The 127,703-nt window shown below is 45.7% G+C and overlaps 1 protein-coding gene across 1 annotated transcript; it reads left to right on the top strand.

Annotated features, from left to right (window-relative positions):
- Positions 1-7,088: 7,088 nt before the first annotated feature.
- Positions 7,089-60,470, top strand: TDRD5 (tudor domain containing 5). Its single transcript, XM_044275217.1, has 15 exons — positions 7,089-7,317; positions 18,995-19,378; positions 19,464-19,699; positions 23,760-23,843; positions 24,479-24,535; positions 26,421-26,592; positions 29,651-29,760; positions 37,935-38,140; positions 41,919-42,131; positions 44,139-44,205; positions 44,305-44,505; positions 46,721-46,861; positions 53,246-53,416; positions 53,489-53,666; positions 60,235-60,470. The coding sequence occupies exons 1-15, from the start codon at positions 7,089-7,091 to the stop codon at positions 60,468-60,470; spliced, it is 2,685 nt and encodes an 894-aa protein (XP_044131152.1).
- Positions 60,471-127,703: the final 67,233 nt, after the last annotated feature.

The raw sequence follows: 127,703 nt of genomic DNA, 5'->3' as shown, positions 1-127,703 counted from the left end.
CGTTCACGCCTGCGTCAGAGATGTGCAGCACTACTTTTCACATCAACACAATGGACCCCATTGAAACCACAGAAACGTCACCACCAAAATAGTTTAGAAAAATACAGTTAACCCCCCCAAAAAAACATTACCAAGACTCATTTTACAAGTCCCACCATACTGCCCAAGGACCTCTCTATAATTGCACACATAACCAAACACTCCTCTGCCTTTATTTCACTTTTCTCAACACCGACCATTTATTCTACTGTAAGGTTGGTCAATACGAGAAAAAAATACAGAAAAAAAACACAACGAGGGAAGAAAAAAGTCCTTCCGCAGAGTAACTGCGCCACCGCCGCCATCGCTCCCAGAAGAGCGGAGGAACCCCCAGCACAGGCGCCTGAGGCGGAGTGATCTAAGTCTGACGTGAACGGGACGTAGCAGAGGAAGGACTGCGCTGAGAGGAGACGCGGTGCCCGGGAGTCCTCTGGTGAAACTCACCGATAGGTGTGCAGTAATAAAGAGGTATTCTCCGGGACTTCCAGGTTTTCCTCCCTATCAACAGAATGATGGATAACTGTTACACGGGTGGGGGCCCTGCTACCATTACAAGAGTAGGGGCTCCGTATTCTGTAGGGCCCCCTGGAAGTGGCAGCTCCCTGCAGCGGAGATAGCAGCCATAGAGGTGAGTGGAGCTGCAGGGCGCATGCCTGACCGGTCAGCTCCAGGGGACCCTGCAGGGTGCATGATGGCTGGTAGGATCCCCACTAATCCAGTAATTATCCCCTGTACTAGAAATAATCAGAGCCCCCCTTTAATACCTGCAACGTTTACACCCCGTGTGCACTGCTGGGTCTGCAAAAAAGGGATCCACAAAATACGGATTGGATCCATGCTTTTTTCCTCGCTTCCGTCAGTAGAAAGTGCTTTTCTCATCCGTAAATGAGGACAAGAGTAGGACCTGCAATGAAATCTGCAAATTTACAAAAATAAAATAAAAAATGTGCATGGTTCCATAGAGCTGAATGGGTCGGTGCGAAAAGTGAGGGTCGTGTGTCTGAGCCCTTAGGCTGCTTTTACACTGGCGTTTTGGTTTCCGTTTCTGAGATCCGTTCAGGGCTCTCACACGCGGTCCAAAACGGATCAGTTTTGACCTAATGCATTCTGAATGGGAAAGGATCCGCTCAGAATGCATCAGTCTCCATTCCGCTCTGGAGGCGGACACCAAAACAGCATTTTTCTGTCCGCCATGTGGTGCTGAGCCAAACGGATCTGTCCTGGCACAATGTAAGTCAATGGGGACGGATCCGACATGGCTATAGAAGACATAATACAACTGGATCCGTTCGTGACAGATGCATGCGGTTGTAGTATTGCAAGGGAAGCGTTTTTTGCAGATCTATGACGGATCTGCAAAAAAACGCTAATGTGAAAGTAGCCTTAGGCGGGTGTTTGGGTCCGCATCCGAACCGCTGTTTTGGCGGCTCGAATGCGAACCCATTCACTTCAATGGGGCCGCAAAAGATGCGGACAGCACGCTGTGTGCTGTCCGCATCCGTTGCTCCATTCCGAGGCTCCGCAAAAAAAAAATAGAACATGTCCTATTCTTGTCCGTGTTGCAGACAAGAATAGGCATTTCTACAATAGGCCACCCGTTCCATTACGCAAGTCGCGGAAGGCACACGGGCGGCTTCCGTTTTTTTGCGGATCCTTATTGTTACTGGACGTGCCGTTTTGCTGTGAAACTGAAGTTTTAATAGCAGAACTGTGCATCCATTAACGCCCAACAAAAAAAAGCGCTAAAGCAGGGTTCACACGTGACTGAGAAAATCTGCAGCCGAAAAAAACGCACCCAAGGGTGCAGGGCCGTCTTTAACGCAGGGCAAAAGGGGCAGCTTCCTCGGGCCTAGTTGCTCCTGGGGGAGCCCTGCCCCTGCCCACAAATTCAATGACATCGTCCAGAGGACCAGGAAGCGGTGAAGGCTTTGTACTCACCGCTTCCTGGTCCTCGGCTGTGCACAGCGTGAGGCACTCTGTAACGTCACGCTGTGCACAGCCTTCACAGCACAGCCGACAGCAGGGGGCCTTATCCTGCAGATTTCACCCTTTCAATGTAAAGAATGACACTGCATCTAATCTGCAGCGTGTGAAGACACCCTTGCAGGGCCGTCTTTAATATTGATTGGACCCTGGGCAAGAATTTACTTGTGCCCCCTGGATCCCGCCTTCCCACACCTTAGCATGTGGCAGTAATGTAAATACTTACTGTCTTTTATTCTGAAAAGGCAGTGTTTACATAAAAAATCATGCAGAGACATGCTATAGACACCATAGACATAGTATTTTGCAGATTACTTTTATTTATATTTCTTACAATGTGCAGATAGTACTGTACTACTAACCCCTCCATTCCCCCCCCCCCCCCTTCTCCAACCACTCAGCACCCTTAGGCTGCGCAGGAGGCCTTAGGCTGAGTTCACATCAGCGTTCAGCCTTTCCGTTCTCCTTCTCCGTTATAGGAAAACGGAAAGGACGGATTCGGCACATAGCGGAGCCTATAGACCCCATAGACTATAATGGGGTCCATTAGGTTTCCGCTCAGAGGAAGATTTTTGAAGCGGAGACAAAAGTCCTGGGCACACAACTTTTGTCTCTGCTCCAAAATCAGCTTCTGAGCGGAAACCTAACGGACCCCATTATAGTCTATGGGGTCCGTAGGCTCCGTTATGTGCTGAATCCGTCCTTTCCGTTCTCCTGCTCCTATAACGAAGCAGGAGAACGGAAAGGCTGAACGCTGATGTGAACTCAGCCTAAGGCCTCCTGCACACAAACTTGGGTGCCCCGTGGTCGTGCGGCGGGCCACAATGCACGAACACCGCCCATGGGGCAGCCGATCGCGGACCCATTCACTTTAATGGGTCTGCGATCTGGCCGTTCCGCAAAAAGATAGCGCATGTTCTATCTTTTTGTGGAACGGAAGTATGGGACGAAACCCCACGGGAGCACTCCGTAGGGTTCCGTTCCGTGTTTCCGTCCCACACCATTCCGCATCTCTGGAATTGCGGACCCATTGAAGTGAATGGGTCCGAGTCCGTGATGCGGAATGCCCCACGGAACGGCACTCTTGTATTGCGGATCCGCAAATGCGGTCCGCAATACGGCAACGGGGCGCACACGTTCGTGTGCAGGAGGCCTAAGGGTGCTGGGTGGTTGGAGAAGGGGGAGGGATAGGTGGATGGAGGGGTTAGTAGTACTGTACTATCTGCACATTGTAAAAAAAAAAAAAAAAAAAAAAAAGTAATCTACAAAATACTATGTATTTGTGTCAGAAGTTGTGCTTTTTTAGTTTTTAGATTAATGATACAGCCATTTTATTTGATACTTTTGTGCGGATTCTTTTCCCCCCCTCTATATTAAGTGACACTAGAGTCACCAGAACCACGACAGCTAAACGTAGTAGTTCTGGTGTCTATAGCATGTCTCTGCAAGATTTTTAATGTGTAAACTGCCTTTTCAGAAAAAGACAGTATTTACATTACTGCCAAGGAACACCTCTAGTGGCCACATGCTAAGGTGGGGGAAGGTGGGATCCAGGGGGCCCAGGTAAATTCTTGCCCAGGGTCCAATCAATATTAAAGACGGCCCTGCACGGGGTGTCTTAACACGCTGCAGATTAGATGCAGTGTCATTCTTTGCATTGAAAGGGTGAAATCTGCAGTATAAGGCCTCATGCACATGACCGTGTCGTGTTTTGCGGTCCGCGTGTGCCTTCTGCAGTTTGTGGAACAGATCAGGTGCCTATTATAGAAATGTCTGATTAAAGAAAGTCAGTCACGTAGTTCTTTTAGATACTATTGAGTACTTGCGCTGCAGGTCCTTGTAGTGTTGTGGGTCAATTCACACCAGTTTCCAATGCGTTAAAGTAAAGAACCGCGCTGCCTGAACAAGGAATATTTTCCAACCGTGCTGTAAGCCCACCGGACTGATACAGGATAACAGCGCTTCCCAGCTCTGGATTCCAAACGCGCCTCCTGGATTCCTCTGCAGGGCACCCAAAAAATCACACCATAGTGAAGCACTTCGGATACAGGTAAAACAACTTGTGGTTCATTACCTACCGTACCTCTGAGGACTGTGGAGCCCTCTCCACAGTGACCTGACGTGCAGAGCGCGGGCCTCCACGTACTACGTCCTAACGCTGTGTGCGTCAGGACATAGTGGAGAGCGCTGCTGAGAGGAGCGCAAAGTAGAGGAAGAGCTGGGCCGCTCCCGCGCCAGCCGCATATGTAGACAGAGGAGAGCGCTGCAGAGAGGAGAGTAAGAGCTGGCCGGACCACTCCCCTGCGAGCCGCAAATGAAGGAAGTGCGAAGGAGCTACGGGTTGGCCACCCCTAGGCTACGGCCATGACACACAGCGCTTGAGCAACGCTACTGTACATCGTGGCATAATAAAAGTGAGATGGGGTCGTGCTGCCCCTCACAAGTGACTGCGACCCAACAGTCACAAGAAATCCAAACCTGCTAGGTTTCTCAAGACCATTAGGTCGCGCAAACTTGTGAGTTGCAGCACAACCACGTTCATTATGTCACGACGTAAGAAACGTTGCAATGCTGTGATCGGTGGCTGGCGCAATGTGTGTCACTGTGCACCCCTGTGTTATGTGAGGAGGACGATCGTCAGCATAGTTATATTGGGTGCTACCATTTGGGAAGGGGGGGGTCATGGCTTTGACCGATGACTGGGAGCATCTCTAGGTATTTCCTGCGTGCTGAGAGTAGAGAGCAGCGGGAAATCGGGGCGCCATTGTATCCGTAGCAGCGAGGGATTGGTAGAGGTAGAGGCCCCTTTCACACGAGTGCAATGCGTGAAGTGAACGCATAGCACCCGCACTGAATCCTGACCCATTCATTTTAATGGGTCTGTGCACATGAGCGTTTTTTTTTTCAGGCATCAGTTCTGCATTGCGTAAGAATCGCAGCATGTTCTATATTCAGCGTTTTTCACGCAGACCTGGCCCCATAGAAGTAAATAAGGCTTCAGTGAAAAACGCATTGCATCCTGGTTTGGCGAATGCACACGGCCGTGAGCGGTCCGTGGTATCCCGGCCTGGCATCCTGCTGAGAGTAGGAGCGCACGGCGTCATTGGTTGCTATGACGCTGTGCGCTTCATGCTGCCGCTATACTACAGTAATACACTCGTATAGATCTATACGAGTGTATTACTTTAGTGTAGCGGCGGGATGAAGCGCACGTCGTCATAGCAACCAATGACGCCGTGCGCTCCTGCTCTCAGCAGGATGCCAGGCCGGGATACCACGGACCGCTCACGGCCGTGTGCATTCGGCCTTTCACTGATGGTTGCTAAGGCTACTTTCACACTAGCGTTCGATCGGATCCGTTCAGAACGGATCCGATCATAATAATGCAGACGGAGGCTCCGTTCAGAACGGATCCGTCTGCATTATATTTGCAAAAAAAAGCTAAGTGTGAAATTTGCCTGAGCGGATCTGTCCAGACTTTTACATTGAAAGTCAATGGGGGACGGATCCGCTTGAAGATTGAGCCATATTGTGGCATCTTCAAACGGATCCGTCCCCATTGACTTACATTGTAAGTCTGGACGGATCCGCACGAAGCGCACGTCGTCATAGCAACCAATGACGCTGTGCGCTCCTGCTCTCAGCAGGATGCCAGGCCGGGATACCACGGTCTGCAAGCAGCGTTCAGGTGTCCGCCTGCTGAGTGGAGCGGAGGCTGAACGCCGCCAGACTGATGCAGTCTGAGCGGATCCGCATCCATTCAGACTGCATCAGGGCTGGACGGAAGTGTTCAGGTCCGCTCGTGAGCCCCTTCAAACGGAGCTCACGAGCGAACAGCCGAACGCTAGTGTGAAACTAGCCTAAGAGATGTTGTTTGTAAACCTTCAGGGTTTTTTCACTGATTGCGTTTTTCCATGCGGGTGCAATCACAGACAAAATTTACTGAACTTGCTTGCGACATTGTGTGAGTTTCACTGAACGCATCCTTACATAATCCGTATTGTTCGTGTGAAAGAGGCCTAAAAAGTCTCTCTTATTTGCCTCTCTAACCCCAATGTCAACTATTTTTGTTTAGGTGGAACACCCCTTTAAGGCTTAAAGGGGTTTTTGCCCACCATTAGACATCCCTTTTCCCGGGATCGGGTATAACTAAAGCGAGGTGCTGAAATGAGTGTAGCTGCTGTCGCAGGCATCAGTGGTGCTGCCATATTGAACGCAATGGGCCAGTACACACTAAGAGGGTCATTTATCAAACTGGTGTAAAGTACAACTGGCCTAGTTGCCCATAGCAACCAATCAGATTCCTTCTTTCATTTCCAAAGGAGCTGTCCAAAATGTAAGGTGGAATCTGATTGGCAGCTATGGGCAACTAAGCCAGGTCTACTTTACACCAGTTGGATAAATGACCCCCTGAGTTTTTTGGCACAGATTTTGGAGCTTTTCTGCCTCAAAAACAGTCTCCCATTCAGCAATTTTTCATTAAATTTTAATTTTTTTTCACACATGGAAAAAAGAAGCAGCGTTCCCTATCATGGTGCACACTCAGCGCTGAATTTACCTTTGAAATAACACATGCGGATTTGGTGCGGAATTTCTGTTTTGAGATCTGCATTCCCTACAGCGGGAACAATGCTGCCGTTACCAACGCTGTCCACTACATAAGGCAGCTGTGTAGTACCAGTGCTGACCAGAGTGTGGGATATTGGACCCCACCAGTCTGATACTTGAGGCCTAGCCTGAGGATAGGCCATCAGTGTAAAAAATCAGGACAGCCCTTTTAAAGTTGCAGTGGTTATGTGTCCCCCATGTTTCACCGCGGACCATGTCAAATCAAATGTTGACACACCGAAACCATAGAGGTGTAGTGGTGGTGGGGGAGTGAAGGAGCCAGAGACAGGGAGCAGGTAAGTATGTTCCCTCCACAGGTTGGCCAAGTGTGTATCCCGAGGGTGCCCGAAAGGCCCCCTGTGGACTCAACAAACCCTTTTAAGGGGATTCCAAATGCATGGAGCTTTAATTAAGGGAAGATGAAATTGTAATTAGAGTTTTCCTTTTATTACGCAGAAATGAACAAGGATCGGATCTTTCAAACCTTAAAGAAGGACGTGCGCTCGTTGCTGATTGCCGCCAAGCTTGGCCTCAGCATTCATGAACTTGAGCATGACTACCGCATGATGATCGGTTCACCACTTCCAGTCAGGTCCTTAGACTACAGGTCAACCATGGAGCTTCTTCTGGATATGCCAGATGTGGTGAACATCAGCACTAATTTTGACGGCACTGTGCTGTTGTCAGGTAAATATTCCTGAGGCCTTTTCTTCCTGGATACATTCTCTTTTTGGAGGTATTGTTATACTCTGGCTTTGAACACTAACATTTAGTGTACGCAGAGTTAAAGTGAACTTAAACATCTGTTTCTACTTTATTAAAACATTTTGTAATTGTCATAAAATGAATATTTCTAATATCCCATATTTTTTGCCCTATAAGACACGCACAGGTTTTAGAGGAGGAAATGTTAATGGAACTTCAGATCAGACCTCCAATGTTAATCAGACCTCAGATAAGACAAAAAATAGATAAAACAACTCGCCACATGCCGCTGCCACTCGAGAGATCCAGTGTTCTTTCTGCCGCACTGCGTCTTATAGGGCTGAAAATACGGTACTTATTTTTTTTGGCGTGTGAAATAGGCCCCTGAAGTTCATATGCTATCAATATGCCATAGTTGTTCAGATGAGACAACCTCTTTAAAGGGGTATTATCAACATGCTATTCGATACTTACCTGCTCCCGGCGCGCTGTCCACTTCCTGGTTTCGGCACTCGGCAGGGGGCGGGCTCCATCTTGATTGATGTCTTCTCCCGGCCGGGCCACACGCTGTACTGAACGCGCACGCTGAGGCCGCTCATGCGCCCTGGTGACTTCTTCCTGGCAAGTATACTATACTGGCCAGGAAGAAATCACCATAGCGCATGCGCGGGCCTTGGCGTGCGCATTCAGTACAGCGCGCGGCCGGCCGGGAGAAGAGAAGAAGTCGTCTGCGCACGCATGGCCACCGTGATTCCTGAGAAGAGCGGTGGCCGTAACCAGGGGAGACGAAAGACAACAGTCAGGTAAGTATATGTTTATTTTCTTCTAAGGGGTGGGAATTAGTTAATTAAATATATTTAGAAAAATTATCACTGTTAAATTATTAACAGATTTAACAGTGATCATTAAGATGGGAATATCCGGCTTTTAACATACACCTCTTAGGTGGTGTCACAAAGTGACCCAGTACGAGCACTCGGCTATCTCTGGTGGTCACGTATAGTTGAATGGAGTTTCAGTTCGCATCTATGTCCGCCGCTCTCGTCAAACAGGAACACTGGGTCCCTGTTCTCTTGATTGGAGCACCCCTTCAAACACATGATACTAAGTTTTAGCTCCTCATATAAGCTATACGCCTCTTGCAGTCAATGAGCGAATCCGTTTGTAGTGTAAGGAGATACTCATGCAGGCTTGCAGATCTGTTTTCTTTTTTTCTGCCGAGGCTTTTTCCCCCGACTCAGGTTCTTGACTCTTATCACCTAACGCCCACTTGGCCGGCGAGTGCACCGTGGAAAGGAGATTGAGGCCGTGCATTCTTCTTAAGCCTCATTCACACTTTAGTGTTTTGGTCAGCGATTTCCATCAGTGAGGCCTCATGCACACGGCCATTGTGCAGTTGTTCCGTGCATTAGGGACCGCAATTTCTGGTACCCAATGCACTGGCAATGTCCGTGCGGCGGCTGGGACGGATCGAGACCCATTTAACTTGAATGGGTCCGTGATCCCTTCGCACCGCAAAAAAATGGAATATGTTCAATTTTTTTGAGGTGTGGAGGCACGGACAGAAACACCACGGAAGCACCACGTGGGGTTCCGTCCCTCTGTTCCACATCGCAGCGCCGGATTGCGGACCCATTCAAGTGGGGACCACACGGCCGGTGCCTGCATATTGCGGACCCGCTGTTTACGGAGCATGAGGCCTGATTCTGAGTCAAAGCCAGAATTGTAGCCTCCACAGACATAAGTTATAAGGCCTCATGCACCCGGCCGTGGCTGTGTTGAAGCCCATAAACAGCGGGTCCGCAATATGCGTGCACCGGCTGTGTGGTCCCCGCATCATGGATATAAACCCATTTAATTGTATAAGTCCGCAATCCAGCGCTGTGGTGTGGAATGGAGGCACGGAAGCACTATGCTTCCGTGGTGTTTCTGTCCGTGCCTCCGCGCAGGGCAAAGGCATTTTTCTGAGTTCCGGTGACGCACCGGGGCTCTCTATGGGGCTGACAGGAACCCCGGTGACGTCACCGGCACTGATGGGCGGGATTTGGCTCTGCCCTAGCCAGTAAAACGGCTAGGGCAGAGCTAAAGCCCGCCCCTCAGAGCCGGTGACGTCACCGAACACACTGCTGGGCGGAAGTTACCGCCCGGCAGTGTGTTATTGTAAACACAAGAGCCTGTGCCCTGCGCGATCTAGCGCAGGGCACGGGAGCGCATCGGAGCATGAGATGCTCCGATGCCAGGCTCAGGAGGGCTGCCGGGGTGAAAATAAGGGTATGTCCGGGTTCAGCTCTGAACCCGGACAACCCCTTTAATCGTCATGATTTTCCTGTATAAATCGTTGGTTGTTACGATAAAAAATGTCAGTTAAATACAGGTCCTTCTAAAAACAATTAGCATATTGTGATAAAGTTCATTATTTTCTGTAATGTACTGATACAGACTTTCATATATTTTAGATTCATTACACACAACTGAAGTAGTTCAAGCCTTTTATTGTTTTAATATTGATGATTTTGGCATACAGCTCATGAAAACCCAAAATTCCTATCTCAAAAAATTTGCATATTTCATCCGACCAATAAAAGAAAAGTGTTTTTAATACAAAAAAAGTCAACCTTCAAATAATTATGTTCAGTTCTGCACTCAATACTTGGTCGGGAATCCTTTTGCAGAAATGACTGCTTCAATGCGGCGTGGCATGGAGGCAATCAGCCTGTGGCACTGCTGAGGTGTTATGGAGGCCCAGGATGCTTCGATAGCGGCCTTAAGCTCATCCAGAGTGTTGGGTCTTGCGTCTCTCAACTTTCTCTTCCCAATATCCCACAGATTCTCTATGGGGTTCAGGTCAGGAGAGTTGGCAGGCCAATTGAGCACAGTAATACCATGGTCAGTAAACCATTTACCAGTGGTTTTGGCACTGTGAGCAGGTGCCAGGTCGTGCTGAAAAATGAAATCTTCATCTCCATAAAGCTTTTCAGCAGATGGAAGCATGAAGTGCTCCAAAATCTCCTGATAGCTAGCTGCATTGACCCTGCCCTTGATAAAACACAGTGGACCAACACCAGCAGCTGACATGGCACCCCGGACCATCACTGACTGTGGGTACTTGACACTGGACTTCAGGCATTTTGGCATTTCCCTCTCCCAAGTCTTCCTCCAGACTCTGGCACCTTGATTTCCGAATGACATGCAAAATTTGCTTTCATCCGAAAAAAGTACTTTGGACCACTGAGCAACAGTCCAGTGCTGCTTCTCTGTAGCCCAGGTCAGGCGCCTCTGCCGCTGTTTCTGGTTCAAAAGTGGCTTGACCTGGGGAATGCGGCACCTGTAGCCCATTTCCTGCACACGCCTGTACACGGTGGCTCTGGATGTTTCTACCCCAGACTCAGTCCACTGCTTCCACAGGTCCCCCAAGGTCTGGAATCGGTCCTTCTCCACAATCTTCCTCAGGGTCCGGTCACCTCTTCTCGTTGTGCAGCGTTTTCTGCCACACTTTTTCCTTCCCACAGACTTCCCACTGAGGTGCCTTGATACAGCCCTCTGGGAACAGCCTATTCTTTCAGAAATTTCTTTCTGTGTCTTACCCTCTTGCTTGAGGGTGTCAATGATGGCCTTCTGGACAGCAGTCAGGTCGGCAGTCTTACCCATGATTGCGGTTTTGAGTAATGAACCAGGCTGGGAGTTTTTAAAAGCCTCAGGAATCTTTTGCAGGTGTTTAGATTTATTTAGTTGATTCAGATGATTAGGTTAATAGCTCGTTTAGAGAACCTTTTCATGATATGCTAATTTTTTTAGATAGGAATTTTGGGTTTTCATGAGCTGTATGCCAAAATCATCAATATTAAAACAATAAAAGGCTTGAACTACTTCAGTTGGTGTGTAATGAATCTAAAATATATGACAGTCTAATGTTTATCAGTACATTACAGAAAATAATGAACTTTATCACAATATGCTAATTGTTTTAGAAGGACCTGTATATTATATAGGAGACACACACAGTGATATTTGAGAAGTGAAATGAAGTTTATTGGATTTACAGAAAGTGTGCTATAATTGTTTAAACAAAATTAGGCAGGTGCATACATTTGGGCACCACAAAAAAGAAATTGAATCAATATTTAGTAGATCCTCCTTTTGCAGAAATTACAGCCTCTAAACGCTTCCTGTAGGTTCCAATGAGATTCTGGATTCTGGTTGAAGGTATTTTGGACCATTCCTCTTTACAAAACATCTTTAGTTCATTCAGGTTTGATGGCTTCCGAGCATGGACTCTTTAGATCACACCACTTTCAGGTGTGGGGACTGAGATGGCCATTCCAGAACGTTGTACTTGTTCCTCTGCATAAATGCCTTAGTGGATTTTGAGCAGTGTTTAGGGTCGTTGTCTTGTTGAAAGATCCAGCCTCGGCGCAGCTTCCGCTTTGTCACTGATTCCTGGACATTGGTCTCCAGAATCTGCTGATACTGAGTGGAATCCATGCGTCCCTCAACTTTGCCAAGATTCCCAGTCCCTGCACTGGCCACACAGCCCCACAGCATGATGGAACCACCACCATATTTTACTGTAGGTAGCAGGTGTTTTTCTTGGAATGCTGTGTTCTTTTTCCTCCATGCATAATGCCCCTTGTTATGGCCAAATAACTAAATTTTAGTTTCATCAGTCCACAGCACCTTATTCCAAAATGAAGCTGGCTTGTCCAAATGTGCTTTAGCCCACCTCAAGCGGCACTTTTTGTGCTGTGGGCGGAGAAAAGGCTTCCTCTGCATTTCTCTCGCATACAGCATCTCCTTGTGTAAAGTGCGCCGAATGGTTGAACGATGCACAGTGACTCCATCTGCAGCAAGATGATGTTGTAGGTCTTTGGTGCTGGTCTGTGGGTTGACTCTGACTGTTCTCACCATTCGTCGCTTCTGTCTATCCGAGATTTTTCTTGGTCTGCCACTTCGAGCCTTAACTTGAACTGAGCCTGTGGTCTTCCATTTCCTCAATATGTTCCTAAGGCCTTCTGCACACAACAGTATTTTTTAACGTCCCGCAAAACGTGGTTCCGTTGTACCGTGATCCGTGCCCGTTTTTTCTTCCGTGAGTCTTCCGTGATTTTTGGAGGATCCACGGACATGAAAAATGAAAAAAAAATCTAAGTCAAGTTTGCCATTGAAATGATAGGAAAAAACGGACATGGATAACAATCTTGTGTGCATCTGTAATTTTTCACGGACCCATTGACTTGAATGGGTCCGTGAACCGTTTGCCGTGAAAAAAATAGGACAGGTCATATTTTTTTTCACGGCCAGGAAACACGGATGTGGTTGCCAAACGGTGCATTTTCCGATTGAAAGTCAATGGGACTGCAGAAATCTCAATCTTCTTCTTTCTGGCACTTTTCCTCTCTTTTCATGCTGGGTCCAGGCTCACTAGTGTTCTGAGTATTAGGTTGGCCTTCTGCTCAGCATTGCTCAAGGTTCTCCCTTGTCTTGCGGCTATGCTGCTGGTACCTCCGCTTTTAGGGGCTGTCAGTCCACTGCCTGTCCCTATTTATGTCATTTCTCTCTAGGCATCCATATGTGCGTCCTGGCTGCTGGGTTCAGTGCACAGCTTTACCATTTGTGTCGTAATGATTTTTCTCATACTTTTTTCCATTGGGGGACACAGACCATGGGTATAGCTTAGAGGTATTAGTAGGAGGGACACTATGCAAATACAAAAGAGCTCCTCCTCCTCGGGCTATACCCCCTAACTCCACCAGGAGAAGCTCAGTCTTTGCTTAGTGTCTGGTGAAGGAGGTTGACACTCTCTGATTCTACTCCTTTTTGTTATTTTTATTCTAGATGGGGACTCAGGTCGGCATGGCGCCTTCCTGGTCCCCCGTGGAGTGCCCGCCGCCGTCTTTGGGACGTTGCCTGGCTGCCTCCATTTCCCCCCAAGAAGATAAGTGGATCCGGGCTCGACCTGTTAGCTCTGGCATCCCACCAGCTCCTGGGTCACCTGCTGCTGCCCTCCATCCAGAGCACTGCACTCCTGGAGTCAGACGTCTGAAGAGGTGAGCCCTGCTGGTCCTGAACAGAGGGAGAAGACTGCAGGAGCAGATAAGTATACTGCAATCGCTCTCTGCTTCTCCCCCCTCCCGGTCTTATGTCTATGGGCCGCCTGGGTGAACTAAAAGGGGTTATCTCTGTCCGGGGGTTCTAGGGCATGGAGGCACTATTCTGGCTAATCTCCCTGCTGGGACTTTCGGCTACCTCAGAGTTTTTTATCTTTTATTCATGAGGCATGACTTTTCCCTGCTGGCGCTGCTTCTATAACTTGCAGCAGCACCCACCAACCACTCGCCCCGTCAGAGACCTCGGACAGAACGAGGATTGGGCTGCAACTGCAGGCGTGCGTGGTGCCTTGTTAACCCCCGCTTTGCTGTGTTCGGCACTGGGGGACATGTTTTCAGAAAGCACAAGGAGTGGAGCGCGCAATTTTTTTCCCGCGCTTCTATCGGCCGGGGGGCGGAGCCTGACGCAGCCGGGAGGCGGAGCCTGAGGCTTTGCTCCAGCATCTTCCTCCGTCTGCTACAAAGGTTCCCACGCTCCTGACTGCTCCCCTGCTGAACAGCAACACAGAGTAATGGCATCTTAACCCTATTCAATCTGCTTCTCTCTGGACAGCTGTCTAGCTGTGTATGTGTGTGTGTGTATAAATGCCTTGCTTCTGATGTGAACGATCTCTAGTTCGATTCCCAGAAGACACTGTTAAGGTTTCTTTTCTCTAACTACAACTGTAGATTTCTTGCATAGTTGTTATCATGCCTAAGCCTAGTCACCTTCTCAGGCTCCAATGGGTCCCACTGGTTTTTGTGCCTCCTGCCCTGGCCCTGGACAGGATCTCCTTCCTGCCTAACCCAGCTCCTAAGGCAAGCTGGTAGCTCAGTGATAAGGCTGTTGCCCCAGTCCAGACTTTCTGAGTTCAAACCACTTTAAGTCTTTTTAAAAAAAAAATAAAAAAAAGGGGGAAAAATGTTTATTTCTGTCCCGGCGGTACACGCTTGGGCATCTGCGAGGTCCTGCGCGGCCGCTGATTTGTCCTGAGTCGCCAAGGCAGCCATGTCCTTTTTGGACCGTATGGCAGTTGCCAATCCAGTGGCCCCTACCACTCCGTCTCCCCGCTGAGGTCGCCTGACTAATAAGAGGCAGCGTGAGCGGTAGCATCCATCCTTGGATGACTCCGTTTTCCCCCCCTCGTCTAGAGATGTGTTCAGACGACTCTCCCCCCCCCTAAGGAGCACAGGTCTGAAGGGGGATTGTCCGGCTCGGACGAGGTCATGGAGCGGGTCCCTCCGCCTAAGCTCCCCACGTTTGGCGGACTTAGTAGCGGCTGTCCGTGACACCTGTAATCTCCAAGGGGATTCTCCTCTACGCGGGAGTTCCCCCCTTTTTTGTTTTCCGTCCAAGAAGCCATAGGTTGCCGCGTTTTTTCCTATCCATGAGGGATTTCCGCGGTCATACCCAGAACCTGGGACAGGATCATCCTTTTACGACTGAGCAGTGGGGAGGGCTGGTCTTCTCCCCTAGGGTGGATCCCCCAGTGTCCAGGATCACTGCCTTCCCTGTCCTTACCGGCTCCTTTCTGCAGGACGTTCTGGACGGGCGCCTAGATTCTCTCTCAAGAGCCATTTATCTCTGGTGGGCACGTTAGGCCAGTGTTCTCCCCAGGTGTGGTTGCAGCGCCACCACCTGAACCTGGCGGAACATGATGCGTCTACTGACACACCAGATTTGGTTCTCCAGGTGTCTCAGTCTTCCAAATTCCTTTGCGAGGCTTCCATGGACATTGATTCCCTCGTTACCCGCATTGTAGCCCTCTCGTCATTCTGCACAGAGAGGTCGGGTTGATAGTGTGGGACGCTGACGCTTCTCAAAGTGTCCCCTTACTAGCCTCCCCTTTGAGGGTTCCAGGTTTTTTAGGGCTCAGCTGGACGAGTTTTTCTCTACCGCTATCTGGGGGCAAGAACTCTAACATTCCACACCTACGTCCTAACGTCCCTTTCGAACCGGGTCCTCCGGTTCCAGTACCAGTCCTTTCGCTGCCCCGTCGCTGGGGGGGCTACAGGACTCCCGCAGGAACCCCCCCTCCCTTCAAGCCCCAGCCGTTATGGTGTCCAAGGGCGCAGTCGGCCTCCCTGCTACTTCCACAGGTTTGGAGGGCTCATGTTCAGGACGCCTGGGCTCTAAGAACTGTAACGTCGGGTTACAAGGTAGAGTTTACATCCAGCGTTCCGGGGGATCCGTTCCGTGCCTCGGATCTCTGGATGGCAGTTTCTTCCCTTCTGGACCAGGGGGGTTATTACCCCGGTTTCTCCAGAGGAACAGGGCTCGGTTTTCTTTTCAGACCTGTTAATCGTTCCAAGGAAGGAGGAGTCGGTGCGTCCGACCCTGGATCCGGAGCTGCTCAAAATTTTTTCCTCCGGATAAGGAGGTTTAGATTGGTATCCCTCCGCTCCGTTATTGTTTCTCTTCTCCAGGGTAATTCCTCGCGTCCGTAGACTTCCGGGACGCCTGTCCGCATGGCCCGATCGCAGAATCTCACAACGATTCCTGCGCTTGCTATGGGTGGCCGACTCTGTGTTTTTGTCGCCCTCCCTTTCCGGTTAGCGTCTGCCCCTAGGGTCTTTACCATGATCCTAGCCCCTTTTATGGCTCTTCTTCGCACCAAGGACATTTCTTGGCGGCCTTACCTGGAACAGCGTCCGGATCACTGTTCAAATGAAACAGCTCGGATGGTTGATCGACTTCCACGATCCTTCTCCTCCCGTCCCTGAAGCTCTCCTTCTGGAGATATTTTTGGATGCCTTGACCGAGAGATTTTTTTTTTCTTTCAGACTACTAGGTCTTCTGGATCCAAATTGCGGTGTCGCACCTTCTGCGCTCCCCGTGTCTCTCCTTTCAGGAGTACCTGCGGGTCCTGGGTTTTGTGGTGGCCGTACCATATGCCCAGTTTTTTTTTTCTCACACTCTGTCGCTGCGACAGGAGATCTTTCCCTCTGGGACGAGACCTCTCATGGTCTGTACGCTTACATCTGCAGGTGACGCGTTCTGTTTTATATTTTCTACAGGTTCAGGAAGCTTTTTTTGTGGTGTGGGCTCCCTATGAACCTGAAGGCGGGAAGATCGTTACTCCCGTTCTTTTCCTGGAACACTGATGCCTGCCTCTGGCTGGGGCGGCGTTCTCCGGTCCCACTCGATCCTGGGGGTTTGGTCGACAACGGAATCGTTTCCCTATCAACATCCTTGAGCTGAGAGTGACTTACTTCAGCCATCAAGGTGGGACCGCAGCCGGACAGTGATGCGGGAGGTTAAAAAAATAAATAAAAATTTATATATATAATAATTATTCTGCTGTGGGCGGAGTCACACGTTCCGGTGTGGTCAGCGGTATTCCTTCCGGGAATAGGCATCTGGGCTGCGGACTTTCTAAGTCGAAACAATGTGGATCTGATGTCGTCATAGGTTCAACAACAAGCTCCCAGGTCTCCGGCTCGCGCCCGAGGTCCGAAGGCATATGGGGTGGACGCGCTGGTGTCTCCATGGCTTCTTCCCGACAGGGAGGTTCTACTGTCTCGGGGTCCTCTCTTCCTCCGGAATCTACGGTCTCTTCGTTTAACGGCGTGGCTGTTGAAACCGTCATCCTGAAGATGAGGGGATTCTCGGATTCGGTGGTTAGATTACTATCGTACCTAGTAGGCCTTCATGACTTTTTGTGAGAACTCGGGGTTCCCTCCCCTTCACTTTTCCATCCCGATGGTGCTGTCTTTTCTTCAGTCTGGACTTGAGGTGGGACTGTCGCTGAGTTCCCTGAATGGTCAGGTTTCGGCGCTGCCTTCCTTTTTCAAGGGTCCCTTGCTCTTATGGGTCCTGTGAAGGTTTTTCTTCAGAGGGTGGCACATTTGGTTCCCGTATGTTCCCCTTTTGCCTCCTTGAGATTTCTACTTGGTCCTGCGTGCTCTGCAGGCGGTCCCCTTCGAACCTCTGAAGAGGTCTCCCTGACCTTTCTCACCTGGAGAGTGGTTTTCCTTGGCCACATCTCCCATTAGACGGGTGTTGGAGCTCGCCGCTCTTTCCCGCCAGGAGCCCCTTTCTGGTTTTTCTCCAGGATACGGTTGTGTTCCGTCCGGTTCCCTCCTTTTTGCCAATGGTGGTCTCTTCTTCCACCTTTAGCAAGGATCTTGTCCTGCCCTCCTTTTACCCTTCTCTGGCAAACTCAGAGGAACGCGCTCTACACTCCCTGGCTGACGTCCGGGCCTTGGAAGTGTATCTAACGGCTACCGCTTACGTTCGCAGTTCTGATTCCTCCTTGTGGTTCCCGAGGGACCTCGTAGGGGTCTGGCGGCCTCCAAGGTCACTGTGGCACGATGGATCCGCTCGGCTGTTATCGCGCTCGTGGTAGGGTTCCCCGGCTCGATTTGCCGCTCTCGCCACTAGGGTGGTGGAGGCTTCCTGGGCAAGGCGCAATCGTGCCTCTGCGAGTCAGCTGCGTAAGGCGGCCACCTGGTCGTCCTTACGGTCCTTTACGAAGTTTTATCAGCTGCATCCCTGGCTTCGGCTGATGCTGTCTTTTGCCGCAGGGTTTTACAGGCTGTGGTTCCTGTTTGACCGTTGGACGTTCCTCCTGGCGGTGCTGATGTTTTTCCCACCCCATGGACTGCTTTAGGACGTCCCATGGTCTGTGTCCCCCAATGGAAAAAAGTACGAGAAAAGGAGATTTTTGTGAAACTCACCTGTAAAATCTTTTTCTCGACTTTTCCATTGGGGGACACAGCTCCCTCCCATTCTGCCTGTTGCAGGAGGGGTTTTTCAGTTTATTTGTGGTTGGGCCTTTTAGGCTTGATCCGATGGCTTCCGTTATTTCTTTTTTTCTTGTCTCCTTCTCCTACTGCTTTGCAACGCCTGAGCTTCTCCTGGTGGAGTTAGGGGGTATAGCCTGAGGAGGAGGAGCTCTTTTGTATTTGCATAGTGTCCCTCCTACTAATACCTCTAAGCTATACCCATGGTCTGTGTCCCCCAATGGAAAAGTCGAGAAAAAGATTTTACAGGTGAGTTTCACCAAAATCTCCTTTTCCTGTGATAGGTCCCTCTTAAAGAGTAGATATGATTAAATCATTTGTTTGGGAGAAAATGTGCCTTTTTTTTAGTTCTTCAAAAGTAAACTTTTCCTCTTAAAAGAGTTTTCTGAGATTTTAATACTGATGACCTATCAGGTCATCAGTATCTGATTGGTGGGGGTCCCACACCCTGGACCCCCGCCGATCAGCTTTTTGAGAAGGCACCAGTGCTCATGTGAGCGCTGCGGCCTTCTCGCAGCTCACCAAGCACAGCACCGTACGTTGTATAGCGGCTGTGCTTGATATCTCGCTCGGCCTCATTCACTTCAATGTAACGTGTTGTTACTAAATTATGGAAAACTGTGAGAAGGCCGCGGCGCTACTGCGAGCACCGATGCCTTCCCGAACTGCTGATTGGCGGGCGTCCCGGGAGTCAGACCCCCCACTGATCAGATACTGATGACCTATCCAGGGAAAGGTCATCAGTATTAAACTCTCGGACAACCCCTTTAATATTTGCATACTTTCGTTGTGTAACTTTACCCTTCACCATTCTTTTCCTTATATTTAAGCTGTGGTTAACGAAGAAACAAAAAGTATCGCAGAGCTGGTGTCTAAACAGAAGACCTCCTCCAAAAAGAAAGGGATCTCTAAACGCCGCATAGCAAGACCTGTGTGTCATGTGGACTTGGTAAGACGGGGGAGAATAGGCCCTGTGCTGCCTGCATCAGTGAAAAGTGAATTGCGGGATCTCCTCTCCATATCGCCATTACTGGTGTCTCAGTTGGAAGGTGCCTTCTACAAACGATTTGGTCGGAGTTTTCAGTATACCCGATACGGCTTCTATTCCTTAATAGAAGTCCTTAAGTCCGTGTCTGACTTTGTGCAGGTGAAGCAGACCAGAGCCGGATCGTTACTGATGCTTAAGACTCCAGTTACAATCAATACATTAAAATGTGAGTATTTATTATTACCATTGTTATTGCTAATATTATTTATTACTGATTTATCTATATGTTACTTATTCTTTTTATGTCCTAGGCTCAAGTTTTCAATATTCAGACTCAGGAAATGTCTCCAAAGAGACTATCTGTGGTAAAGAGGAAAAAACCTCTCCAAAAACATCACTTGTTGCAGAGAGTCCGTTGCCGCCTGCAGTCCCTCAATCTGCTGGTGTTACAGCCTTGGATAAGCTCTTTATGGAAGCAAGTGCACAATACTTTGCCAGCCACCCATCTGCTAGGAGCACCAATGCAGGGAAAATGCTTTCTGAAACGGTTTGTTCTGATGGAACAAAAGAGAAGTCTTATTTAGAGAATGGCTTGACGTCAAGCTCTGTCCCAATGATGTCAGCACATGGCACTGGTTACAAACCAGTCATTGAACCTATACCAGTGCAGTGCACTGGTTACAAACCAGCCATAGCCATTGAACCTATTCCAGTGCAGTGCACTGGTTACAAACCAGCCATTGAACCTATCCCAGCGCAGTGCACTGGTTACAAACCAGTTATTGTACCTATCCCTGACGTTAAAACTGCTACTACTGGTCCGGGCTTAGATACAGGTACTATAAAGACTGATCTAACAGAACCCAGCGCAGACTGCAGTCTACAGTCACTAGAGAAGAAGGTATGTGTATTGTGTCTTGAGTTGGTTGTCTGGTTTACAAAGCCAATTTTTGCAAGTGCCCTGTCCAGTCATTTTGAGTTATTTGTGTGGGACTCCCCATGTATAAGGGTACTTTCACACTAGTGTTTTTCTTTTCCGGCATAGTGTTCCGTCACAGGGGCTCTATACCGGAAAATAACTGAACAGGCATATCCCCATGCATTCTGAATGGAGAGCAATCCGTTCAGGATGCTTTAGGATGTCTTCAGTTCAGTCATTTTGACTGATCAGGCAAAAGAGAAAACCGTAGCATGCTATGGTTTTATCTCTGGCGAAAAAAACTGAAGACTTGCCTGAATGCCGGCATTGTTTTCCATAGGAATGTATTAGTGCCGGATCCGGCATTCAAAATACCGGAATGCCGGATCCGTCCTTCCGGTCTGCGCATGCGCAGACCTTTTAAATATGAGAAGAAGAAAAAACTGATCCGTTTTGCCTGATGACACCGGAAAAACGGATACGGTATTGCAATGCATTTGTCTAACTGATCAGGCATTTTTCAGACTGATCAGGATCCTGATCAGTCTGAAAAATGCCTGATCAGTCAGAAAAAATGACATCCGTTTGCATACAGTTCAGGCAACGGAACTGCCTGCCGGAATCAAACAACGCAAGTGTGAAAGTACCCTAAGCCAGAGAGGTAAGTGGCTACAAAGACCATCTCTAAGGCTACTTTCACACTAGCGTTGTTTAAATCCGGCGTTCAATTCCGACACCGGAACTGCCCGCCAGATCTGGAAAAACGTGTGAAAACGGATTACATTTGAATCCTGATCAGGATTTTGATCACAATGTAAAAATGCATTGTCCTGGTTTAACATGCAAAAGCCGGATCCGGTTTGACTGAACACACAGCGCCGGATCCGGCGTTAATGCAAGTCAATGGGGAAAAAGGCCTGATCCGGCGTTCAGTCAAAGTGTTCAGGATTTTTGGCCGGAGGTAAAAATACTGCATGCTACGGTTTTCTGAAAAGCCTGATCAGTCAAAAAGACTGAAATGAAGACATCCTGATGCATCCTGAACGGATTACTCTCCAGTCAGAATGCATTAGGATAAAACTGATCAGTTCTTTTCCGGATTTGAGCCCCTAGGATGGAACTCAGCGCCGGAAAAGAAAAACGCTAGTGTGAAAGTACCCAACACTGGAGGACCCGCCATGTTCATCCAGCACCTGGACAGCCCATAGATTTTAGTAGGCACCATGTAGTGCTACATTTATTCCGCTGTCACAGAAGAATTGAACTCTTGCGGTCGGGTTCCCTGCTAGATTGTAGCTTCTCTGAGGGTTTAAATCTGTTAGGGAGTTTATCAATGGTGTTATCCCAGTTTTTTGGTGTACAAAAGTTGCAAGGTTTTGCACAAGAATTTGCAATTTTTGCCATTTTCAAGTTTTCTCGTCACTTTTAAAAATGGATAGAAAATTAGACCTGGTTTAATGGGGGTGAGCCTTCTGTGGCCCAACTATTTTACCAAAATTGACACCTTTAACTAACTGTAAATTATAGCACAAATCTACAGCGGCTTATAGCTTTTATCACAGATAATACCAAACAGGTGTGCCCAATGTGGTGTATACTTCTGAACAACGGGCACATCTTACTGAGCTGCACATCAGATTAAGGCTACATGCACATGAACGTTGTTTGTTTCCGTGTCCGTTCTGTTTTGTTTTTTTTGCAGATAGGATGCGGACCTATTTATTTCAATGGGTCCGCAAAAAAATGTGCCTTGTGCTATCCGCATCAGTATGTCCGTCCTGTAGCCCCGCAAAAAAAATAGAACATGTCCTATTCTTGTCAGTTTTAGGCATTGTAACTACGGATGCTATCCTTTTTTTTTTTTTTTCGGACCGCAAAACGTATACGGTCGTGTGCATGGAGCTTAAGTGTTCAATTAGGATCTAGAGGAAAATACACAAAAAGTGCACATAGAGCCATACCACTTACAGTATAACAAGGGCGGACAGGTACGAGGTAGCTAACCTCGCCTTATCTAGTTATGCTAGAGGCACAGCATCCTAGAAGGTTAGAAGTGCTATAGGTGGGAAGCTGCTGCCTTGTCCAGCTGGAGAAGATGTCTGGAGTTCAAAGGCTGCAAGGAATTAGACCGCTATCAGCGCTGCAATCCCAATGGAGCCCAGGTACTTTGATTTCAGATTAAGGCTATGTTCACATGCCATTGAAAAATGGCAGTGCAACGGCTGTTTTTGTAATGGCCATTTCGGCCATCACACAGCCATTTTAGAACAAATTGAAGTCCATGGGGCTATTTACTTGGCTGTTTGGTTCGTGTTCGGGAATTGTTTTTTTACAGTAGTAATTAATTAATGAAGTTATTATGCAAAGTCTCCCAAGACTTCTCAAAGTAATAACTTCTGCTCATCTGAGCCAATACATTCTAATACTGTACAGAGCGCTCGCTCCGTACAGTATTTAAAGTATTATCCGAATCGATTTTGGATGTTTCATCCGAAGTCGATACACTCATCCCTAATTACTACTGCTCGGGATCACTATGGGGGACATTATTACTGCTGGGGACCACTATGGGGGACATTATTACTGCTGGGGACCACTATGGGGGGCATTATTACTGCTGGGGACCACTATGGGAGGCATTATTACTGATGGGGTCCACTATGGGGGACATTATTACTGCTGGGGTCCACTATGAGGGACATTATTACTGCTGGGGTCCACTATAGGGGGCATTATTACTGCTGGGATCCACTATAGGGGGCATTATTACTGCTGGGGTCCACTATGGGGGGCATTATTACTGCTGGGGACCACTATGGAGGACATTATTACTGCTGGGGACCACTATGGAGGACATTATTACTGCTGGGGACCACTATGGAGGACATTATTACTGCTGGGGACCACTATGGAGGACATTATTACTGCTGGGGACCACTATGGGGGACATTATTACTGCTGGGGACCACTATGGGGGACATTATTACTGCTGGGGACCACTATGGGGGACATTATTACTGCTGGGGACCACTATGGGGGACATTATTACTGCTGGGGACCACTATGGGGGACATTATTACTGCTGGGGACCACTATGGGGGACATTATTACTGCTGGGGACCACTATGGGGGACATTATTACTGCTGGGAACCACTATGGGGGACATTATTACTGCTGGGGACCACTATGGGGGACATTATTACTGCTGGGGACCACTATGGGGGACATTATTACTGCTGGGGACCACTATGGGGGACATTATTACTGCTGGGGACCACTATGGGGGATGTTATGTATACTACAGAGGTTGGGATTTTATTAAACAAAATAAATGAAATTCATCAGTTTTTGAAGCAAAATAGCCATTAAAAGCCGCCAGATGACCAAAAATGGTAGAAAATGTTTTTCATGGCCATTTTTTCCCCTGTTGTGTGAAGGTAGCCTTAACCCATCTACTGTCAGTATATTAAGGCAATTTGGTAAGGGACCGTACTATTTCTGTCCACAGCCGACACAAGCGTCTGCTCGTTGTTCAGCCCTTCACTTCATTTTACGCTGTGCACTGATCAGGAGCGAGTGTTCTTGTGACCGCTCGTCCGCCCAGACATTGGTTACATAAAAGAGCATTTACTAGTTAGCTATTTGTATTTAGGTGTTACTGTATTAACTCAAACTCTTCCCTTTCAGTTTGACAAGGATTTCAAACTCAGTTTATCGCACACAAGCGTTGGCTCTGTGATCTCCAGTGATCTTCGGCATGATATAAAACATGTAAGTCTACTGTCAAAGTGGAGATCCCCATAGGCCTTTTTTTAAGCAAATACATTTTATTAGCAGACGTAAAGTGAATTAAAACGATCAGTTTCTTCCCTCTTTGCTTCAGGAGCTGTATCCACTGTCTTGCACCTAACGGAAATGTCTGAGCATGAACAGAGGCAGTGAATTGCCCGAGGCAGTACTGCTAAGGTCACTGCATGGACTGTACACTGTCGTCATCATTTTCAGACAGAATTCTCAACTTTAGAAAAATAAGTGTATTTTTATTATAAACCGGGAAGCCGCTGTACACAGTGTGCATTTATACATGTATATTAACCCCGTTAGTGACTAGTCAGGCTAGGCAGCTGGGGTTTTACGGCAGCCTAGTCTAAGCGACCCATGCAGCAGAGAGCAGGAGCCTGGCTCTCGCATGACACCCGAGCCCCTGCTCTAACCTCCTTAGATGCTGCGGTCAATAGTAACTGCGGCATCTAAATAGTGTAGACAGGGGCCTCACTCTCATCATTACCGCCATGATTGAGATTGTGGCGTGCCGTTGTCTCAGTTGAAGATTTTGTGTATTTATTTTGTGTTCATTTCACACAATTTTACATGTTTGTGAAAGCACAACGTTGTGTATTTAACAGGTTGTTTGTAAGCACGCTGAGGGACTCCAGGTTTCACATCTGCTAACTGCTTTTAAGGTGAGATTTATTTATTTTTTTTATATGTACAGCGTTTAGGATACACTATGGCAATTATCAGAAACAATGGTCATTTTGGCCTAGGCCAGTGGTGGGCAAACTTTTTTGTCAACTGAGCCAAATATCGCCAAAACCACAATTAAAATTTATTTCGAGAGCCACATTTTTAAAACCTAAAATATTGCATCAACAGTACCAGTGAGGACTATTAGGGCTCATGCACACGACCGTGTGCCCGCCGTTGCCATATTGCAGGCCGCATACGGCGGGTCTGCAATATTCGGGCACTGGCCGTGTGCAGCCCGCATCAAGGACCCATTCACTTCAGCATGCGCTACTTTTTTGCGGTGCGGGCAGTCGGATGCTGATCGCGAACCCCATTCAAGTGAATGGGTTCGCGATCCTCATGCAGCTGCCCCATGGTCTGTGTCCGTGCATTGCGGACCGCTATTTGCAGTCTGCAGCACAGGCACGGCGCCCTTACATTCGTGAGTATGAGCCCAGAGTGTGTTTTTACATACTTTTATATGTACCTTCTTTTATTTAGATCTTGATTATTATTTCATTTTATCTTTATCATTTTTTACTTTTATTAAACTTGTCTGCAGATGTGGATCCCCCATAAGTGCGTCATCCACAAATATCCCCCATAAGTGCGTCATCCACAGATATCCCCCATAAGTGCGTCATCCACAGATATCCCCCATAAGTGCGTCATCCACAGATATCCCCCATAAGTGCGTCATCCACAGATATCCCCCATAAGTGCGTCATCCACAGATATCCCCCATAAGTGCGTCATCCACAGATATCCCCCATAAGTGCGTCATCCACAGATATCCCCCATAAGTGCGTCATCCACAGATATCCCCCATAAGTGCGTCATCCACAGATATCCCCCATAAGTGCGTCATCCACAGATATCCCCCATAAGTGCGTCATCCACAGATATCCCCCATAAGTGCGTCATCCACAGATATCCCCCATAAGTGCGTCATCCACAGATATCCCCCATAAGTGCGTCATCCACAGATATCCCCCATAAGTGCGTCATCCACAGATATCCCCCATAAGTGCGTCATCCACAGATATCCCCCATAAGTGCCTTCTAGTAAGTAATGTAATGTATTAGTGGGGGGAAGGGAGGAGGCAGGGACACTTGCGGCGGGGCCGGTGCAGTGCCCGGCGCTGTGCACACACCGGGGGCAGCTCCTACCTTTCTGCTGCAGGACATTTCGCTCCAAGTCTCCTGAGCGGCGGCCTCTTCACCACTCCACCACTCCTCACATAGCCGGCAGTGGGCAGCCGAACTAGGGCGCCGCTGCACGCGCCTCCTGCTGCTGTGCGCAACGTGACATCTCACCCTCTGTCATGCGCCTCCTGCCCGCCTGCCTGCTTTATTTATAAAGTGGAAGGAGCAGACAGACTGGAGCAGGAGGCGCATGACGGACATTTTGCAAGCAGCTTGAGCGGCGCTGATATGGCTGCGCGGCCGCCCACCCGCCAGCCCGCACCAAAGAGCTGCATTGAAGGTTCTAAAGAGCCGCTTGTGGCTCGCGAGCCGCACTATGCCGACCACTGGCCTAGGTTTATAGACGAAAACGTTTTTTGAAATTGGAATTCCAGTTTCCGGACAGATGTTTCATCATCCCAGCTGTAATATAGGCAGACGACGAGGCCACTGTAAACGATAGGACTGTATGCTTTCACCGTTCAATACCTTTTCAAAAGGACTGTTGGGAGGGTAAAGTTTCCTGAAAATTGTTGACCTTGACCTTTTGTTTCTGCAGTGAAATCATAATTCCATTGGTATAATTGCTGGCATAATGTACGGGGCTGATATTCTTGGAGAGCTGCCTAGGTTATGACTTCTGTCTGTCCTTAGCAATACACAGGAAAGGACCTGCCGTTTCGAGAGATGGGATTTATGTCTGTACTGGACCTTGTAGGATCCTTGGGTGACATGCTTTATTTGGAAGGCTCAAAAGATGGTCAAGATTGGCGACTTTTTGACATTGAATCGAAAAGCAAGAAGAATGTAGATGATGAGAAATGTGGTAAGCTTGATTTACACTTCAGTGATTTAGAATTAAAGAGGACCTTTCATCTGTTTCACTTGTAGGAGCTAAATACCTGTACTAGCTGCCGCACCATTTTTTATTTTTTTAAGAAACATCACCCCTACGCCCCGCTGTGCCCTCCTGAAGTTTTTGTGCTCAGTATGCTAATAGGGAGGAGGAGACGCCAGGGCTTCTCCCTGGCTGTGCCGCGATCCAATCACGTCGGAGAGAGAGTGTCAGAGCCAGCTGTATGACAAATGCATTGAAATGCCGGATCCGTCTGTCCGGTATCATCCGGAAAACCGGATCCAGCATTTATTTTTTTCACATTTTTTGCGGTCTGCGAATGCGCTTACTGCAAAAACAGATCCGTTTTGCCGGAACACTCTTGGCCGGATCTGGCATTAATGCATTTCAATGGGAAAATACACTTCTGGCAAGCGCATTGCGCCGCTAAAACCCGGCTAACAGCAGCAGCAGGAGATGGGATAGCTCATTACTACAGAGCGCACTGCGCATGCGCAAGACTTGGGGGAATCGCAGCCGCACTGCATGCTCTCACTCTCAGGCAAAAGGGGATGGTTAGTTGGGCCGCTGCCCCCTTGACTTCAGGCTGGCCGGCACTATAGCGCTGATGGAGAATAAAACTGAGTTTTTTTAACTTGCGCAGCATCGGACAACAGCATAAAACATATGATTAATAGGCTGCGGGCTACTGCGAGGTACTGCTGGCGGTTGTAGATGCATTTTTTAGGTGACAGGTTCCCTTTAAATATTCATACTGTAGGTGTTAAATATCCTTAGTGGGAAAATCCCTTTAAGGGTCACCAGATGTGCAAATCTTCAGTCATTGATAAGGCACATACTGAATCTTCTGTAGATGGTTTTTATATTCAAACATGTCCTCTTAAAATGTCTTTGAAAGCAGCTCACAATGGCTCAGTTGTTAAAATTGGTAAAAGGCATTGTCAAGTTTAGAAACCCCATTTTTAAATACCGTTTAGGTAAGTCTCTTGACCAGAATTGAGAGCTATTACAAAAAGCATCTCTTAGGCCCCTTTCACACGGGCGAGTATTCCGCGCGGATGCGATGCGTGAGTTGAACGCATTGCACCCGCACTGAATACCGACCCATTCATTTCTATGGGGCTGTTCACATGAGCAGTGATTTTCACGCCTCACTTGTGCGTTGCGTGAAAATCACAGCATGCTCTATATTCTGCGTTTTTCACTTAACGCAGGCCCAATAGAAATGCAGGGGTTGCGTGAAAATCGCAAGCAAGTGCGGATGCGGTGCGATTTTCACGCACGGTTGCTAGGAGACGATCGGTACCCGATCATTATTATTTTCCCTTATAACATGGTTATAAGGCAAAATAATAGCATTCTGAATACAGAATGCATAGTAAAATAGCGCTGGAGGGGTTAAAAAAATTTTTGAAAAAAATTTAACTCCCCTTAGTCTACTTGTTCGCGTAGCCGGCATCGCCTTCTGTCTTCATCTTAGCTTTATGTAGCAACAAGGACCTTTGGTGACGTCACAGTCATCACATGACTGTGTACTGCGTTACACAGATATCCCATTGGTTTGAAAGGGCACTGTGTAATGCTTAATTTCAGGGAGTGCTGACTCACTGACGCCGCGCGTGCGTTCTCCTCTGCCACCTGGCGCGCTACGTCGTGCGTACGTTTATGGAGCCTCAGCCTGCCCTGGAGGACCTCGCCCGTACCACGCTAAGCCCACCTGCCGTCGGTAGGCCAGTTGCCCGCTGTATAATGTGACCTGCTCAGGGCTCATGCTGCCACTGTTAGTGTCCCAGGCCTTTGCACATTGCTATACACAAAGACAATATGATGCAATGCTCTTCCCAGTCTGCACATACCCCCATGTGTATTGTAGGAGTGTACATACTAGGGTATACAGACTAGTTTTATTAAAATGTAAATAAGCCCCTCCCTCAATAAAAATTAGTCCCCCTTTTCCTATTGTATTTTTTTATAATGTAATTTTTATAATTATGTAACTCCTAAAATTGTTTTAATATGGTCTTTGTACATAATTTTTCAAGAAAAATCATATAAACCCCTTTTTTTTTGTCATTTTGGTGTTTTTTGCCAATTAATCGATTTAAAATATCGACAACTAATCGATTATTCAAATAATCGTTGTAGGCTGCAGCCCTAGTGCAATGTATTTTAATGTCCGTGCTATACTGACACCAGCAGGCGGTGCCAGAGAGGCGCAGCCTGCTGGGAAACATTGGCGGTAGGCCTGAGGCCTATACTGGACGCTGGCCTGCCTGCAGTGGCATCGGCCGCTGCGATCTCATTTGTGGGGCGCCAATGGGAGACCTCTGTAATTGCTTACATGTGGTAGACGCCATTGCCCATGGCATGTAAGGGGTTAAAAGGCCTGGATCAGCGCTCCTGCTGGTCCAGTACTTTAGAGCAGTTGCGCGCGCTCATGCCAGAGCCAAGCCCCAGCTCTCTGCTGCACAGGAGAACTGTTCAGCACTTAGGCTGAGCTATTGCCTTTTTCCAGCGACCCATTCTAAGACCCATTAGTTACCGCTGTAAAAAGGTGTATTGGTGAACACTAAAGGGTTAACTGTTGAGATACAATTCTAATTTAGATATAAATCTCCTACCTGTTGTGGTCCATAGCGTTTTCTTAATATTTGAGGTTATGGAAATGGAGGAAATGAGACCTCCACCGATCACTAGATCTAGGGCACCACTGCGGCAAGGAAAGGTTTGAGTGAAGTGATGGTTGAGAATATATTCCGCCGCTCTATTTAACGTCTACAGCAGTGCCTTTCCAACTACTCCTTGGCATTGCATAGGGGGAGTATATTGTCTACCATTCTAGTGGTCAGCGGGGGTCCCAAAAAGTCGGACCCACACCGATCTGACATCATTTAATCAGTAGATAGGCAATGACTATTTTTGGATAGAATGCCCCTTTAATTTATCAAGCCAGTAGTTGAATGAGTGCTTGCTCACTCCTCATGATGAGGATATAATTCGTGGACTTACTTTTATGCTCTCCTTTTAGATGAGAAAGAACTTTCTGCTGATTACATTTCCAGATGGAATGTCTTTACCCAGAAATCAGAAAGGATGAAACCACCAGCGATACTTTCTCTAGCAGATGGGAAGAACTTGGTATTATTCTGTTTGTGTATAACATTTTCATGTTTCAGAGGAGAGTTTCCATATATTTATTCATTTTTGTAGAACACTGCATGTTCGCCTTTTCATTTTCATTTTTATTTTTTTTTAGGCTACTTTCACACTAGCGTTCGATCGGATCCGTTCTGAACGGATCCGCTCATATTAATGCAGACGGTGGCTCCGTTCAGAACGGATCCGTTTGCATTACCATGAACAAAAAAAACGGATCCGTTTTGACTTTACATTGAAAGTCAATGGGGGACGGATCCGTTTGAAAATTGAGCCATACTGTGTCAACTTCAAACGGATCCGTCCCCATTGACTTACATTGTAAGTCTGGACGGATCCGTTTGCCTCCGCACAGCCACAAGCGGAGCCCCGAACGCAAGTGTGAAAGTAGCCTTACTCCCCCCAAGACTCAGCAGGCCGGGGGCCCTTTAGAAGGCTCCTGTCTGCCATGCCAACTACTCGGCAACCCGCAATTGTGTTCCCAGGGTGCGGATCAGGGGACAGAATGAGCTCTCTCCCTAGGTCAACCACTTACATGTTGCGGCATCTGAAGGGCAGTAAGAGCTGGGTGCCAGCTTTATACAACAGGCATCACCCTCTCCATGACGTGCTATCTGTGTTGTCTGACAGCGCTGTGATGTAATCACTGAGCAGGAAGGGGTTTGGTGGCCTGTCACCCCAGCACTGCTTGGGTGTGGACACATTTTTGCCAGTGTTTTCATGATTCACACAAAGATCACTGGAGACTGCTGCAGCAGATGGCATTAGATGCCGAAAAGGAGTAGCGAAAACTGTTGAGTAGTGTATAGAATGACTTTTTTTTATACAAAGGCCAAAACATTTACTCTGTACCTTTTTAAAGGGATTGTGCAATGCTTAGATATTAATGAACTTACTGGTCATCCATATTGAATCGGCGAGGGTCCAACACACGATTAACTGTTTGAAGTGGCCGGGGCATTTGCAAGAGCACTGCGTCCTCTCCACTGTTAACTGCTCGGCGTCCTGATCACAGTGTAATTACACTCTGCCACCGCTACGATCTTTTTTAAATCGGATATTTTTTATTGAGGTTTTTCAAAAAGAAAACAATATAGTATCACAATAACAACCCCTTTCACCCACCCTCCCACCCCCCCACCCCCCCCTTTCTCAATCCTGCAACCAATGAAAGTCCAGCGACCACTTTCCGTTGTTCTTTACTCTACCATGCACCATCAACATGTCCTCTTCCACATGTCTCATGCGATCCCCATGTCACACTCCATCCAGAACAGCCCTCATATTCACCTTTCACCCCTCAAGCATGAAGACGTCACCTATAGTTACCAACAGACACTGATTACTCTAGCAAACAATATTATTAGCTTTTTCTATCCCCTATACTTTTAGATAATGTTGTTATAGCTTAACCACGAGAACCATATCACCTCAAATTTGCCACCACTACGATCTAGACGGCGAGCAGGTTAACGTTGAAGAGGATGCTGTGATCGCATGTATGCCTCTGCGTCTTTAAACAGTTAATCGGCGGGGGTCCCGGATGTCTGAGCCCCACCAATCTAATATTGATGACCAGTGGATAAGTTATCTATATCAAAGCACAACCCCCTATATCCCCTTTTGTGTGTTTTTGGAAGAAGGCAGCCATGTTTTTTCAATCCCAGATAACCTCTTGAACTATATTACAGCCATAATAAATAACCATTTAATGTAATATTATTTACTGCTATCCATTTAAATATAACTTTTCATCTATGTGGATAAACCATTACGATATCTTAGTCTAGTGTTCCGAGTATAATGGGAAAGTAAGATTTCGAAATTTGGGAGCTTTAAAAATGTTACTATACTGTATAATACTGCTATGGATGGCTGCAATGAGTGCACGAGAAGGTAATGTCTAACTTGATGATTGTGTCTGGGGGGCCCGGTGGAGGACATACTTCCGCTTTCATGGATGATTCGTGAACGATAAGAAGACATAAAGATGGACCCTTGAATTCTGATTTATACTGTTCGTTATAATGGCTGCAAGATTGGGTTGGGGAGGGTGGGATTGCGGGAGGGTTGGGGGGAGAGGTTTCATATTGTATGGTAATGTTTACTTTAAAATTTATATAAAATCAATAAAAATTATTTGAATTAAATATAACTTTTCATGTTGTATACAGTGGTATGCAAAAGTTTGGGCAGCCCTGGTCAAAATTACTGTTACTGTGAGCAGTTAAGCAGGTTGAAGATTAGATGGCTTAATGTTAAAGCCGACACATTACCTTTTTATTTAACACCTTCAGGACCTTGGACGAGTATACTCGTCCTGGCATTAAACTGTTACCATGTCTGCAGACATGGTGACAGCGCTGAGTGCCGGCTGTTACACACAGCCAGGCACCCAGGGTCAATGCCGAGGGGGGTCCTGTGACCCCCCCCCCCCCGTATCGGCGATCGCTGCAAACCGCAGGTCAGTTCAGATCTGCGGTTTGCAGCGCTTTCTGTAGTTTCTGATCCCCCGCCTGCCTTCCGCTGAATATTCATTGGTGGTCAGTGGTACCAGAGTGTCAGCACATTGCTGACACTCTGGTATAAAAGGCTGACATCGCTGCGATGTCAGCCGTTTCACCCTTTCCATACCGCGATCCGTACGGAAAGGGTTAAGTCAGGGAGCTCCCTCCCTCTGCCATCGGGGGGCTGCTGTGCCTTTGCAGCCCCCAGATGGAAGGGGGGACAGAGGGAGGGAGCTCCCATCCTTCCCCGTCTGCTCAGTTGTGGCAGACGGGGAAGGTTCCCATGGCAACAGGATGCCTTCTCAGGCGTTCTGCTCTCTATGGTGCTGAACAGATCTATGCTAAAGGCATAGATCTGTTCAGTGTAAGTAAAATACAGTACAGTACCCTATATAGGGTACTGTACTGTATTATACAGACATCAGACCCACTGGATCTTCAAGAACCAAGTGGGTCTGGGTCCATAAAATGTTTAAAAAAAGTAAAGATAATAAAAACACATTTATCACTGAATAAAAATAATACACTACACATATTAGGTATCGCCGCGTCCGTAACGACCTGATCTATAAAACGGTCATGTTACTTTCCCCGCACGGAGAATGCCATAAAAATAAAAAAATAAAAACTATCAGGAAATTGAAATTTTGCCCACCTTACTTCCCAAAAAAGGTAATAAAAGTGATCAAAAGAGTCGCATGTACGCCGAAATAGTACCAATCAAACCATCACCTCATCCTGCAAAAAATGAGCCCCTACATGAGACAATGGCCCAAAAAATAAAAAATAAACTATGGGGACACTATAACATGATTTTTTTTGTTTGTTTCAAAAATGATATTATTGTGTAAAACTTACATAAATAAAAAAAGTATACATATTAGGTATCGCCGCCTCCGTATAGACCAGCTCTATAATAATATCACATGAGCTAACCCCTCAGATGAACACCGTAAAACAGGGCTCGACAAATCCCAGGTCGCCATGGCGACCAGGAATTTAGTCCTGGCGCTTGGGTATTTGTCAGCCAGTTTTCAAAGGTGCCCGGGCGATGGGTGCGGAGCTGCCGTTCTGTCCGGAGGCAGCACCGTGTGAAACAGCTCCTCAGTCTGAATCGGCTCCGTCACAGCACACAGAGCCGCTGGCAGCAGGGAGGGGAGGGACTTGGGAGGAGTGTAATCTGATCCTAGAGTGGAAGCTGCTTCTGCCAGCCCCTCCCCTCCCCGCCCACCAACCAATCAGAGCTGAGGCAAGGCAAGCACTAGCAGCTCTGAGTCACTGACACAAATATAGGGAGTCTAAGAATCAAATGAGTCACAGGTTAAAAGAATCTAAAGATCCGACTTAGGGCTCTTTCACACCTGTGTTCTTTTCTTCCGGCATAGAGTTCCATCGTCGGGGCTCTATGCCGGAAGAATCCTGATCAGGCATATCCTCATGCATTCTGATTGGAGTGAAATCCGTTCAGGATGCATCAGGATGTCTTCAGTTCAGGACTGGAACGTTTTTTGGCCGGAGAAAATACTGCAGCATGCTGCGCTTTTTGCTCCGGCCAAAAATCCTGAAGACTTGCCGCAAGGCCGGATCCGGAATTAATGCCCATTGAAAGGCATTGATCCGGATCCGGCCTTAAGCTAAACGTCGTTTCGGCGCATTGCCGGATCCGACGTTTAGCTTTTTTAGAGTGGTTACCATGGCTGCCGGGACGCTAAAGTCCTGGCAGCCATGGTAAAGTGTAGTAGGGAGCAGCATACTTACCGTCCGTGCGGCTCCCGGGGCGCTCCAGAGTGACGTCAGGGCGCCCCAGGCGCATGGATCACATGATCGCATGGCACGTCATCCATGCGCATGGGGCGCTCTGACGTCATTCTGGAGCGCCCCGGGAGCCGCACGGACTGTAAGTATACCGCTCCCCGCTCCTACTATGGCAACCAGGACTTTAATAGCGTCCTGGCTGCCATAGTAACACTGAACGCATTTTGAAGACTGATCCGTCTTCAAATGCTTTCAGTACACTTGCGTTTTTCCGGATCCGGCGTGTAATTCCGGCAAGTGGAGTACACGCCGGATCCGGACAACGCAAGTGTGAAAGAGGCCTTAGTGACTCATTCGATTCTTTGACTTAAAAGAACCGTGAGTCAGACTCTAGAACAGTTTACACTGAGGCTGTCGGCTGATGCTTTTGTTGCAGCAGTGATAAGATTAAAGAGGTTGTCCAAGTTATATTTATTGATGACCTATCCTCAGGATAAGTCATCAATATTAGATCGGAGGGGGTCCGACACCCGGCACCCCCTCCTATCAGCTGTTTGAAGAGAAGGCGTGCGCGGTGTCAGCGCTGCCTCCTCTTCACTGTTTACCTTCTAGCCGTTGCATCTGCAGTGGTGAGCAGGTGTAATTACACCCAAGCCTTCCTATTGAAATGAATGGGAAGGCTTGGGTGTAATTACACCTGCTCACCACTGCAGATGCAACGGCTAGAAGGTGAACAGTGAAGAGGAGGCAGCGCTGACACCGCGCACGCCTTCTCTTCAAACAGCTGATCGGAGGGGGTGCCGGGTGTCGGAACCCCGCCGATCTGATATTGATTACCTATCCTGAGGATAGGTCATCAATAAATATAACTTGGACAACCCCTTTAAGGGACAGTAGCAGAGAGATAAGAGAAGTGACAGGACAGAGTTTAGATTACAGTTTGAATTAACCCTTTAGGGTAAAATTGGCTTCTCAAGAAGATATATATGTTAAAGGCATCCCTTCTTCTGTCTCATTCAGTAGCTATATAACTAAGGGTACTTTCACACTTGCGGCAGGACGGATTCGGCAGGCTGTTCACCCTGTCTGATCCGTCCTTCCGCTGTTTCGCTGGACCACCGCTCCGTCCCCATTGACTATAATGGGGGCGGATCTCCGGCGCAGCACGGCAGTGCATGGCGAAAGGCCGCCGAACTAAAAGTACTGCATGTCCAACTTTTTAGTCCGGCGGCCTCTCACCGCGAACTGCCGTGCTGCGCCGGAGCTCCACCCCCGTCCCCATTATAGTCAATAGGGTCCGGGGACGGAGCGGCGGTATATGTAACATGGTATACAGCATTATTGGGGGGCTCTATGGAAAAGTGGGAGGGAGCACTATGGGGGGACCTACTGGGAGCTTTATGACGCGGCTCCACCTGGCTCCTAACTTTTTTAGCTGGCTCCTAGATGCCAAGGAAATTTGTCAAGCCCTGCCGTAAAAAATAAAAAATAAAAACTGTGCTAAATAAACAATTTTTTGTCACCTTACATCACAAAAAGTGTAATAGCAAGCGATCAAAAAGTCATATGCACCCCAAAATAGCGCCAATCAAACCGTCATCTCATCCCGCAAAAATCATACCCTACTAAAGATAATCGCCCAAAAACTGAAAAAACTATGGCTCTTAGACTATGGAAACACTAAAACATGATTATTTTTTTTTGTTTCATAAATAAAATCATTGTGTAAAACTTACATAAATAAAAAAATTGTATACATATTAGGTATCGCCGCATCCGTATCGACCGGCTCTATAAAAATCACATGACCTAACCCCTCAGGTGAACACCGTAAAAAAATTAAAATAAAAACGGTGTAAAAAAAGCCTTTTTTTTTGTCATCTTATGTCACAAAAAGTGTAATAGCAAGCGATCAAAAAGTTGAATGCACCCCAAAATAGTGCCAAAAAACCCGTCATCTCATCCCACAAAAAATGAGACCCTACTTTAGATAATCGCCCAAAAACTGAAAAAACTATGGCTCTCAGACTATGGAGAAACTAAAACATATTTTATTTGTTTCAAAAATGAAATCCCTGTGTGAAACTTATTGTATACATATTGGGTATCGCCGCGTCCGTGACAACCTGCTCTATAAAATTACCACATGATCTAACCTGTGAGATGAATGTTGTAAATAACAACAAAAAAAAAAAAGAACGGTGCCAAAAAAGCGATTTCTTGTTACCTTGCCTCACAAAAAGTGTAATATAGAGCAACCAAAAATCATATGTACCCTATACTAGTACCAACAAAACTTCCACCCTATCCCGTAGTTTCTAAAATGGGGTCACTTTTTTGGAGTTTCTACTCTAGGGGTGCATCAGGGGGGCTTCAAATGGGACATGGTGTCCAAAAAAACTGTCTACCAAAATCTGCCTTTCAAAAACGTATGGCATTCCTTTCCTTCTGTGTCCTGCCGTGTGCCCGTACAGTGGTTTACGACCACATATGGGGTGTTTCTGTAAACTACAGAATCAGAGCCATAAATATTGAGTCTTGTTTGGCTGTTAACCCTTGCTTTGTAACTGGAAAAAAATTATTAAAATGGAAAATCTGCCAAAAAAGTGAAATTTGAAATTGTATCTCTATTTTCCATTAATTCTTGTGGAACACCTAAAGGGTTAACAAAGTTTGTAAAATCAGTTTTGAATACCTTGAGGAGTGTAGTTTCTAGAATGGTGTCATTTTTGGGTGGTTTCTATTATATAAGCCTCACAAAGTGACTTCAGACCTGAACTGGTCCCTAAAAATTGGGTTTTTAAAAAGTTCAGAACAATTTCAAGATTTGCTTCCAAACTTCTAAGCCTTGTAACATCCCCCAAAATATAAAATATCATTCCCAAAATGATGCAAACATGAAGTAGACATATGGGGAATGTAAATTAATAACTATGTTTGGAGGTATTACTATGTATTATAGAAGTAGAGAAATTGAAACTTGGAAATTTGCTATTTTTTTACACATTTTTGGTAAATTTTGTATTTTTTTTATAAATTTTAAATTTATTTATTTTTAACTTCATTTTACCAGTGTCATGAAGTACAATATGTGCTGAAAAAACTGTCTCAGAATGGCATAGATAAGTCAAAGCGTTTTAAAGTTATCACCACATAAAGTGACACTGGTCAGATTTGCAAAAAATGGCCTTGGTCCTTAAGGTGAAAATGAGCTCTGTCCTTAAAGGGTTAAGAATAAACTATTTTTATTTTCATCTTTTACATTTTCAAAATAACAAAAAAGGAAAAGGGCCCGCAGCAAAAGTTTGGGGCGCCCTGCATGTTTAGTACCTAGTAGCACCCCCTTTGGCAAGTATTACAGCTTGTAAACGCTTTTTGTAGCGAGCCAAGACTCTTTCAATACTTGTTTAATGGATTTTCATCCATTCTTCCTTGTAAAAGTCTTCAAGTTCTGTGAGATTCCTGGGCCGCCTTGTATGAGCTGCTGTTTTGAAGTCTATCCATAGATTTTGTGAGGGCAATGGGAATGTATGAAAATTGAAAGTCTCTTTGCTGGTGACAAAAATTGATTACAAGCTGTGATACTTGCCAAAGTGGGTGCTACTAGGTACTAACCATGCAGAGTGCCCAAACTTTTGCTTCAGGCTCTTTACTTTTATTGTTATTTTGAAAATGTAAAAGATGAAAATAAAAAATTGTTTTTGCTTAAAATACAAAGGGAATGTGTCGTCTTTAACTTTATGCCTTTTGGAGATCATTTCCTCTTTACTGTTACTGTGAACAGTTAAGCAAGATCATATTGACCAGTGGTGCTCAAACTTTTGCCTGCCACTGTATGTATTTTTATGTTTTAATATTGAGTGTGGTAATTGTTTCCTTTTTGATGTTTTTCAGTGGTGCCCTGTGGATGTGCCAGTCTCTCTACAAGAGATCCCACCTGATGCTGTGAGAAGGCAAAAGCTTTGCAGCTTATCTCGTATGAAACGTGGCTTCATGCTGGGGGTTTATGTGGAGAACGTGACTTCTCCAAGTGACTTCTACATCCGGTGTTATAGTCAAAACACCTCTCAGAAGCTGGAGGACATGATGATAGAAATGAGGTAATAGATGAAAAAAGATTTCATGCAAATGACAACTTCTTTAAAGTTTTTTTTAGTATTGTCCAGTGCACGCCTCTCTGAACCCTATGAGGACACAGACAGTTTTGGACTTAAAGGGGTTATCCCATCTTAGACAATGGGGGCATATTGCTAGGATACTTATTTTTTATTTTTTTTTAAACTTACTTTTTATGGACCAATTCAGATGTGAAGGGACTTTAAAAAAAAAAACAAAAAAAAAAAAATATATCTCACAGAAGTTTAAAAACGGTGTCCCTCAAAGTATTCAAAATGACATTTTAGGAAGTTTATTTGTTTAGGACAGTGATGGTGAACCTTATAGAGACCGAGTGCCCGAACTGCAACCCAAAACCTACTTATCTATCGCAAAGTGCAAACACAATTTAGCTGGAATTCTTCAGTCCAATATAGTAGATCTTCCATGTACTTTAACATTTAGCTATAATATCCTGCCTACATTCAGTGCGCTGCCTGTGCTGTTTATAGTGCGCCCTGCGCTGATGAATGGCAAGAAAAGTCTAAGGCATATTGGTACACCATAACATTTTTCCAGGGTGCGGGTGCCCACAGAGAGGGCTCTGAGTTTCACCTCTGGCACCTGTGCCATAAGTTCGCCACCACTGGTTTAGGTGCTTCACAGGACTTAAAGCAAAATGGAGGCGAAATTTTTATTGATTTTTTTTTTTTTGCGGATTTTCAGATTTGGTAATCTTAAGCTCAATATTTATCCTCCCAATGCTGTGGTTTTTAGAAAAGTCCCATTCAGCAAATGGCATTTATCATGTAGACAAAGTTAATACCGTACAAGCCACTTACTAATGTATTGTGATTGTCCATATTGCCTCATTTTCTGGCTGGATAGATTTTTTTCCATCGCATTATACACTGCTTGTATCCAGGGATTATGACCACCCTGCAATCCAGAAACGGTGGTCGTGCTTGCACACTATAGGAAAAAACATTGCTCTACGTGATACATGCCATTTGCTGAAGTGAAAGAACCCTTTTAAAGATAACTGTTTGCCACTGTAAACTGTTTTCAGTAAGGCTATACTAAATGTTGGGATGCTACCGAAAAAACGTAAGCCAATAAAAACATATCACTTGAGCCAATGCTCACATGTGCAAACACCATGTAAAGAAAAATACACACATGCCTATGGTATAGCTCATTACAAGTACCTATCAAAAAACTACCAGATCGAAGTACATTTTATTAACACATTACATAAAGGACAATCCATACATAGGGAATGGGTGCAGGGAAAGGCGGCATCCACAGGAGGAAGACACAAGGGCAGTGATTCAATATTGTATCCACATATAGATAACAATAGAGTGCAAATGCATAGGGCCAAAATAGTCAAACATATACAGGTCCTTCTAAAAAAATTAGCATATTGTGATAAAGTTCATTATTTTCTGTAATGTACTGATAAACATTAGACTTTCATATATTTTAGATTCATTACACACCAACTGAAGTAGTTTTAAGCCTTTTATTGTTTTAATATTGATGATTTTGGCATACAGCTCATGAAAACCCCAAATTCCTATCTCAAAAGATTAGCATATTTCATCCGACCAATAAAAGAAAAGTGTTTTTAATACAAAAAAAGTAAACCTTCAAATAATGATGTTCAGTTATGCACTCAATACTTGGTCGGGAATCCTTTTGCAGAAATGACTGCTTCAATGCGGCGTGGCATGGAGGCAATCAGCCTGTGGCACTGCTGAGGTGTTATGGAGGCCCAGGATGCTTCGATAGCGGCCTTAAGCTCATCCAGAGTCTTGGGTCTTGCGTCTCTCAACTTTCTCTTCCCAATATCCCACAGATTCTCTATGGGGTTTAGGTCAGGAGAGTTGGCAGGCCAATTGAGCCCAGTAATACCATGGTCAGTAAACCATTTACCAGTGGTTTTGCACTGTGAGCAGGTGCCAGGTCGTGCTGAAAAATGACATCTTCATCTCCATAAAGCTTTTCAGCAGATGGAAGCATGAAGTGCTCCAAAATCTCCTGATAGCTAGCTGCATTGACCCTGCCCTTGATAAAACACAGTGGACCAAGACCAGCAGCTGACATGGCACCCCAGACCATCACTGACTGTGGGTACTTGACCCTGGACTTCAGGCATTTTGGCATTTCCCTCTCCCCAGTCTTCCTCCAGACTCTGGCACCTTGATTTCCAAATGACAACAGTCCAGTGCTGCTTCTCTGTAGCCCAGGTCAGGAGCTTCTGCCGCTGTTTCTGGGGAATGCGGCACCTGTAGCCCATTTCCCGCACACGCCTGTACACGGTGGCTCTGGGTGTTTCTACTCCAGACTCAGTCCACTGCTTCCGCAGGTCCCCCAAGGTCTGGAATCGGTCCTTCTCCACAATCTTCCTCAGGGTCCGGTCACCTCTTCTCGTTGTGCAGCGTTTTCTGCCACACTTTTTCCATCCCACAGACTTCCCACTGAGGTGCCTTGATACAGCACTCTGGGAACAGCCTATTCGTTCAGAAATGTCTTTCTGTGTCTTACCCTCTTGCTTGAGGGTGTCAATGATGGCCTTCTGGACAGCAGTCAGGTCGGCAGTCTTACCCATGATTGCGGTTTTGAGTAATGAACCAGGCTGGGAGTTTTTAAAAGCCTCAGGAATCTTTTGCAGGTGTTTAGAGTTAATTAGTTGATTCAGATGATTAGGTTAATAGCTCGTTTAGAGAACCTTTTCATGATATGCTAATTTTTTTAGATAGGAATTTTGGGTTTTCATGAGCTGTATGCCAAAATCATCAATATTAAAACAATAAAAGGCTTGAACTACTTCAGTTGTGTGTAATGAATCTAAAATATATGAAAGTCTAATGTTTATCAGTACATTACAGAAAATAATGAACTTTATCACAATATGCTAATTTTTTAAGAAGGACCTGTATATGTGGATATCCTATTGAATCACTGCCCTTGTGTCTTCCTCCTGTGGATGCCGCCTTTCCCTGCACCCATTCCCTATGTATGGATTGTCCTTTATGTAATGTGTTAAAGGGTTTATGTCACCTTAAAAATGGGTACTAAGCTGGCTGACATTACCGACTATATTAGTGCCATCTCACTGTCCTCTGTCGTTATTAAGAAAAACTAACTTTTATAATATGCTAATTTGCCCCTAGGAACGAGGTGGGGGGGGGGGGGGTCATTGCATCTGCTCCTATAGGCTCAGTTTGCCCACCTCTGGCCACGGCCTGCTACACTAGATTGACACGAGCAGGCACCTTGGTCTCCTACCTCCGGCCCTGTCTGCAGTGTAAATCCCACTGCGCCGAATACTGAACTTCGTGAGATCTCCCCAGCGCACAGAGCCGGCAGGTGGAGGAGAAGGCTGCCCTGACCCTGTCAATCTAGTGTAGTAGGCCGTGGCCAGAGGTGAGAGAACGGAGCCTCTAGGAGCAAGGGCAACACCCCCCCCCCTGCACCTAGAGGCTAATTAGCATATTATAAAAGTTTGTTTTTCTCAATAGCGGCGGAGGGCAATGAGATGGCACTAATATAGTTATGTTCAGCTGACATTAGCACATCACTAATGTCAGCCAGCTTAATACCCATTTTTAAGGTGACCCTTTAATAAAATTTACTTTTTTTTAATGCGGTCTGGTAGTTATTTGATAAATACTTTTAAATGTTGGGATGGATGTAAAGATTACATAGACTTCCACACTCACTAACTATAAAATAATAATTCAATAATAATAATATATATATATATTTTTTATTTAGATTCTGTTATTCAAATGAAAACGTGTCCAGCCGTTACGTCGTGCCTGATGAATATGTTATCGTTGGTGAAATCTATGCGCTCAGTGTAGATGGAGACGTGTGGTGGTACCGAGTGATTGTCCATGCGTTCATCAGTACTGAGGAGGTTCAAGTCTTCTATCCTGACTTTGGTACTTTGGCCACAGCGAAAAGACGCTGGCTGCGTTTTCTCAAGTAAGAAATTACTTTATGACACTGACATTCTGCACCTTTTCTGGTGTTCTGATGTGCTCTACGTGGATCCAACCCTTTACCGTCTGTTAGACACATACTTTACGTCGCATTGTGAATAAGATAGTAATAACTTCTAGTTCTTTGAATACGCAGTTGTTGTTTCTTGATTTCCGCACATTATACACACATGCTGCTATATAGACACTTGGGTGTGTTAATAAGGTCTTCTACACAATTCTCTACAACCTCTTGAAGACCAGTCTTATTAAACTGGGTCCCCTAGGTAATGCTTTGGAATACACTCATTGACACAAACAAAAACATAAGGCATCAAGAAGAAGTTGTTTGAGTTGAATGAAACTTTGTGTGTGAATGTAATGATGCTATCTGTAAGTGACTATAATATTAGAGTGAAATAAGGTTATTGGGGAAAACTGCACATTGAAAGGAGACTCTAGGACCCTGTTGGGCACCTCTAGCCTGGTTATAAGAAAAGATACGGTTGGGTGTGGAGGCATACAGGTTCTGCATGGTGGCCTGAAGCACATTTGTCCACAGATGTTACAGCTGGGCCTGTAGATCCTGCACACTCTTAGGCTGCTGAAGCTGGTGTCCTAGCTGGTCCCATACATGCTTGATTGGTGATAAATCTGGTGACTGAACAGCCAAGGAAGTGGGAAACCTTTGCTCTGTGTGGGCATTATCCTGCTTAAAAACGAAAGCCCTGCCCCGAGAGGCAACACATGTGGCTGCAGGATGTCCTGCACATATCGCTGCGCTGTTAGTGTCCCTCATATCACTACTAGGAGTGACAGACTGTCGTATGTGATGGTTCCCTAGATCATCACACCAGCCGTTGCAGCAGTGTGTCGCTCCATAGCATAGGCAGGGTTGAAGGGCTTACCACAAGGCCTCCATACTCATACTTGACCTTGTGGGATCCCAAGCAGAACCTGGATTAATTGCAAAAGACAATACTGTTCCAACCCGTAGCAGTTCAGGTTTCTTGTTGACGACATCACTGCAAACTAAGGTAGCGGTGGCTATCAATGACGGTACACGTAATGGGCGCAGTGACACCAAATGCTCTTCTGTGAAGAGCCTGGAAATGGTTTGGGCAGAGACGGGGGGGGTATGTAATGAAGGAGCCACCTGTGTCTGGATGGTGGACAATGAAACTGTGGAAGCTGCTTATGCATGTCCGCGGACCAAACAATCTTTCTGTACTTGTAGTCTGTCTGGGTCATCCGGAGCCTATTCGCCTTGTGTGCGTGCCCTCACATACTCTGAATACAATAATAACTGCCCACCATCTAGGCCAGTGATGGCTAACCTTGGCACTCCAGCTGTGGTAAAACTACAACTTCCAAAATGCCGCTCTTGCTTGGCTGCTCTCATAACTCTATAGAAATAGATAGAGCATGCTGGGAGTCGTAGTTTCGCCACAGCTGGAGTGCCAAGGTTAGCCATCACTGACCTAGATGGTGGGCAGTTATTTGAAATGAACACCCTGCTTCTCTCAGGCCAATGATGTGCCCTCTCTCAAATTCTGTCATCTGGGAAAAATGTCTTTGAGTGTGTCGTAGAGGCTTGTCTAGCAGTCAGTGATCTCCCACCAAGAGGTACACTACCCAAAAGTAGCCTCTGAAAGCCTTTTTATAGGGCAGTTTTACACTGTCTTATAGCAAGACCCAGTCTCTAATCAGACCATACCTGTGATTATTGACATAACTGCAGAACAAATTTTGCAGCAATCCGATATTCCTATATGGGTGCGCTATTTTTTTTGTGACAGAGTGTAGTATTCCCAGCCCTGCTCCCACTGCTGATCTTGTGCGCGTACCTGCAGCACTCGTAGTATAACTATGATGAAAATAGACCTCTCAGCACGGCAACTAGAACCCAATGTGGTGTACCTTCCAGTTGCTGCTCCAGAACGTGTTCTTTTCGCTGATTTATTAGTTGTCGTCACTGTATTGCTCTTATGACTGTATTTTAATTCACCAGAGCGTGCTATATGAAGCTACCAGCCCAGGCAGTGCCCTCTGCGTTGGCTTACTTGAAGCCAGACAAGGTAAATTACGTACAAGCCGTTTTGTAGACATTCCTCATACCATAAATGGAGCAGAATTTTCTTTTTAAATCTTTTAATGGAAATCCTTTTTTTCTGCAGGATCAGTGGTCAGTTGAAGCCATTAAGATTTTCCAAAATCAGTGTGCACGTGGCCCTTTGGTTGGAGTGGTGCTTCAGTACGTTTCAGACCAGTTGTGCTTGTTCCTTTGCAATACGTCAACTGATCAGGACATTTACCTGCACCAAGACTTGATTAATGCAGGACATGCCAGGATGGCTGAAGAGCCAGGGTTTTACAAGGCAAGCGAGATTTAGGTTAATTTATAAATGGCCTTTTTTATGGATGCTTCTGTTTATCATCTATGATGATGCTTTTAATATTTAACTGCCATTGCTGTTCGATCCAAGCATCTCAGGGCATTGAAGCAGCACATTTCACTGGCATCCAGTCACTTTGAGGTAAACTAAAAGGTTTTCCTAGGCCAGTGACGTCATGTTCATTGGTCACATGGCCTAGGCGCAGCTCGGTCCCATAGAAGCGAATGGGGCTGAGCTGCAATACCAAGCACGGCCGGTGTACAATGTACGGCGCTGTGCTCGGTAGCTCAGAGAAGGCTGCTATAACTCTTTATTTAAAAGGGTTTTCTAGGATTCTATAACTAATGACCCATCCTCTGGATAGATCATCATTATCCTATTGGTGGGGACCCAACACTCGGGACCCCCACCGATCAGCTGTTTGAGAAGACATCGGTGCTTGCAGTAGCGTCCGGGCCTTATCGCAGCTTTCCCTAGGCCAGTGATGTTAGGTTCCTCTGCCATGTCACCTAGGCCCAGCTCAGTCCCATGGAAATGAATGGGGCTGAGTGCGATACCAAGCACAGTCGCTATACAATGTTCGGCACTGTGCTCAGTAGCTGAGGGAAGGCAGCGGCGCAACTGTAAGTTCCGGGACCTTCTCAAACAGCTGGTCGGCAGGGGTCCCGGGTGTTGGACCCCCACCGATCTGATACTGATGACCTATCCAGAGGATAGGTCATCCGTTAAAAAAATCTGAGAAAAGTCCTCGGGTTAAAGGGAGTCTGTCACCTCCATATGGCCATATACAGTGCTTACATTGTCCTATAGCACACCTATACATAAATGTAATGGTACCTTTGTTATTTTCTTTAGACTTGCAGAAGCTGGAAAAACAAAGTTTAATTGACATGCAGGTGAGCACCCCCAAGTGCCCAGGGGCGGCGTTCACTGTGTTGGAGACCAGGCAGCTCTGCCTTTTTTTCATTGTTTCCCTGCCCCAGCCTCTGCCTATGCCCGCCCTCCTATTCCCTTGAGTCATCCTTCGGTCCAGCCGAGATCCCGCTCCTGTGCACTGCCTCGCCAGAGCATGCGCACTGCCTTGCCCGTTATGGGCACGGCATCGCCTTAACTACTGTGCATGCGCCAGCAAACGCCACATTGCCGCTGGTTTCGTGCCGTTCGCCAGCACGTGCGCAGTAGTTAAAGCGATGCCGTGCAAACAATGGGCATCGCAGTGTGCATGCCCCGGCGAGGCAGTGCGCAGGCACAGGATCTTGGCCGGACCGAAGGATGATGCAAGGGAATAGGAGGGTAGGCAGAGGCTGGGGCATATAAATCAAAGTTCATTTTTCCAGCTTCTGCAAGTGTAAAGAAAAAGACAAAGGTACCATTACATTCATGTATAGGTGTGATATAGGACAATGTAAGCACTGTGTATGGCCATGTGGAGGTGACAGACTTTTTTTTTTTTTTTTTCCCCTCCCCCCTATTGAAATAAACATGTACGTTCTACCCATTAAAATAGAGTGTATGCTTATGATGAGGGCAGCATAGGTAACAGGTTCTCTTTAAAGGAGGTCTGATACTCTGCACAGGAACATACACCTGGTTTGATGGTCTACGCCAGAGATGGCCAACCTGCGGCTCTCCTGCTGTTGTAAAACTACAACTCCCACCATGCCCTGCTGTAGGCAGTCTGGAGAGTCGCAGGTTGGCCATCCCTGGTCTTTGCAGTACATTCTTGAAGGGGTTATCCGAGAAAATATATTTATGACCTATCCTCGGGATAGGTCATCAAATGACATCAGTGGGGATCCAACTCCCGACACCCCCCACCGATCAGCTGTTTCGAGAAGTTGTGATACTAACTTCAGCGAGTACTGTGGTCACCCGACAGCTTACCAAGCACAGCGCCATATATAGTGTAGTGGCAGTGCTTGGTATTGCAGCTCAGCCCCATTGACTTTAATGGAGCTGAGTTGCAACTAGACCATGTAACTGATGTACGTGACATCACAGGACTAGGAAGAGACCTAAGCAAACAGCTAATTGGGGGGGGGGGTCACGGGTGTTGGGCCCCTACTATTTGATATTGATGACCTATCCTGAGGATAGGTTTCCGGTATATTTTCCCAGATAACCCCTTTAAACAGAGTTAAAAACAAAGTGGATAAGACTACACACGTAAATAACATTGCTATTTCTCCCTTTACAGACACGTAACCCATATGTGCACTACCTCACTCAGTCTTCAGAGCAACCACAAGAGATATCCAAGGATACTTCAGGGCAGAGTGAAAGCAGTACAGCAGAACCTCTGGACGTCCACCTGCAAGAACCTGAATTGCACACTATAGTATGTGTCCCATAAGCTACTCGGACAGATGTGATTCAGCTTTGTTTTTTAGGCTCTACAGCACAAAGCTTGGTGACCAATGACTTTAATATTTGATTCTGCAATTATTTTTATATTTTCATATAATTTTTTGTTGTAACATGTATGCTTTATTAAGATGTTATCAAATATGTAATGCAGGATTCTGCAGTTGTCATGTGCAAACCAGTTACAAAACTGGCAAATCCCCCGGAGCAAGCTTGTATTGCACGATAAATGAAATAAATTGAGTTTTTTCAGGTTTTCACTCCATTTTATCAAAGCAATTTAAAAAAGGCAGATAACGTAGAGAGGGCTAGATAGTTTTAATGCTATAGGCTCTTTATTAATCAGCAAAAAAAACTGTGATCCTTGTTTTTATACTAATAGCCTGTTTCTAAGGCCCCATGCACACGGCCGTTGTTCACAGCCGTGTGCGGGCCGTGGAACCGCGGCCTGGATCCCTCCTGAGAGCAGGAGCGCACGGCGTCACTGGTTGCTATGACGCCGTGCGCTCCCTGCTGCCGCCGCAACACAGTAATACACTGGTATGATCTATACCAGTGTATTACTGTACTGTGCCGGCAGCAGGGGGCGCACGGCGTCATAGCAACCAGTGACGCCGTGCGCTCCTGCTCTCAGGAGGGATCCAGGCCGCGGTTCCACGGCCCGCACATGGCTGTGAACAACGGCCGTGTGCATGGGGCCTAAGGTTGCAGATTTATTGTAGAAAATCCACAATAAATTTGCAGCAAAACCGCTCAAAAAAACCCACAGAATTGTGCACTTTTTGCACACGGTTTTGGTGCTGGTTTTGGGTGGATTTTCTGTTTATGTTAACCCCATTGAAGTTTATGGGGAAGACCACCCTAGATAAGGTGCAAAATCGCACAAACAATTGACGTAATGCGGATTTTATAAATCCACACTACAGGTCAATTTCCGCGTGTAGGAAAAAAAACGATTTAAAATGCCATTCACCTTTGCTGGTACTGTACTACACTACGGTTTTTGCGCACAAATATCCACCCAGAAAAAAACGCTCGTAATCTATATTGTGTGCAGGTAGCCTTAGCGAGGCTACAAGTATATGTGCTACAATCTTTGTGGGGTGTATTTAAAAGGTGCTGGGATGTCCATCTGCTCTAATAGTATGGGCAGGAATAGTTGGCTATTGGCATGATGTAACCATGTGACTGCCACCTTACTAAGCATCCATCCCCCTCATTAGGATCTTTTTTAACTAATGAACTACTTCTGGATAGGTCATTAGTATCTGGCGGGGGACTGACGCTCGGGACCCCCCGCTGATCGGCCGTTTGAGAAGGCATCGGAACTCACAGTAGCACCATGGCCTTCTGGCCTTGCCTAGGCCATGTTATGTCACGTTCATTGGTCACATGACCTATGCGCAACTCAGTCCCATAGAAGTGAATGGGGCTGAGCTGCGATACCAAGCACAGCTGCTGTACAACGTACAGTGCTGTGATTGATAGAGGCGAGAAGGCAGCAGCGCTACTGTAAGTTGCCAGTACCATCTCAAACAGCTGGTCAGCAGGGGTCCTGGGGGGTTGTTCCCCCACCAATCAGATACAGATAATGATGACATAGCCAGAGGATAGGTCATCAGCTAAAAAATTCCCAGAAAACCTCTAATATACAACCTTTAATATACAAATAAGACAAGAATGGAAGAGATCCAATACCTCACCTATGTAAGTGCATAAAAAATTCACATGTCAAAGGCTAGCGTCCCATATGCAGCACCTAAAAGTCATCTCTTCCACATCTACAGAGTTCAACCTGAGGGATCTAGCAAATGATGACACGGGCTGCACATATAAATTAGACGGAGCCACTATTAAATTTGCACAATCCTCCACGAAAAAAACACTGCAGTAAATGAAGTGGATGCCTGACTAGTGGTAGCAGGTCTCTTGCTTGAACATTTGGGATTAGAGAAACCTGTGATGTTGGCTATTTAAGTTCTATGCAGTGTCTCTGAGGGGGTGGGGGGGGAGAGCTTTTTGCGACTTTTTTTGCTGTATTGTTTTGTTTCTCGCTCGTATCATTGGGGGACACAGGACCGTGTAGGTATAGCTGCTTGCTGCCACTAGGAGGCGACACTAGGCTGAAAAGTGATAACTCCTCCCCTGCCAGCTATACCCCCTCCAACCTGGAGAGAGCATATCAGCTTTTAGCTTAGTGTTCAGTTATTCGGACTCTGACATGAATCCGGTTCAATCTTCCAAGATTGCGTCCATGCTAACCAGCAGTACTTGTGTTATGCATTACCCCCTTCCTTAGGCGGCATTTGCATCTACTACTGGATACAGTACTCACGTTATGTATTACCTCCTTCCATAGGTGGACTAAACGCACTAGCACTAATTTTAGTGCCAGCAGTAGGCGTTGACCCCTTCCGTAGGTGACGGAATTGCAGTTCCACTGGGTACAGTACTGTCTGTATGCATTAACCTCTTTCATAGGTGGCATTATGGCATTATCGCTGGTTCCAGTGTTTACCTATGCATTACCCCCTTACTTAGGGGGAGTAATTGCACTTCCTACCGGGTACAGGACTCGTCATATGCATTACCCCCTTCCATAAGGGGCGTAATTTCTCTACCATTGGATTCAGTTCCTGTCGTGTGCATTACATATAGGTGGTGTACTTGCACTACCTCGGGATTCAGTACTTGCCGTATATGTTACTCCCTTTCATAGGTGGAGGGATTGCACAGCCTCTAGTGCAGTGCTTACCGTAGGCATTACCCTCCTCCATAAGTGGGGAAATTACACTACCGTTGGATACGGTTCTGACTATCATGCTACCCCCTTCCTTAACCAGAGGATTGCACTACCACTGGATGCTATTCCATTAGTTTGCCATCACCATGCTTCCTGTGGCATTAACCCCTTCCACAAGTGATCCATTAACGTGGGAATCACTAAGTATCTTTGCATGCTTTAATTCAAGTACGCCACGACACTAGATGCCTTGGCTTCCTTCACAGGTGGGCTGTGGCAAGTCGTTACCCGCTGGTGCTTTGTACTCTTTATCTAGTTTTATATGGATACTGCCACTGGATACTTTGGCTACTTCCATATTGTATCCTTTTTTTCTTCTGGCGCTGGTCGTGGGCAGAAATATGTTGACCTTTGTTCTTTCAGGGGGGTTACCCAGCAACACTTATGTGTTGTAGACCCCCCCCCCATCCACATGGGCCTCCACCGTTGAGGTTGGTCATGGTATTGGTCCTCGACAAAGTGTAGTGCACACTCCATTACACAGAATATTGTGATTAAGATCCAGCGAGCTGAATGTTGCACTGACTGTATTTTTTGTCCACCAGTGCCACTCTTCCTTATCTAGGTGAGGGTGTTATGCTGGCACTCTGCAGTGGCTACTACAGCAGGTTCTCCTCCGCAGGGGAAGTTTAGAGATCGTAGTCGCTGCAGTGGGGCAGCCCCCTCTCAGGTAGGGATTCTACCTTGGCACTGCTTCAGAGGTTGCTCCTCTTCAGCGACCTATTCAGGTGGAGTGTTTAAGGTTAGCTCTACTTAACTGGGACGGCATGTACCATGGCTTCTACTGGATGTCCTCAGGTGTCCCCCTCAGTTTTATGCTGGCAGAGCATGCTGTAGCTCCTACTGTACAAGGGGTATTTGCGTCACCACTACATACTAGGGTTCCTACTGCACAGCTCCTTCGTCAGGTGACGGATTCTTATAACACTGGAATCGGTGGCCTCCTCCTCAGCTGGAGTATGGTGTTGGCATTACTCTTGTGGCTTCCCTTGTATGGCCTCCTCCTCAGGCGGAGTATTGCATTACCACTAGCGCCAGTCTCAGATGGGAATGGGCTTTAGCCCTGGCCTCTTACTGTTTTACACTACCAATAATTGGCCGTTGCTCTGACAACTGTTGTCCTTCTGTCGTCTACTCAGTCTTTGCGATGGCGTAATTGCCATAGCTGATCAACACCTACCTTCGGGTGTGCTCTCCTGGGTAGCATTAGTCCCTGCGGCACTCGTCTACCACTAGATTGCCGTTATAAGCGGGACTTGGGTGCTAATAGTTGATGCCATGACGCCATCGGTGCTACCTCTCTTCAGATATGAATAACTATCTACGTCACCTCAAGCCGATGGTGGTCATTCCTCTCACTGCTCATTCTGGGGGTGGACTACGAGTCTCCCCACGCTGGGCAGAGCGGGTGTCTGTCACGCCTTGCCACCGTTGGTAGGGGTTTCGTTCCTGGAACGGAACACCCTTTTCTTTTCTGTCCCTCCTCGAGCTGGATGGCTGACCACCTTCCCCTTCTGTCTAGCTGACCAGTAGCCATGGGTTGTATGGCTCTGGAATCCCATCTCAGTTTTTTCCACATGACCACGTCGTAATCGCACTCCACCCGGCAAGAGTATTTCTCTCATCTTGGTCCTACTTATCTGCCCTTCCAGGCAGGGTTGCCACATTGTCAATATATGGTCACTGACTGGGGCTTCCCATCACTGGTGATGCCCACATCGGCTTTAATTCTACCTTTCTCCGAGGTATTGGTTCTTTGGCCTGCAGTAGGGCATGCCTGGCTCAGGCGTTTTTTTTTTTTTGGTTTTTTTTTTCTATGTGGTTTCTCAAGCAGCTTCTCTCGCTAGAAGTCTCACCACAAGCCTCTACGGCTCTAGGGGCATTGGTCTACCAATTTACTGCTTCCTAGGGGGCGTTCTCTGGATTTTGGTTCTGCTTCCACAGTTGCGGCCAGGAGCCGGCTTCGTCCAAACGACCCGTGGGTCATTTGGCGTTTCAGTGAGGAACAGGTCCTCCCTCTGGGACGTCGTCTTCTCCCTTTTATTTCTGGGAAGGCGGCATTCCGGGTGGCGGGATCATCCGAGTTTTTCGGAGTTGATAGCGTCTTCTTGTACGTACATTTTTCTTTTGTCATGAACATAAGGCAGTGCTCCGCCCAGTATCTTCTTTCTTTGCAGAAGGTAGTCTCCGCCTTCTACGTCATCAGACATGGGTTTCCCTTATTTTTCTCCCTCGCATTATAGAGAGCGAGCGCTCCATCAGCCATGTGATTTGGCCTCTGAGGTTTGCTTGTCCATAACTAGCGCTTACCGCCGTACGGACTTTACCAGTTTTTTCCTGGAGGTCCTTGTCAAAGCTGGGCGGCTTCCAAAGGGATGTTTTCCAGGTAGATCTGTTTGACAGTTGCTCGGGCATTCCACTCCCGGGGCAAGGCACCGCCCATCGGAGTTATGGCCCAACCGACCAGTGGTCGGCGCTTCTCGGGTTCATCTCCATGCATCAGCTTTCCAGTTGTAGAAGGCAGTGTCTTGGTCCTCCGGGCACAGTTTCACCAAGTTTTACCGGGTGCCTTCCTAGGCCATCGGCGGATGCTGCTCCGGGCAGCAAGGTCTTGCAGGCGGCAGTGGATTACGCACCCTCGAGGGAGTTTTCTCCATGGGCGTGGACTGCTCCCCGTGGACTGCTTTAGGACGTCCCACGGTCCTGTGTCCCCCAATGATACGAGCGAGAAAACAAGATTTTTGTGAACTCACCTGTAAAATCTTTTTCTCGCTTAGTTCATTGGGGGGACACAGCTCCCACCCAGTGATTTCTGTTTGCCGCAAATGATGGCGGTTGCTGGGCCAGTTTGGTCCTCAGTTCTGGTTCGGTCCGACTGGCATTGGTCAGTTATTGGTTGTTTACCGTATGTGTTTTTTTTTTTGTTTTTTTTCTCCTACTCCTATTGCTTGGGCACAAACTGATATGCTCTCTCCAGGCTGGAGGGGGTATAGCTGGCAGGGGAGGCATCATCACTTTCAACCTAGTGTCGCCTCCTAGTGGCAGCAAGCAGCTATACCCACGGTCCTGTGTCCCCCAGTGAACTAAGCGAGAAAGAGATTCTACGAGTGAGTTCACAAAAATCAATTTTTTTTGTAAAACACAGCATGTTCTGAATATGGTGTCATATGCATAGTTTTTGCTATAGGATTTGAGAAATTGCCCAAAAAGCCCAGACTTCACCAGCAATAATTGTAAAAAAATTAAAATAAAAAAAAACACTTCGAAAAGCATTTGAAATTAATGGTGTTTTTTTGACATGCGGTTAAAAACTGTGGAAAAGAAATGTGAAGGTGTTTGACACACAGAAAGTACAGAACTTGCTTGTTATATAAAAGGTGAAATGCTACCCCTGGTCTGGCTGTAATATTGGCCGTCTACACATGCAGATAATCTTGTGCCCGTTGTCATCTTTACATTGCAATGGTTGGAAACACATTTTCAAATACACTGCCTGCTATACACTTACCATAAGTAAGAAGACATGGTTATAGCTATGTACTCATGTATATATAGGTGAAAGAGGAGCCTGAACCTGAGTTACCCTACTTAGAAGCCTTTCCTGTGGGTGAAGATATATGGGATGAGAAGTGGTCTTTGTCTGGCAGCAGCACCACATCTCTTAATGATGCTTTAAAATCATCTTCAAATAATCTAGGCAAACAAGAGAAGAAACCCAATGTTGAGGTTAGTATCTACTAATGTGGTCTTTTTTATGATCTAAACTGTTCACTGAACTGCAGTTTTTACTTTTTATAGCAAACAAATGTTTTTAAGAGAAGATCTCATGGAGAACAAGTCTCTCAACCTCTGGAGGAATTTTATATCTCTCTAATTGAGTCTAAAAACACATTGGAGAAGTCGTCCATTCTTCAGTCTCCACCAAGGAACTGGGATGAGTTTGAGAAGACTGCTCAGACTACTAAAGATCTTCACGGTAAAACCTGAAATAATGTACCATGAGACATCTCCAAAAGATCACCTCTTTGATCTGTTGAAGAACAGATCTTTCTGCTCCAGGTTTTAAGTTCTTTTATGTCCCTTCCTTATATTGCCCCCCTTCTTTGAGAGGATCACACTGTCATTTTGGATGTTTGTAACTCTGGCTATAATTGTATGACCCCGCAGCCCTTGTTTGCACACTGTCTGCTGTGTACCAGCAACTGAACTGCTAGAACAATAGTTTTGACTTACCTTTTACTACTTAGATGGAAAAACATGGTGAAACATGCTGTAGACCACAGAATACCTCAAGCCTTAAAGGGAAGGGTAAGAACGAGTTATGCCCTATCCATTGGATAGATGATTTTGAGAACAGAGGTCCCTTGTACCCCATTCTAACTAAAATAACCCTAAGGGTACGACCACATGGTCAGTTTTCCTGATGCAGTTTTGGAAGCCAAAATCAGGAGTAGATCAAAAATAGAGAGGACATATAACTGGCAGATAGGACATCTAATCTTTTATTTTATTTTTATTTTAATTTTTACGTCACTTGTTTTGGATCTCAAACCTGGCTCTGGAGACCTAACATGGTGGCTGTACCCTAATGCCGCATTCACACGACCATGTGATGGCTATGTCCATTTTGCACGCCGCTTCCTCCTATTACGCATACGCGTCATCCAAAGCCCTGCAGGGTGCATGCTCCAACAGAACCAATAGTAGGTTAGTTCTTCCTAGTCACACCACACATGGAGTACTGTATACAGGTCTGGGCTCCTGTAAACAAGGCAGACATAGCAGAGCTGGAGAGGGTCCAGAAGAGGGCAACTAAAGTAATAACTGGAATGGGGCAACTGCAGTACCCTGAAAGATTATCAACATTAGGGTTATTCACTTTAGAAAAAAGACGACTGAGAGGAGATCTAATTACTATGTATAAATATATCAGGGGTCAGTACAGAGATCTATCCCATCATCTATTTATCCCCAGGACTGATCCAGGGATTTATTCTGATTGCCTGATTGGAGTCAGGAAGGAATTTTTTATTCCCCTAAAGTGAGGAAAATTGGCTTCTACCTCACAGTTTTTTTTTTGCCTTCCTCTGGATCAACTTGCAGGATGACAGGCCGAACTGGATGGACAAATGTCTTTTTTCGGCCTTATGTACTATGTTACTATGACTGTGACAGTGACAAGGGGACATCCTGTGCGTCTGGAGGAAAGAAGGTTGGTACACAAACATAGAAAATGATTCTTTATGGTAAGAGCAGTGAGACTATGGAAGCTCTCTGCCTGAGGAGGTGGTGATGGTGAGTACAATAAAGGAATCAAGAGGGGCCTGGATGTATTTCTGGAGCGTAATAATATCACAGGCTATAGCTACTAGAGAGGGGTATTTGATCCAGGGAGCTATCCTGATTGCCTGATTGGAGTCGGGAAGGAATTTTTTATTCCCCTAAAGTGGGGAAAATTGACTTCTACCTCACAGTTTTTTTTTTTTTGCCTTTCTCTGGATCAACTTGCAGGATAACAGGCCGAACTGGATGGACAAATTGTCTTTTTTCCGGCCTCATGTACAGTCGTGGCCAAAAGTTTTGAGAATTACATAAATATTTGAAATTGGAAAAGTTGTTTTTATAATAGCAATTTGCATATACTCCAGAATGTTATGAAGAGTGATCAGATGAATTGCATAGTCCTTCTTTGCCATGAAAATTAACTTAATCCCCAAAAAAACTTTCCACTGCATTTCATTGCTGTCATTAAAGGACCTGCTGAGATCATTTCAGTAATCGTCTTATTAATTCAGGTGAGAATGTTGACGAGCACAAGGCTGGAGATCATTATGTCAGGCTGATGTGGTTAAAATGGCAGACTTGACCTGTTAAAAGGAGGGTGATGCTTGAAATCATTGTTCTTCTATTGTTAACCATGGTGACCTGCAAAGAAACGCGTGCAGCCATCATTGCGTTGCATAAAAATGGCTTTACAGGCAAGGATATTGTGGCTACTAAGATTGCACCTCAATCAACAATTTATAGGATCATCAAGAACTTCAAGGAAAGAGGTTCAATTCTTGTTAAGAAGGCTTCAGGGCGTCCAAGAAAGTCCAGCAAGCGCCAGGATCGTCTCCTAAAGAGGATTCAGCTGCTGGATCGGAGTTCCACCAGTGCAGAGCTTGCTCAGGAATGGCAGCAGGCAGGTGTGAGCGCATCTGCACGCACAGTGAGGCGAAGACTTTTGGAAGATGGCCTGGTGTCAAGAAGGGCAGCAAAGAAGCCACTTCTCTCCCAAAAAAACATCAGGGACCAGTCGAATTGCAGAGGTCCTGAAAAAGAAGGGCCAACACTGCAAATACTGACTCTTTGCATAAATGTCAAGTAATTGTCGATAAAAGCCTTTGAAACGTATGAAGTGCGTGTAATTATATTTCACTACATCACAGAAACAACTGAAACAAAGATCTAAAAGCAGTTTAGCAGCAAACTTTGTGAAAACTAATATTTGTGTCATTCTCAAAACTTTTGGCCACGACTGTACATATGTTACTATGTTACCATCAAGGGCACACCTCCCCACTTGTACTATCTGTGTGGCATTATGCAACCATCACAGACTGATCAGCTCAGCCCCACTGTCCGGATCCCCAGAGCTCATGCCTGCATGCACAGTCACTTAGTTTTCCCAGTGCTAAGGGTCTCCCTGGATGCTGCCCTTCCTTCATCTGCATACAGGGTCATGTCGGTGGGTTATGCACATTTAAACGGTTATATCTAATAAATTGCAGAATTTAGCATGTTCAGGTACTCTCAATCTTACATTATTCTGCAGTGAAAAAATAGAAGTATTACTGTACCATAGTCTTCGTTTGCTTCTGATTCAATATTACACCTAAACTCAATGGGCTTAGTACACCAATCACATTGTAGTGGCGTTGTGTTATACCGCCAAACACACCGATCGATCAATATTCGACCACACAATATACTTAAAATTACAAAATCCATAATCTTTATTTTAAATCAATAGATTAAAAACAGCAGGCCATGATGATTTGCTTTTGATCATGTTGCCCCATTGTAGCTTCTATTCTGTGTGGATATGGCTTCCCCCCCCCCCCCCTTTTTTTATCAGATCGTTTTTATTAGTTTAAATACATGTCCCAAAGAATAAACACAGCATACATCTAAAATATGTCGTAGAGTATAATTCTCAGCCTGAATGTAATGGTCAGCCTGAATGTAATGTAGAGCTATCAATTTCCTAGCCACATATAGCAAGCGGCCTATAGCCACCTTAAGCATGTTTTCTGTTCCCAATTCTGACACACAACCTAAAATGCACACCATCATTTGCTTTGGCATATAGTACCGCTATATCTTTTGCAGTTATTTTGGCAGCTTTCTGAAGCGGTTTGGTGCCATCCTCTAATTCGGATACCCTGCGCTCCACCTCAGTAGTGCGCTCCGCTACTTTATGTAAATCATGGCGTATTATAGAAATGACCTCTTTAAGGCTCCCAAATTGTAGATTCAGGCTCTTGAGTGTGGAATTGCAGCTTGCTATTGCTGCCATTACATCTTTCAGGGTTGGCTCTACATTTTCATCCCCCTGACTCTGCTCTTTATGGTCTTTGTTATTGTGCTTTCTTGAAGCTATCTGTGGCCTCTGGTCTTGTTGTTCCTCGTCTGAGGAATTTTCATAGTCATTATCCTCTGAGGCTGAGTGTGCCCCCTCTGAACCTCCCCACCTCTCCTGCATGGTCTTTTCGGATTTATGCTCGAACCTCTCAAGCCGCGCCGCTATCTTCTGGCGCGCTGCTGCTGCCGGCGTACTTCCGTCGTCCTCCTCCCCGGCACCATGTTGAACCCGCACCTCCCGCTCTGTTTTCAGCGGGGTTTTACCTTTTTTCGGCATGTGGGTGGTTGGGGTAGTTGATCCGCACCTCTGCTCTGTTAGAGGTATCTTTAATTTGTGTAAAGCGGCGATGCTGGCAGCTGAGACATGCTGAAGATCAGGATTTTGGCCGGAGCTCCTGAGACGCACGTCTCACTCCATGTGCCGTCAGGCCCCGCTTTTCTTTTTAAAAGACCCCTTTTTAATCATGGTGTACTGTTTTTAATTCATTGATTTCAAATAAAGATTATGATTTTGTAATTTTGAGCATATTGTGTGGTTGTCGCATTTATCTCTGTGTCTGACTCAGTATTCCTGCGTCATATTGAGACTTCAGTGGATTTTGTGACCATGTGAAATAAGCCTGGACACGTGGATATGCTGATGTCACCATGCTTCAGTTGTTTAGATTTTGGTGATAATGGACTCGGTAATTTGATGAATTCCCTACTATTGCTATATTATTGGAATGTTTGGTGCTACATAAAGCTGGCAACCTTTTCCCTTTAGAAGGGATATTCTGGTTGTGAGAAGTTATTCCATATCCACAGGATAAGGCTCCATTCAGACGTCCACACTTTGGGTCCGGATCCGTTCCTTAATTATGCGGAACTGGTGCGGACCCATTCATTTTCAATGGGGACTGAAAAGATGCGGACAGCACACAGTGCTCCGCCAAAAAATAGAGCATGTTATATTCTTGTCCGCATCTAAGGGAGTATTAGATTGACGGGGTTCCTACCACTTGGATCCCCTCTGATCAAGAGAACGGGTTCCCCCCAAAATTAATGGAGCGGCAGATTGGGCAAGTGTACTGCTGCTCCATCTATCTCCATGGGAGTTCCTGAGACAGCCAAGCACAGCGCTCAGCTATTTCTGAAACTCTCATAGAATGATGTGGCAGTGTACATGTCCAACCTGCTGCTCTGTTAATTTGGGGGGACACTATTGCCTACTTTGCAGGCACTTTTCGTGTATAAATCTGTTGGTGCTCCACAACATACATGTACATCATAGAGTGCCTTGCCTAAAGGAGCTTTGTGATATGCAGATACATCAGGAGGATTGCATGGGCACAGAAGCTGTGCAGCCGCAATCAACATGGCAAGCCCAGAGGTGATTGACAGCGGTACTGGCCAGGATCAGAGAACAATCTGATCTCAGCCATCGAAACCTCTTAGGGTACTTTCACAGTTGCGTCGCCGGAACTGCCTGCCGGATCAGGCAATCTGCAAATGGACATCATTTGTAGACTGATCAGGATGCGGATCCGTCTCACAAATGCATTGCAAGAACAGATCCATCTATTTATTTTTTTTACCAGTCTGCGCATGCGCAGACTGGAAGGACGGATCCGGCATTGCTGTATTTTTAATGGATTCCTATGGAAAAAAATGACGGATCTGGCATTTAGGCAAGTGTTCCGTTTTTTGGGCCGGAGATAAAAACCGTAGCATGCTGTGGTATTATCTCCTTCCTGAACAGTCAAAAAGACTGAACTGAAGACATCCTGATGCATCCTGAACGGATTGCTCTCCATTCCGAATGCATGGGGATATACCTGATCAGTTCTTTTCCGGTAATGAGCTCCTAGAACGGAACTCAGTGGTGGAAAAGAAAAACGCTAGTGTGAAAGTACCCTTAGACAAAAAAAAATTTAAGTAACCTAGTTTATAAGGCTGAAAAAAGACCTCTGTCCATCCAGTTCAGCCTGTTATCCTACAAGTTGATCCAAAGGAAGCCAAAAAAAAAAAACCTGTTCCCCACCTAAGGGGAAAAAAATTCCTTCCCGACTCCAATCAGGCAATCAGAATAACTCCCTGGATCAACGACCCCTCTCTAGTAGCTATAGCCTGTAATATTATTACACTCCAGAAATACATCCAGGCCCCTCTTGAACTCTTTTAGTGAACTCACCATCACCACCTCCTCAGGCAGAGCGTTCCATAGTCTCACTGCTCTTACCGTAAAGAATCCTCTTCTATGTTTGTGTACAAACCTTCTTTCCTCCAGACGCAGAGGATGTCCCCTCGTCACAGTCCTGGGGATAAATAGATGATGGGATAGATCTCTGTACTGACCCCTGATATATTTATACATAGTAATTAGATCTCCCCTCAGTCGTCTTTTCTCTAAAGTGAATAACCCTAATGTTGATTATCTTTCAGGGTACTGTAGTCCCCCCATTCCAGTTATTACTTTAGTTTCCCTCCTCTGAACCCTCTCCAGCTCTGCTATGTCTGCCTTGTTCACAGGAGCCCAGAACTGCTTTCTACAGCTTAGTTTGCTGTTCACTAAAATTCCTAGGTCCTTTTCCATGTCAGTGTTACCCAGTTATGGCTCTTTGAACTTGGTAATGATGAAACTAAACAAATAACTTAACCAGAAGGCCCAAAGTAGGCCAGACCTTATGGGGTTAAACTACAGGATCTGTGTCCTTGCCCATGATTTGTTGAACACAATTGATTTTCAGCAGTTAAAAAAGAAACTTTTGTTGTGGTGAGGACCACTAAATACATAAAAGCACATCAGGGTTCTCATATACATACTTGTAAACCAGCCTAAAGGATCATGACATGCGGTTTTCTGGAGGGGAATGTGGGCTAGTATGGATTACTTAATATTCAAATTGTGAAGAATTAGATTTTTCTTTCTTCTGCAGATCACTCTCCACCTGTAACCCCAAAAGAAGAAAAACTGCAATCACTGGAGGATAACTGCTTGTTTAATGAAACCTCAAGTCTCAATCAAACAGTCAGAAGTGGTAACCCGCTCATGGGATTTCAGAAATTTCACATCCCAAGGAGTTCAGCAACAGTCGCCCTTGGACCCTCAGCGCGGCTAGCGGCCTGTCCTGGAAGTCTTCTGCACTGGGTTACCGAGCCAGGGAAAGTGTAAATGATCATTTGCAATGGGGACTTCCTAATGATTGTCTTAGGATTCTGGATGTTTTCAGTTTGTTCTGTTTTATGTGTTTGTTTTCTCTGAAAAAAAACCTTTTTCCTTTTCTGTTTGATTGCCCCCAGTTCCCAAATGATGGTCAGATAATGAAAGTTGCTTGCGTATTTTTGTGAAGAAGTTTGATCTAAAACGTGATTACTGTTTAGTTGCATTTTGTATTGAAGCCATATGTTGCACACTGAGCAGTATGCTCCCAAACACAAAAGCGCTGCTTCCACATTAAGGGGGGCGTCAGTGACGACATTACAGGGTTCCCTGTGTTGGGGGAGCTTGGCGGCATCTGTGTCGTCTTTGCATGTCTCTCCTATCTGGTAATCTACGGGTTAATACCATTATATCATTATTATCAATGATCTGTAAAGTATGTATTACACCTGCAGGTTTTTTCGGCAGATGATTGCTAACAAGCGTTCGTATGAACACTCTTTAGCGATTATCTTGCAGTGTAATGCCTCATGCACACGGCCGCAAACGGTGCATCGGTAATCCACGGCTGCCGGCCGCGTGCACCACGCATAACGGATGCGGACCCATTCACTTGAATGGGTCTGCAATTCCAGAGATACTGAACATCGGAAACACTACGGAGTGCTTCTGTGGTGTTTCTTTCCGTTGTTCCGCACCGCAAATAAATATGTTAATTTTTTTTTTTTTGCGGTGCGGACAGACCACGGACCCATTCAAGTTAAATGGGTCCGGCCCGCTGCACGGATGTTGCCAGTGCATTGGGGTCCCCAATGCACGGAACGGCCGCAGAAAGGCCTGTGTGCATGCCGCCTGATACTGCTGCCGATCGCTCAATAATCGGGCAATCAAAATCTTTTGACATGTTAAAAATGTATAGTTTCCAGGCGGCAGATCGTGGTGTCTAATAACAATCTGCCGCCGGCAAACCACTACATAGCATGGCGAAGAGCAATAGCGATGTCAGAGACTAGAGTCCCATAGCAAATAATGACATGAGGTTTTGAATAAAAAGGGCTGCACATATAAATTAGACTGAGTCACCATTAAATTTACGGAATCCTTTACGGAAAAAAGACTGAAAGAAAGTAAATGAAGCCGACTAATGGTAGCAGGTCTCTTGCCCGGCCGTTCTGTGCATTGGGGACTGTAATTTGCAGTCCCCAACGCACGGGCACCATCCGTGTGGCTACCACAGACGGATCCAGACCTATTCAACTTTGAATGGGTCTGTGATCAGTCAGCACCGCAAAAACTAAAAACAAGTCCGGAATTGCAGGCTGCAATGCGGGCAACGGCCATGTGCATGAGGCCGAAGGGTGTTGAAATGTGTACAGAGTTAACTTTGTTATTGATTTTAGCAATGAATTACCTTACACCTGGGATAATAAAGCAGCGTCTACTAACTGACCAGCGGGTGTGTTACAGTGTAGAGTGGGTGCACCGTCACCTGGTTGAGGGTCTCCTCACAGCATACCAAGCACAGTGCTGTACCTTGTATAATCCCTGTGCTTGGTATTGCAGCCCAGGCCCACAGCCACGAGTTCCATGGCCTGTTCAAATAGCCGATCGGCAGGGGTACCTGGAGTCAGACCCAACAAATCAGAAGTTGGCGAGGAAAGGTCATCCATATTGGAGTCCTGGACAACCCCTTTAAGATAAAAAGGCTGGAGCAAAGTACTGAATTCAGATCATTGTCCTTCAATTTGTACATCAAATGGAGCGTTCACTTTTTACATGGCATATTATATGTAGTATGTTATAGCATAAAGAATACATTACAACAGGGCTTCAGGGTCTGCTGGGGTCAACGTTTATGCCAAAATTACAAAAAAAAATGCTCTTTTCATCTTTTTCTCCTGAACTAAGTATAACATAAAAGCGCAAAAGAAATCAATGATGTTACGAAATCAGATACTGTTATAGACAAAAAAATCATGTTTAGCAGAAGACATCAGTACATTACTCCTCCTATCAAAACTGCACCTTAACAACTGGGAACGCGTCAGGATTTTATCGCACTGATTCTAAACTTCATTTACATTGACTTCTAGTGGTCCTTGCTAATATTGCAACTTTTTTTTTTTTCTTCAAATGACTAAAGTGCACTGCCATCTAGTGGTAAAAGGTATTATTACAGCTGTTCACCAAATTGTTGGGAAAGTTAAATTATTTAATCAGCGTTTACATTTTTTTTCAACTAAGCAATCATAAAATCCTTCACCCTGGACTCTAGGCTAGTTTCACACTAACGGCAGCCTTCGCCAGGAGGGTGTTCCAGCGAGGGAACAGCCTGCCGGATCCGTGCTAGTGCACAGTGCAGCCAGTAGTCCGCTCCGGCCCCATTCGCTATAATGGGGGCGGGCTGGAGGTCCGGCCGCAGCACGGCAAGAGGCAGCCGGAATAAAACCACGATATGTCGTAGTTTTATTCAGGCCACCTCTCGGTATGTTTGCTGTACTGTGGCCGGACCTCCAGCCCGCCCCCATTATAGCGAATGGGGCCGGAGCGGACTTCATTCCTGTTGTGTCCTGCGATTGGCTGCCCTGACCCTGTCGCTGGATGTTTTGATCCGCGCAACGAGGAGATGCAGCGGTGGCCGTGCAGGCATCAGGAGCAATGCAGGTGTCGGGGAGCGGTGTAAGTATAACCTGTATGAGGTGCCCGGCAATTTGGGGGGCATTCTAGGGGTTGGATAACCCCTTTAAACTTGCCCCTTTGTGTACAGGTTCAAACCAACCACAAAAGCTGCAGATTCATGGAAACTGTCTAGAAGAAAACTGACTTTTTTTCATGCCCGTAGCAACCAATCACAGCACAGCTTTCATTTTTCGAGAGCAGAATTTAACTCCAGGCCTTTACTTTTCCACCATCTTTTATGAATTGCCAAAGAGCGTCTTTACCTTCTGGAGGACCTGACCTGTCCTGCATTAGACAAACAACCCATTGATCTGAATTAGTACTGTGTAAGGCAGCAGTTCTCAACCTAGGGGTCGATCGGCCCTTTCCGGGGGGGTCGCCTGAGGCTTCCTATTGTGGGTCGCCCGCACAATGGCAGCGGCCCCTTATCCTCGCGCACAGGAAGTGATGTCCTATCACTGCCTGTGCTTGAAGGAGCCTGACGTCTGGACGGGTAAGTTGGGACGCCTGTCTGCTAAGGTCCGAGTTTTTTCGTTAATGACACCGCCGCTGAGCACCACTGCCACCAATGATTTAATTGAGCCTAGCTAATTTTATTTTAATTATTTGGCTGAGCAAGGCTTAATTTATTTGGGGGGACATGAAGCACCGCTGATTTATTTGGGGGACCCTGAGCACCATTGATTTATTTATTTGGGGGGGACCTGAAGCACCGCTGATTTATTTATTTGGGGGGGACCTGAAGCACCGCTGATTTATTTGGGGGACCCTGAGCACTTCTGATTTATTTATTTGGGGGGGACTTGAAGCACCACTGATTTATTTATTTGAGGGATACCCTGAGCACCACTGATTTATTATTTATTTTCTTTTGGGGGGGGGGGGGGGTTACTGTGAGCACCACGGAGTTATTTGAGGGGTGCTGTGCGCACCACTGATTTATTTTTTAGGGGGTATTTGTTTTAAAGTAATTTATTTGGTTTACAAATATTTTGTATTTATGCTAAAGTTCTGTGGTTATGAATGAATACATCCTGCATATCAGATATTTACATTACAATTCATACCAGTAGCAAAATTAGTTATGACGTAGCAAGGAAAAAAATGTAATGGTTGGGGGTCACCACAACATGAGGAACTGTATTAGGGGGTCACGGCTTTAGAAAGGTTGAGAACCACTGGTGTAAGGCTACATGCACACGACCGTATGTGTTTTGTGGATCTGCAAAAAAAACATGACGTCCGTATGGAATCCATTTTTTTGTGGATTCATTGTAACAATGCCTATCCTTGACTGCAAAATGGAGAACGGATGCGGACAGCACACGGAGTGCTGTCCGCATATTTTGTGGCCCCATTGAAGTTAATGGGCCCACACCCGACCCGCAAAAAATGCGGCACCAAACCACGTTCATGCGCATGTAGCCTAATGCTTAGTTTTTCCAGTGGTGGCGCTGCCGCAAAACTTACTCCCAGGTTTTTCCATAGATTACAGGTGATCACTGGAGGTCCCAGAAGGAGGAGGCATTTTGTGATCAGCTTTTGGCAAGTGACCCTCCTAAGGCCTCATGCACACAAACGTTGTTTTGGTCCACAACCGAGCGGCAGTATTTGCGGCTTTGATGCGGACCCCTTCACTTCAATGGGGCCGCTAAAAAATATAACCTGTCCTATTCTTGTCCGTTATATTAATGGCTGTCCGCACCATTCCGCAAATTGCAGAACGCACACAGACGCCATCCGTGTTTTGTGGATCCGCAATTTGAGGACCGCAAAACACAACGGTCGTGTGCATGAGGCCTAACAAGTAGGATTTTTCCAAAGTGGACAACCCCTTTAAGTAAGTTATTCAAACCGATATTATTATTCTGTGAGCGCCTATTTACTGAAATTTTTTTTTTTGCCGGCTTATCGTGCTTTTTAGCTACACGTTTTGTGGCAAAACTGTGCTGCTTTTTATAAAGATTCCAAAAAACTTGAAACATGGCAAAAACTCTCCAATAAATGGTTCATGCAAATACGCCTTTCAGGCTCATGCACATAGCTGTACAGTTCCATTGTATTCTGAGACAAAATATGGCTGCCATTATATTTTTCTTTTGTGGTGGAATTCGTATGGAATTTAACAGAAGAAAACTCATGTTCCATAAAATTCTGCACCTTTGTATGTTTTCAGTTTTATACAGGAACAAGGAGAGTTTTTCTTTTCTCACAAATACCATGGCGTGCGTCAACATAAGGCCTCATGCACACGACCAAACAGTAGGTCTGCAATATATGGGCACCTGCCATGTGCACACCGTATCACGGATCGCTGACCTCATTCAAGTGGATGGTTCCACATTCACAGACGGCGGGCACACAGTTGGTGCCTGTGCTGTACAGACCGCAATTTGCAGTCCGCAGCATGGGCATGGCCAGCACACGGTCGTGTGCATGAGGCCTTAGCCTTATAACTGAATTATTCCTCCCTAGAAGCATGGGCCACAGAGACACCATAAGGGCTCAAGCACACGGCCTTTGCCCCGCTGTGCCCTGCAATCCGGAAGGTCACTGCGGAACGGACTCACGAAACTCCACGGAAACACTATGGAGTGCTTCCGTGGGGTTTCTCTCCATACCACAAGAAAATAGGGCGTGCACTACTTTTTTGCAGTGCGGATGGACCACGGACCCATTCAAGTTGAATGGGTCCGGATCCGTCTGATGAATCCGCATGGATTTTGCCCATGCATTGGGGACCGCAAATTGCGGTCTCCAATGCACAGAACGGCCGATAGGCGGCCGTGTGCATGAGCTCTGAGCCAGTAAATGGAGTGCCTACGGGTCTAATATGGACCCAATTCGATGCCGTACAGGTCTGTGCATATCGCTTTGCTGTGTGCATGATGTCTATTGATAATTTTTCACAATAAAACTGCTCCAAAACGGAAATGTAATACAGCAAGGGGGAGCTGGTGCAGATTTCCGGTATAACCTATGCGAGTTCCCTGGTGTATGGTATAATTAATTATGGTCCTAGGTCAGCAATATCTGGTTGGTAGGGGTCTTGCTCCTGGCATCCTCGCCAATCAGCTTTTAGAAAAGTCCATGGCGCTCGGTGAGGTATGTGGCCTCTTCATAGGCCAGTGACATCACACTCATGGGTCACCTATTTGCAGCTCAGTCCCATTCAAGTGATCACACAGGGGCCCATTCATTTCTATGGGTGTGCAAAAAATGCGAACAGCACACGGACGTCATTTGTGTGATGTCCGCATCCATGTGGCCTTGTGCAAATTCTAGAACATGTGCTATTCTTGTCTGTTTTTGGCAGTTTTATTGAAAAAGCGGGATGCACACAGTCCGTATCTGTTTTTTTGCGGATCCGTGGTTTGAGGACTACAAAGTACACAGGGTAGGGTCGTATGCATGAGGCCTTATCTGACATGGATGGTCTATTCTGAGGATATGCCAGGACACTCATTAGTAATGAATGTGCTCCTCAGAAAACGGTCTGGGGCTGGATTCACACATGCAGCCTATGATGCATTTTTTAGCTCCACTCCTTAGGCTTCTTTCACACTTGCGTTCTTGTTTTCCGATATTGAGATCCGACAGAGGATCTTAATACCAGCAAAAACGTTCTTTATGCATTCTGAATGGAAAGAGATACGTTCATGATGCATCAGGAGGTCTTCCATTCCGGCAGCATTCCATTTTGTGACCGGACACAAAACCGACGGAAGCTGCGGTTTTGTGTCCAGTCATAAAAAACGCCCCAAAAAACGTCTCCAGCACTAAAAACAATGTAAGTCAATAGAGACGGATCAGTTTTTTTAGGAGCCTAAAAAAAATTGATCCATCACCCGTTGACTTTCAATGTGTTTTTTTCCATTTTGATTTCACACAACCACATCCTGACGGAAGGGAAGCATCCTGATGTGCAAAATCAAAACGTATCCGGTTAAATCCAGTATTGAGATTTATTGCCGGATCTCAATACTGTAATTAACAACGCAAGTGTGAAAGTAGCCTTAGGCAAGGGCTACACAACGACACTGGTCGCGCGACTTATAAAAAAACCCAGAGCAATGAAGATAAGGAAATCTACAAGATTAGGCAGAAAGAGGCCAAGCAAGTTATAAGAACTTCTAAAGCTCAGGCAGAAGAAAAACTAGCTCAGTCTATGAAAAAAGGGGATAAGACATTCTTCAGATATATAAATGAAAAAAGGAAATTAAAACAAGGAATAACTAAATTAAAAATAAAGGACGGAAGGTATGTAGAAGAGAATAAAGGGCTAGCCGACTGCCTGAATGAATACTTCTGTTCAGTTTTTACAAAAGAAGGAGAAGGACCTCCACTAGAAAGGATGACTATTAAATCGTTTGATGCATGTGTCTTTACAGAGGAAGATGTTCTAAGTTTGCTGTCTAAAGTGAAGACAAATAAGTCACAGGGGCCTGATGAGATACACCCAAAATTATTAAAAGAGCTTAGTGGTGAGCTGGCAAAACCGTTAACAGATTTATTTAACCAATCATTAGTAACAGGAGTCGTCCCGGAAGATTGGAAATTGGCAAATGTCGTGCCCATTCACAAGAAAGGTAGTAAGGAGGAATCGAGCAACTATAGACCGGTGAGTCTGACATCAATAGTAGGCAAATTAATGGAAACCCTATTAAAGGATAGGATTGTGGAACATCTAAAATCCCATGGATTGCAAGATGAAAAACAGCATGGGTTTACTTCAGGGAGATCATGTCAAACAAATCTTATAGATTTTTTTGACTGGGTGACTAAAATAATAGACGGTGGAGGTGCAGTAGACATCGCATATCTAGATTTTAGTAAGGCTTTTGACACTGTCCCACATAGAAGACTTATCAATAAACTGCAGTCATTGAGCATGGACTCCCATATTGTTGAGTGGATTAGGCAGTGGCTGAGTGACAGACAACAGAGGGTTGTAGTCAATGGAGAACATTCAAAACAAGGTCATGTTACCAGTGGGATTCCACAGGGATCTGTACTGGGACCAATTTTGTTTAATATCTTCATAAGTGATATTGCAGAAGGCCTCGATGGTAAGGTTTGTCTTTTTGCTGATGACACAAAGATATGTAACAGGGTTCATGTTCCTGGAGGGAAACGCCAAATGGAAAAGGATTTAGGAAAACTAGAAGAATGGTCAGAACTCTGGCAACTGAAATTTAATGTGGATAAGTGCAAGATAATGCACCTGGGGCGTAAAAACCCAAGGGCAGAATATAGAATATTTGACACAGTCCTGACCTCAGTATCTGAGGAAAGGGATTTAGGAGTAATTATTTCAGAAGACTTAAAGGTGGGAAGACAATGTAATAAAGCAGCACGAAATGCTAGCAGAATGCTTGGATGTATAGGGAGAGGTATAAGCAGTAGAAAGAGTGAAGTGCTTATGCCGCTGTACAGAACACTGGTGAGACCTCACTTGGAGTATTGTGCTCAGTACTGGAGACCATATCTCCAGAAGGATATAGATACTCTAGAGAGAGTTCAGAGAAGAGCTACTAAACTAGTACATGGATTGCAGGATAAAACTTACCAGGAAAGGTTAAAGGACCTTAACATGTATAGCTTGGAAGAAAGAAGAGACCGAGGGGATATGATAGAAACTTTTAAATACATAAAGGGAATCAACTCGGTAAAGGAGGAGAGCATATTTAAAAGAAGAAAAACTACCACAAGAGAACACAGTTTTAAATTAGAGGGGCAAAGGTTTAAAAGTAATATAAGGAAGTATTACTTTACTGAGAGAGTAGTGGATGCGTGGAATAGCCTTCCTGCAGAAGTGGTAGCGGCAAATACAGTGAAGGAGTTTAAGCATGCATGGGATAGGCATAAGGCTATCCTTCATATAAGATAGGGCCAGGGACTATTCATAGGATTCAGATATATTGGGCAGACTAGATGGGCCAAATGGTTCTTATCTGCCGACACATTCTATGTTTCTATGACCCCTGGGCCAGCTGTGTTGGATTTCTTGCGACTGCCGCAGCGATCCCTTTCATCTCTATGGGATCACCGATGCTCAGCGATCCTGGCTGCGACCAGTGTCACCGTGTAGCCCTTGCCTGACTAAAAGCTGCTTGAAAACTGTATGGTCAATGTCAGATGTTTCTGTCCTACCATGAGTCTACTGACCTGTATGCTGACAGCACCCTAGGGATCTATGATGCTGCGAGTTTGGGTCAGTAGTAGACCCATGGTCATATGTAAATGTACCTCTTATGCTCACATGAATCTGGACTAAAAGGAAAATTTCCTCCCTTTTGGGTCACTAGCTTTTTATAAGATCTTCTCCACGAATACTTACCCTGTATTTATACAGGTTCTCCAGCAGAGGGCAGCATAGTAGCACAAACCCATTACTTTTTTTTAACCTTTGTAAGTTGACAGTTTGAAGGCCTCCAGAATGTAGCTTCTGTCTCATCTGTATTTGTGTTGATCGAGCACCAAAGTGCTCGGGTGCTCGAGTAGAACACCTCGGGATGCTTGGATGCTCTACCGAGCACCCGAGCACAATGGAAGTCAATGGGAGAACCCGAGCATTAAACCAGGCACCCCCTGCTCTGAAGAGGGGAGGGTGTCTGGTTCATAGTAAAAGGTCAGAAATTGATAGAAACACCACCAAAATGGTTCGGTAACAGCATGAGGAGGATGTCTGGATGCATCTTGGACTCCCAGGTCGCTGCTGGGAACAATGTTGTCCGAGTAGTACGCCACTTTTACAGACTGACAATAATGCGCACCAAACTGAAGATAAAAACAATTTTAGAGGGAAAATTGTTAGGAATTTTTTTTTTTTTTTTTTATATTTACTTGTATATAGAGTGCAAGTGCTGCTAAAAATTGCAAGAAGGAAGCACTCCCATACAACCTGTATATCACATAAAGGAGGGCCTCATGCACATTGTGGTACAATTGTTCAGGTAGTGGGACTCTTACACTCATAAAGCCTATGCACTGAGTGATAGAGCTGCCAAAAATTACAAGGAATCGGCACTCCAATATACCCTTTATTACACATAAAGGAGGGCATCATACACACCCTTTAAAAATTATGATTGCTGGCCTGCTGATGACCCTCTAAAAATTTAGGGGTGAGGGTCTACTGCTGAGCTGACCCTCTAAAACATTATAGTTGAGGGCCTGCTGGTGATCTGACCCTCTGAAACATTAGGAGCAAGGGTAGCCTAATAAGCATGTTGATATGATGGAGGAGGACGATAAACAGGAGATTGAACCATATACCCTTTTTAGTGGTGGAATGGGTGCATGGGAATACAGTGTATTCAATACACCATAAAAGCCACATTTAAAGTGCCTTTATGTTCATCCGCTTTCCTCTGGTGGAGTAGAGAAGTCAGGGGCAATCCAGGCCTTGTTCATTTTGATAAGAGTCAACCTGTCAGCATTTTCAGTTGACAGATAGATGCGCTTATCAGTTATTATGCCCCCAGCAGCACTAATTACCCGCTCTGACAAAATGCTGGCGGCAGGGCAGGCCAGCACCTCCAAGTCGTAGAGCGCCAGTTCGTGCCACGTGTCCAGCTTGGACACCCAATAGTTGTAAGGCACACAGGGATCACTGAGGACGCTGACACGGTCTGCTACGTACTCCTTCACCATCTTCCAAAAACTTTCCCTTCTTGTGACACTAGGCCGCGCATAAGAGTGACCTGGTGGGGTGTCATAAAACTGTCCCAGGCCTTAGAGAGTGTTGCCCTGCCTCTGCTGGACTGCTGTGTGTTCCCCTCATTTCCCCTCCTCGGTTGGCCAAGGAACTACGTACTCTGCCGCCAGCGTTGTCAGCTGGAAATTTTTGGAGCAAAAGGACCATCTGGTATTGCACCATTTTACTCGTCCTCTCCACCACAGGAATGAGAGATGAGAAGTTCTCTTTGTAGCGGGGGTTGAGAAGGGTGAACAAGCAGTAATCGGTGTTGGCCAAAATGCGTACAACACGAGGGTTACGGAAAAGGCAGCCTAACATAAAGTCAGCCATGTGTGCCAACAGTCCCAACAGACAAAACGTCACTGTCCTCATCAGGAGGATGACTCTCAATCTCCTCATCCTCTTCTTCTACCCATCCACGCTAAACAGATGGAATAAAACTTCCATGGTACTACCCTCTGTAGTGGAGGCAACCGCCTCCTGCTCCTCCTCATCATCCAATTTGCACTGAGGCTATCACCCTGTGTAATGTCCTCCCCATTTCCACCTCTTCCACATGCAACATGTTCATCTTAATTGTGAGCAGTCAGAGTTTGAGTAGACACAGAAGTGGGATGGTGACGCTGATAATAGTGTTATCGCCGCTCACCATCTGTGTTGATGCCCATTCATCGCTTGTGAATAGCGGAAGCTGACTGGAAAGGTGACGACCTTGTTGCAGCTGGTATTCCACTACTGCCCGCTGCTGCTCACAAAGCCTGGCCAACATGTGGAACGTGGAGTTCCAGCGTGTGCTCACGTCCCACAACAGTCGGTGAGCTGGCAATTGCAAGCGCTGCTGCAGTGTTTCAAGAACTGCGGAAGCTGTCGATGACTTGCGGAAATGGGAACATATGCGGCACACCTTCACCAGTAGCTCAGGCAAATTGGGGTAAGTTTTGAGAAACCGCTGAACCACTAAGTTGAAGACATGGGCTAGGCATTGGATGTGTGTGAGCTTGCCAAGCTCCATAACCGCCATCAAGTTAAGGCCATTATCAGACACAACCATGCCTAGTTGTAGGTTGAGTGGCGAGAGCCACAGCTCAGTCTGGTCCCTTATCCCCTGCCACAGCTCTGTAGCGGTGTGCTGTTTGTCACCTAAACATATTAGTTTAAGCATGGCCTGTTGAGGCTTCCCCACTGCAGTGCTACACTGCTTCCAGCTACAGACTGATGTCTGACTGGTGCTGCAAGATGATGAGGTGGAAGTGGAGGAGGAGAAGGGGGGTTGCAGCCACTAACGTAGGTGGTGGCGGAAACCCTGATGGAAGTAGGGCCCGCAGTCCTTGGCGTCGGTAGCACCTGTGCCATCCCAGGGTACGACTCACCAGGGTACGACAAGGTGCGCATTTAGTGCTATGGTCTGTGGGTGGGTGGCTGGGTATTTGCGCTTTCGTTCAAAGGCCTGGGGTATAGACATCTGTATGCTACGCTGGGACACAGAAGTGGATGTGTTAGCTGATGATGCTTGCGAAGGTCCAGGTGCAGGGCGGGAGGCATCTGGGCCTGTGTCTTGGACGGGATTGGCCAGCACGTAACACAGGCGAAAAGGAGCCAGTGGTGTGACCCGCAGACACTGATTGCGGACCCAGGCGTTCGGCCCACCTATTAGGGTGCTTTGATGCCATGTGGCGGATCATGCTGGTGGTGGTGAGGTTGCTAGTGTTCACACTCCGGCTCATTTTGGTGTGGCACTGGTTGCAAATTACAATTCTTTTATCGTTCGCACTTTCCTCAAAAAAGCGCCAGACTGCGGAACACCTACCCCTTGGCAAGGGAGATTTCCGCAAGGGGGTGCTCCGGGGAACAGTTGCGGGCCTGTTTGGTGTGGCCCGCCTTCTCCCTTTTGCCACCCCACTGCCTCTTCCAGCCTGTTGCGGTGCTGCGGATCCCTCCCCCTCTGTACTGCTGTCCTCGCTCGGCTTGCCACCTTCCCAGGTTGGGTCAGTGACTTCATCGTCCAGCACCTCCTTTTCCACTTCCTCACTCTGGTCATCCTCCTGACTTGTTGACCTAACAACAACCTCACTTATTGACATCTGTGTCTCATCCTCATCATTGACCTCTTGAGACACTAATTGCAGTTGATTTATTGGCAACTGTGTCTCATCATCATCATCCACCTCGTGAAAGACTAATTGCCGTTCCCCACCGTCATCTTCTTCTGACTGTGGATGCTCCAGAGTTTGGGAATCAAGGCACAAGATCTCCTCATGTCCCTCCTCAAGCGGGATTGGCGAGAGGCCCAAATTAAGGAATGGCGATGAAAACGGCTCCTCAGAATATCCGAGTGTGGGATCACTTGTTTGCCAAGACTCTCCGTGGTGGTATTTAGGATGCGCCCACGTTAAACAGAAGGTATAGCGCAAGTAATGTCGCTGTCACCACCGCCTAATAAAAAATTACACTGAATAAATATCACTGATATTTAGGATGCGCACACGTTAAACAGGAGGTATAACGCAAGTAATGTCGCTGTCACCAGCTGCTAATAAAAATTTACACTGAATGAAGGTCACTGATATTTAGGATGCTGTGGGGTTTCTCTCTGGTAGATAGGGTAAGCGGGCGCAGTACAGAGGCAAAATACAAGTTCTTAACTCAAAACATCAGTGTTTATTCACACTTGAAGCAATTGCACAAAACAGCACTTTTCAGTCTTGGTGTTAATTCACACAAAATGGAAAGTTCATATAACACATGTCGCCTTGCTGGCAGTTCTGCCTCCAGAAGTCCCCAGCAGGCTTTAGGGGGCCTGTTTCCCCAGCGTGCGGCTCTCAGCCCTCCAGCGTGGCACAAAGCCTCAGATCCCAAAAACAGAGACATCTCTGCTGAGCCCAGCTGCCTATTCAAGGACAGCCAGGTGCTGCCAAAACCCGGTCCGGCACTTAAACTCCGGTCCGGTATTTGACCTCACCTGGCTGGAAACCAGCCCAGCTGCGCATGCTGGGAGGAAAATACCTGCCTTGCCAGACACAACCCCTCACTGTGTCACAATGCGCACACGTTAAACAGTAGGTATAGCGCAAGTAATGTCGCTGTCACCACCGCCTAATAAAAAATTACATTGAATGAATGTCACTGATATTCAGGATGCGCACACGTTAAACAGGAGGTATAGCGCAAGTAATGTTGCTGCCACCAGCAGCAAAAAAATTAGACTGAGGCTGGGTTCACACCTGAGCGTTTTACAGCGCGTTCCTACGCACGGTAAAACGCGCAACAGGCAAGAACCAATGATTCCCTATGGGAATGGTTCTCACCTGAGCGTTTTACAGCGCATACGATCGTACATGAGCTTCTTTGGGGCGTCTTGTCGCGCGTTCCCGTACATAGACTTCAGCGGGAATGCGCGACAATGGGCATTCGCTTGTCTCTGTATGCGCGATTGCAAACGCCCGTACAATCACGCATACAGAGTGCTCCATCGCGAACGCTCAGGTCTGAACTCAGCGCAAATGTCTCGGATATTTCGGATACGCATACATTATGCAGGAGATGTAGCGCAGGTAATGTAACTGTCCGCAGCGGACCCCGTCTACAGAAAAAGTACACTGGATGTCACAGATATTTTTAGGCTGCGCACACGTTACACAGGAGATGTAGCGCAGGTAATGTCGCTGTCACCAGCGGCAAAAAAAATTAGACTGAATGTCACTGATATTTTGGATGCGCTAACGTTATACTGGAGATGTAGCGCAGGTAATGTCACTGCCACCAGCAGCAAAAAAATTAGACTGAATGTCACTGATATTTCGGATACGCAAACATTATACAGGAGATGCAGTGCAGGTAATGTAACTGTCTTCAGCGGACACCGTCTACGGAAAAAGTACACTGGATGTCACGGATATTTTTAGGCTGCGTACACGTTAGACAGGAGATATAGCACAGATATTGTCGCTGTCTGCAGCGGCCAAAAAATTGCAAGCTATTTAGTGCAGGTTGTGCTAAAAATATATATTGCTGCCAGATACAACTATAGTCCTTAAAAGGACTTTTGGGTCTCTAACAAGCTTTAGAAATTTAGTGCAGGTTGCGCTAAAAATATCTATTGCTGCCACACACAATAGTCCGTGAAAGGACTTTTGGGTCTATAACAAGTATAAAAACTAAAATATTGCTATTTCAATCCCTACACTATCTCTCCCTTCTGCTCTCCAGCTCTCTCTGACTAATACTGAGCCGAACACGTGTAATAACGCCAACATGGCTACGGCATTACAGTGAATGGCAGTACTTACCTGCACGTTTATTGGCTGCGTAGTAGCCAACAAACGTGCGGGGAGGAGACGATAGCATCGTGCTCGAGCACATGCGGTATTCGGCCGAACACCACGATGTGCAGAGCATTGCGATGCTCGAACCGAACTAATGTTCGGCCGAGCATGCTCGCCCAACACTAATCTGTATATAAAATGAAAATTTACTCACTGAAATTTTTGTTTCCTGGAGTCCGTAGGCAGCACATAATGAAAGGGTTAAAGGATAACTGTTGTTTTTTTTTTGTTTGTTTTTTTTGAGTATTGGATTGTGGTGATTAATATCACCTTGGTGGCCCTATTTCAACTTTTTACTGTGTATTCAATTACCCCTTAATTCCACAGTTTTGTTCCCTGTACTGCTTACTTTTACCTGTGCTTAAAATAAGGTTGCTAGGCATGGTCCGTCTATGTGTTGAAGGACGGAGGACGCAGAAGCAAGCAGCGTGCAAGGTCAGATTACTGACAGCCAGGGACTGTGTGTAAATGATTAAAGCCAGGTCCTCCCCAGCAGCTGATAACAGTGCCTGGGCTGTGTGCACTTCTCCCTGTCCCTGCGCTTGGCAGACGCTCCCTCACTCAGCAGACTGGGACAATGCAGAGTGGAAGCAGCGCAGAGCAGGGAATGGAGATCTGCCATCTGCTCAGTGTATAAATGAGAGCAACATGTGGTAAGAGGACCCCTTTGTGCTGCAGGAGATTAACCCTTTAGGGGGGAGGGCTCTGGTTACTGACACTTTTGGGGGGCTATTGTTACTGGCTAGTGAGGGCAGGCGGGATTAGCCTCAGGGTGAGGGCAGTGGCGGCCATCTTAACTGAATAGTGAAATTGCAGTTTTATGCAGACTGGTTGCTAAAGGCTGAATCTTATTAAATATGGGGTAAGTCAGTCTAATAGTAACTGATTCTGGAATATCATGTTATTAGTAACTACATATATGAAAATGTGACAGTTATCCTTTAAGTCCCCTAGGTACAACCAGGACAGAGACACACTAGAAAGCAATAAACTTCATTAATCAATTAGCAGGCTATATAAGGTAACACACGACACCAGAGCCCTGTAGTTGTATGCAGCTGCAAATTTATTAAGGGGGGTGGAAAGCTGTGCTGCCTACGGACTCCAGAAAACAAAAATTTCGGTGAACTACAGTGTAGAGGTATACTGTATATTGTGTGGCACAGTGTAGCGGTATACTGTATATTGTGGGGCACAGTGTAGAGGTATACTGTATATTGTGTGGCACAGTGTAGCGGTATACTGTATATTGTGGGGCACAGTGTAGCGGTATACTGTATATTGTGTGGCACAGTGTAGAGGTATACTGTATATTGTGTGGCACAGTGTAGCGGTATACTGTATATTGTGTGGAACAGTGTAGAGGTATACTGTATATTGTGTGGCACAGTGTAGCGGTATACTGTATATTGTGTGGCACAGTGTAGCGGTATACTGTATATTGTGGGGCACAGTGTAGCGGTATACTGTATATTGTGTGGCACAGTGTAGCGGTATACTGTATATTGTGGGGCACAGTGTAGAGGTATACTGTATATTGTGTGGCACAGTGTAGAGGTATACTGTATATTGTGTGGCACAGTGTAGCGGTATACTGTATATTGTGTGGCACAGTGTAGCGGTATACTGTATATTGTGGGGCACAGTGTAATGGTATACTGTATATTGTGTGGCACAGTGTAGAGGTATACTGTATATTGTGGGGCACAGTGTAGCGGTATACTGTATATTGTGTGGCACAGTGTAGCGGTATACTGTACATTGTGTGGCACAGTGTAGGCTATATGTGTATAACATAAACATATTTCACATGAACACTTACAGTTACTTGGCTTGGCCCTTGGGGATCTCGGACGCGCAATTGAGCTAATGTGCCCCCATAATTTGCAAGTATAAAATTCCCCTTCTTAGTCCCCCCCGTAGATGACTCCATAGTACTCCTCTCCCCCTTCCCCATAGTACCCACCATGTGTCCCAGTATAAAATGCTACTGAACAGAGCCCCCCATATAAAATACCCCTTCTTTGTGGCCTCAGTAGATGCCCCTATAGTGCCCACCAATAACGTGCCAGTAACAAGAGCCCCCCATCACGTGCCAGTAATAAGAGCCCAGCCCCCCATCACGTTCCAGTAATAAGAGCCCCCCCAATGTTCTAGTAACAAGAGCCCCCCATCATGTGCCAGGAATAAGCCCCCCATCATGTGCCAGTAATAAGCTCCCATCATGTGCCAGTAATGAGCCCCCCAATGTGCCAGTAATGAGCCCCCCAATATGCCATGCCCATGTGCAAGTAATGATCCCCTCAATGTGCCAGTAATGAGCCCCCCTTATTGTGCCAGTAATGAGCCCCCCTTATTGTGCCAGTAATGAGCCCCCCTTATTGTGCCAGTAATGAGCCCCCCTTATTGTGCCAGTAATGAGCCCCCCTTATTGTGGCAGTAATTAGCCCCCCTATTGTGCCAGTAATGAGTCCCCCAAATTGTGCCAGTAATGAGCCCCCCAAATTGTGCCAGTAATGAGCCCCCTATTGTGCCAGTAATGAGCCCCCTTATTGTGCCAGTAATGAGCCCCCCTTATTGTGCCAGTAATGAGCCCCCCTTATTGTGCCAGTAATGAGCCCCCCTTATTGTGCCAGTAACTGAGCCCCACTTATTGTGCCAGTAACGAGCCCCCCTTATTGTGCCTGTAACAAGAGCCCCCCTTATTGTGCCTGTAACAAGAGCCCCCCTTATTGTGCCTGTAACAAGAGCCCCCCATATTGTGCCTGTAACAATATTGTAAAAAAAACACACAAAAAAACAAACAAAAAAAACGTATACTTACCTCCATGTCAGCGATTGCGATGCAGCCTCTTCCGGCCTGTGTCCCGCTCTATATGGCTCAGGCGGTGCGATGACGTCATTGCGCTGCCTGTGCCGGCCTCTGATAGGCTGCCGGCCTAGTGCCTGCAGCCTATCAGAGGAAGGGGAAGGGACACACCTCTCCCTCCCCTGCACCTCCGCTGGCACAGGCAGATTACAATGGAGATGAGCGCAATGGAAGCGCTCATCTCCCTGTGCCCGGCTGCAGCAGTGCGGCGGCGGCTCACTTGGGAGGGGGGCATTTTAGTTGGGGGGGCACATGGGGGGGCACAGCCTGATGTAGGGGGGGCCGTGGCCCCCTCTGGCCCCCCCCCCTGGCGACGCCACTGATTGCAGAACAGACTTCAAATCTTCAGAGAGTGAAGAAGTTTTTTGGCATCAACTCTTAAAGGTTTTTCAAACTCTGTTGTATATTTTTTAAGTTGTTAGTTTACGGGTGGCTAGCATGGTATTGACCAGCTCTAAGGAAAAGCCAAGTGATGTCAAAGACTTCCGCTCAGCCTCCAGGCCGCAAGTTGTAGGCTGTTGGGATTGTAGTGAAGAAAACCTCTCTGGATAAGCAAGTCTGGGCGAGGAGGATTCATCCAAACTCTCCCCTTGGAGAGGGATCGAGTTAGAGAGAACCACGTCCTTCGAGGCCAGAAAGGAAGAACTGCTATCACCTCTGATCTTCTTGTATCTTCTTGAGGACTTTTGGTATAAGGGGAATTGAAGGAAATACATAAATCAGACCCTTCTTTCAACTGATTGGCAGACTGTCTATCGATAATGCTTGGCTGGACCGATGAATGGAGCAGAATTGGTTGAGTTTCTTGTTCTGCTCAGTTACCATGGCATCGAGAGGTTTCCCTCAGTGAGATGCAATGCTGTTGAAGACTGCAGGATTTAAGCTCCATTCCCCTGGATGTAGAGGGTATGGCTAAGTAGATCTGCAGACTGATTCAGAATTCTCCTTAGGTAAATAGCTGAGATGTCTTTTGTGAACTTCTCTGCCCAACTTCATCAGGATAGTACACTCCCTGGAGAGACTGTGACTCCTTGTGCCTCCCTCCTTGTTGATATAATAAACAGTCGGTAGATTGTCTGACTGAATCATTATCTTGAACCCTGAAAGATATGTTTGAAAATGAAGGGCTAGCCTTACTGCTCTCAATTCCCTCCAATTGGAGGACATTACTGCTTCTTCTTTTGTCCACTTCTTTTGCACCAATATATTGTCTACATGAGCACCCCAGCCCCAGGACGAGGCATCCGATGTGAGAACTTTTTGGCAGTGGGATTCAGACCCCTGCCTTGTTTTAGGTGATGTGATGAAATCCACCACTTTAGGTGGTCATCTTTTTGTCCAAGGAGCTGTAATTTTTGTTCCAGCTGGTCAGTATATTGTACTGCAAATTTCTGATGTGAGCTTTGGCCCAAGGAACCGCTTCTATAGATGAAGTCAGGAGACCTAACACCCTCATTGCGTGACGGATAGAGACCTTGTAATTGGACAAAAGTTGATGCACTCCTCTGTGAACAGAAGATATTCTTTGCAGAGATAGTCTGATTGTCATCTGATGAGAATTCAGAACATAACCTAGAAACTTTATCTGTTGTGACAGTACTAGAGAAGATTTTTCTTTGTTTATCACAAATCCATGAGACTGGAGCACTTTTATAGCGGACTGTAGATTGAGGCTCAGTTGTTGGCTGGAACTTGCTATTAAAAGCTAATTGTCCAGATATGAAATACACATTATACCTTTTAACCTCATTGCTGCTGTTAGGACTATTGACACTTTCGTGAAAACCCTTAGAGCGGAAGTTATGCTGAAGGGAAGGCATGTAAACTGGAGATGTGCAATGCCAGTTACTGTCTAAAATGCCACCCTCAAGTATTTCCTGTGGCTGGGGTGAATTAGAATATGCAGATAGACATCTGCCAGATCTATCGAAGCCATGTAATCCTCCTTCTTCAAAACCATTAAAACTGATTTTATGGACTCCATTTTGAATTTCTTCTTCACTAAGAACTTGTTAAAAAATGTTAGATTGATAATTAGCCTCCATTATTTTCCTGGTTTGGGTACAGGGAATACTTTGGAATATACCCCCTTGAATTGTTCTTCTGGGGGTACTGGTTCTTGCGCTCCCTTCTAGATAAACTACTGAAGAAGATGTAAGACAACATGATCTTTGGAATGATTTAGGTAAAACCGATCTGGAGGAAAGTGTGCGAACGCTAGTACGTAGCCATTTTTGACCGTGGAAATGACCCAGGCATCTGTGGATGTGAGAGACCAGACAGGTGTCATATTTTGGCTTTATGCTGGCGTCATAGATCTGAGGATTTTTTTTAGGCTTCTTTTTATATTCAGACCTTTCTTACTTGCCCCGAAATCTCCTTTGTCTAGAAAAGTGCTGTCTATTTCTGAACCTAGGAGATCTTCTCCTCTGACGAAAAGGCCTAAAAGCAATCTCTTTTTTGACTCTGGAAAAACTGAACCTTTCCCTTTATTCAAGGACTCAAGCTGAGGTCCAAACAGTGATGTTGGCTGAAAAGGGAGATTGTAAAAATGATTTTTGGACAACACATCTCCTGGCCACTGTTTAATCCAGAGCGCTCTTCTTGCAGCATTAGTGAGGCTCATAGAATTTGCTGAGGATTTTATAATATCAAGAGCGGCATCACACAAGAAATCTGAAGCTGCTTTCATTACTAGTAAACTTTTTAAAATCTCCTCTCTAGCCACTCCATCTTCTAGGTCATGGGACTGCTAAGACAACCAGATTCTTAATACCCTGCTACGGGTACAGAAGATAGGCCAGCTACACAGGCCGCTAAAGTAGAAGCATAATCTCTTTTTAGTAAGGTTTCAATTTTCCTGTCCATGGAATCTTTAATAAGGGATGCTTCATCCACAGGTAATATAGCCTTTTTGGACAGACGGCCGACTGTTAAATCAACTTTAGGAACTGAAACCCATTGTGCAGAAAAATTTTCATCCAATTTATAAATGGATTTTAGCCTAGACCCCGGATTAGATTTTTTATCAGGTTTATCCCAGTCCTGTTTGATCTATTTGTTAAGAACCAGATGCCTTGGAAACAATTAGTTTTGGGAAAATAAAAAAGTTTATCTGACTTAGATTTCCCTATCAGACTCTAATGTCTGTTTTACTCCTTTTAGTAGGTCATGTAATTTGTCTTTACGAAAAATAAAATATTCATCAGAATCGTTAGCAGACTTATCAGAATTGATTTCACCCTCAGACAGGAATTCGTCCTCAGATGAGGAGGAAATAATCTGTGGAGGTGGAGATTTGTTTGCATGGCTAGGGCTTTTGTTTACTGACTTGATTTCATCAAACACAGAATTAAGTTGTTCCTTAAACCACATAAGAAAGTTCATATTTCCAGACTGGATAGACGTAGTAGGAGACGAGCAATCAGTGCAGACATTAGTAGATAATTCATCAGGGAGAGGCTGTTCACATGACATACACAATGCCTACATTTTCTTTTCTTTTTGCTGGATTCCTCTTGTGAGGCAGACATCTGCTAGTGAAAAACACAACAGAGTCAATTAGGAAAAAATACACAGCCACATCGCTGATATATGCAAGGATACATATTACCGTAAATAACATGAATGGGCCCAGGCCACAGGCTGAACCGCAATATCACACAGTCAGTATTGGGATATTTTTTTTTGTAAAACAGCCAAAACCATAACTTCTGAATGGTTAAACCAAACATAGGAGCATTGCCCTCCTCAGAGGCAGTATGCAATCATATCCATTTGTATTATAAGGCAAGATCCTCAACTCTTAGGCCTCATGCACACGACAGTGAAAAATGGCCGTGTAACGGCCATCACACGGCCATTTTTAGCACCAGTGAAAGTCTATAGGGCTATTCACATGGCTGTTCTTTTAACGGCCAGTGAATAGCGTCTGTCCAAAAGTAGGACATGTCCTATCTTTGGCTGTTTGTTGAAATCAATGGGACCGTTTTTAATGGCCAATTGACAGGAGTGCACCCGTTTAACGGCCGTTAAAAACGGGTACACAGGCCATTTAGGGGTTAAAAAAAACCTTCACCTCATCCACTTGCTCGCAGTGCGGCAGTCTCTTCTCTCTTCATTGAGCAGGACCTGCGATCTGCGTTGTGACGTAACCTTGTGGGAGCGCACAGTGACGTCATTGCGCACCTTCGGCAGGTCCTGTTCTGTGAAGAGAGAAGAGACTGCTGCAGCGTGAGCAAGTGAATAAGGTGAGGGTTTTTTTTTTTTGTTGCGGGACACTATGGGGGCTTTATATAAACAATGGGGGACATTATAAAGCTGGGGGCCCTAAAAAAGAAAAGAAACACACTATAGGGGACATTATTGAAGATGGGGCACTACATTGGGGGCATTATTAAAGCTGGGGGCAGCAAAAAAAAAATTATATACACTGTGCGGGACATTTATTTAGCTGGGGGCCTACATGGGGGCATTATTAACCACCTCCCGACCGCTGTACGCAGATATGCGTCCGGGAGGTGGTTGCTTTACTCCTCCTGGACGCATATACGCGTCATCTCGCGAGACGCGAGATTTCCTGTGAACGCACGCACACAGGCGCGCGCGCTCACAGGAACGGAAGGTAAGCGAGTGGATCTCCAGCCTGCCAGCGGCGATCGCTCGCTGGCAGGCTGGAGATCCGAATTTTTTAACCCCTAACAGGTATATTAGACGCTGTTTTCATAACAGCGTCTAATATACCTCCTACCTGGTCCTCTGGTGGTCCCTTTTGTTAGGATCGACCACCAGAGGACTCAGGTAGGTCAGTACAGTCGCACCAAACACCACACTACACTACACCCCCCCCCCGGTCACTTATTAACCCCTTATAAACCCCTGATCACCCATGATCACCCCATATAAACTCCCTGATCACCCCCCTGTCATTGATCACCGCCCTGTCATTGATCACCCCCCTGTCAGGCTCCGTTCAGACGTCCGTATGATTTTTACGGATCCACGGATACATGGATCGGATCCGCAAAAAGCATACGGACGTCTGAATGGAGCCTTACAGGGGGGTGATCAATGACAGGCGGGTGATCACCCATATACACTCCCTGATCACCCCCTGTCATTGATCACCGCCCTGTCACTGATCACCCCCCCTGTAAGGCTCCATTCAGACGTCCGCATGATTTTTACGGATCCATGGATACATGGATCGGATCCGCAAAACACATGCGGACGTCTGAATGGAGCCTTACAGGGGGTGATCAATGACAGGCGGGTGATCACCCATATACACTCCCTGATCACCCCCCTGTCATTGATAACCCCCCTGTAAGGCTCCATTCAGACGTCCGCATGTGTTTTGTGGATCCGATCCATGTATCCATGGATCCGTAAAAATCATGCGGATGTCTGAATGGAGCCTTACAGGGGGGGTGATCAGTGACAGGGGGGTGATCACCCTGATCACCCCCTGTCATTGATAACAACCCTGTAAGGCTCCATTCAGACGTCCGCATGTGTTTTGTGGATCCGATCCATGTATCCATGGATCCGTAAAAAATCATGCGGATGTCTGAATGGAGCCTTACAGGGGGGTTATCAATGACAGGGGGTGATCAGGGTGATCAGGGTGATCACCCCCCTGTCACTGATCACCCCCCCTGTAAGGCTCCATTCAGACATCTGCATGATTTTTTACGGATCCATGGATACATGGATCGGATCCACAAAACACATGCGGACGTCTGAATGGAGCCTTACAGGGGGGTTATCAATGACAGGGGGTGATCACCCCCCTGTCATTGATAACCCCCCTGTAAGGCTCCATTCAGACGTCCGCATGTGTTTTGTGGATCCGATCCATGTATCCATGGATCCGTAAAAAATCATGCAGATGTCTGAATGGAGCCTTACAGGGGGGGTGATCAGTGACAGGGGGGTGATCACCCTGATCACCCTGATCACCCCCTGTCATTGATAACCCCCCTGTAAGGCTCCATTCAGACGTCCGCATGTGTTTTGTGGATCCGATCCATGTATCCATGGATCCGTAAAAAATCATGCAGATGTCTAAATGGAGCCTTACAGGGGGGGTGATCAGTGACAGGGGGGTGATCACCCTGATCACCCCCCTGTCATTGATAACCCCCCTGTAAGGCTCCATTCAGACGTCCGCATGTGTTTGTGGATCCGATCCATGTATCCATGGATCCGTAAAAAATCATGCGGATGTCTGAATGGAGCCTTACAGGGGGGGGGATCAGTGACAGGGGGGTGATCACCCTGATCACCCCCTGTCATTGATAACCCCCCTGTAAGGCTCCATTCAGACGTCCGCATGTGTTTTGCGGATCCGATCCATGGATCCGTAAAAATTATATGGACGTCTGAATGGAGCCTTACAGGGGGGTGATCAATGACAGGGGGGTGATCAGGGAGTCTATATGGGTGATCACCCCCCTGTCATTGATCACCCCCCTGTCATTGATCACCCCCCCCCCCCTAGTAAGGCTCCAGACATTTTTTTTGGCACAAGTTAGCGGAAATTTTTTGTTTGTTTTTGTTTTTTCTTACAAAGTCTCATATTCTGCTAACTTGTGTCAAAAAATAAAATCTCACATGATCTCACCATACCCCTCACGGAATCCAAATGCGTAAACATTTTTAGACATTTATATTCCAGACTTCTTCTCACGCTTTAGGGCCCCTAAAAAGCCAGGGCAGTATAAATACCCCACATGTGACCCCATTTTGGAAAGAAGACACCCCAAGGTATTCGCTGAGGGGCATATTGAGTCCATGAAAGATTGAAATTTTTGTCCTAAGTTAGCGGAAAGTGAGACTTTGTGAGAAAAAAACAAAAAAAAAATCAATATCCGCTAACTTATGCAAAAAAAATAATAATTCTAGGAACTCGCCATGCCCCTCATTGAATACCTTGGGGTGTCTTCTTTCCAAAGTGGGGTCACATGTGGGGTATTTATACTGCCCTGGCTTTTTAGGGGCCCGAAAGTGTGAGAAGAAGTCTGGGATCCAAATGTCTAAAAATGCCCTCCTAAAAGGAATTTGGGCCCCTTTGCGCATCTAGGCTGCAAAAAAGTGTCACACATGTGGTATCGCCGTACTCAGGAGAAGTTGGGGAATGTGTTTTGGGGTGTCATTTTACATATACCCATGCTGGGTGAGAAAAATATCTTGGTCAAATGCCAACTTTGTATAAAAAAATGGGAAAAGTTGTCTTTTGCCAAGATATTTCTCTCACCCAGCATGGGTATATGTAAAATGACACCCCAAAACACATTGCCCAACTTCTCCTGAGTACGGCGATACCACATGTGTGACACTTTTTTGCAGCCAAGGTGGGCAAAGGGGCACATATTCCAAAGTGCACCTTTCGGATTTCGCAGGCCATTTTTTACACATTTTGATTGCAAGGTACTTCTTACACATTTGGGCCCCTAAATTGCCAGGGCAGTATAACTACGCCACAAGTGACCCCATTTTGGAAAGAAGACACCCCAAGGTATTCTGTGAGGGGCACGGCGAGTTCCTAGAATTTTTTATTTTTTGTCACAAGTTAGCGGAAAATTATGATTTTTTTATTTTTTTATTTTTTCCTTACAAAGTCTCATATTCCACTAACTTGCGACAAAAAATAAAAAATTCTAGGAACTCGCCATGCCCCTCACGGAATACCTTGGGGTGTCTTCTTTCCAAAATGGGGTCACTTGTGGCGTAGTTATACTGCCCTGGCAATTTAGGGGCCCAAATGTGTGAGAAGAACTTTGCAATCAAAATGTGTAAAAAAATGCCCTGCAAAATCCGAAAGGTGCACTTTGGAATATGTGCCCCTTTGCCCACCTTGGCAGCAAAAAAGTGTGACACATCTGGTATCGCCGTACTCAGGAGAAGTTGGGCAATGTGTTTTGGGGTGTCATTTTACATATACCCATGCTGGGTGAGAAAAATATCTTGGTCAAATGCCAACTTTGTATAAAAAAAATGGGAAAAGTTGTCTTTTGCCAAGATATTTTTCTCACCCAGCATGGGTATATGTAAAATGACACCCCAAAACACATTCCCCAACTTCTCCTGAGTACGGCGATACCAGATGTGTGACACTTTTTTGATGCCAAGGTGGGCAAAGGGGCACATATTCCAAAGTGCACCTTTCGGATTTCGCAGGCCATTTTTTACACATTTTGATTGCAAGGTACTTCTCACACATATGGGCCCCTAAATTGCCAGGGCAGTATAACTACGCCACAAGTGACCCCATTTTGGAAAGAAGACACCCCAAGGTATTCCGTGAGGGGCATGGCGAGTTCCTAGAATTTTTTATTTTTTGTCGCAAGTTAGTGGAATATGAGACTTTGTAAGGAAAAAAGAGAAAAAAAAATAAAAATCATCATTTTCCGCTAACTTGTGACAAAAAATAAAAAATTCTAGGAACTCGCCATGCCCCTCACGGAATACCTTGGGGTGTCTTCTTTCCAAAATGGGGTCACTTGTGGCGTAGTTATACTGCCCTGGCAATTTAGGGGCCCAAATGTGTGAGAAGTACCTTGCAATCAAAATGTGTAAAAAATGGCCTGCAAAATCTGAAAGGTGCACTTTGGAATATGTGCCCCTTTGCCCACCTTGGCAGCAAAAAAGTGTGACACATCTGGTATCGCCGTACTCAGGAGAAGTTGGGGAATGTGTTTTGGGGTGTCATTTTACATATACCCATGCTGGATGAGAGAAATATCTTGGCAAAAGACAACTTTTCCCATTTTTTTATACAAAGTTGGCATTTGACCAAGATATTTTTCTCACCCAGCATGGGTATATGTAAAATGACACCCCAAAACACATTCCCCAACTTCTCCTGAGTACGGCGATACCAGATGTGTCACACTTTTTTGCTGCCAAGGTGGGCAAAGGGGCACATATTCCAAAGTGCACCTTTTGGATTTCACCGGTCATTTTTTACACATTTTGATTGCAAAGTTCTTCTCACACATTTGGGCCCCTAAATTGCCAGGGCAGTATAACTACCCCACAAGTGACCCCATTTTGGAAAGAAGACACCCCAAGGTATTCTGTGAGGGGCATGGTGAGTTCCTAGAATTTTTTATTTTTTGTCGCAAGTTAGTGGAATATGAGACTTTGTAAGAAAAAATTAAAAAAATAAAATCATCATCATTTTCCGCTAACTTGTGACAAAAAATAAAAAGTTCTATGAACTCACTATGCCCATCAGCGAATACCTTAGGGTGTCTACTTTCCGAAATGGGGTAATTTGTGGGGTTTTTCTACTGTCTGGCCATTGTAGAACCTCAGGAAACATGACAGGTGCTCAGAAAGTCAGAGCTGCTTCAAGATGCGGAAATTCACATTTTTGTACCATAGTTTGTAAATGCTATAACTTTTACCCAAACCATTTTTTTTTTACCCAAACATATTTTTTTTATCAAAGACATGTAGAACAATAAATTTAGCAGAAAATTTATATATGGATGTCGTTTTTTTTGCAAAATTTTACAACTGAAAGTGAAAAATGTCATTTTTTCCCCAAAAAATCGTTAAATTTCGATTAATAACAAAAAAAGTAAAAATGTCAGCAGCAAAAAAATACCACCAAATGAAAGCTCTATTAGTGAGAAGAAAAGGAGGTAAAATTCATTTGGGTGGTAAGTTGCATGACCTAGCAATAAACGGTGAAAGTAGTGTAGTGCCGAAGTGTAAAAAGTGCTCTGGTCATGAAGGGGGTTTCAGCTAGCGGGGTTGAAGTGGTTAAATATTACAGGCGGTAAATATATATTTTAGCTTTCAAGTATAGAAAAATTTTACTCATAACGATATTTATGATAATTATAGTGATTCAGGCCATATCAAATTTGACAAATCAATAATCTTAAATTTTTAAGTATTTCAAATTACTAATCTAATATTTTATTTATTTTGTCTTCAGCTTTCTGGCTACAGGTGACAGTTTCACGTCGCTACACTACCATTTCCGGCTTGGGATTTCAACGATTTCAACAATAGTAAAAGAAACGTGTCAAGTTTTATGGGAGGAACTGCATGAGGAGTTCATACCTACTCCCAATCAGCAGAGATAGCTTCAAATTGAAAAAAAATTTAATGAGGTGTGTCAATTTCCGCATTGTGTCGGCGCAGTGGACGGAAAACATATCCGTATTTTAAAGCCACCAGGTACCGGATCTGAATTTTTTAATTATAAAAAGTATTTTTCAATTGTTTTAATGGCCATCGCTGATGCTGAGTACCGGTTTGTGGCAGTTGATATTGGTGCATATGGCCGCACCAATGATTCAATGATTTTTAAAAACTCTTTCATGGGACGGAGCGTGTACAATCGGCAATTTGACTATCCACCTCCTGAACCTATGCCTGGAACCGACAGTCCACCACTGCCATACGTCTTGGTGGGTGATGAAGCTTTCCAAATGTCTGGAAACCTGATAAAACCCTACTCCAGCCGTGGATTGGATGCTACCAAACGCAATTTCAATTATCGATTAACAAGGGCACGAAGAATGGTCGAGTGCACCTTTGGGATCCTTGTATCTAAATGGAGAGTGTTTGCTAAACCGATTCAGTTGAAGATTGAAACAGTAGACGAAGTGGTAAAGTGTGGGGTAGTTCTTCACAATTTCATACGGAATAAAGAACCCGCCATTGAGCGAATAATCGAGGGCAGCGAAATGACAAGTATTGAAACTTTTGGACCACGTGGTACTGTTGCGGTGTCCGCCATGCGCGATTCATTTGCTGCCTACTTCAGCTCAGATGCCGGACGTTTACAGTGGCAGGACCAGAATGTTTAAAATCGAAATTTTTTACTGTTGCTGTTTTTTTTTAACGAAAAATTTGTTCATAAATAAAGTTTAATAACATTTTCTAATATTGTAGTATGGTGTTTCTTTTTAAATAATTTATATTATTTTTACATAAAATCTTATCACCGCCTGTAGAGCGACAGTTCCAGTGTTGCTCCACAAGCGGTGGGAGAGCATGTCAGGCCTTTATCCACCACACCCTCTCCCACCGCCTGTAGAGCGACAGTTCCAGTGTCGCTCCACAAGCGGTGGGAGAGCATGTCAGGCCTTTATTTTTAGATAAGTTAAAAAAAAAACCACAAGGACACATAAAAACTTTTAACAGAATTTTACTGAATATTTTTAAATAAAAATACATATAAAATAAAACAATATTAATATAAAATTTCAAACAACAAAAATTACAAATCCTGGTATTGAGGATTTGGAGGAGGTGGTTGGGGGGTGGAAGGCAGTGCACGGCTTGATCCCTCTCCACCTTCGTATGTTCTGGGGGACACTGAAATGTGTGGTGTGGGAGGAGAGACAGCGGGAGTATGCAAACTGGATGGGGGATTTGGTGAAGGAGTTGTCAGAGCCAGCGAAGAAGGAGTGGTGAAAGTTGATTGAAAATAGTTTGGAGGAGAGAGAGAACAGTGGTGAAAAGGCTCGGGGGTTGTAGAATGGGGAGGTGGTTGAGGTGGACGGGTTGGAGTTGGCGGAGGTTGGAAGGGGTGAGAAGGTTGGAAGTGGTGAGGAGGTTGTGGTGGGGGATAGGAATGGGAGGGGGGATAGGAATGGGAGGGGGGATAGGTTGGTGGTTGGGGGACGGAAGTTGTGCGGTGTCTCAAATCCCACACCGCATCCTCCACCCTACGTCTCAACTCCAACACCTGGTCGGGCGTGAAGTCCGCCACCAGCTGATTAACTGACGGCCAATAGGGTTGTAGCGGGCCCGGCTGAGAAAACTGCGCCACACACTCCCGCAGACTTCTCAGCTCGGCCTCTATGGCTACAATCCTATTGCTGTAACCACACAAGGTCTCATACAAGAGCCTTGTGAGGTCTTCATAATCAGCTTGGCGGCTTCTACCGGCCCTCTGGCGACGCATCAACGCCTCAAAAAGTGGTGCCATAACGGCCATTGTTGCGTCACCAGAGGGAATCAGTAGAGGACGATTTGGGTCCTGACCAGGTGCTGGACGAGGTGGAGAGGGATCCGCGGGTGGCAGCTCAGCAGGGACCGTCTCTTGATGACTTTCACAAGGAGGTCCTGGTGCCCGAGTACTGCTAGTTGTTCTGTAAAAAAAACAAAAAAAGAAAAATTAGCATGTTTTAAAAATTGCTTTCAACATTTTAACATTTTTTGGGAATTTTTTACTTACCTTCGCAGCTCTAGGGTTCTACGTAGGAACCCTAGGGCAGCCGCATAGCGGTACGGCTGCCGGCGGGTTCCGCCAGACCCACTCGGGCGATTGACCTCCTCATTATAGTCTTTCTTATAGCGGTCCCTTATTGAGCGCCATCGCACCATGACTGCCGTCTCTAAAAAATATCAAAATAAACATTACTCTCAAATTACTGGCATTACCAAACTGCAGCCCTACAGCTGTTGCAAAACTACTACTCCCAACATGCCTGGATAGGGCATGCTGGGAGTTGTAGTTTTGCAACAGATGGAGGGCCGCAGTTTGGACATGACAGATATAACTAATCAATTTCAAAAGGCTACTTACTGCAATCTTCCTGTTTGCCTTCACTGAGGTCGTCCCAATCCGTCAGCATTTTTTCGCAAATCTCCATCCACAGACTCCGGGTCAGGTGATGGTCTGCATGGCGGCGGTCGGTATGGTCCCAGAGTGGGACGCGTTCCTCCACCAGATGGATGAGGAGTTCATTGTCGATATAGAAACCGGATAATTCCTCCTCATCCGTTCTGGCAGAGGCCCTTGAACCCTAAAAAAAAAAAGAGAAAATAAGTTATTCATTTAAAAAAAATATATAGTAATTTACACATATGATATAACAAGATTCAATACTGAGATATACTCACACGTCCCCGACCGCCGCGTGCTCCCCGGCGCCTTGTGGATGGTTGCTGACGACCTCTTGAGGCAACAGTAGGATTAGACTAAAACAAAAGAATATCAAACTTAATAACCCATTTAAATAAATTTAAGAAAAAACACAATACATTTCATTTTTTTTTTTTATTACCGATTCATGGTGTCCACCCCCGACTTCCTCCTCTCCCGCTGTTGGACCAGGGCCGGAATACCGCTCCTCCGTTGACGATTGCTGTAAATGAAAAAAAATTTTTTTTATTTTGGACATGGATGGGATAATAAAATAAAACTTTAAAACATGACATACCGTTTCCAAGCAAACTCGTTGCCTTGGAGGAGAGTTCCCGGACTCACTTGAATAGCCTATTGAAACAATTAAAAATAATTAAACTATTGATTTTGATTCATTGAAAAAATCCCTCAAAAATGATACTTACTGGACATTTTTTTTAAAAAGTATGAAGATCAGATCAGTCTACCAAAAAATATAACCTAAGAAAAATGAGAACAAAAAAGATGAAAGTTAACACATTAATATTAAACAACAGTACCACCTTAACCAGGGGACTACTACCCCCAACATCCACCATGCAGTCACCCCAGCCGGCTGCAGTCCCTAAGAAAAAGCACTTGGGACTGAAGCTGGGGTGACTGCACGGTGGGTGCTGGGGGCAGCATTCCCCAGGGGACTACTACCCCCAACATCCACCATGCAGTCACCCCAGCCGGCTGCAGTCCCAAAGAAAAAGCACTTGGGACTGAAGCTGGGGCGACTGCACGGTGGGTGCTGGGGGCAGCATTCCCCAGGGGACTACTATCCCCAACATCCACCATGCAGTCGCCCCAGCCGGCTGCAGTCCCAAAGAAAAAGCACTTGGGACTGAAGCTGGGGCGACTGCACGGTGGGAGCTGGGGGCAGCATTCCCCAGGGGACTACTACCCCCAACATCCACCATGCAGTCACCCCAGCCGGCTGCAGTCCCAAAGAAAAAGCACTTGGGACTGAAGCTGGGGCGACTGCACGGTGGGTGCTGGGGGCAGCATTCCCCAGGGGACTACTACCCCCAACATCCACCATGCAGTCACCCCAGCCGGCTGCAGTCCCTAAGAAAAAGCACTTGGGACTGAAGCTGGGGTGACTGCATGGTGGGTGCTGGGGGCAGCATTCCCCAGGGGACTACTACCCCCAACATTCATTTGCTGCCTCCTACATGCATCTACTATGACTAGGACATAGTAGATGCATGTAGTTAATGTATATTTCCAGACAAAACACACACTGAATACTCACCTCCAGGAGCTGAAGACACGACCTGTCCTCTCCCGCGCGGGTTGTCTGTGGAAGTTCGCGCCAGCCAAGAACTTCCTACTTCCTGGCGCAGGCGCAGACGCAACGACGGATCCGTCGTTGCGTCTTAACAACTGAAGATGTTAGGACGGATCCGGAATAATACATTTCAATGGGCTATTATTCCGGATCCGTCAATGCGGCAAGTGTTGCAGATTTTTGGCCGGAGCAAAAAGTACAGCATGCTGCGGTATTTTCTCCGGCCAAAAAACGTTCCGGTCCTGAACTGAAGACATCCTGATGCATCCTGAACGGATTTCTCTCCATTCAGAATGCATTAGGATAATCCTGATCAGGATTGTTCCGGCATAGAGCCCCGACGACGGAACTCTATGCCGGAACCGGCCAACGCAAGTGTGATAGGGACCTAAGAGAGGTTTAGGACCTTGCAACTGTGGCAAAAGAAATACAAAACCATTGCCTTGTTAGTTTTATGTATGAATGTATTGACACTGCCATTAGAGATGCTGGATCGACCCAGAGACCCCCGACAATCTGCAGAAGGAATGGAATTACAGCAGCCCCCCGGTTCAAGAAAAAAATAAATCACATTAACTGAGGAACGAAGAGAACACTTAGGCTACTTTCACACTAGCATTTTAGTTTTCCAGTATTGAGATCCGTCATAGGGTCTCAATACCGGAAAAGAACGCGTCAGTTTTGTCCCCATTCATTGTCAGTGGGGACAAAACTGAACTGAACAGAACGAAATCCTCCAAAATGCATTCTGTTCCGTTCTCATACTGCTGCAGTTTGCTTTCCGTCCTGGGATGCGGAGCCAAAATGATCCATTATGACCCACAATACAAGTCAATGGGGAATGTTTTCTCTGACACAATCTGGCACAATAGAAAACTGATCCATCCTCCATTTACTTTTAGTTGGGTATGTTAAAGATAATACAAACGGATCAGTTCATGACGGATGCAGGCGGTTGTATTATCAGTAACGGAAGCGTTTTTGCTGAGCCCTGCCAGATCCAGCAAAAACGCTAGTGTGAAAGTGGCCTTAGACTACTTTCACACTCGCGTTTTGGTCAGATCCGTCATGGATCTGCAAAAACGGATCCGTTACAATAATACAACTGCATGCATGAACGGATCCAGTTGTATTATCTGTAACATAGCCAAGACGGATCCGTCATGAACTCCAATGAAAATCAATGGGAGACGGATCCGTTTTCTATTGCGCCAGATTGTGTCAGGACGGATCCGTTTGGCTCAGTTTCATCAAGCGGACAGCAAAACGCTGAAAGCAGAGTTATGGTGTCCGCCTCCAGAGCAGAATGGAGACTGATCGGAGGCAAACTGATGCATTCTGAGCGGATCCTTTTCCATTCAGAATGCATTAGGGCAAAACTGATCCGTTTTGGACCGCGTGTGAGAGCCCTGAACGGATCTCGCAAACGGAAAGCTAAAACGCCAGTGTGAAAGTAGCCTTAGCTGGTCCCCTCCTTTTCATCTTTTCAGCAGCAGATCCTCTCATTTCAAAATGGCCGCATAACTTCTCAGACCGCCTGATGCACACTGTGTATTTGGTCACCCAAGACCCTTCCTGCTGCCCTTAGATTGGCCATCACTGCTCACATAAACAATGCTGGCCAATCCAAGAGCCGAGATCTACAAATAGGAAGTGCCTTGGGTTATCGATGCACGGTGCGCATCCGGCAGTCTGAGAAGTGGTGCAGCCAGTTGTTTTTTCTCTCGAACCGGCGGGACGCCTTAAGTGAATGGGACTAAGCTGCAGTACCAGACACAGTCACAGCTGTATATATGGAGCTGTGCCAGTGTAAGCAGCCAAGAGGATGAAGTGCTCCAGTGAAGCCCCTTCATTCTGCTGATTCAGTCCCTAAGAATAGACCATCCATATCTAAAGGAGATGTACAGGATTAGAAAAACAGGTTGCCTGCTTCCAAAAACAGATCCATACCGTCTGTAGATTTTGGGTAGTGCTGTAGCTTAACGTCATTGAATGGCTCGTTTTGTCTAGGGAGCAATAGAAACAAAGAAACATAGAAACATAGAATGTGTCGGCAGATAAGAACCATTTGGCCCATCTAGTCTGCCCAATATACTGAATACTATGGAAAGCCCCTGGCCTTGGCCTTATGCCTATCCCATGCATGCCGAAACTCCTTCACTGTATTTGCAGCTACCACTTCTGCAGGAAGGCTATTCCATGCATCCACTACTCTCTCAGCAATCATGAAGGAAAATAAAATGGCTGCCGTCCTATTGGTTCACACAAAACCTGTCCAAATCACAAAGCAGGACAAGTTACTTAAGAACACTGAGCTAAAGAGCTGCCTCATCCTCCTCTCTGCTCTGCTTGTCAGGGATTATGATCCTGAATACAGCTGGTAAGATCTTCAGCTGCATCTCTGTAGGAATGGAGTAGGCTCTTTACCTCAGTGTTGTGAAGTAACTTGTCCTCCTGTGTGATTAGGACAGGTTTTTTGTGTACTAATAAGATGGTGGCCATTTTATTTCTCTTAATGATTGCCCTCAGATAAAACGAGCCATTATAACTAATGAACGATATTTGGGAATATATTTATAATAAAGTACAGTAATATTTAAGTATTTTCAGAAATTTTATTTTCCTAATTCCTGGAGAACCCCTTTAAGTGGGATGATATTCACCTCTAGTCTTTTATTTTACACAGGCAAAAAACTCTGCTAGGGGGCTAGATATGGCTGTTACTGAAACCGCCAGCATTACTCCATTATTCTAAAGCCCATTTAGCAATGTGGAATCACCTAAAACCACACACACCTATTCTAAAGCTCAGCGCTGATCCATGCAAGACTCATGAACTAAAAGAATCTTGCGCTCTGCGCGTTTCAACTCTTCTATTTCTAGTGTGTCATCAGGAGCTGGATACGTATAGTGCACTAGCATACAGCAGAGCGCTGGCTTCAATGGTAGCGTGCAACTCAGCATCGGTGCAGGTATGGCCGTGAAATGGCTGCTGATCAATATAACAGGGTAGGCCCCTCCTTGTGAGTTGGGGGGTGTTACAGCACTCCTCGGTCTATCCAACTCATCGGATAAGCCCCACTTCTCACATCAGGAGCGCTCAAGTCCTCCTGCTGACATAGCATACTGTTACTATGGAGATCCTTAGGCGGCCACGATATGGACACATAGTGACCCATTCTGAGGGTAGGCCATCAATATGTAAATCCCGGAGAACCCCTTTAATTTTTTTTATTTTTTTGTTTACGAAAACATTGCATAAAAAAAGTGTATAACATTTGTACCTTAAAACATTTTTCTTTATAATGATTATACATCGGCCAAATTCTGCATGCTCCATGTAAATCGTGGCTTAATATGGCCATCAGGGCCGGTCAAGGATTTTTGCCAACACAAGCAAAGCTACATTTTGCCCCCCCCCCTCCCCCCCCAACCACCACCAGAACTCAGCGGGGGTGATGTAAAAAGGAGGGGGTGATGTGACATGGAAGGGGAGAAAAGTGACACGGGGTGAGATGAGAAATGTGACATTTCTCCCCCAATGTGACATTTCTCCCCCCATGTCACATTTCTCCACCCATGTCACATTTCTCCCCCTTCATGTCACATTTCTCCCCCTTCATGTCACATTTCTCCCCCTCCATGTCACATTTCTTCCCCTCCATGTCACATTTCTCCCCCTCCATGTCACATTTCTCCCCCTCCATGTCACATTTCACCCCCTCCATGTCACATTTCTCCCCCCATGTCACATTTCTCCCCCATCATGCCACATTTCTCCCCCATCATGCCACATTTTTCCCCCATCATGCCACATTTTCCCCCCATCATGCCACATTTCTCCCCCTCCATGTCACATTTCACCCCCTCCATGTCACATTTCTCCCCCCATGTCACATTTCTCCCCCATCATGCCACATTTCTCCCCCATCATGCCACATTTCACCCCCTCCGTGTCACATTTCTCCCCCTCCATGGCACATTTCCCCCCTCCCATGTCACTCCCCCCCCTCTATTAATGTTGTGTAAAAAACATTATGCTCACCTGGCCCTGGTCCCGTCTGCAGCAGCTCCCCTTCTCCTCTGTGTGGTCCTGGTATCTTCTCGCTGGGCTCCCGACAAGTTTGAGGACCTTTCCCACTCAATCAGTGGCCGCAGCTGTGTCACCTGCCTGACACGCGAAACAGCTGCGGCCACTGATTGGCTGAGTGGGAAAGGTCCTCAAACTTGTTGGGAGCCCAGAGAGAAGATACCAGGACCACACAGAGGAGAACAGGCGGAGAGTTTTTCCGCTGCTGATCGGGGGGCATGTCTCCGCTCTCCCTATCACAGCTCAAGGATGAAACTGAGCATGTGCGGCCATCTCAGCGAGCAGGACAAAGGAACAAAAGATAAATAAACAGCAGGTGGCGCTGTACAGATAGATTTTATTGAATGACTCAGTGGCTATGCTAAATTTTTAATTACATGCAATTACAAAAGTATTCAGATCCAGGTGCTGGTTTGAAAACTGTAGAATATTTTTCATGGGACAACCCCTTTAAGTTTGGCCAAACCCACCATTTTCGGTGGGGCCAGCTTATTGTCTATTCTGTATGTGGCTTCTGATATCAACCTGTAGCGTAAGCTATACAGCAGCACAGCTCTTCTGCATTATAGTCGCCATATAGCTGCCTATCAGTGCCTTTACAGTCATATGGCTTTATCCGGCAGTATTTGTGCAAGGTTGGAATAAGCCTTTCATACAGAACACAAGGTTAGTCACTGTCCTTGCTTTCAGAAAGTTCTGTGCCACTTGTATTCTGCATTCCCTATCAGATCTAAGGAGCTGGATTAGCGGGATCTTCAGCACAGCAAATCTATATTTCATGCACAGATTAGAGACAGAAAGCTATTTTTGCACTAAGTCAAATTTGAGTAATGTGGAAGAGAAGAGGTTTCTGCTGACATTAAACCGGCAGATCTCACAGGGAAAAGATGATCTTTGCATTAATTAGCCATTTATATGCCGCCTGCGCCAGCTGATATTCTGCATACTGTCGCCGCCTGCAGAACAAAGCATTTGTGGGCGCCTGTCAACAGTAATGACTATCTTCTGATACCGTGCATTTAGTTCACTTTCATTAATATATACATATATCATAGGACCCAATTTAAGGCTCATGCACACGACCGTATGTATTTTGCAGTCCGCAAAAAACAGATCCCCAAAGAGAAAAAAAAACGGATGACATCGGTGTGATGTCCGTGTTGCATCCGTTTTTTTGCAGGTCCAGTGTAACAATGCCTGTCCTAGTCCGCAAAAAGGAAAAGAATAGCATGTTCTATTTTTTGGCAGGAATGGACTTGTGGACATATGGAAACAGAATGCACACAAGTAGTTTCCGTTTTTTTGCAAGCCCATTGAAGTGAATGATTTGGCTGCAAAAAACAACAACAAAAAAAACGGAACGGACACGGAAAGAAAATACTCACGGGTGCCTTAAAAAAAAAGTTTTGCCTGTCCCCATCTGTCAGCTTCCTCATGGATGGGAATATGTGGCTGCAGCTAATGACTGACCTCAGTGGTGACGTGCCCTCAAGCGGCTCATCAGTGCAGGGTCCCGTGCAGCTTGGGATCACAGTCATTGGCTGCAGTGGCGTATGGGACCCCATTCGTACGGAAGCTGACGGCCAGGGACAGGAAGTTCAGTGAAGAGAGCCCGGAAGCAAGGAAACCAACACAGGGCAGCAGATGAGTATGGATCTGTCCATAAGGCCTCTTGCACACGGCTGTGTGTCCCCCGTGGCCGTATTGCGACCCACATACGGAGGGTCCGCAATACACGGGACACCGGCCATGTGCATTCCGCTTCACGGATGCGGACCCATTCACTTGAATGGGTCCGCAAATCCAGAGATGCGGTGCTGAACGGAACCACAGAACGGAAGCACTACGAAGTGCTTTCGTGGGGTTCTGTTCCATAAAAAGATAGAACTTGTCCTATCTTTTTGCGGAACAGGCGGATCGCGGAGGACCCCATTGAAGTGAAATGGGGTCACGATCCGCATGCGGCTGGCCCACGGTCGGTGCCCGTGCATTGCGAACCACAATTTTCGGCACGGCCATCGCACGTTCATGTGAAAGAGGCCAAGGGTCAGGGTACTGCACTGATAAAGGCCAAGAACCCTGAAACATTTCGGTCGGCGCAGTGATTATAAACAAGCCTTATATATTGGACTCTACTGCGTCAGAGGTTAGGTGCCCCTGATGAAAACGGATTAAGGGAGGAAATTCGAGTTGCGTGTTGGAGGCTGAGTTCAGAAAGGTCCTGATTTGATTGTTACAGGTATCTGTTTTATTTCAGTTTGATAGTATGAATACACTTATTACAGTCTTTTCAGTTGGGAGTTGATTTTGCTGTTTCTTTGCGTGATCTTTCTCTTAAACAGAAAAATACAGAGTGTTACATTTATCGCACAGTTGTGGAGCTCAAAGGGGCTTCTCTCACTTCAGCAAATAGCAATTATCCTGTAGAGAAAGTTAATACAAGGCACTTACTAATGTATTGTGATTCTCCATATTGCCTCTTTTGCTGGTTGGATTCAGTTTTCCATTACATTATGTACTCCTTGTTTCCATGGTTACGACCATCCTACAATCCAACAGTGGTGGTCGTGCTTGCACATTATAGGAAAAAGCAGTAGCCTATGTGCGCTCCCAGGGTCCCGTCCACCAGACAGGCCGGCGCTTTTTTCTATAGTCTGAAACACGACCACCGCTGCTAGATTGCAGGGTGGTCGTATCAATGAAAACAAGCAGTGTATAGTGTGATGGATAAACGAATCCAGCCAGCAATGGAGGCAATATGGACAATAACAATACATTAATAAATGGCTTTTATTAGCTTCCACTACAGGATAAATGCTATTTGCTGAAGTGAGACAATCCCTTTAAGGTGGTTGTCTGGCCTTGGAGCCGACAACTCCTGGGGTCCTCCCCTGTCCCCCTGAAAATAAAAACCATACTCACCTGTCTGCCGTCCCGCGGCTGCTCCATTTCCGGCTTTTTCTGTCCCCTGACCTATGATGGCTGTGATTGGATGCCATGGCAGGCGCTTCCTGGTCTTACAAGGACTGGAAGTAGCAGCGACGGGACCGCGACTTAGGGAGTGGGGCTTACCACTTTCAAACCAGAACTTGCTGGCGTGAATTGTAAACTTTATTGATGGATCAGAAGGAAGAGGTTAGTCCTGATTGATTTGTGTCCGGATCCCTAGGAAAGCACAACATTTCTTAATTTCATTTATTGACTTTCTGGCTCCATCAATGATATTGTAGGTCGATAAATGGGCAGTGTAGCCAATCACTGGCTTTAGCAATAGCAGTGACTATCTGAACCAAAAATAACCATGGGGAAAGCAGGCACCAAATCCTGGCAGACACTAGAACACAAGCATCGTCTGCAGCATGGCCAGGAAGAAACCTTTCCTCTGTTCCACCTCATTAAACAATCTTCTGCCCAAGTTCTTGATTTGCAGCTTGCCTGACCTCTATTTTTTGTTGCAAGTAATGGCATTGTCTGGATAATTGTAGGAGATTGTGCTGAGCGGCGCTTTTTCCAAGTACACAAAAGTGAAATTCAATTTAGAAGAAAATCCAGAAAGATGAAGATTTAGCCCGAGAAGACAAATGAGTGAATAGTGGATCCGATGACTATTAGTCAGCAACCAGATACTATAAATGTTACTTCTACCTATTGTATTGTCAGCAGATCTATAGCCCTTCAAGACATCAATCTAACATTTGTTCCCAGCTCCTACATAGTTTTGTCTGTCGGGCAACTATCTGATTATTTCCATGGTTATTTTTAAATGTAATGAGAATTACCATCTTTATGACATGTGCATTCAACTCATTTCATTTCTTGACGTCTGCTTGAGAACAGGAGAGAAGACGAGAGGGATTCATACTGATACCGAGACATCTGTAATGTAATAACTAGAAGGCAGAAGATAATAACCATGTCCGCACAGGAACTTATGTAAAGGAGCTTAGAGTCACTGTCTTTTCATTTTTATTTTTTCTTGTATACCAATAGTACAAGTGATAATAAGAAACTAGGCAATATATCTGTAATATATCTGCCTCCTGCTCTGATCAGTCACTCTCAAATCACTGCTAAAATCCGTCTTCAGCTACATCATCTAGCAAGTTTTCTATCTCAGCTAAATGTCGGATTCCAAATTTTGCTGTATATTGTTCTCCATACTGCTGCTGCTTCTGAGGGTTTGCTATAGAGAGAGAGGGGAGCAGAATCTCTTCTTTTCTATGTGTGCTGTGCATGGGAGACATCCGAGCAGCTACTCTCCACCTCTCATAGAGCTGAGCGCAAGGAAAACTGACAATTAGACAAGGAACCTACAGAGGGGGAGACTAGTGATAATTGCAGGATAACAGTCAGGCCTAGTGTTATTCATGGATTTAAAAAAAAAAATCACTATAAGATGCACCAGACTATAAGACACACTTTGAAATTGAATTGACACGGGATTTGAAGAAAATAAGATTTTTTTTTTTTCATCAGACCTCAGATCAGACCCCTAAGCTCAATCAGCCTGAGATCAGACCCCATCAGCCTTATATCAGACCCCATCAGCCTGAGATCAGACCCCAAAAGCCTCTGATCAGACCTCATCAGCTTGATGTCGGACCCCATCAGCCTGAGATCAGACCCCATCAGCCTGAGATCAGACCCCATCAGCCTGAGATCAGACCCCATCAGCCTGAGATCAGACCCCATCAGCCTGAGATCAGACCCCAAAAGCCTCTGATCAGACCTCATCAGCTTGATGTCGGACCCCATCAGCCTGAGATCAGACCCCATCAGCCTGAGATCAGACCCCATCAGCCTGAGATCAGACCCCAAAAGCCTCTGATCAGACCTCATCAGCTTGATATCGGAACCCATTAACCCCAGAACAGACCCCATCAGCCTCAGATTGGACCCCCATAACAAAAATCTATAAATAAACTTACCTTCCTTGGTCTGGATGGTGCTGCCACTCACCGCTCCCTGGTCTTCTTCTGGCCAGCGCTGCACTGTGACCTGACGTTACACAGCATCAGATCATAGTGCCCGGCTACACGCACTACCTGCTGAGGCTGTACGCAGGACAGTGCAGAGCGGGGTCCGAAGACCAGGACCAGGGAGGTTGAGTATTTTGGGGGATCGCTCTGGTAGACACTTGCTAGTTGTGCAGGAAGCAGGGACACAGACAGGATAAAGTCCAATTTAAGTGTTTTTATTTCACACTTATATATTTAAACATAAGCATAGATTTAACAAATAGGCTTAAATAAACAAACAAACCCTGCTCAGCTGAGCAAGTACCTAATACAAAAGACAGTCCCTGATTATACGTGGGATCGGCCTACCCAGCCCATGCGTACCAATGGCAAGTCTTGGGTGACACATGCAACACCTTCTGTAGTTCAGCAGTCCGCTTCTCCAGGTATGGCCACTCTGCTCAGCTCTACACTGAGCTATAAATTAGGCCCTAACGACCCATGTGACCCACAACTGAGGGCTATGGAAGCCCAGGACCAAAGCCCGGGTGGAGTGAGCATCCCACTGCCAACCTCACTCACTCCAGTATAAGCAGGTCCCAGTACATACAGTATTTTACAATCTGTCTATGGCTACTTTCACACTAGAGTTTTTGCTGGATCCGGCAGTGTTCAGCAAAAACGCTTCCATTACTGATAATACAACCATCTACATCCGTTATGAACGGATCCAGTAATATTGCCAAGACGGATCTGTCATAAACTCTATTGAAAGTCAATGGGGGACGGATCCATTTTCTATTGTGTCAGATAGTGTCAGAGAAAACAGATCTGTCCCTATTGACTTGCATTGTGGGTCATGACGGATCCATCTTGCTCCGCATCCCAGGACAGAAAGCAAACCGCAGCAAGCTGCGGTTTACTCTCTGCTATGATAACGGAACGGAATGCATTTTGGAGCGTTCCGTTCTGTTCAGTTACGTTTTGTCCCCATTGACAATGAAGGGGGTCAAAACCGAAGCGTTTTTTTTTGGTATTGAGACCCAATGACGGATCTCAATACCGGAAAATATTAACACTAGTGTGAAAGTAGCCTAATTAGCTATGGCTAACAGACAAAACAGACTATCAGCCCTGCTTATCCTGTGTCTGGGTTAACCTTTCGGTTCCCAGAGACACACCCAAGGCTTACCACACACAGTTTAACCGTTTCAACAGCAGATATCGGTTCTCCCAAACCATACCCTTCTCACAGTGTATATACAGTATGTGGCGACATTATTTAGATGTACACTGTATAGCTGCATTCTTTTGTGTGTACTGTATGTTTGCGCTGCATGTTTGGTACTATTATTGGCTCACTGCATGGTACTTTATTTTATTTTTGTAGCAGGTCTTTCTCCTTCCTTCTGCAGCGATCGTATAACAAGTCACCTTCTGCTCTCATTTAACAGTTGATGTTGCATAGCTGGAAAGTGGTCCCTCAGAATCCGTTTCTCTGGTGGGCCCTGTGTACCCCAGTCCGACACTGTCTACAATATTGCTTGTAGAGCCAGTCTTTCTCAAATATTTTTGGGTAAATGTGCAGTTGTATAAATGTGATGACTATTTCAATTCCCTGATAAAGTTCAGTACATAGCGCCGTTCATATACAGGATGGCTGCAGTAAAGCGTGGCACAGGGCCGTATGCAGGCCACCGAGCCTGAATGCACCCTATGAAAAGCTCGTTTACACTGGCCAATTATCGTCACAATTTGCCCATTTCTCAGCTATAAACATAATCTATCTTGTGTATATTGTGCCTCCCACTGCCCCAAATATTGTTCTATAACAAAAGACAGTGCCCCATGGTAAATGGCGCCGTACCCTTAGTGCCGTACAGTAAATAGCACCATACTATCTAATAGCACCATCCACACAGTGCCCCTTACAGTATATTTCCCCATAAAATAGTGCCCCCTATAGATTTCTAATTAAAGTTACACTATGCATAGTGCCCTCTTAAAAGCCGCATAGATAGTATCCGCATGAGTGCACCATATAAAATGGTGAAATGTACAGTGCCCCCTATAAAGTTGTCCGTATAACTGATCCCTCCCAAAATGCCCCACATAAAATAATGAAATGTTCTGTGCCCCACATAAAGTTGTGCTGTATAATCTATCCCTCCCAAAATGCCCCAGATCAATTGTGCCCCCTTAAGCGATGCATGTAAAAATTTTGCCACTAAGAGCTGCCACACGAAAGATAGTGGCCAATTGACTAAAGCTACCTATTCCTGTCCTCTCAGTAAATCTGCCCCATCTCGTCTCTGGCCAGCGCAGTTTGCATCCTCATGCTGGAAGGCACGATGACATCATCTAGCCTAGCCTTAAGGCTCATTCACACGTGCTTGTATTGCGGCCCACAAACAGCGCCAGCCATGTGCACCCCGCATCACAGATGCAGACCCATTCACTTGAATAGGTCCGCAATCCGGAAGATGTGGTGCAGAACGGAGGCACGGAACCCCACAGAAGCACTACAGAGTGCCTCCGCACCACAAAAAAATAGATCACGAACCCATTCAAGTTGAATGGGTCTGGATCCGTCTCGGGAGCTGCATGGATGGTGCTCGTGAATTGTGGACCGCAAATTGCAGCCCCCAATGCACGGAACGACCGAGCAACGGCTGTGTGATTGAGCCCTAAGGCTGGGTTCAGACCTGAGCGTTCTACAGCGCGTTTCTACACGCTGTAAAACGCTCAACAGGCAAGAACCAATGATTCCCTATGGGAATGGTTCTCACCTGAGCGTTTTACAGCGCGTACGATCACGCTGTAAAACGCCCGACGCCCCAAGAAGTACAGGAGCTTCTTTGGGGTGTCTTGTCACGCGTTCCCGTACATAGACTTTAGCGGGAACGCGCAACAATGGTCGTTCGCTTGTCTCTGTATGTGCGATTGCAAACGCCCGTACATCCGCGCATACAGAGCGTTCCATCACGAACGCTCAGGTCTGAACCCAGCCTTACACTTACCATGAGCTAGTGGACAGACTTCCCACCCTCCGAGCCTGAGACAGGGGTCAGCATTTTTGTCTTCCAGCGCTAACCACAATTAAGCGTCACACCAGCCACTGGTCCTCCATGCTGAGGACTACATGCGGTCCTGCCTAGGGTAACATTTGCTCATGTGCCAACTCTGTCTCCAGTTTTTTCGGAGAGCTCTGTGCATGCCTTAGTAAATATGACTTTCCTTGCCAAGAAATATCTACATAATCTCCCTGGGGTTCTCTGCTGTGTAATTACATCATTACTGCAGCTAGGCCAATGGAATAGTGATTGCCTTGCCAGAGATCTCTGCTGCGGCTAATTCTTCAAGTTATCATTATTATTATTTTACACATAATATCTTAGGAGGGTAAATTATAGAATAGACGTCCACGCCCATCAATAACAGAGTATTCTGGCATGTGAGCGATGATCTATGCTCTGCATTGATATATTATATTCCATTCTATTTTATTGATGTGTTGCATTGTATTATACTGTAGTACCCTTTCACTGGCATCTTAGGTCATGATGCCCCCTGTCCCATTAAACCAGACCGTTTACCACTAGGTCCCACCTCTTATGAGATACAAAGAATTTTTCTATAATTAGACACACTGCAATGCGCTAGAAATGCAGCAGTTTACACCAAATTGCGCGAGCGTTTGGCGTAATTAACAACAGTGCCTAGACTTAGATCAGGCAGCCTTAAAGTGGCCTAGATTTATCACAGAGGTTCAAGTTGTATTATGATTATGCATAATGTTTATGCCATCTTTTGGTTGACCTAGTTTGTGCAAATTTTGTTTTACAGAATTTTGGCGTTTTGTCCTTTCCAATAAAGCCATACCGCTTCATGCTAAACCACACCCCTTTTTTTAAAAAAATTGGAGAAAATCTAGTCGCACCAAATTCCGACCACTTTAGACAGATTAAAGGTGCAGACACATTAGTAAATCTGGCCCATTGTGTACTCCTGTAGGTCCTTGTCCCCACAATCCTGTAGACTTATCTGAGACACATGCACAGTCTAGATTTTCATAGGGACACAACATCGGCAGAAGCTGGTAATGCTGCATTCACATGGCTGGGTGCAGCACTAGATACACTGTAGCAGCACCTGCTCTTGATAGTTAGAAGACCTGTGTATAGTTAGTGGCCAGGCGGCCGATGATTTTATTATGTATTGTTTGTGCTTTGCCGGAACTGCTCGAAAAACAAATAAACCAGGTTGTCGCTACATGTGTTCCTGCTGTGGCAAAAAGTGCCCATCTAATTCAGGAGATGGCGGTCCCCAAGCTTATCCTGTTACAATATATTAATTTCTAGTGGTCGTTGGTAAAATTTTCTCTTTTTCAAACTTTTAAAGTAATGCCATCTAGTGGTAAAAAGTAGTATTACAGCAATTCCCAAGTTTTGGGAAAAAATCTAATTATTTTGTCAGCTTTTACATTTTGAAAAATTGGGTATACATAAGATCTCCCACTTTTTTGAGTTAAAGTAACCCTCATTCACAGCTATTCAAAACTACTGATTTATGAGATATTCATAGTTTTTTTTAGCAAAGGTTCTGCTAATATATGTGTGTGTCACGCTCGTGTGTGGGAGGAAAACACCCCACTGAGCATAGGAGGGAAAGGGAATACTGGAATATGGCCTGGAAACTAGGGAATGAAGATGAACACCTACTAGAGAAAACCCTAACTCCAGTCCTGACAGACTACCAGTATGAACAAGCCCCAAAGGTAGGAAAGTTCATGCACCGGATACCTAGAATCCTATCTCGCCCTATAGGACCCTGGAACTAATGTCAGGATTGAGTCTACCTGTTTCTCCAAATGGAAGGACAAACAGGAGTCTCCCTCAGGCCTAATGACAAACAACAGGGAAAGGCAACACACACATACTGTATATCAAAACATAATACAAAAGGGAATGGAAACACTTATCTTCAATAAAGCTTTGGTAGCACCAGGAACACAGCCAAGAACCAAACACTAGCTAACCACAAGTCCAACAGAAGCTATAAAACATAGCATAGCATAGTGGCAGAAACAATAATAAATAGAGAAGGTTAACCCCTTAAGGACCCTGCCATTTTTCACCTTAAGGACCAGTTCATTTTTTGCAAATCTGACATGTGTCACTTTATGTGGTGATAACTTTAAAACACTTTTACTTATCCAGGCCATTCTGAGATTTTTTTTCCGTTACATATTGTACTTCTTGACAGTGGTAAATTTGAGTCACAATATTTCATTTTTATTTTAAAAAAATTTGGAAAAAGTTGCAATTTTCAAAATTTAAATTTTTCTGCTTTTAAAACAGATAGTGATACCTCCTAAAATAGTTATTACTTTACATTTTCCATATGTCTACTTCGTGTTTAGATCATTTTGTAAATGACATTTTCTATTTTTGGGACGTTAGAAGGCTTAGAAGTTTAGAAGCAAATCTTGACATTGTTCAGAAAATTTTCAAAACCCATTTTTAAGGACCAGTTCAGGTCTGAAGTCACTTTGTGAGGCTTACATAATATAAACCACCCATAAATGGCCCCATTTTAGAAACTACACCCTCAATGTATTCAAAACCTATTTTACAAACTTTCTTAACCCTTTAGGTGTTCCACAAGAATTAATGGAAAATGTAGATAACATTTCAGAATTTCACTTTTTGGGCAGATTTTCCATTTTAATCAATTTTTTTTCTTTAACACATCGAGAGTTAACGGCCTAATAATACTCAGTATTTATTACCTCGATTCTGTAGTTTACAGAAACACCCCATATATGGTCATAAACTGCTGTACGAGCACTCGGCAGGGCGCAGAAGGAAAGGAAATGCTACATGGTTTTTGGAAGGCAGATTTCACTGGGGTAATTTTAAGTTGTCATGTCCCATTTGAAGCCCCCCTGATCAGTGGTGTGCCTAGGGTGTTTAGCAGGGCAGGTCCTTTCTCTGGCACCCGCCCCCCCCCCCCCAATACTTGACCACGTACCTCTTACATCCAGGGACATCTCCTGTCATGTAGACCTTCACTTTCCTCTTCTCCTCCGTTAGACCGCCATAACAAATTCTTTCAGCCTCATCTCATCTCTACAGAGTTTGTAACACAGATACGTTAGATTTCTCAGTTTTTCCATCAACCTCCTCATCCTGGTGTCCCCACAGTGTAATCCTGCTGCCACCTCCAATACTGTGCTTGTTGTGCCACCCAATGCCCCAGGTACTATACTGCTGAAAATATAGTGACCCCAGTAGACATAATTGGGGTCATTTATCAAACTGGTGTAAAGTAGAACTGGATTGCCAAAAGAGCTGTCAAATATGAAAGGTGGAATCTGATTGGCTGCTATGGGCAACTAAGCCAGTTCTACTTACTGGTAATTACCCCAAATGTCCCAATAGTGACCGCAGCAGCTATAATATCCCTTAGAGTGCCCCCAGTAATAATAACACTCTATATTGTGCTCCAGGTAATAATCCCTGTATAGTGTCCCCAGAAATAATAGAATGGCCCCTACAGTGCCTCCCTAATAGAAAGGCCCCTATGCTGCCCCATATAGTAATTTCCCCCACACTGCCTCCCATAGTAATCCCCCATAGTAATTTGCCCACCCCCCACACAGTAATTTCCCCCACACTGCCCCATATAGTAATTTGCTCCACACAGAAATTTCCCCCACACTGCCCCCATACAGTAGTTTCCCCCACACTGCCCCCACACAATAATTTCCCCCACACTGCCCCCATAGTAATTTGCTCCCACACACAGTAATTTCCCCCACACTGCCCCTTATAGTAATCCCCCTACGCAGTAATTTCCTCCACAGTGCCCCCCCAGTAATTTCCACCACACTGCCCCCACACAGTAATTTCACCCACACTGCCCCTATTTAGTAATTTGCCCCACACAGTAGTTTCCCCCACATTCCCCCCCTCCTCAGTAGTTTCCCCCACATTACCCCATGTAGTAATTTGCCCTCACATAGTAATCCCTCCCATAATAATTTTCCCCCACATAGTAATCCCTACCATAATAATTTTCCCCCACACAGTATCCCACCATAATATTTTCCCCCACATAGTAATTTGCCCCATACTGCAATTTCCCCCCAATGTACATGTCCTCCTGTGTCCCCCCCATGTCTCCCAAAGTTGGCACATAATTTAAAAAAATGTCCAGGCGTGCGATGGCAGGTGCTCACACTTCACTGTGCTGCGTCTCGGCACAGGCGCGTGCGATGATGTCATCATGCACGCCTGCTCTAGGATTTGACTAAATCCATTTCTTCCAGTAACAAAGCAAGGGTTAACAGCCAAACAAAACTCAATATTTATTGCCCTGATTCTGTAGTTTACAGAAACACCCCTTATGTGGTTGTAAACTGCTGTATGGGCACACGGCAGGGCGCAGAAGGAAATGAACGCCATATGGTTTTTGAAGGGCAGATTTTGTTGGACTGGTTTTTAGATGCCATGTCCCATTTGAAGACCCCCTGATATGTAGAAACTCCCAAAAAGTTACTCCATTTTTGGAACTATGGGATAAGGTGGCAGTTTTGTTGGTACTATTTTAGGGTACATATGATTTTTTTGTTGCTCTATATTACACTTTTTGTGAGGCAAGGTAACAGAAAATAGCTGTTTTGGCATTGTTTTTATTTTTGTTATTTACAATGTTCATCTGACAGGTTAGATCATGTGGTATTTTTACAGAGAAGGTTGTTATGGACGCGACAATACCATTTTTGGTTGTTTGTTTCAATTTACATAATAAAGCATTTTTGTAAAAAAATTATTTTTTAGTGTCCATTCTGAAAGTCATATTTATTTAAATTTTTTGGGCGACTTTCTTTTATGTAGGGGCTAATTTTTTTCGGTATGAGATGTCTGTTTGATTGGTACTATTGTAGGGTGCATATGACTTTTTGATTGCTTGGTATTATACTTTTTGTGATGTAAGGAGATGTAAGGTGACAAAAAATGGCTTTTTTGACACATTATTTTTTGTAATATTTTTTATACAGCAGGTTCTTACGGACGTGGCAATACCTAACATGTATATTTTTTAAAATGTAATTAAGTTTTACACAATAAGCCTTTAAAAAATAAATAAATCATGTTTTAGTGTCTCCATATTCTGAGAGCCATAGTTTTTTTTTTGGGCAATTGTCTTACGTCGGGTCTCATTTTTATAGCATGAGATGACGGTTTGATTGGTATGATTTTGGGGTGCGTATGACTTTTGTAATATAAGGTGACAAAAACAGGTTTTTTTACATAGTTTTTATCTTATTTCTTTTACGGTGTTACGGTGTTCACCTGAGGGGTTAGGTTATGTGGTATATTTCTAGAGCAGGTCCTTATGGACGTGGCAATACCTGATATGTATACTTTTTTTTATTTATTTAAGTTTTACACAATAATATAATTTTTTTAACAAAATAAATCATGTCTTAGTGCCTCCATATTCTGAGAGCCATCATTTTTTTTATTTTTTAGGCGATTGTCTTAGGTAGGGGCTCATTATTTGCGGGATGAGATTGGTACTATTTTGGGGGCATATGCGTTTTTTAAATTTCAAAAAAGATATTTAACTTTATTTTATTTATTTTTTACTTTAAACTTTAAATTTTTTGTAAAACTTATTTTTTTTAACTTTTTTTAACTTTGTTTTTTGTCCCACTTTGGGACTTCAACTTTTGCGGGTCCGATCCGCTTTACAATGCATCTCAATACTTCTGTATTGTGATGCATTGGCTGTAAGTGTATTACACACTGTCATACACTTACAGGTTTCTGCCTGTGAGATACAGGGGGATGGTTTTCACAGGCTGTCACGGAAGGCAGCCACAATGCATTGCCTATGGAAGGCATTAGGCTGCCTTCACTGCCATCGGGTCGGGGTCACAGCAGTGCGGGGACCCAATGGCCACCCCGCACGTGGCAGGATCCTGCACTTGCCGCGGTCTGTGCTGACCGCGGCAGTGCGAGGGTTAATGCGCCGGCATCTGTGTTTTCACCAATGCAGACACATGCAGCAGGGGTCCGGCTATCAGTGACTGCCGGACCCCTGCCACTGATACATGTACGGCGCTGGTCCTTAAGTCACGGTCACCAGCGTCGTACATGTACTGCGTGGGTCCTTAAGGGGTTAGATTACCACAATAGCCACACCCGGGAAAAGAAGGTGCGGCAAGTAACAGAAACAACACAGACGTCATTTGATCCAAAAGGAAAACATGTAAGATCAAACCATGTGTTGCCAGTCTCACAGATCTCCTTCCACCTGTCGCGGGAACGTCCGTATGTCTTGGTACGTCCATGACAGTGTGGAAGCTAAGTAGCAAGTGTCAAATGTGACCACGGCATCTGTGAGGATAAAAACTAGGAATGGGAGATCCCAGCCGTGTGCCAGCTCCCACTAGAGAGGATCGGGGAAGCTAGATGGTGTGTGCAGCAGCTTTGGTTCTCTTGAATGATCCAAGGCTGCCTCATAGGAACATAGTGCAATTCTCATAGACTCCAATGCTAATGCATTGGAGTCTATGAGGGAAGCAATCTAATGATTGCTTGTTCGAGTTCTCTAGGGGAAATATTAAAAAGTGTAAAAAAAAGTTTTTTAAAAATATAAAAAAATTAAATTCTAATCACCCACACCCTATGTGGTATCGTTGTAATCATACTGACCCAGAGAATGGAAATAACAGGTCCGTTTTACCGCATAGGAAACGTAAAAACAAAATCCACCCCATTTGGAAAAAAAATTCCCACTACATGGTATGCTACCGTAAATGGTGCCATTAGAAAGTACCACTTGCCCTCGTACAGCTATGTGAATGAAAAAATAAAAAAAAGTTATAGCTTTGGGAAGGCTGGGAGGAAAAAAAGTTTGGTTTTCCTGTGTTGTGCATGATATGGCCAACGTTTCATAGAAAGTCATTCATGAGAGGAAAGACCGTACAAAATTGCAGGATTCTATAGTATTAATGTAGTAAAATCTATTTCATTCACAGCAAGTGATCCAATTCAACACACTAAAAAAAATTAATTTAACATAATAAAAAGAAGGAACCCGGTGCATCAATAAATTCAGAAACTCAGATCATGGCCATAAGCCAAGACCGCTAAAATGGTGTTGAATTTTCCCCTGAGTGTTTTCCGTTTTTTTTTTAAGTCTGCACAGTTCAGCAATGACCTTTTTACTATCATCGCCCCAATGTCCATGGAGAATCTAATTCAATTCCAGAGTCACAAATTTCACAATATGAACCCTGTGTCTGTTTTACTGCAGGCACATAAAGAATGAAAAAGTGTGCTAATGTCACAGGCTATAAAAATGAAATATATTTTCTCCCAAATCTGCAAAACTTGGCAAATTAGCATGCAATCCAGCCACAATGCATTATATCCGATGAAGTGTCTAGTGGAGCAGTAAGGTACAGTCATTTAGCTCGAGTGGGAATGAAGGCAAATGATCATTTGAATGGCTTAGATGCGGTCTTGGCTCCCAACCAGAATCGAGAATAGTTTATTTGTTTTTCTTGTAATGGGAAATAGTCTACGCAAAAGTGGCAGCGTAGATGCACTTATTAAAGAGGTGGCAATTTTGGAAAAACAGATTGATAGTGTGGATTAAACACACAGGAAGATAAAAGCATTGCAAAAATATAAAGTGGTATTCCCATCTCAGACATTGATGGCATATCACTAGGATCCCACCTTTGGGACCTGCTACTGTCTGCAGAACGAGCCCCCAAAGTGAAGGAGAGCGCATCGCACAAGCACAGCCACCCTCCATTCACTGCTCTGGGAGTTCCAAAAATAGCTAAGTACTGGCTCCCAATACGGTGAATGGAGATGTGGCCACGGCTGTGTGCAGTGCGCTCTCCATTCACTGCTATGAGACGTCTTAAAAAAGCCCAGCTTTTCTGGCCTTTTTCAGAACTCCCATAGAAGTGAATGGAGAGCACGTCACACGTGAATGCAGAGCTGGCTCCAGGTTCATGTGGGCCCTTGGGCGATGAAGCCTCAGTGGGCCCCCTTGTGGCATTTTGCACAACACACGAGGCAATAAAACTGCATGTATTATATATATATATATATATATATATATATATACAATAGACAGAGCACGCTACAGAGTGGATGTATGAGAATCAATCCTTATGCCTGCCTCTCATTGATTACCACAGGGCTGTACTGGTAGAGAGTATGGCAGAGAACTACAAGGCTCAGCATGTCCAGCCTGTGTCAATACTGATTACCAGAGGACAGTACTGATGGATAGTATAGCAGAGAACATCTCCGCTATACTATTCATCAGTACTGTCCTCTGGTAATCAGTAATCACAGCCTGGACATGCTGAGCCTTGTAGTTCTCTGCCCTTATACTCCTTCCTAGTACTGTCCTCTGGTAATCAGTAATGACAGACTGGACATGCTGAGCCTTGTAGTTCTCTGCCCTCATACTCCTTCCCAGTACTGTCCTCTGGTAATCAGTAATGACAGCCTGGACATGCTGAGCCTTGTAGTTCTCTGCCCTTATACTCCTTCCTAGTACTGTCCTCTGGTAATCAGTAATGACAGACTGGGCATGCTGAGCCTTGTAGTTCTCTGCCCTTATACTCCTTCCCAGTACTGTCCTCTGGTAATCAGTAATGACAGCCTGGACATGCTGAGCCTTGTAGTTCTCTGCCCTCATACTCCTTCCTAGTACTGTCCTCTGGTAATCAGTAATGACAGACTGGACATGCTGAGCCTTGTAGTTCTCTGCCCTCATACTCCTTCCCAGTACTGTCCTCTGGTAATCAGTAATGACAGACTGGGCATGCTGAGCCTTGTAGTTCTCTGCCCTCATACTCCTTCCCAGTACTGTCCTCTGGTAATCAGTAATGACAGACTGGGCATGCTGAGCCTTGTAGTTCTCTGCCCTTATACTCCTTCCCAGTACTGTCCTCTGGTAATCAGTAATGACAGAATGGACATGCTGAGCCTTGTAGTTCTCTGGGAGAACTACAAGACTCAGCATGTCCCGCCACAGCAGCCTGTCATTATTGATTACCAGAGGACAGTACTGGGAAGGATCATAAGGGCAGAGAACTACAAGGCTCAGCAATAGCATGTCAGTGCAACTAAGGCTCATCAAAGGGAGACCTAGAAGTCTGTGTCTGAAACCAGTTAGTTACCCGCTCTTCTTTCCCTCACAGCCCAGCTCCGCGCCACACACTGCTAAGCCCCACCCCCTCATGTGACTGGTCACCTGATCATAATAAAACTCCTGGTTTCTTCAGCTGCTATGCTGTCTTTTGCTGATAAGCTCCGCCTCCGCCCCAGCTGTGATCCGTCCTCCTCAGTACGTAATCTGTCTGTGCCATGTAAATTACTGCTGATCCCACTGTACTCTCTGAGGAAACGAGTGGGCCCCCTAAGGAACAGTAGGCCCTGGCACTTGCCCGGGTATGCCGGGTGCTGACACCAGCCCTGCATGCACTCTGTGCTTTCCTTCATAGTTGCGGGTCCCATTCTGGAAATAGGATAGGGTTCTAGAGGTGACATTGATGGCATATCCTAGCCTGAGATGGGCCAACCCCCTTAAACCTAAATCTATTATACATAACCATATGTAAAAAATATATATATATTTGCCCCTTCCACTTATTTTATTGCATGATTTTCATACCACAACTTTCTAAAAAAAAAACTTAAAGGGAGTCTGTCCTGTCATTTTCAACAATATAACTACCAGTATTGCCCCACAGGAGATTGCAGACTTCACTTTTATTCTGCTGTAAAATGGCTCCCAGATGTAAGTGCCCTGCTGGGCAGACTTTGCTTTGAGCACTTGGAACACTAAAGCATGCCCACTTGGACACTTGGGTGCCATTTTTCATGGCACTTACATCTGCAGGTTCAGAAGAGGCATCAGTCCAAACCTGCAGATTTGATGGAAGTGTAGTACCCCAGAGTAGGCACTACCATTCTTACACCTAGTTACTGTCTCTAATTGGTAACAAATAATGTTATCTTTGTATTTGATGCCAGGTCCTCTGATATTGTGCCTTAATAATATTGCTATGTAACTTATGTATTGTTATTTCATGCACTGGGCCTGGTTGTACAGCAGGTGCCTGTACTAAACACAACAGAACTTTGTCCTCCTCCCACAATCAATCATCAAACTTAGGAGTACCTCCCTTATGCAGCGCTAGAAGTGGGTGTACTGCAGGTACAGCAGCCGCTCACTCCTATTTAGAGCGTATCTTAGTCTGTAGTGCCTTGCTGCTCCTGCAAGGCACTTACATCTGCAGGTTCAGAATGGTCATCGGTCCAAACCTGCAGATTTGCTGGAGGTCCCAGGGCGTGTGCCCCAGGTGCCCTCCTTTTGCTCTGTCCGTCATCACATTTTTTAGGCTACTTTCACACTAGCGTTCGATCGGATCCGTTCTGAACGGATCCGATCATAATAATGCAGACGGAGGCTCCGTTCAGTACAGATCCGTCTGCATTATTTTAGCATATAACAGCTAAGTGTGAAAATAGCCTCGTACGGATCCGTCCAGACTTTCAATGTAAAGTCAATGGGGGACGGATCCGCCTGAAGATTGAGCCATATTGTGGCATCTTCAAACGGATCCGTCCCCATTGACTTACATTGTAAGTCTGGACGGATCCGCACGGATCCGCACGCCTCCGCACGGCCAGGCGGACACCCGAACGCTGCAAGCAGCGTTCAGCTGTCCGCCTGTCCGTGCGGAGGCGAGCGGAGCGGAGGCTGAACGCCGCCAGACTGATGCAGTCTGAGCGGATCCGCTCCATTCAGACTGCATCAGGGCTGGACGGCTGCGTTCGGGTCCGCTCGTGAGCCCCTTCAAACGGAGCTCACGAGCGGACCGACGAACGCTAGTGTGAAAGTAGCCTTAGCTGCAATTTTGGTATTTTTTTGGGGCAAAACTGCCACTTGTAATAAAAATTCAATTGTGTACTGAGACTTAATATGCATGTGATATTTTTGTGCCAGATACAGTGGGATGCGAAAGTTTGGGCAACCTTGTTAGTTGTCATGATTTTCCTGTATAAATCGTTGGTTGTTACGATAAAAAATGTCAGTTAAATATATCATATAGGAGACACACACAGTGATATTTGAGAAGTGAAATTAAGTTTATTGGATTTACAGAAGGTGGGCTATAATTGTTTAAACAAAATTAGGCAGGTGCATACATTTGGGCACCACAAAAAAGAAATTGAATCAATATTTAGTAGATCCTCCTTTTGCAGAAATTACAGCCTCTAAACGCTTCCTGTAGGTTCCAATGAGAGTCTGGATTCTGGTTGAAGGTATTTTGGACCATTCCTCTTTACAAAACATCTTTAGTTCATTCAGGTTTGATGGCTTCCGAGCATGGACAGCTCTCTTTAAGTCACACCACAGATTTTCCATTATATTCAGGTCTGGGGACTGAGATGGCCATTCCAGAACGTTGTACTTGTTCCTCTGCATAAATGCCTTAGTGGATTTTGAGCAGTGTTTAGGGTCGTTGTCTTGTTGAAAGATCCAGCCCCGGCGCAGCTTCAGCTTTGTCACTGATTCCTGGACATTGGTCTCCAGAATCTGCTGATACTGAGTGGAATCCATGCGTCCCTCAACTTTGACAAGATTCCCAGTCCCTGCACTGGCCACACAGCCCCACAGCATGATGGAACCACCACCATATTTTACTGTAAGTAGCAGGTGTTTTTCTTGGAATGCTGTGTTCTTTTTCCTCCATGCATAACGCCCCTTGTTATGGCCAAATAACTCAATTTTAGTTTCATCAGTCCACAGCACCTTATTCCAAAATGAAGCTGGCTTGGCCAAATGTGCTTTAGCCCACCTCAAGCGGCACTTTTTGTGCTGTGGGGCGGAGAAAAGGCTCCTCTGCATCCCTCTCGCATACAGCATCTCCTTGTGTAAAGTGCGCCGAATGGTTGAACGATGCACAGTGACTCCATCTGCAGCAAGATGATGTTGTAGGTCTTTGGTGCTGGTCTGTGGGTTGACTCTGACTGTTCTCACCATTCGTCGCTTCTGTCTATCCGAGATTTTTCTTGGTCTGCCACTTCGAGCCTTAACTTGAACTGAGCCTCTGGTCTTCCATTTACTCAATATGTTCCTAACTGTGGAGACAGACAGCTGAAATCTCTGAGACAGCTTTCTGTATCCTTCCCCTAAACCATGGTGGTGAACAATCTTTGTCTTCAGGTCATTTGAGAGTTGTTTTGAGACCCCCATGTTGCTACTCTTCAGAGAAAATTAAAAAAGGAGGGAAACTTACAATTGACCCCCTTAAATACTCTTTCTCATAATTGGATTCACCTGTGTATGTAGGTCAGGGGTCACTGAGCTTACCAAGCCAATTTGAGCTCCAATAATTAGTTCTAAAGGTTTTGGAATCAATAAAATAACAACAGTGCCCAAATGTATGCACCTGCCTAATTTTGTTAAAACAATTATAGCACACTTTCTGTAAATCCAATAAACTTCATTTCACTTCTCAAATATCACTGTGTGTGTCTCCTATATGATATATTTAACTGACATTTTTTATCGTAACAACCAACGATTTATACAGGAAAATCATGACGATTAACAAGGTTGCCTAAACGTTAGCATCCCACTGTATTTATAGAACTTAACAGAAAAAATATAATGGCATGTTACATCAGTGTACAGTATATGGAGGTATTTCCTGTTCAGTGTAAAGATCTTCATACAAGTAAGGCCCACTGGTAGGGTGGCCAGACAGTCTGGTGTTCTGGCTCCCTGTCCTCCGTCCGGCGCAGGGCCTGAACGGACACCGGGATGTCCACCCTTGCAGTAGCACTGCGCTATCTGAGCGTGAGCTGTAGCAACTGACTGAGGCTTCTCTCACCCCCAGTCAGTAACTAGAGCCGCAGACATGGCTCCCTCTGGCTGACTGAGGGAGAGATAAGCATCCCGGCTGCCCCTAGCTCGGCTTCCCCTTACCTCCCTTCTTCCCTCTCCCCCCCCCCCCCCGTTTTTTTTTGCGCCCGGAGATGAGGGCGTGGCTTTACAGAGGTGAGGATGTGGCTTCACAGAGATGGGCATGGTTTGGGGCGTGGTCGGTGAGGTCTGGCTTTCTTAGGTGAAGCCAGTGGCCACCCTACCAACTGGGGTTTAGAAATCTGGGTTCAATTCTTCACCTTCGTATGTTTTCAGTTTTATATAGAGGCAAGTAGAGTTTGTTTTTCTTTCTCTCACAAATATTATGACGTGCTTCAACAAAAGCCTTATAACTAGTGGCAGAGGTGTAACTAGAACTGAGTGGTCCCCACAGTAATTTTTTGCACAGGGCCCGCCTCGGTCCCCTTAATGCAGACCTCAGACCGGACCAAAAAACAAAAATCCTCACCTCTCTTCTCCTGTGGTCACCTCCGCTCTTCATGCAGCACTGTGTCTAGGTACACATTACACTGGGACCAGTGGCGTACATAGAGAAGTAAGGACCCCATAGCAAGGATCAAACTAGGCCCCCTACACAGGACAGAAGTGTTTCCACCTTAACCCATTTCAATTACCCTTGGGTCATTTTTTCACTGCCTCATTTGCTAAAAGTTGTTCCTTTAGAGGGTAGAGTCCTGACCAGGTTTTCATCTCCTAGGAGCACTATCCTCACCGCTCTCTGAGCCCTGAAAATAAATCCATTTGTCCTCCTCCCAGCCCATTCCTGAGTTCGGGCCCTGTAGCAGCCACCTTCCTACTTCCATGGTAGCTATGCCCCTGTAGCTGAGGTATTCCTCCCTAGAAGAAATTCCCATCGAGACAACATATGACAGTAAAATGAGTGCCTATGAGTCTTTAATGGAGACAGCATATGTATTCCCCTTTAGGAAGAGTTCTGACTCCACCTCAAATAAAACAATTAACCAGCTCCACATTGAGTCCACTGGGGGTCAGTGTGTTCATAAGAGATATAAACTCTGTCTCTTTCTGGGATAGATTTCTAATAATATCCCCTCTCTCCAATGCCTTTCAACCCTTTTGGGCTTTCATCATGCTTGTCAGCAAAATGTGCCGATACACTATTAGATTTTACTTTTTTAATATTCCTTATGTGTTCTCCTAGTCTAACTTTTAATTTTCTGCCGGTTTTCTGCCAAGTCCTGCTGGAAATTGAAATCAGCATCTCTATAAAGCTTGTAAGCAGAGCATAGTGAACCAACAGCAGCAGATGATATGGCTCCCCAAACCATCACTGACTGTGGAAACTTCACATTGGACCTCAAGCAACTTGGATTGCGTGCCTCTCCATGCCTCCTCCAGACTCTGGGACCTTGATTTCCAAATGAAATCCAAAATGTACTTACAACTGAAAACAGAACTTTAGACCACTGAGCTAGTCTAGTCTTTTTGTCTCTTGCCCGGGTAGTACACCTCTGACGTTATCTCTGGGTCATGAATGGTTTGACACAAGAAATACTACACAGTACAGTTGCAGCCCATGTTTCGGATACGTCTGTGTGTGATAGCTCCTGAAGCACTAACTCCAGCTGCAGTCCACACCTTGTGAATCCCCCCCAAGATCTTAAATGGCCTTTTCTTGACAATCCTTTTCAGGTTGCGGGTATCTCTGGTGCTTGTGCACTGTTCTACTACACTTTTTCTTTCCACTCAACTTTCCAATAATATGCTTGGATATAAAACGCTTAGAACAACCAGCTTCTTTAGCAATGACCTTTTGTGGCTTCCCCTCCTTGTGGAGGGTGTCAATGACTGTCTTCTGGACAACTATTCAAGTTAGCAGTCTTCCCCATGATTGTGTAGCCTACTGAACCAGACTGAGGGACCACTTAAAGGCATTTGCAGGTGTTTGTGTTGATTAGCTGATTGGAGTGTGACACGAGGAGTCTACAATATTGGACTTTGTCACAATATTCAAATACTGACTTTTGGGTTTTTATTAGATAGAAGCTTTAATCATGAACATTAAAAGAAATAAACGTGAAATAGATAATTCTGTGTGTAATGAATCTATATAATTACTGTATACGAGTTTCACTTTTTGTATTGAATTACTTAAATAAAGCAACTTTTCGCTGATATTCTAATTGATTGAGAATAGATAGATAGATCCACAGTTCACCACTAGATGAGTAACCTAATGCGTTTAATTCAATTACAGAACAGCAGTAAGCAGATGATCCTGGTATGCATGACATTTTCCTCTCTTGAGATTTTATCACATAGGTGTTTTCTTCACTCTGTGCTGTTAATGTTCCTGTGAAGTGAAAAAAGACGTGTTAATTGAATAAACGAGATCTACACTATTAATATATAAAGGGGAAACACATGAACTATCTGCGTAAGTTTCCAGCATTGTGTGATATCTAAATGACAGTGTCCGCTACATGTGGTCATAGTAGAGGGAAAGGTGCAGCTCTGCTTGAGAGGAATGCCAGCTTTCCCACCCTAAGGCCATATGGTTATATTTTTTTATGCCGTTTTAGAAGCCAAAAAAGAGAATTTTGATATATCCTTATTGCCTTCTCTCCCTTTAATGATCCACTACTGATGTTGGCTTCAAAAAGTGCTTAAAAAAAGCTGAACCTGTGCTACACCATTGGACCACCTGCAATGTACAGTAGATTTGCAGAAAAGACTTGCAGTACCTATCAGCTCTAAAGTTCCGGTGGAAAAGCCACATTTCTCCATAAGTGGGGTTACCCTTTAATGTGTCGTGCAGGACTAGAAAAATTTCTGCTTTATTACAGAAATGGTTCCACACCTGCCGGTGACTTGTGTGGGGTTTTTGCAGCTCAGCTCCATCTACTTCAATAGACGCTCTGAACATAGAGCTGACTAAGCACGCTAGACTTTTTTCAAAACTCCCACAAAAGTGAATGGAGAGAGCCATGCATGCGTGGGCACCTCTCCATATAAAGCGGTGGTGAAAGGCTGCCCTATTCTTGTGATAGTTGCGAGTTCCAGAGGTAGGACTGACACCTCTCAAATATTTATGGCATATCCTGCAGGTATTCAATAAACGTCCAGGTGAGAATAACGCCTTAAAGAACTCCTCCACCATTTTTGGAGACTTCTTTTGATACAAAAGATCTACCCCTGCTCCGAGGAAAAGGATTCATTGCATAAAAGGGGAAAGAAAAGTATAAAAAGAGAAGGATGAACCCAATACAAATACTTTTGCATGTATATTTTTTAAGGGTTTGCTTGCTTTAAGGGGTGTTGTATGTTTTAGACTCTGCCTGTTTTGCTCCGCTTATTAAAATAGAGCCAAGAACTACACCGGAAGCAAACTGCTGTCCATTGATAGGTGGAGTGTAATTCTTTCCCTTCAGCAGCTCAACATGAAAATTTTTAATTTCCACAGCTGATCTCCCTGCTATAATGCCAAATTAAAGGGATTCTCAACAACAATAATGTTTTATTTGTCTCCTTTGTCAAAAATTAGACAAACCTGATTGATTGAAAAGCAAAAAAATAAATAAATAAAAAAACTGTTCAAGTTCCATTCGGAAGATAATTTAAAAGTCATGTACACCTTTGTGCAATTTTGTTTTATTATTGTACTGTACTTATTTTAGGCTAAAAGTACGGTACTTTTTTCAAATAGTCTTTATTAAAATTGTTGAACCCCTGTCTCTGTGCAGCCTTCAGTTTCTCTAGAAGCAGGCTGTGAATTTTCACTCTGTCAGGCAGCTCAACTGAGGGCTCCTTATCTCTGATCTCATTATAGCTCAATTCTTATCTTAATGATAACAATGTGGCTTAAATAAGTGTTTATGACCTTTTAGTAATTTAGAGATAAGGTTTATTAGATGACAGTCACAAAATGAAAGTGAAAGTAAGGGGGCGTGGCCTGAGCATGCAGCCGTGAAGACGCACCTTTCAGAGCTCCCGGATCCCAGGCCCTTCTAAACGATATTAAGGGCAGCAATTGGACTCTGACTGACTCGCACAGGATGGTGAGACGATCGGGTCGTCGCGGGTCCACTTACATTGCCTCAGAACCCCATATCGCGAGGTTCTTCTCCGTCACGCCAGCTCCCGTTCCGGAACCCTCAAAGATGGCGCCGGTGGAGGGCGCCGAGACGCTGCAGGCCCCTCCCGCTGCTCGAACGGGTGATTGTTTCGTCCAGACGGGAGTGATCCCCTCAACGCCGCTCTCCTCTTCTTCGGACTGGCCAGTGATATCAGCGGCCACATCGGATCCCTCATACTTGCTGGGCAAGAGGTCCTATGTCCAGGCGGCCTCATGGTCCAAGATGGCGGCGGAAGGTACGCCAGGGATGGGGGCTACCCCCGCTACGGCCGTTCGAGATGGTTCTCGGGACTCTCCTACGCAGGCCTCACTGCAGCAGGCCCCGGTGCCTCTTACTGGCGGTGATCCGCTCCTGCAACCCTCAGCGCCTGACACCGGGCCCATGAACTCCGGCGCATCCCCCAAGCTTACTCCGGTGAGTGAGACGTGTGGTGACGCTACACCTACACCAGCCGCCGTCGAACTGCAGGCACAGTCTCCGATGCCTAGTCGCCCTATACTCCCCGAACCCTCTTCCATGCAGCTAGGGGGATGCAATTCCATACGGGACTCTCGTGTACCTAATCAGGAGGCCCAAAATGGCGCGCAGGCCGCAACGAGGGATGTACAGCCTTCACAGGCTCTCTCTGTGGACCTCTCCTCTACTCCTGCCATTTTCCACCCTCCAGACGCCTCAGATTTGTCTGACGCTTCATCATCCTCCTCCTCATCTCAAGGTAGGAGGGCAAAGCGGCCTAGGCTGAAGGACATTTGGTCTCTCCTCAGTATGCTCCCAACTAAGTCGGATTTGGAGGTGATCTTACAGAGGGTAGAAGCCAAACATGACCAGGCTATAGCTGAAGTCAAAACTGACCTATTGGCTGTTTCCACTAAAGTGACTTCGCAGAATCAATTCTCGGCCGAGCTGGATGCCCGCCTCACTGCCGTGGAATCGTCTGTCGCCTCCCAACAGGCATTAAACAGGCACCTGCTGTTACAGTTAGATGACCAGGAGAACAGGGGTCGACGAAATAATGTCAAGATCCGCGGGATCCCTGAGGATATCAAAGCTATGGATTTGCGGAACGCGGTGACCGCTATCTTCAACTCTCTCTTAGACAGACCTGAGGAGTCTGAAATTGAGCTGGACAGAGTGCACAGGGTCCAGGGACCCAGACGTTCAGAAAATTCTGCTCCACGTGATGTCTTATGCAGAGTTCACTTCTTCAGGGAAAAGGAGGAACTCATTCAGAGAGCTTGGAGACGGGGTCCAGTCTCCTTCTACGGCGCACAGATTCAAATCTTACCGGACGTGTCCAGAAGGACCCTGTTCATGAGGCGCACTTTGAAACCTCTTCTGCAAGTCGTCACCACCTCTGGAGCCACCTACCGATGGGGTCACCCGTTTCACCTGATAATTCGCAGAAATGGTGCCACTTTTGCTCTACATTCTCCAGATCAGGCGGGTGAGCTTAGCCAGTTCCTGGACAGTCCGCCTATCGCTCTACCGGACTGGCTTGATGTGCCGATTTTCCTGACCCCAACAACTAGCTCCCTGCCACGCCTGAATAATGGCTCCCAAAGAATCCGACCTCAGGTCCCGCACTCTCCAGGATAGGGGATTGTTCTTCTTGACGAGTTGTTCCTGTTGATAGGGGATGGAGCCTTACCCCTCTTATAAGTTCTACTGTGCCTGGAACTGTTCTAGTTGGGGAGCAGACACAGAGGACAGCGTGTTTTATCTTTGCTCTCACTGTCTTCCTGTGTCTCCTCCCGATTCCTTTATAATTGCTGTTCTTTGCATCAGAATGTTTAAAAACAGATTCTGGGCCTGGGGAAAGGGTAGCCTCATGGTCTGCTCTGCTTAACCCCCACTAGGTCCGTGAGTCTTGGCTCGCTCATTTGTTTTGGGCTTTCCAAGAGTCGCATAGTGGATACCACTTTCCACTGTATTGGTTCTTATTAGTTTGGTCGGAACTGGGCTAGCCAGTTCTGATTGCTCGCCTTCCTTTTTTTTTTTTTTTTTGGGCGTATTGATATCTGTTGAACTGGTCTGTTAGTGTGGTTTGTCTGGCCTTTTGTTTCCTGTCTCGTCTTTTTCTCCCCCCCCCCCCTCCCGATTGTTTTCTCCCTTATTTTTTTTTGTTTTCCACAGTCTTTGGTCATGTCTGAACTCACCTTCGCATCCATCAATGCCAATGGGCTGAATACGCCTGAGAAGCGTTCCTCCATTCTCCGGCTCTTATGGTGTAAAAAGGTGCAGATTGCCTTCATTCAGGAGACCCACTTTCGCAAGGACTCTATGCCGAAATTTGGTTCCCCCAGATACCCGGATGCCTACCACAGCTGCTACGACTTATCCAAATCTAGGGGTGTGAGTATCCTTATTGCCAGATCTACTCCCTGGGAATTTCTAGATTCAAGCTCGGATGATACCGGTAGGTTTCTGTTTGTCAAAGGTAAACTAGGTGGCCAGGTGTACACTTTGGCTAACATATACCTTCCTAACACAAAACAACTGAGAGCCCTAACTAGAATTTTATCTAAATTAGATGATTTTGCTGAAGGCACTTTATTGGTCGGAGGAGATCTAAATGTCGCACTGGATCCACTTGTGGATGTATCGAAGGGTTCCTCTCACTTGGCCTATTCCTATATCCGCCGTATCAGGAGCCTTCTCCATACTCATCAGTTGATAGACGTTTGGCGTACAGTCCATCCGGAAACCAGAGATTATACGTTCTACTCGGCCCCTAGAGATGTGTATTCTAGATTGGATTACTTTCTAATTAGACACTCGGCTGTTCCACTAGTAGCTTCCTCCTCCATTGACCCTATTACTTTCTCTGACCACGCCATGCTCCATGTCTCCTTGAAATCTCCTCTTCCTACGGCTAGATCTTGGCAGTGGCGTCTTAATGAGTCGTTAATGCAGGATCTGGTGATCTCGCAAGACATTGACCTAGCTCTCTCACGCTATTTTGAGGAAAACCAGGTTAATGATACCTCTCCTTTGACGGTGTGGGCTGCCCATAAGTGTGTGATTAGAGGGGAGTTCATCAGACATGGAGCTCGGCGTAAGAAGGAAAGGGCACTGGAAATCTCTCAAATCCTGAAGGAGATTTCAGATTTGGAGCAGTTGCATAAACGCTCTCATGCGCAATCAGCTCGTTCAGCTCTTGTACTAGCTAGGTGTAAACTCAAGGATAAGTTAGACACCCGTACAAATTTTCTTTTATCCAAGGGTAGGAGGCATTTCTTCGAGTATGGTAATAAATGTGGCAGGCTACTGGCCAGATCATTGAGGGAACAGAGAGCTAGGAATTACATTCCCCGTATCACTCCTCCTAGAGGTCACGCTCTGAGTAACCCCGATTCCATAACGAAGGCTTTTGCCCACTTCTATCGAGACCTTTATAACTTACCGCAGTCTACCCAAGCTGGTTTGTCATTGGACTCAGTCATGAGTACATACCTGTCAGCTTCAGGTTTACCTAAACTACCGAGTGAGGCCCTTGAGGGTCTGAATGGCCAAATTACTACTGAGGAGATAGGTGTAGCCCTAAAGTCGATGCAACCTAGTAAGGCGCCGGGTCCTGACGGGCTTCCGGCCTCATACTATAAGAGATATCTCTCCCTTCTTCAAACACCTCTTGCTAACGCCCTGAACTGTGTGAGCTCTGGTACTCCCCTCCCTAGGGATATGTTACAAGCTCACATTACTGTGATCCACAAGGAAGGCAAGGACCCGACCGCCTGTGCTAGTTACCGTCCCATATCTCTGCTTAACGTGGACATTAAGTTGTTTGCAAAAATTTTGGCCACACGTTTATCCCCCTTCCTATCTGATCTCATACATACTGATCAAGTTGGATTTGTCCCTTCAAGGGAGGCGAGAGACAATACCACGAAAGTGCTGAACTTGATTCATTGTGCCAAACTACAACGCTCCCCCCTGTGTCTTTTATCTACTGACGCCGAAAAGGCGTTTGACAGGGTGGGTTGGCCTTGGTTATTTGCAGTACTTAGCCATGTGGGTATCGAAGGTCCTCTGTTATCATGGATAAGTTCTCTCTACTCCTTCCCCTCAGCGTCCACGAAAGTGAATGGAGTGCTCTCGCCTCCCTTTGAAATTAGGAATGGCACCCGTCAGGGTTGCCCTTTATCACCCTTAATTTTCATCCTGACTTTGGAGCCCCTTCTGAGATCGATAAGGAAAAACCCTGACATTTCGGGTCTGGTGGTGGGGAATCGGGAGTTTAAGATAGCAGCCTACGCTGATGATTTGTTGTTTATGATTACAAACCCCAGGATCACCCTCCCCAACCTTATAACGGAATTTCAGAAGTTCCATAACTTGTCAAATTTGAAAATTAACTTACAAAAATCTGAGGCCCTTAATGTTTCCATTCCAAATTCCCTTGAGGCGGATCTGGCGGGCTCCTTACCTTTCAGGTGGACGAAAGATGCCATCAAGTACCTGGGCACGATGATCCCCAAGGATCTGAAGGAAGTGTTTTCTAGGAACTTTATTCCCCTACTGAGTCGGATTAGGGTGGACCTAAAGAGATGGTCCAAAGGCCTGTATACCTGGTTTGGTAGGTGCGCTATATTCAAAATGAATATCCTCCCACGCCTGTTATACTTATTCCAAACCCTTCCTATCCAGTTACCAGCTAGTTTTTTCAATTCTGTTCACCGTGACCTCTTCAAGTTTATTTGGGCGGGAAGACGTCCAAGGATGTCTAGATCCTTGCTGCATGTCCCGAAGGACAGGGGGGGTTTGGGGATACCGGACTTAAGGAAATATTATGCTGCCTCCATGTTTCAGCGTGTATTAGACTGGTGCCGACACGTCCCTTTTAAACAATGGATCTCTATTGAGCAACTCTCTTCCCGTACCCCGTTGGCTTTACTACCATGGGTGGACAGGAAGACCCCGACTGAAATTTCCTCACACCCTATCATAGGCCCTACTCTACTCCAATTTAGTAAATACCGAAGCATTCCTGCGATATCGCCTACGCCATCCCCCTTGTTCCCAATTTTGGGGCACCCGGACTTTCCGGCAAGTATTTCGGGAGGCCCTTTTGTGCAGTGGAGACGGAGTGGGAGGTGTCGGGCGCCTTTCTTTAGGAAAACGGGACGGTGGCTTACTCACACCGAACTGCTGGAGCAATCCGAGCCATGTTCTTTCGGTCCATGGAGAGCTATGCAACTGCATCATTTCCTTTCTTCTATTCCATCTTCTCCGGATTTTGATAGAGCCCTCACTCCCTTTGAAAAAATATGCATAGGTTCAGGTGTCTATCGCCACTCTCTCGCTGAGGTATACAAGACACTGGTACTGCCTGACAAGGATTTCTGCCCTTCTTACGTACACAAGTGGACTCAGGATCTGCAGCTGGATATCTCCTCTGACCAATGGCTTAGAATCTTCCAATTAGCTCATAAGTCTTCCATTGCCAGTAAATATCAAGAGGCTAGTTACAAAATTCTGTCACGGTGGTACTATGTTCCGACACGTCTCCAAAGGATGTTTCCGACAGCGTCCCCTCTGTGCTGGCGTTGTGAATCGTCTCAGGGTTCGCTTCTACATATTTTCTGGCAATGTGACAAAATTAGGCCCTTCTGGGACTCAATTCACAGGGCTTTATCTTCCATTTTCCCTTTCAACATTCCGAATTCGCCTGTTTTTTTCTTACTGCTCCATTCGGATTTGCCCATGAGCTTACTCAGACGCTCCTGTTTGCGACATACGGTCATTGCAGCTAGGTCTTGCGTCCCGGTGAAGTGGAAATCCCTTGTTCCACCTTCCGTTGGAATGTGGATTCAAAAAGTGGAGGAGATCCGGAGAATGGAGGAACTCACGGCATCCTTGAGGTGCAACAATAAGACCTTTGTTACGTCATGGACCCCTTGGTTCACCTTCCAAGATTCAGCGGAGTACAAGTCGTTACTTACCTGAGCTGTCCTTTATGCTTGTTTGGTCTATGCAGTCTCCCTTCGTTGGTGTGTTCCCCTCCACCCTTTTTTCCGTATGTGGTGTGTCTTTTCCTTTTTGTCGGTCTGATTACTGTTCTCAGGTATTGATGGGTGTTCTTCAAGACTAGCTACTTTTGGAGTATAGTCTCTATTTGTCCGCCATGTCCTTTATTATTTTGTTTGGTTGCTTTCATGATTGCCGTCGACAATGTATATTAAGACTATATTGTCAGGATACCTGTGTGTCACCTGTATTAGTATGCTGGACGGGTTTCGGCTATGCATATTTGTGATATGTGATGTAACATGTCGCAAGCTTTGTAATACTTTTGAAACATATAAAT

The sequence above is a fragment of the Bufo gargarizans genome, unplaced genomic scaffold (genome assembly GCF_014858855.1).
Source record: "Bufo gargarizans isolate SCDJY-AF-19 unplaced genomic scaffold, ASM1485885v1 original_scaffold_976_pilon, whole genome shotgun sequence".
NCBI lineage: Eukaryota > Metazoa > Chordata > Amphibia > Anura > Bufonidae > Bufo > Bufo gargarizans.
The sequence above is the reverse complement of the archived record's forward strand: the minus strand, read 5'-3'. Positions and strand labels throughout refer to the sequence as shown.

Bases quoted from the DNA above. Each gene is read 5' to 3' on its own strand.
- TDRD5 (XM_044275217.1), top strand. From the start codon at position 7,089: ATGAACAAGGATCGGATCTTTCAAACCTTAAAGAAGGACGTGCGCTCG. The intron at 38,141-41,918 runs GTAATAGATGAA...TTTTTTATTTAG, and splicing joins GACATGATGATAGAAATGAG to ATTCTGTTATTCAAATGAAA. The intron at 53,667-60,234 runs GTAAAACCTGAA...TTTCTTCTGCAG, and splicing joins GACTACTAAAGATCTTCACG to ATCACTCTCCACCTGTAACC.